The sequence below is a fragment of the Mixophyes fleayi genome, chromosome 1, assembly GCF_038048845.1.
Source record: "Mixophyes fleayi isolate aMixFle1 chromosome 1, aMixFle1.hap1, whole genome shotgun sequence".
NCBI lineage: Eukaryota > Metazoa > Chordata > Amphibia > Anura > Limnodynastidae > Mixophyes > Mixophyes fleayi.
The window spans coordinates 141,683,244-141,809,338 of NC_134402.1; the positions used below are offsets into that span (position 1 = coordinate 141,683,244).

At 42.5% G+C, this 126,095-nt stretch overlaps 1 protein-coding gene across 4 annotated transcripts; it reads left to right on the forward strand.

Annotated features, from left to right (window-relative positions):
* The first annotated feature begins 10,475 nt into the window (after window positions 1-10,475).
* Window positions 10,476-112,321, forward strand: CENPE (centromere protein E). Of its 4 annotated transcripts, none has more exons than XM_075200938.1 (57): window positions 10,476-10,554; window positions 17,104-17,189; window positions 18,164-18,253; window positions 18,374-18,492; window positions 19,453-19,572; window positions 20,053-20,134; window positions 20,772-20,839; window positions 21,051-21,125; window positions 22,933-23,072; window positions 23,767-23,896; window positions 24,638-24,763; window positions 24,974-25,129; window positions 25,267-25,420; window positions 25,554-25,713; window positions 25,875-26,358; window positions 26,519-26,578; window positions 26,657-26,824; window positions 35,472-35,546; window positions 36,579-36,698; window positions 38,625-38,759; window positions 43,809-43,986; window positions 44,430-44,584; window positions 45,260-45,574; window positions 45,677-45,724; window positions 45,803-45,889; window positions 50,004-50,318; window positions 51,020-51,166; window positions 51,858-52,181; window positions 52,302-52,475; window positions 52,568-52,678; window positions 57,108-57,230; window positions 69,967-70,278; window positions 70,366-70,665; window positions 76,706-77,008; window positions 77,184-77,456; window positions 78,280-78,384; window positions 78,495-78,767; window positions 79,436-79,540; window positions 79,629-79,901; window positions 85,730-85,834; window positions 85,947-86,219; window positions 86,894-86,998; window positions 87,087-87,359; window positions 97,428-97,742; window positions 98,128-98,292; window positions 98,585-98,749; window positions 98,848-99,063; window positions 99,267-99,488; window positions 99,587-99,796; window positions 100,442-100,642; window positions 101,047-101,250; window positions 108,323-108,435; window positions 108,664-108,761; window positions 108,837-108,999; window positions 109,600-110,108; window positions 110,501-110,545; window positions 111,740-112,321. In XM_075200938.1, the coding sequence occupies exons 1-57, from the start codon at window positions 10,499-10,501 to the stop codon at window positions 111,838-111,840; spliced, it is 10,008 nt and encodes a 3,335-aa protein (XP_075057039.1). In that variant the 5' UTR covers window positions 10,476-10,498; the 3' UTR covers window positions 111,841-112,321. The 4 variants fall into 4 exon arrangements, with proteins under 4 accessions (XP_075057039.1, XP_075057048.1, XP_075057044.1 ...); XM_075200947.1 differs by having other exon boundaries at window positions 98,675-98,749; XM_075200943.1 differs by lacking the exon at window positions 110,501-110,545.
* Window positions 112,322-126,095: the final 13,774 nt, after the last annotated feature.

A 126,095-nucleotide genomic window follows, 5' to 3' on the forward strand; every position in this document is an offset into this window, starting at 1 on the left:
TTTCTTCATGAGTAATAGTCATGATTTCAGGAACCAGTTTAGCTAGGAAACACAAGCCCTTGGAACTCGGAGTCACCCAGAAATAAGCTTTCCTCCCACAAACAAAATACACATCATCAGGGAGAACATAAGGAGCAGTATGCCCATGAATTATATCACACAGAGTTTTGATAAAACTACCCATGCCCAGTGTCTCCATTTGTTCTAGACACGTGTCGGCATTAATGACATTTTTACATTTATCTGTAGAGACTTTTCCAATGGATACCTTCTTATGTTTGGTTATACGCCCTAATTTGTGACCTCTATTAACATTCCTGCCTAGTAGTGACCTTGTGAGTCTCCCTCTAAAATGAGTGTGACGAGCCATTGTCTGATCTGATAGGTCAGACTCCCAATTCTCCAGGCGCTTTGCATGAGATATGTTTAGGCACAGCAAAGATCTGCCTATGGAGTATTGTCGAAGCGTCAGACTAGGGGACCTAGTGTTATTGTACCTCCCGTCTATGGGCCTCCCACCCCTCAATTCGAGTACTTCAGATATGTTTAGAGGGAATGGCACTAGTCCTATATTATGCTGCCCTTGAGGCACGTGAGAGCACACCCAACACTCGGTTTGGTTTAGCACCTTACCCACCAGGGAGTGATAATCCTCCAAAGGATGCCCGCCTATATTCAGAGTACTGGGGGACTGGCATCGTTGGATGCATCTCTCTATAACTAGGGAGTCGCAGAACTTGCAGATACAATACTCATCAGACAATAGCCCCTCACACTGCCTCCGAGTTCCTGAGCTAGCAGACCTTTTCATAACCCCTGGACCAAGTTTGATAATGGGCTGCTCTGAGTATCCTATTAACTTTCCTTTGGCCTCCATTACATCCGTATCACTCCCAGAACTCTCCTCCGTCCTCCATCCTCCTTCACAAAAATAGAATGTCCTAGAAAGAGTAAAAACAAGGAAAATCCTGGAACAAAAGAAAAACAAAAACCGCCAATTCATCGCTGGAAAGATAATTCTGAGGCAACGTCTCTGGTTCAGGTGTCTCGACTGCAGGCTTTAGGTCTCCCGGAACAGGCTCACAAGTGACAGATCTATGTCGTCGGTCTCAGTTTTATCTTGCACTTTCTCCGGATTATGGACTCTCCTGCAGTGGGTGGAATGGACCCAAGTGTCTCTCTCTGCAACCTTCAGTGATGTAGTACTGGTCAGCAGCACTTGGTACGGGCCTTCCCAACGGTCTGTTAAACAACCTGAACGTAAGAAATTGCGGATCATAACATAGTCTCCAGGTTCAACATCATGACAGTTCGTCTCTGGCATACTAGGTGACAGCATTTTTCATTTTTGTTGTTGTTGTTTTAGCTGTCTACTCATTCTTATAAGATATTGTACAGTTACTTCATTATTACACTTCAAGTCGTCTTGTGGACTCACGATCAAATGAGGTTGTCGTCCGAACAGTATCTCAAAGGGGGACAGATTAAGAGGAGGTCTAGGAGTGGTTCGAATGCTGTGGAGGAACAACGGCAAAGCCTCAGGCCATGCCAACCCAGTTTCAGCCATTTTCTTACCCAGCTTGTTCTTTATAGTACCGTTTACTCTCTCCACCTTACCACTGGCTTGTGGTCGGTAAGGGGTGTGAAGTCTGCTACTGATTCCCATGAGTTTACACATATTTTGGAAGATATCACCAGTAAAATGGGTACCCCTATCACTTTCAATGATTCTAGGGATACCGAACCTACACACAAAGTCTTGTACAATTTTCTTTGCAGTGAACACAGCAGTATTAGTGGCTGCCGGATATGCTTCTACCCAACCGGAAAACACATCAATACACACTAACACATACTTTAAATGCCTGCATGGTGGTAATTGGATATAGTCAATTTGTATTACCTGGAAAGGTCCGTCTGTAGGAGGGATGTGGGATGGCTCAGTTGGAATAGTTTTCCCAACATTTTTCCTCAAACAAGTAAGACATGACATTGCTTTCTTACCAGCCTGAGAGGAAAATCCGGGAGCACACCAGTATGCTCTCACCAGTTTGCACATACCTTCTTTACCCAGGTGAGTCAGGCCGTGTGCTGCTTCAGCCAGGCTTGGATAGTATGTTCAGGGAGCTACAGGCTTACCTTGTCCATCCCTCCAGAGTCCTGAAGACTCTTGACCACATCCCTTCGCCTTCCAGACCGCCTTTTCCTGCAGGGAACACAAATCTTGCATTTCAATTAATTTCTGCATGTCTAATGTCTGAAAAACCATCATAGTCTCGGTCGATACAGTCATAGGTTGCCCTGCTGCCCATTTAGCAGCTTCGTCTGCCCTGTTGTTGCCCAATGACACTGGGTCTTCTTCAAAGGTTTGGGCTTTGCACTTTATGACGGCTACTGTTCTGGGTAACTGTATCGCTGTCAGAAGTCCTTTTATGTGTTGCGAGTGTGCCACTGGTGTACCTGCTGCTGTCGTAAAGTTTCTAAGACGCCAAAGGGCCCCAAAATCGTGCACTATCCCGAAGGCATACCTAGAGTCAGTACATATGTTGGCTGATTTACCCTCTGCCAATTCACACGCTCTCCTTAGTGCTACTAGTTCCGCCACCTGGGCTGAGTGAGGTGGGCCAAGGGGTTCAGCTTCTACCACATCCTGATCGTCTACAACAGCGTAACCAGTACATATCTCTCCTGTCTCTGTCTGTCTATGGCAACTTCCGTCTGTATAAAACGTAAAATCTACATTTTCTAAGGGGGTGTCACGTATGTCGGGCCTTGCAGTAAAGGTCTGATTCAGGTGTTCCATACAATCATGCGTGTCAGTATTCTTGCCTAACTCATCATCAACCAGGGTCTCCTCACCTCCCACCCTTTGTGTCTCTAGAGACACATACGGAAGGTATGTAGCTGGATTTAAGGTGCTACATCGTTTGATGGTGATGTTTGAGGGTGCCATCAGGGCTAGTTCCCACTTTGTGAATCTAGCTGAAGAAACATGTCTGGTTTGGGCTGAATTTAACAGAGCTGATACAGCATGGGGTGTATAGATAGTTGAACTGTGTCGTAATACTACGTCCTCGCTCTTACTCACCAGATGAGCCGTTGCTGCTACACTTCTGAGACATGTTGGGAGTGATCTTGCCATATTGACTAATTGTGCACTGTAGTATGCTACCGGTCTGCTAGCGTCACCATGTTTCTGTGTGAGGATAGCTGCTGCACAACCATCAGCTTCTGTACAAAATAGCTCAAAAGGCTTTTCATAATCAGGTATTCCCAATGCAGGTGCTCTAGTCAGACTATCTTTAAGATTAAAGAACGCTTGCTCTGACTCTTCTGTGTGTACAACACGTTCTGGTTTTGAGGAAGAGACTAGCTCCTGCAATGGTAATGCCAGAATAGAAAAACCTGGGATCCAGAATCTGCAGTATCCACACATCCCCAAGAAAGTACGAATCTGCTTCTGGCTCTGCGGCAGAGTCATGTGTTGTATGGCCTCAATTCTGTCGGTTGTCAGGTGTCTTAGCCCCTTAGTGAGGCAGTGTCCTAAGTATTTGACCTTAGTCTGACATGGCTGTAATTTATCCTTTGCCACCTTGTGCCCTGTTTGTGAAAGATGAAGCAACAACAATTTAGTATCATGTAAACATGACATAAAAGAATCAGAGCACAACAACAAATCGTCCACATATTGAAATAGAACAGATCCATTGTGGGGTTGAAAGGATTGCAAACAGTCATGTAAGGCTTGGGAGAAAATACTGGGGCTGTCAATGAACCCCTGGGGCAGTCTGGTCCATGTGTATTGCACTCCCCTGTAGGAGAATGCAAAAAGGTATTGGCAGTCAGGGTGAAGAGGGACTGAGAAGAAAGCAGAACATAGATCAATGACAGTAAAATGACTGGCAGACGGTGGAATCTGCATGAGGATGACAGCTGGATTTGGCACTACGGGGAATTGGCTCTCAACAACTTTATTAATTCCCCTAAAGTCCTGGACTAATCTATAGCCCCTCCTCTCATTCTTCTTCACAGGGAAAATGGGACTATTTGCTGTACTGGCTGTACGAATTAAAATCCCTTGTTGTAACAGCCTCTCAATAACAGGATATACCCCTAGTTCCACCTCCGGTTTTAATGGATACTGTGGGATTTTTGGAGCTATCCTACCACTTTTTAGATTGACCATGACAGGGGCTACGTTTGCCATCAGTCCAGTGTCCTGTCCATCTCTGGTCCATAGGGAACTTGTTATTTCCAGCAACATCCCCTTTACTTGAGATGGACTTTGTTCTATAACAGGAGAGTGTAACATTAACCTTTGAGGGGTGTCCAATATATCCTGTACCTCATGTGTGACCTTCTCCGGTATATCTAAGAACACACCATCAGAAGTATAGTATATGACACATCCCATTTTACATAACAAGTCTCTCCCTAGCAAGTTAGTAGGAGCCGCTGCAGCCAAGAGAAACGAATGCTTAGTATGCAGGGGCCCGATAGTAACTTCAGCGGGTTTAGTTAGAGGATAATGTAACACTTTTCCCGTTACCCCCATAGCTGGAATGGTTTTACTGGTCACCTGTAGATTGAAAGGAGAGGTTATCACAGATCGGGCCGCCCCTGTATCTACGAGAAAAGTTTTTTCCTACCAGCTATGTCAACTATCATTCTTGGTTCTTCACTCTGACTCTCAGTTAACCTCACTGGCTGTAGACTACAGGTATCACCTGACCCCTAGCGCTGACTATTGATTTCCCGCGCAGCATTTGCTGCTGTAATATGCGCGGGTAGATGTGAGTCTTCTAGTCTATGTGAATCCCTCCTTGGAGGATATCTATGTGACCCACCCTTCTGTGTATTGAGTCTTTCCTTTTTACAATCTCTCATGTAATGTCCTTCCTCGTTACAGTTGATCACTTTAGGTTTCTTGTTATATGGGTTGTATGCTGGTGGTCGTGTATGCACCCTTTCTAGAGCCTGTATACTTACCGTCATTAACCTATCACTTTTCTCCTCCCTTTTTCTAAAAAGGTTTTTGTCATGCTCCACAGCAGACTCCCTAAGAGAGTCTACCGTGACGCCTCTCCAATTAGGTAATGTGGTTTGTACTCTCGTCTTTAAATTTTCTCTAAGGCCGTCCATTAATACCCCTACAGCTACCTCTCTGTGATGTGGGTCCTCACTTATGTTGGATATCCCAGTAAACCGTGTTATCGCTGCTATAGCTCTAGTCAAGTAATCTGCTGCTGTTTCACTATCCTTTTGTTTAATGGTGAAAATCTTACTCCAATTTACTACTACTGGAAAATAGATGGCTAAGTGTTTGACAATTTGTTCTATATTCTTTTGGTTAATTTCATCAGTCAAGGTGTCATCTTCCTCCAACAAACAATCTTCAATGAATTTTTGTATGTTAGTATTAGGAGGAAGACACGCCCTCAACACTACACGCCAATCCTTATTGGTTGGTTCGTGGGCATTTCCCTAAGTCTTTAACAAATTTCTGACACTTAGCCAACTCTTTTCTAGGGTCTGGGAATTCAGTCATAATGGAACGTAATTCTGATCTAGTCCAGGGACAATGCATTGTAACATTTCTTAAAGGAACTACACCATCCTTATCCGGTTTCCCATTGGGAACTGATATTGTGCGGACCGGGAACGCACCCTCTGGTACACTGACTTCAGGGGACACTACAGGATTTGCTGGTTCTAGATTTAGAACGCTTTCACTCCTAGTAATCACGCTACTCTCACCTATCTCAGCCATTTTCTCGTACTTGCGCTGAGCCTCTAGTACACTAACAGCATGGGCAATGACCGAAATCACAGTGGGTTCATCTTCATTTTCAGATACACTTGATTTAAACTGGCTTAAAACAGGATACAACTTAGCAATTTTTCTATTTTCAGTTTTAACAACGGCTGTACTTACCCCTCCCGTCACATAAGGTGGCGGAGGCGCGCTTGCGCTGAGTTGGCCGCGCTTCTCATCGGTTACATCCGCCTTGCGCGCGCTTTTCGCCACGCCTACTTCCGGTTTGCATTCGCTGCTCTGCCACGTGTTGCCTTCCATTTGCCACAATTTTAAACAATCATTATGTCTATTTCTCTTTTTCGTTGACTTGATCAACCATACTTTATCTTTTACAGTATTTAGTACCTCTGCATTAAAACTTCCTATTGTTGGGAAAGGCCTATCACTAGCTTTGGTCATCTCGACCCACGTGTCACAATACACAGTTGCGTATGCACCATATTTCTTACACATGAGAAACCTCGCTGAACCAATAGGGCCTTCCTTAGGCAGTACACTGACCATCTCTAGCGTATGCTTAGCACCCATGTTGAACAATATACCAACTCTGTTGCTACAATCACAGCTAGAGATCTCTAATGCTCGGTGAACGTATTTCCTTTAGCCGCGTTCACTCGCTTTTCTCGCACCTGGCAAGGATCCCTAATACAGAAATATCACTGTGGGCCCCAAGGGCTATCAGCTCCTCGATACCCTGGCTCAACCACAAAATCTGCTGAGTTTATTATAACTGGGAGAACAAAGTCAATACAATCAACCAGCCTTTCCAATATAATTCCTCCTAGCTGCTTCACCAATTCGCACTAAAGATGCGATTAGATCGCACTGCCTACCAATACTAATTATTAGCAAACCTTGCGATCTATTGGTAGTGCTTTGCGAAAACCCGGTTTTCGCATTCGGTATACCTGCCCTGTATACCGTCCTTCAGTTGGGCAATCCGCCTCGTCAGACAGCAACTGAGCACAATGAATAATGAACAGTGTATCTACGTTACAACATCACACACTATACACCTTTTCTGCGCAGAAAATCAAAAGTTCCCAACAACAGTAATAATATCTCAGAGGCTTTCACAAGTAATTATACTATACATGTACAATAACTATCAAAACGATTGTTTAACCACGTGGCAAGTCTACCGGAAGTTCGCGTACGCACAGCAGGAAATACACATACGCTAAGCAATGCAATACAGTTAAAACGCACAATGACAGAAAAAAGAAACAGTTTTCTCTTTTGTCCCTAGGTTCTAGTTAGCGTGCCCTAGATAATGCAAAACGGACATTCGGTTTCACAACACAGAGTAAAATTCAGGTTTTGAACACAATGCGTTCTTACCCGTTTATGACGCGTCTCCACCCCGTTGGTCTTGCGTATCATCGGCAACGAAACCTCCAAAGCTCACGAGCCCCCAAATGGTTATGTGCGTATTGTCGCTAACCAATAACGATTGTCGAACCTCGATTTGTGTTTCCAAAGCACAAAGATTTATTCGCAATAAGTAGAATAATATGCTCAAGCTAAGTAATAGTAAATACAGCCGTTACTTATCGCAGGCGCTCTGGATCCAGTGCAGTCATTCAATCCTGAAGTCTGGGGACAAGATGTCTGCATGCTGGATCACAAGCTGCTGCTTATATACACAATCAAATACAGTAATACAATGAAGATGGTATAGCTTGCATCTATTGGTCCAGGTCTCAGGAATGTCCAAGGGGTTGTCAATCATTAGCTGGTTCATCCTAAGGAATCCAAAGGAGGGGGTCATCTCTGCAGGGGGTATGCTCTGCTCTTCCCGCCAAGATTCCTTAGTCTTAAGTAGTTCATAATTCCCTATCATTCATAACTTGTGTATGCACTCTGCGATTCCCTCGCAGAGTGAACCAAACAGTAGGATATGTAACAAGGTTCAGTATGATACCACTTATGATGTTATTCCTTCAACCCGTTCCGTGTATTTCACTAATATGTATGTAACTCTGATATAACATATAAATACTACTATATTTCCACATAACTGACTATGTGTTGCAACTACCATTAATGTGTACTATTTTATAAGTATGCGTGTTTGTGCGAATGTATGGTAAAAGACCAATTACTGTTGCTGCCACGTGTAGTGGATGCGTACGCCCTTTCACGCCGTAGCGTGCCCTTGTACGTCGATGCGTACCGTACGCATCTTTTCAAAGACAACCAAGTTTGCTAGACTTTAATTGAAATGACTTTATCCAATTTGCTGACTTCGACAATAATGATTCTCAGCCAAACAAATTATCATGAGTCACTGCAGCCTGAAACAAAAAGTGTTCCAATGATCCATTGTTAATTAGTCTTTCAAGAGTAATCTTTCTATTTCTCTACCTCACCCCTTTAAACACTACGTATATATTTCTTCTGTGTACTCTTTATCTGCGAGAGGGAAACCAGATAGTTATCTTAAAACAGCAAACAAGTCAAACATTTCCATTCTTTACCATTGGCCAGCGATTAGGAAAACAAGCAATTGACAACATAAAACAAACAAACAAAATCAATAAAAATTACCTTTTAAATCAGTTTTTTTTTTCTTTCTAAACCTGCTCACCAATACTTACCACAGATTAACTCTAGAGTCGGCTATAGTTATCCCCCAAAGTATTAGTTGCTATGGGGTGTGCAATCAATTGTTGGGGAACCTCTGAAACTTGTGTACACCTCCTTTGTGGGTGTCTATGTGGTTTCCAACCCAGGTATCCCTTTTTCTCTCTACACAGTTCCTTCTGTGTCCCTTCTTAAGGCAGTAAAAACACATCCTTCTCCCCTTCCCCCAGCACACCAGGTGACGAAGTCCATTCGGTCACAATTCCCTCCACGGATTTGAGTGTATAATACATTGTTATAAGTGAGTTTTGGGGAATATTTATTTCAATAAACTATTTTATTCACAGTGTGTGTATTTTTTTAAGTCTTTTATTCTGTGGCACTACAGGACCCAGCAGACCTTCTGTGCCACATAAATAAATTCTACAAGTGTCAGCATACTCCAGCAGTTCTACTAGCACCAGTATACCCAAGCAGTTTATGGAAGTTATGGCATTCTGGAACCATAAGAACACACAAAAAAAAGGTTGATCTCTTACATTTAACTGTTTCTTAACCCAACACCCCCCCAGGCATGAGTGGCAAGAGCCCCAGCGCTTCTGCATGGGGTTTTTTCCTCCTTAGGAATTGTTGAACCATGCTGAATTTGTGTGACATTATGACAGGAGGGCCACATGCTGCAGGTTTCCATGTTATAACATTACCAGCCCAGCCTCTTCATATTCCCCAATCAGCTCAGGCTATGAGCACTGGCACTAGTCTCATTTTTTGTGGGGAGCCACTGTTTTATTCATGCAGTTTAATTTTAACACTACAAAGCTCCGTGCTGATAATGGATACACCTCCTGACAAGCATATAAGCAGCTGTGAACACACCTTTAATGTTCTTGGCCTACGTTTACACACCCATCCCTTCTGCCATTCCCCCTCTCGAGACACAAGGAGAAACAAGTCAGGCACAAACATTTTTCGGATGTATGCACAGGACCAATAAAACTATTTTACACATACAAACAGGCTTGCTTCAATATCAAAATGACTGCTTCAGTGTTCACTACGGTGGACGGGGCAGAGCAACATGAATTGCATCCTTATGGCATGTCCACAAACTCTTTGGAGGCAGGAATACGTCCTAGCAAAACTTAAGTTCCTTCAGGAGTCTGCCTGATATTCCAGGAGAGTAAGCAACTATGCTGCAAACATGACTTGACAGAAACTATAGATCCAAGATCCAGAGACAGTATCGCATGGGACATGCTTATGGGCAAAAAAGGTCTCTGGAATTATTTTAAAATGTCAGCAACTATATACCAATATATTTGCATAAGTATAGTGTGTCTTACATGCAGAAGGCAATCTGACTCAATATATACATATAGCATTCTGGATAAACTTAGGCTCAGTTAACTAATGGAAAGGGATTATTTTATACAATTAACTAAATGATCTTGGCTTAATTCAGTCAGAAACTCAGTGCTAAATACTGATGCAAAAAAAATGTATCACCCGTATGACTTGGCTGAGTTTGACGTCTCTTAAAGTGCAATAAAATAGTGAACGTTGCTCTACAGTTAGATTATTCCTTTATGTTGTTTTAGAATCAATGAAAGTCATAGAAAAAAATTATGAGCTGCACTGCTCTCTGTAGATGAAAATATGTACTGCAGAAACTGGAGAATTCATACATCAGTAAACAGTCCGTAGCGAACTCATCGTTTTGTCCCTCGCAGGATCCCTTACATCACAAGTACAGGAGAGACCATTTTCCAACGAATGGGGGTTACCACAATTTTGGATTATATCTTAACAAGAACTGGTTTCGTCTGCGATTAGTAAATAAAACCGTTGTGCTTTTTAATCTCCCTACTGTCATGTATCCATTAGTCATCCTATCAGTGACCGAAACACAAGCTTCCTTATTGCGCTCGCGAAATGGTCTCTTCCGGTGGGCTGGGAATGCGATGTGACGTCACATATGAGAGGACCAACCAGCAGCCGGAGCGAGGGAAATTCAAATGTATAGTACCCGTAGCTGGGACACATAGAGAGAGAAGGAGAGGGAGAAGGAGGGCGGCCGGTGAGACAGGGAATAAAATGGCTGAAGGGGACGCCGTCAAAGTGTGTGTGAGGATCAGGCCGATCATACAGAGGTAATGGTGATCGGAGGATTACAGAGCGTATATAAAACGGGCTCATGGTTTATCTATGTGACATATTGCAAGGCCTGTCAGGGAGGTGATTCATGCCCAGTGCCAGCAGCAGAGTTTATGTAATATATGGGACATTCAATGGAGTATATGCAGAATGAGCTCCCATTGTCTTTGATTGTTTGCTATAGGCCAGGGAACTTTTTTTTACCTTTTACCCCAAAATATATTTAGATACGCTGATGTTACCCCCTTGATTTGAAAGGAAGGAAATCATATAATATTATTGGAATTCAAAATTTTATTGAATCTGTTCAAAATTTCTTTGAACACTTCAACTTCAAAACTTAAGGTTTTGGAGGAATGATGTGGCTTCATTTTTGATACGACTCCATCAGTAGTAGTATTATTATTATTATCATCATCATTTATTTGTTAGGCGCCACAAGGTTTCCGCAGCGCCGCACATAGTACAAACAGTAGACTATACAGGGTATAACAGTACAGAACAATAAACAAAAGTACCAATACTTCAGAAACTCCAGGCAGGCAAATGCAATAGACACGGAGCAGAAGAACGGGTAAGGAGACAGGAGGGAAGAGGGCCCTGCTCATGTGAGCTTACATCCTAAGGGAGGGTTAAACAGACCAGGCACAAGAGGAGCCAGTTGAGGGAATGGGAGAGAGGGGAGAATGAGTGGAGGAGATGGGGGTTAAGTGGATGGTTGGTAGGCTTTGAGAAAGAGGTGAGTTTTGAGTGCACGTTTGAAGGAGCACAGAGTAGGAGAGAGGTGGATGGAGCGAGGGAGGTCATTCCAGTGAAGGGGGGGCAGCACGGGAAAAGTCCTGGAATGGGAAGAGGTGATCAGTGGAGGAGAGGCGGCGGTCATTGGCCGAGCGCAGGGAGCGGGTGGGAGTGTGAATGGAGAGGAGGTTAGAGATATAAGGGGCAGTAGAGTGGGAGAGAGCCTTGTAAGTGGTGGTGAGGAGTTTGAAAATAATTCTGTAGTGGAAGGGGAGGCAGAGGAGGAGCGGCGTGAGAGGTAGATGAGTCTTGCGGCCGCATTGAGTATAGAGCGGAGGGGGGAGAGACGGGAGTGGGGAAGGCCGGTGAGGAGGAGGTTGCAGTAATCCAGGCAGGAGATGATGAGTGCGTGTATGATGGTTTTGGTGGCCTCCTGAGAGAGAAAGGGACGGATGTGGGCGATGTTGCGTAGTTGGAAGCGACAGGCTTTGGCAAGAGAATGAATGTGGGGGGCAAAAGAGAGAGAGGAGTCAAGGGTGACACCCAAGCAGTGGAGTTGGGTGGCAGAGGAGATGGTGTTGTTGTTAACGACAATGGAGAGGTCATGGTGGGATGGGAGGCTGGGAGGAGGAAAGACAATGAGTCCAGTTTTGGAAATGTTGATTTTGAGAAAGCGCTCCGACATCCAGGAGGAGATGGCGGAGAGGCAGTCAGATACCTGAGCGAGGAGGGTGGAGGAAAGATCAGGTGAAGAGATGTAAAGTTGAATGTCATCAGCATAAAGGTGATACTGAAGGCCAAAGGAGGAGATGAGAGCACCAAGGGAGGAAGTATAGAGCGAAAAGAGTAGAGGGCCGAGAACGGAGCCCTGTGGGACTCCTACAGCGAGTTGGTAGGGGGAGGAGGAAGAACCAGACATGGATACAGAGAAGGAGCGGTTAGCGAGGTATGAGGTGAACCAGGCATGGACAGAACCAGAGAGGCCGAGAGAGAGAAGAGTTTGCAGCAGGAGGGGGTGATCCACGGTGTCAAAGGCTGCGGAAAGGTCAAGGAGGATGAGTAGGGAGAAATGATCCTTGGATTTGGCCGATAGGAGATCATTAGTAACCTTGGCCAGGGCAGTTTCGGTAGAGTGGAGGAGGCGGTAGCCGGATTGGAGAGGGTCAAGGAGGGAATTGTCCGAGAGGTGCCTGGTTAGGTGGCTGCAGACAATTCGCTCAAGTAATTTAGAGGCATAGGGGAGAAGAGATAGGGCGATAGTTGGCAAGAGATGTGGGGTCGAGATTGGGTTTCTTGAGGATAGAGAGATGAGAGCATGTTTAAATGAGGGGTACTACACCAGAGGAGAGTGATAGGTTGAAAAGGTGTGCGAGGTAAGAGCAGGCAGTGGGAGAAAGAGAGCGAAGGAGGTGAGAGGGGATGGGATCGAGAGGGCAGGTAGAGGGTAGAGAGGAAAGAATGAGAGAGCGAACTTCTTCACCTGTTGTAGGGCCGAAGGAGCACCAGAGTTGGGTGTTGGTGGGAGTTGAAGGGGAGGAGGAGATGTTCAGTCTGATGGCCTCAATTTTGGAAGAGAAAAAGGTGGCAAAGTCAGAAGCGGACAGGGAAGACGGGACAGAAGGGGGTGGGGGGGAGAGTAGGGAGTTGAAGGTGGCAAAGAGGCGGCGGGGATTGGAGGACTGAGAAGAAATGAGGGACTTAAAGAAGGATTGTTTGGCGAGGGAGAGGGCGGAGCGGAAAGAAGAGAGGATGAATTTAAAGTGAAGGAAGTCTGCCAGGGAACGAGATTTCCTCCAGAGGCGTTCAGCAGTGCGAGAGCACTTTTGGAGGAAGCGGGTGAGTTTTGAGTGCCAGGGCTGGGGAATAATGCGGCGTCTGCTGACAGTAGAGGCCGGGGCGACAGCGTCCAGGGCAGTAGAGAGGGAGTGATTGTAGAGGGAGGACGCCTGGTCAGGACAGACCAGGGAGGGAAGGGGTGATAGGAGAGTTTCAAGAGAGGAGGACAAGGAAGTATGGTCAATAGCGTCAAGGTTGCGCCTGGTGTGGGTGGCTTTGGGCGAGGCAGGGGAGGAGGACAGAGTGAAGGAGAGGAGATGGTGGTCGGAGAGTTGGAGAAGTCAGAGAGATCACAGAGGTGATTGGGGCCCCAATGCCCCAATATTGGAGCACAGTATTGGGGCATTTTGATGTCAGAACAATTTGGATACAGTCTTCAGCGTCCAATTGATTTCTCTGCTCTGTTTTTATGTTCGTTAGAGTGGAAAATCCTTGTTCTCAAAGGTAGGTTGTTGCAAAAGGCAGCAACTTTTTGACTGCCTCCTCATGTGTAATTTTGAATGCCTTTGTAGCTGTTGACGTCCAAAAATATGACAGATCTGCTTTGTTTTCAAATTCAATATGTGCTTCATTATTGCATTGAAGCTCAAGAAGTGCCTCTGCCAACCCTTGAGGCTCTTCTGGTATAACAGCAATTTAACATTTAAAGGGGTCAAGCTACAATGCAACTGACAGCATGTGAATCGGCAGCATTACCCCCAGGAATTAAATTTTTACCCCATTTGGGGTAATATACCCCTGTTCCCTGATAACTGCTAAAGGCAATGTCTCTGTTACCAGTTTGTTGGTAGAGAGACTATTGTCACTACTGAAACGGGCAGCACAGTGGTTACCATTGCTTGTTTCACAGCGCTGGGATCATGAGTTTGATTCTGTACCAAGGTCCTGTATGTGTGGAGTTTGTATGTTCTCCCTGTGTTTGTCTGGGCTTGTTCCTGGTGCTCTGGTTTTAGCTCCAATAGGACAGGGAATAATGCGAATGGCAAATATTTTCTGTACAGCACTGTGTACTATGGTGTTGCTATATAAATAAGCTATAATACAGTTGGTCATTTTGCATGCAGAGAGAAACACTTAAGACTGCAAAAGAGCCACATTTTCACAGGATTAAAAATGCCCCCATGGATCACAACAGACCATCATTTATTTATATAGTGCCACTGATTCCGCAGCGCTGTACAGAGAACTCATTCACATCAGTCCCTGCCCCATTGGAGCTTACAGTCTAAATTCCCTAACATACATACATACACACACAGACAGAGAGACAGACTAAGGTCAATTTAATAGCAGCCAATTAACCTACTAGTATGTTTTTGGAGTGTGGTAGGATACCGGAGCACATGGAGGAAACCCACACAAACACTGGGAGAACATACAAACTCCACACAGATAAGGCCATGTTTGGGAAATTAACTCATGACCCCAATGCTGTGTGGCAGAAGTGCTACCCACTAAGCCACCGTGCTGCCCGGGGCAGATTCAGTTGGCTGCGATGTTCCTCAGAATGTTCCAGCCATACATTTTTACTGTTGCCTCTGTGGGGCAGGAGCAAAACTGAGCGTTACTTCTGTAAAAATAAATAAAATCTGTGCAAGGTGTCTTCTGACCGTTCCATAGGCACCTTGTGCAGATTTTTGTACACTTGAATTACCCTATATGAGAGACCTTTAATATGGTCATCAAATAAACCTGTTTAACCTGTGTTCTGATATTATAAATATGCACTAAGGAAATGGGAATTTATCAATGCTTGTTTACAGCGATGACTGTTTTTACATCTGAAGTGCCAAAATCCTTTTACAAGGATACATGTTAAAAATCCTGTGTAGATTACATTGTCTGGTACACATTTACCATAACATGGAAATGTTTACCCATTACAGAAAATACACATGGTTAATAATGTAGATTATTAATATTTTTTAAATAAAAATAAATATATTTATGCCAGTGTAAAAGGGCTCTGATAAGATCGTCAGGAAGTCAGCACTAACTAAACATATTACAAAAACCACAAACTCACTAGGACAACTTTTAGGAGCATATTAATAATACATTTAAACAGAACTGTACATCGGTCAAAAAGACTGACCGTTGGGGGGTGTTCCACATCTCCAGCATTCATTTGTTCTTACGCTAATTACCGGTATATTGACTTGCTACCTTGTAATTTTATTTTTTATCAAAACTAATAAAAATTATTTTTCTCTAACTACTGATTATTGATCATGATGCAATTTTCATGTAGCACACAAATACTTGATAGCTTACTTGTACACTGAAGTTTAAAGTTGATATTTGTGTGCTACATGAAAAAACAGACAGTAACTTATGTGACTTATTTAACTTATGTGCAAAATAGAAAACTAATTTACACCCCTTAATTGTAACATGGTTTTGTCCAGGAGACTACTCAATTTTTTACTTAACTTTTCTTAATGAATCAGGCCCATGGTTACCAACTCCATTCTTTAATAACATATACATTAGGATGGTTCTAATTAAAACACTGTAACATACAGATATGTCTTCATGCAGCAAAATAACTTGTACTATTTGAATATATAACAGTAATCAAAAGGAATAGTTGGCAATCCTGGTCAAGCTTTCATATTGAATTTTTGTATTCAGTGCTATTTACAGGAAAACTAACCAGAGATCTGTAAAAGATGGCAAATATTCTCCATTAAATTCTTGGCAAATCACACACCATAAAGTGCAATATGTAGATGTGTATTTCATTTGTATAGTTGCTGTCTAGTCCTGGTTTTTGACAAATATTTCTGCCAGTTACTCAGTACTTTTTCCTTTGTTTCACGTGCCTTATCCTTTTATTGATATGTCTCTATCCTGCATACTGTATTATTTGAGATTTCCTAAAGGGGCGTTTATGTGATGCAATAGTATTGTAATCTAGTTATGTGAATGTGTAGATAAAATATTCCACAAAACTGTGGTGTAACAATAGTAATTGCTCCAGTGACACCCCCTTCCAGCACCTCTTAAATGCTAAGCAGGCTCAGGAAAGCTTATTTCTTTCCCCCTTTCTGCAATGGAAGAACTCCCAGCACAACCTCACCTATCCATTAAACAGGCCGCAGGCCTCTGCATATCCAGAGTACCCCAGCTCAGGTTTTGCCCAGGGCCTTTAGCTATTCCACTGCCACACAAAACACATACTGATTTGCCCACAGAAGTGTCCATGGATAATGTTTTTGTGTGTTGGCATGTAAATATTCCTAAAGAAGGATCTTCCTCAGATACGATTGTTATGTTTATGATTGTTAGTGGTCTATTGCTTGCTTCTTTGTAAGTCACTATTACAAGGAGCGATCCGAACGATCTGCATTGTGTGAGAACTGCTTTGTCTACTAGCCTAGTGGCTTGTTGGTTCAGTTGGCCAATGATTTTGCCACATAGTGGCACATAAGTCTTTGGCTGACTGTTCTCCCCCAGTACTATGTTACATCTGATCTCATTCAGATTTTAATCAGTTTTGCTGCCCATAAACTGTGGGTCCAGTTTGGTCAAAAATAAAAATTTGTCAGCAAAATCAGTCCATGTAAGTGCAACTTTAGGCCTCATAATACCTGATGTTAAATGATATCCGTTTGCTTGGGATTTTTATCGCTAGTACAATGCATGTAAATGAGTCTTAAACCGGAACCCAGTTTTGAGAATGTGAACACTTGTGTTCTGGATAATTGCATTACAGCTACAGCATGGTTTTCCAAACATCTCTTGCTCTCTTTCATACGTTTAACAAAAATTACACACGTTAAGGTCCACGGAGTGAGTTAAAACGGTAGTTAACAACTGCAGGTCAAATGTATTTGTGGTTTTCAATGACGTTTGAACTTCGGTTTTTAAATGCAAATAAAATACCAGTGGGTATCTGACCTGGTGTGTATTAAAACAAGAAAAGGTGTTTTATATTTATTTTTAAATAAAACTTACCTAATTTACAGAGAACAAGAAGAACAAGTGACCCTGCTATGGAAAGCTGAAAATTCTACCATATTTCAGGTTGATGGGACAAAATCCTTCAATTTTGGTAAGCATCATGTTTAATGTTTTTGGTTTTTTTTCTCACATTACTTAGTACTTATTATCTTTGAGGCTGCTTCCGGTGTTTCAGAAGACTGCCAACTGGTTATGGATACTCACTGTCATTTATGTAAGACTAAAGTAGAATACATTGGTGTATTATCCGGGCCTTGACGCCACTTTGCATTGCTATTTAAATCCATTTATTTATAATCTACAGCTTTCAAAAAGAAATGCTGCTTTCGCAGTCAGACTCAGCTGATAACTGTATTCCATGTGTTTACAGCTGATTTGCAAAGGGAAATGGCTATATCAGTGGTTCCCAAAATTTTGCAATTCGCGGAACCCTTAGTCTCCATAATTTTTTCAAGGCACCCATTACTGAGCAGTCCTGTTTTAGAAGTAGTTGGGTCAAAAAAATGTAATAAGTATTTAGGTCAGGACAGAAATACTTATTTAGTATTTAGTTGTATGCAAAAATGCCCCCGCCGCATCCAGACACTCTGCCCCCGCCACGGCACCCCTGGGAGCCGCGGCGCACAGTTTGGGAACCGCTGGGCTATATCACACAGTGCGCTCACGACAGCTTCTATACACCGTTTTTCTGTGTCTCTTGTGACATCCGCTTTATTAAGGGACACTGTTCCCCCTTTTGCCAGTGTTGTTCTCCACACCTCCGTGTTAATGACACATAAGAAAAGTCATAAGGGAGATATGCTACAGATACATGTGTTATAGCAGCCAATTCAAACTGATACTTCTAATTCATGTTCAAAAATGATGCAAAACGTGATGTTTATTTTGTAGCAGATATTTATTGAAATGATCATGCCATATACTTCTAGAAAACAGGCTGATACTGCACTTCTAATGCCTTTCAATAACCTTTCACAACTTAATCACTGAATCAGTACAAGCTTTTGATGGTCTAATTACTGACAGATTTTAAAAATTAAGATTTCTCTGGTGACTGTTTTCTAGATCGTGTCTTTGATTCGCATGAAACAACATCTCAAGTTTACCAGGAAGTAGCAGTTCCTATTATCCGATCTGCACTACAGGGTTACAATGGTAAGTTACTCTTACTACTGACACTTTTGGTTTTGGTGATTTTGAAGGAATAATGTGCAATAACAAATGTTAAAAACTATACTCTATTGGTGCATGTAACAATTTAATTTCCATCAACAGGCACAATTTTTGCTTACGGACAAACATCTTCTGGGAAAACCTACACAATGATGGGTTCACCAAATAACTTGGGAATAATCCCTCAAGCTGTTCAGGAAGTATTTCAAATCATTCAGGAGGTATGGATTATAGGAAAATATTTGATTTTACACTTATTGCCAAGCAACTTGTTCATTGGCATTTGAAAAACCATTTTAAAAGGGCATGTCCACAGCTGACCAGCTTTTAAGACTGGACTACAAAAGCGATTTGTTTCATGTGAAACTAATTGCAACTGTGGTTTGCGCTTAACAGTTGTAACTTGATTTGCTAGGTAACAGGTGTGATCATTTATTTGGGGCAATTGAAAATGTGTTTGGACGTGACAGTCAGGCTTTTTTTGTGTGTGTAAAGCAAATGATAGCTCCATGGAGGGTGATTTTAATTGACCACGACGTTCGTGAGAATAGCGTGGCCCGCACGCTATTTACCTTTACTATGGTAATTTTTGCACTAATTAATCAGCGTTGAAATTACCGTACGAACGATAATGATGCGCACTAATGGGAGTACCGGTAATAGTGAGCGGGCTGCATTAATTGAATTCCTCCCCCATGTGTCGTCCCCAGCACAAAATGGTTTCTCCACTGGGACCAACTTGGTTTCCAAAATATGGACTGAAAAAAATTTCTGTTCTCCAGGTATCGCTACTTGCAGAATTCTTAGATCGGGTTTTTTCCTTTTGCTCCATCACACAATCTCTGAAACACCTGGAAATAGTGATGGTCCACTGAGTGTGCTATAAGAAACCTCATTCCTCCCTGACTTCACCATATTTCCTCCCATACACTTTTTGAGTTGCTTATATGATGTTATTTAACGTATCCCAGCTGTTGACTTGACATTTGCAGGTTGTTTCCTGGTAATACAAAGTGTTCTTGTTGTTGCATAAGATGGCATAGATTTTTTCTGTAATGTGGCTGTTCAATGTTTGCCTCATTTGTGCAAGCAGTATACCAAATAAAATAAATGTAATTTGAAACACTCGCAGAGTAAATGGTATTGTCTGATTCACTATTATGGGTCCCACTATTCCGTAGATACCAAACAGGGAGTTCTTGTTGCGAGTTTCTTATATGGAAATTTACAATGAAACGGTCACAGACCTTCTATGTGAAGATGGGAAAAAGAAGCCCTTGGAAATCCGAGAAGATATCAATGTAAGTAAAAGCTGTGCTGTCTTCATTCTGCTTGTTATCTCTGATTTCACCCCTTAGTTATTCTTTTTAAAGATCTACTCCCGGTAATCTTTTCTGATTTTATAGATATTGTGACTGTGGTTGTCATGGTAGTCACATTACACTGTGGAAAGTATGCAGCATTATAAATAATAAATGGCAGTCAGAACCAAGGTTTTCCTTTATAGCCTGCCACAGTATTTTACGTTAAATTTAAAAAAACAAACAAACGTTTTTTTTTTTCCCTTCTTTCTTTTTTCATGGGATTACTTTAAGATGCGATACAAGTACAATAGATTATATTGGTAAAAATTAAAACATTATCACTAAAATGTGTTGTCTATTTTATCCATTTTCCCAGTTCATGTGTGAGTAAGCCTTTAAGGGAAAAAAAAAGAAAATGTATGTTGCTTTGCTCTACAACCTATGCAATTAAATTGAAACCATATTTTGTTTTTGTAGCGAAATGTATATGTTGCCAGCTTGACAGAAGAGCTTGTAATGGCTCCTGAGCATGTTATGAAATGGATTAAAAAGGGTGAAAGTAAGAGAACCTTTTTATGCTTATTTTGTAAAACATAGTTTTTAATAACTTACCTTCTATATTTATGCATTTAAACAGTTCACTCCATAAACCTACTAAGAAACCCAAAATAATTAGAATTTGTAAATAAAATGTCTCATAACTTGCTTTTAAGGGGCTGATTCAAGTAAGCACTAGGTCCTAATTCATGCTGTACAGGCAATTACTGTACAGTAATCTTTGATCTTTGTTTTTCAAAGAATTATAGTCTATTGCCAAAACCAAAGCTGCCAACAATGCATTAGTGCTTGGTCAGTTTGACCAACCACTGTACTGTGTGCAGCCTCTTGAATGATCATCATGCCTTTTTGATTGAGTAGTGCTATAAACGCAGATGAAAGTCTCTTTTGCCATGTGTGTGGGATCATTGTTTCACACAGATGTCTAGATGCCCAAGTTACAGTTGTTTGGTACAACCACTAAGTAACTTATCCGTGTAATTGGGACATGGTCCCATTTCTCTATGATGTGGTTATTGGTAGCAATACAATATAGTAAAATGTTTGTATACATGCAGAGATATATTCTTAATATGCTTTTATAACGGCCATGGATGTTTTTTAAAGTACTAACTTGGTTCCTGCATTTTGCGTGGCAGAGAACAGACATTATGGGGAGACGAAAATGAATGACCACAGCAGCCGATCACATACCATTTTTAGAATGGTAAGTTTATCTGTTTTTGCATTTTGTTTTCTTCTTCCTCTTCTTGCAGGTGTTTCTGTTTAAGATTTAACATTAAAACAATCATTACTGGTAGTTGGCAGAATTTCAAATTAGTGGTGGTAATGATTCAATGGATTCAATATAATATGTACATAATTTCAAATCTAACCACATCTACGTAATGTTGTTTTTTTTTTTTTGTTTTCTCAAGATTGTGGAAAGCCGTGAGAGAAATGGCCCAGGAAATTCTGAGAACTGTGATGGAGCAGTTATGGTATCTCACCTGGTGAGTAATTTAGCACAGTGTTGTTGAGGGAGAGGTCCAAAATTATCTTGAGAAAATTATTCTTAAAGGCCAAGTAAAGGCTGTATTGCCTCCCCACGTGTAGGAAATAAGAGGTCCTCTCCTCAGTTGTTTTTGTCCACAAGGCTAAATGCAATAAAATGTTACATTCATAGTCCTTCTGTCAATTTCCAAAATATCCCACATAGAAAAGACCATTACCTTGAAGTTAAGGGTAAAGTGGGTGAGGGGTGTGGTTGAGCAGACCTTAATACCATTAACATTCTAACATTTGTTACATGAGATGTTCGAGATGATGAGGTGGATGATTGTTGAAACATGCACTTTTTTTTCTTTTTTTATTCCCCTCGATCTGAACAGTCCAAACTAGCATTGGACAATAACAAATATTCTTTAAAAATAAGAAATTTATTGTAAAAAAAGATAAATATCTGATTACACACAGAGACCATTTGACCCACTACATATTGCCCATCCCTACACTGATATCACACATCTGAAAATGAACATTATGCACAGTTCACACCAATATTGCACACCGAGACCCGGGACACAATCATACTGCTATCACACCTGGTAATATTGATGTCTTCTATCCAGTTATTGAGGGTCTGGGTAATGGAGTCTTTCAGGCTACTCAATATCTTTACGGATCTTTCGATCTACTTTGATCTTTGCATGCATAATCATAGTTATTTATATATTGTTAATTACATGGCTGCCTATTTAAAAAGCGCATGAATGTTTTTTTAAATTTAACTTGTGTTAAGGAATTCATTAAAAGGTTAACCATAAATGTGACTGTTCATTGACAGTACATACTAAAATTATAGTAGTCTCCTTCTGCTGCTCAAAGTTATCCCTGAACTCACTGTGCAGAAGTTGGCACCATTGAACTATAATTTGTCATCCTATTCCCCTATGCATGTCTTGGTGAGAGATGTGGGTTGGTGAACTGTAGTTCAAACTGAACCTCCTTAGCACAGTTGGCTTCCACACAGTGAGGTGTTAGGAGAACAAAGATGCCTGGAGTGTGCAAAACCACTGCCATCAGAATGGGCAGAGGGACATCAAGGGGCAACTTTGTACTGCACAGTAATGTGTTTTTTGTGTCTTTGCTAGCATTCGCATTAAAAAAATAATCTCTCAGCCTGTCAAGAAAGTGACTGAAAGCAGCAATCCCACATAGTTATTGTGAGCATGCTTCTGATTGCTATTGTTCTTGGCTATCCTCCTTCCTACAGATATCACCTCTTCAATACCTCTCTGAATGTATTGACTGCCACACGGTCACAGCTCTCAGCATGTTCTATGATGACAGGGGGAGGGAGGGGGTGTCTGTGAAAACAGATCTGAGGGGTGTGCCCAAGCCACTGCATTATGTGACTGTTGTTGCTACGGCAGTCACATAGCACTTTAGAGAATCTGAAGGAGTAACAATCATTCATAGCTGTCTAAATAAACAACATAAGGGAAATGGGTAATTATCAAGCTGCATTTATTTTTGTGTTAAAACAAAATGAGAATAAAGCCTCTCTGATTCTGGAAAAACCTGCACTCAGTGTTTATCATACATTTAATATTCTAGATCTAGATATGGTCTCTCTGTTTAAATATTGTTCAGTTTGGGCCTTTTGGAACATTTATCAGCCTCCAATGACTTTGAGCTGTACAAGCAAAATTCCTGAAAAACTGGATTTTGTTCACCCACGCACATCATTGAAATAATAATAATCATGCCACGATGGAAGTACTTTCTTTTTAACGCCATGCATTGTATTGTGCGCAGAACCTTGTTGATTTGGCCGGCAGTGAAAGAGCAAGCCAAACTGGTGCAGAAGGTATGAGATTGAAAGAAGGATGCAACATCAACCGCAGTTTGTTTATCCTAGGGCAAGTTATCAAGAAACTTAGTGATGGCCAGCTTGGGTAAGTGTGTGCGTTAGGCTGTTTCCATTTTCTAAAGCAACGGTCATTATAATTCTCTTAAATTTAAATGTATAAATTGGCAGTTATCTAAAACCGAGATTTGACATCTGTATTTAAAACTGCAATTATATTAAAGGCTAAATCCACAGGGCTACTATGCCTTTTTATAATAAAATTGCCTTTTTAAAAAATCCAGGAAAATTGTCTGTTTTAGATAACTGGCAATTGATACATTTTCCCCATGGTGTGATTTTTTTTTTTTATTTTTTTTTTTATTTTTTTTCCCCCCCAGGTGTCATTGTCCTCATACAGAGTAATGTTTTTAAGAGCATATTTGTATTGTACAGTGCATGCAAGTGAATCGAAGAATATTTGAGCTAGAAAATTTCTGCAACGAGTTAAATCCTTTAAATAAAACCTTTTTTTTGCTTCTTTCTGGTTGAAAGAAGAAACGTTCGTAAACTGTTTTTCTGCCAATGGAGGTTTTACTAAGAACTAATTGACGTGGTGTCCAAACTTTCACTGTTTTAACTTTTTCTATCTGTTCAATTCAGCAGTTGTGTATGAATCTAGTATTTAATGTTTACATAAAGTGGGGAAACTGCATTCATAGGTAATTTTTAAAATATTATCTGTTTATTTGAATAACAAATTAATGACTTTTTTTTTTCCTCCCCCATACTTATATCTTCAGTGGATTTATAAACTACCGAGATAGCAAGCTCACGCGGATTCTTCAAAATTCCTTGGGCGGAAATACAAAGACTGTAATAATTTGTACGATTACATCGGTTTCCTTTGACGAGACGTTGAGCACTCTTCAGGTGACTGACGGAACCTTTGCGTTTCTTTTTTGGGCTGTCTGATGACCAAAACTGGTGATGGGTTTGCCAACACAAGACAAACACAGGCTCTGTGGAGTTAATGACAATCCTATAAAACTTCATTGTGCAGAGTATAGTTTATCATTCACATGAGTCCCTGCTCCATTGGAGCTTCAAGTCTAAATTGGGCACTCCAATTTCCTCTCAAACATATTGGGATCCTACAAACTCGACACAAATAATGCCTTGGTAGTTATCGAATCCATAGCACCAACCGCTGTGCCTTAGCAATGCTAACCACTGTACCACCATGCTGTTCATAAAGCTGCCCGGTTGCTATTTGTCTATTTCTATTATTATTCCATTGTGTCTGACAATATTTTGTGATTTCCTTGGATGGATCATCTAGATTTTTTTTTTATGTGTCTAACACTATTCAGATCGTAAGATCTTTGAGTGATGGATCTCATTCCTATTGTCGTTTAAATTGTATACTTCGTTATAAAGATTTTCAGTACCTGAATAAAACATTTGCCATACTCCAGGTTCACAGGCCATACTGATTGTATGCATTTTAATTTTAAACTATAGAAACCATTGTAAGAGGGCGGTAAGCTAGAGGGAATTGAAACGTACCTTCTATTAATTTAGTGCCCCCCATCCTGCACATCTGAACTTCCACTATCTCGTATATCTATTTCTTCTTTTTGTTGAGCTTAACATTGATCCTTTATCTTGCAGTTTGCAAGTACAGCGAAACATGTAAGAAATACTCCCCATGTCAATGAAGTTTTGGATGACGAGGCATTGCTCAAGAGATACCGGAAGGAAATAATGGATTTAAAGAAGCAGCTAGAAGACTTGGAGGTAAGTAAACAATTTACCTGCATGCCGATGGTCACTCCTTATAGGATCTACAATGGGATTTCCTGTGGGATGCCACTAGCAGGTGGTTTACATATTACATCTTCCAGGTTTATGTGGACTATTGTTATCTCGGATTGTCTGGGTCATGGAAAGTACTTCTGTGTGTGAATCCTTGAATGAGAATAGATATTTTTTACATTTATTTTGAAGGCATCCTCTGAGATGAAAGCTCATGCCATGGCTAAAGAAGAGCATTCTCAGCTGCTGGCAGAAATAAAACAACTTCAAAAAGAAAGGGAAGATCGCATATGGAATTTAACAAATATTGTTGTTGCTTCTTCTCAAGTGTCCCATGAAGACAAACGGGTATAGTTTCATTTTTAACCATTTTCACATATAATTGCATTTCTTTCTAGTTATGTGTGTGTGGTTTTTTTTCTTCTCTCATGCTTAAGGAAAATTTATGTATACATATTCAATTTATCATAATACATTTTTTTAAGGTTAATCGAAAAAGAAGGGTTACATGGGCTCCTGGAAAAATCCAAAAAAGTTTGTGTACTTCAGGTGTTTCATCATTTGAATCCAACATAAGTACCAACTTTGTTAAAAGACCAAAGTTTTCCAATTTGACCTCATTAGCTGAGTTTGATGATTGTAAGTATCGTTTGTGGTTTACTCTGGTTTTTTTGAAGTGTGTGTTCTGCACGTTTCTTAAACATTGTCATTTTGGATTGGTTTATTTTTCGTGATCGTGTTTTGTTTAAGTCCTTGTTTGTTTGTTTTTAAGCCATTCGTACAGAATCTGATTTTGATGATGCAACCCGTGTATTTGATGAGACTGCACTAGACATAGATTTCAATTTTGGAAGCAAAGTCACTCAGAGGGAGAGGTCAGCCCGTTGTCTGCAGATGGCGGCTCTTACTTCTGATGCACAAGTTCACAGCAGGTATAGGATTTTTTTTAAAATTATTTTTCTTCATTAAATATTTCTTCGTTGTCTACAAAACATAATCCAGGTTCTTCTTAATAACACTGTATGCTGCTTAGCCCATTCTCCCATGAAAGATAATTTTTGACACAGTGGTATTCATTCTTCTGTTTATACAGTGCAGAGATCCAAGACTCCATTTCAAAATTTAAGGATATGGAGCAGAAAGTTGATGAACTAGAAATTAAATTGAAAAACCTGACTAAAGAATATGAGGTGGAAGTTGAGAAAAGAGAATCCGTTGAAAAAGAGACTGCAAGTTTAAAACAAAAAGTTCAGATGCAAGAAGAGAAAGATGAACTTTTAAAATCCCTTGAGCAGGAAGTAATCTCTTTGCAAGATCAGCTTCAATCCCGTCCCAAGAGTAATGAACAAAGTCCTGAAACGGGAGACAACTTGGGGACGCCTGAAGAGCAGATACATTTGAAAACTAATAATTGTCAAGTACAGGACATGGCTAGGTTGAATGATTTAGCTCCCAGCACACATGTAGACAGTGTGGTGGAGAATCCTATTGAGGAACAACTTTCAAACCACGTTCATGATATCTGCAGGGAGCAAATACAGATGCTTGAACAAAAGATAGTGGATTTGGAAGAAAATGTGAGTACTGCATGTGTTTAATATCTCGTTATTTTGGAAGACAGATATTGTAGAATTTGAGATAGACAGACATAATGGTCTATATTTATTTTAAATATAACTTTTTTGATATATGAAGATCTGAAAATATGACAATTTATAATTTAATGTTTATTTTCAGCATCAACAAAAGGACTTTGTGGAAAGTCTTCAAATTTGCGAAGCTTTAATGATGGAGAAAGTAAGTGGCTGTGTTTTTTTTGTATCCGTAAGAATGTAGAATAGATTTTAAAATAAATATTGATTTTTATTTCATTAGGAAACTGCTCTTAAAGAATTGTCTATCGTGCGGATTAACTTTGATAGTGTGGTAGTAGAGAATGAAAGCCTGAAAATAGAGTTGGCTGAGACAGAAAAATACATTGAGGAGAAAAAGGAAACAAACGAATTTGAAATGCTGGAGAAAGCAGCACAAAAGGAGCAGGAGGTGAGCCAAATGAATTCTCAGAAGATTGCAGCTATTAGGCAGGTTGTGGGTTTGTTTTTTTTTTGTTTTTTTGTATGGAATGAGTTTAACAAACCTTTCAGTGTGAGATACTTTTCAAGTACATTGTGTAAGTTACTGCTATTGGATGACGTTTTTAATTGCATCTAGTCAAGTGCCAGATATACTGCATTCTGTAGCATGAATATATTAATGGAGTTTTACTGAAACTTACATGCTGAGTGTGTGTGTGTGTGTGTGTGATAGTGTATATGTGCATATTAGGTAAGGCAATAATTTTAATCTTCTGGTAGAATAGGATTCTCTTGATTAGTGTAACCTATACCAGAGGTGATTTGACCGGGCTGAGAATAGCAAAATGTAGATTCTGGTCTCACGGCTGGAATGTGACAATTACAAATGGTCTTTCTTGCTGCTTTAAATGTCTTGTCATGTTTAACACACTTGAACATTTTGGGCTCCATATAAAAAAAATAGATATAAAAAAAAATAGATATAAAAAAAATAGATATAAAAAGACCATCCTTTTTCCTGGAGTATAATTTATTCTTCTCATCTGGAGGTTGGGCAGTAAACCTTAATTTTTGTGGGGGATATATCCATGTAGCTGATAATCGTTTTGCTCTGCAGAACAGCTGTTTTGCGACACAATTGTAGCACAGTAGCAGGTTTCTAAAAATATCTCCAGTGATTAAGAGTTTGTGGTTTTTGTTTTTTGTTTTTTTTTGTTTTTTTTTATTTAAAGTCCAACTGATGTGATGAGTCAAAACAAAAAACGTAAAAATGCATGACCTGTACAATTAAAAACAAATCTAATTGATTCCATAATGCCTAATGAAAGGTAAAAAAAAAGACACACACTTGCATAAAGAACATTAAACTAAAAAACTTAAAGATAAGTTTTAAAACTCCATCATATACAAATATTGGCATCACAGAAATAAGTCTTCTGACCGAAGACAGAAATTTATAAATAACTTGACTTTCACCTAAAGAAAACTTAACCAAATATAAATTGATCCAAATACATCAAAAGATAAGTCATGTGAATAATCAAGGGATTGAATGTCAATGAGACAAATCAATGAAACAAAAGAGAAACTGAACACTATTAAAATGTAACAATAAGGGGGGTATTCAATTGTCGACGGAAACGCCGAAAATCTCCCTGTCCGCGCACTATTACCGTTATTACGGTAACTTTCTCGCTGGATTTCAGCTCGCAGCTCCCTGAGCCGCGAGCTGAAATCCAGCTAACTACTACCGTAAATAACGGTAGTAGTTTTTTACGCGGCGGGATTTCCGAACAATTGAATACCCACCTAATTCTACCCAATTGTAAATTTATGATCCGTACATAATGCCAAATTGTGCACAATGGGCACACTTATACAAACATTTAAACTCAATCCAATGACAAGACCAGCCTGTTAAAGGGTAGTAGGATGTGGTTTAAAAGAACAGTAGCTTTATTTCAGGCTACTTGCTGAGTACACATAATTTTAATTGCATTTCAATGCATTTCACTATCCAAAAATTGATAGTGCAAAAGGTAAAACATTCTAGAATAGAACATATGCAACATATGAATCTAATGTGTTTCGACCACCTCCATGCTGCAGTTTATGGTCATAATTTAGGTTTTATTTTTATTTCTTTTTGCAATTTTTTAATCCTTTTTAGTATTTTTCTCTTTCATTCAGTCTGGGGGACACTGCTTACCATGGTGTTGTGGAGGGGACCACAGGAATTGTCACCTAGCTAGTTAATGTTTAGCACTGCTGACAGACCCCTCCTCTCTACAATCCCCCTGCCGCCCCTTCCTGTTCAGTTTTTTTTTTTTTAGGTGCCCATCGAGTTGGGCAGTGTTAAGTACTGCTAGTATGTTTTTTTTGTTTTGTTTTTTTCATTTAATTTTATTTAATTCCTTTTTGATATAGGAAGTTCTTCTTTGGTGGCATACCTGGGAGTGTGTTCTATTCTAGAGAACACACTCCCAGAACAGCAGCACAGGCACTGCTGTCAGATGAGAGCCAGAGGCTCTCACCGGCAGAGTAAATAGGGTGCCTGAATACAGAGACAGGCGGTCTCTCCGGACCACTGACACTCTTGGGGTCTCCCCGATAACCGGCGCTGCCACTGCGGGCATTGAGTGCCGGTTATCGGAAGAAACAAAATGCCGGTGGCCATCTTGGATTCTGCGGAGGATAGAAACCAGAAGGGAGCCATACCAAGATGCCCCCTCCTATGTATGAGGGGGGATCAGGGTGCAAATCAGCTGCGGAGACCTCAATTGAGGTCTCCACTAATCTGCCGTACACCACCCGTTTTTTTTCTAATGGTGGCCTCTAAAAAAAAAATAAAAAATAAATAAATCCAGAGACAGCATTATCAGAGGGGGGGAGCTAAGACATAGAGCTCCCCTGCTCTCCAAGAAAAATTGGGCTAGCCCAGCCTTCTGGGGCCAAAGAGAAGCTCTGGAAAGGACACAGATCAGAGGGAGCAGGCACCAGGACACTGCTGTTGGTCTTCTCCTCTGTTTGGCCTGTGGGCTAAGTATCGGATTTATTTAAACACATATTACTGTATTTGCTGACTGCAAAGTGGGCTAGTAGGGGTTATATTGTAGCTCTCCTACTTGCCAATATATTTTGTTTAACAAATTACAAGTACAACTTTTATGTCAGATTAGTTGATTACTTGTTTTTTTTCCCACTGTTTACTCTGTTTCTCTCTCTCTCTCAGCTAAATTAACTATTTATGGCTGTGTGTTTGGTGTGCCTTCCTTTATAAAAAAAATGACAGATAAAGGAAAGGGCCCTATGGCAAAGTATTTTAAATGTTCAAGATGTAATGTAAAATTACCATGTGGGCAGAAGTACCTGTTGGCGCTCTGTTCTGTCTGCGAAGCAGGGGTCCCCCCTGCGCAAACCCAGCATATTCCAGCCCCACTGACGGCAGAACAGGCCTGGGTGGCCTCCCTGACAGACCTCCCTGCTACCACAGGTTCTATTGGAACGTCTATACCAGGACCTTCCTCAGTGCTTACGGACCAGGCCCCTGTTCCCACAGAAACGGCATGGTCCGCAGCATTTATAAAGGGTTTGGACAAACTAAACCAGTTACTTGAATCCCCAAACATCCCGCCTGCTAAAAGGAAGCGGCCTAGATCTGCTAATCCCCTTATGGTCCTTTCAGACTCTGAGGGGTTTTCAGAGGAGGAGGGGGAAATAAATTCTGATCCGGACCAGGTTCAACCTTTGGAACAGGAAGAGAACACTAAAAGCTAATTTATAGATGATTTGGTTTTAGCGGTGATAGGCGTTGGATCTCCCAGAACCAGAGGATCCTACTCCTAAAAACAGAAGTCTGTTTAAGAAGGCCAAGAGGAAGGCTATTCATTTTCCCCCTTCGGTAGAACTTAGAGATATTGCAGAGGGAGCCTGGAAACAGCCTGATAGAAGGTTCTCTGTTCCCAGGAGATTCTCTTCCCTGTATCCATTGCAGGAGGAAGACGTGGCTCGCTGGGAGAGTATTCCTAAGGTAGATATTCCAGTAGCCCGTTTGGCCAGACACACTTTACTACCAGTCCCAGGTTCAGCAACTCTGCAGGATGCCACTGATCGCAGAGTGGAATCCCAGCTGTAATCTATATTTGTGGCAGCGGGTTCTTCCTTTAGGCCCACATTTGCTTCAGCTTGGGTTGCTAGAGCCATGGAAACATGGGCAGACCAACTGGCAGAGGCCTTACAGGACTCGGAGTTACTTCCCCTGGCTTTACATTTGAAAGAGGCATCAGGGTACCTATATGAGGCGGCCCAGAACTCAGCGTCTGTGTCCCCCTCTATTCAGGCTGCATCTATTTCAGCAAGAAGAATGTTATGGCTGAAATCCTGGGAAGGAGATTCGGAATCAAAAAAGTCAGTTGAAACCATTCCTTTTTCAGCAGCAGGTTTGTTCGGCCAGGAATTGGATACTATGATCTCCCAGGCAACAGGGGGCAAAAGCACTTCCTTGCCGATATTCTCTAGTAGGGGCCGGACCCCTCGGGTCAGCCCTTTAGGGGGAGCTCCTTGCCTAGGGGACAGTCATTTAGAGGTAGACAACCAAATGCTAAAGGCTCATCTGTCAGGGGTAGATCCTCGTTTGCAGCTAGGCGCCAGGCCTCTAGGACACAGGAGAAGCCTGCGTCCTGACGACCACTCTCTTCTGCCGGAGGTGGCGCCAGTGGGGGGACGTCTCTTTGTTTCAGGAATAGTGGGCAGCGTCCTCCCAAGACCCTTGGATTCGGGGCATTATATCAAGGGGGTACATGATAGACCTGCTGGGTCCGGTACCACATTGTTTCTTCATAACCCCCGCTACCCCGAGATCCAACAAGAAGACAGGCAATACAGGCCTGTGTCTCCTCTCTTCTTTCACAAAGAGTCATCTGCAGGGTCCCAGACAACCAGAAGGGACAGGGGTTTTATTCAAATCTGTTTCTGGTCAAGATGCCGGATGGGTCCTTTCGACCCATCTTAAACCTAAAGAACCTCAATGTGCACTTACGGGTGGACAGATTTAGGATGGAATCCCCTGAGGTCGGTAATAAACGGCTTAGAGAAGAATCAGTTTATGGCTTCCATAGACATAAAAGACGCATACCTCCACGTTCCCATTTGGAGCGACCATCAGTCTCTCCTAAGATTCACAGTTGGGTCCTCCCACTATCAGTTTCGGGCTCTTCCCTTCGGCCTCTCCACTGCGCCGATGGTCTTCACGAAGATCATGTCAGTGATGGCAGCGTGTCTTCACCTAAAGGGAGTTCAGGTTGTGCCTTATTTGGACGATCTGCTCATCAAATCCTCCTCAGAGATTTGCTTACGTCAGCACTTATCCCTCACCTTGGCGATTCTGGAGAGCCATGGTTGGCTGATAAATTTAAAGAAATCCCAGGTGGTTCTGTGTCAACGCATGGTTTTCCTAGGGCTCATCATGGACACCAGTCAGCAAAAGGTGTTCCTGCCTGCCGAGCAGATCTGTTCAATTCGGAGTATAACAACTCAGGTCTTGTCTTCTCCCAGCCCCTCAATTCACTTGTGCATGCGGCTGCTGGGAAAGATGGTGGACTCCTTCAAGACCATCCCCTTCGGTCGAGCTTATTCTCGATGCTTCCAGTGCGATTTTTTTTTTTGACAAAATGGTCAGGATCCCACCTACGCTTGGATCTCCAGAGGATCTCGCTGTCTCCGAGGGCGAGAGAATCGCTCCAGTGGTGGCTGATTTAGGATCACATGGCGATGGGCAGGTCGATTGGTCCATGGTCATGGATCATAGCCACAACAGACGCCAGCCTGAGAGGTTGGGGTGCGGTAGACTTGCACCTCAGGCTCCAGGGGCTATGGTCGGTTCAGGAATCGGCCTTATCAATCAACACATTAGAGTTGAAGGAAATTCCTTTAGCCCTCTGGGGGGCCCAGACTCTTCTTCAGGGCCACCCAGTCAGAGTTCAGTCCGACAATGCCACTGCTGTGGCTTACGTCAACAGGCAGGGAGGAACCAGCAGTGCAGCTGCAATGCGAGTGGCAGCTCAGATATTTCTTTGGGCACAACAGTATGTTCCAGCAATATTGGCGGTGTTCATTCCAGGAATAAAAAATTGGGAGGCCGATTACCTCAGTCGCAATGCGATGATGCCAGGGGAGTGGTCCCTCCACCCGGAAGTATTTTAGTCTTTAGTTCAGAGGTGGTGTCTTCCGGATATAGATCTCATGGCCTCCAGACACAACAAGAAAGTTCACAGGTTTTGCGCAAGGGCAAGAGACCCCTTAGCGATAGCGGTGGATGTGATGTCCATGACATGGGAATTCAGGGTGGGTTATCTGTTTCCCCCGATTCCCATGCTTCCCCCAGTACTCGGACAAGTGAGACAAGACGGTCGGCCGGTGACTCTAATAGCTCCTTCATGGCCGCGTCGAGTGGTATGCAGACATAATATCCATGGCGGTGGGACAAGGATATCGTCTTCCGGCACGAGACGACCTTCTCCAAGGTCCCTTTCGTCACCAGAATTTACCTCAGCTCAGTTTAACGGCATGGCTGTTGAAGCCAGCCTCTGGAGAGCTAGGGGTTTTTCCCCCAGTGTAGTGAACACTATGCTGCAAGCTTGAAAACCGGTTTCGGCTCGCATCTATCATCGTATCTGGCGAGCCTATATTAGATGGTGCGAAAATAAGTCCTGTCATACATCTTCCTTTCGTCTCCCACGCTTGTTGGCTTTTCTGGCCTCCGTTTAGGTTCATTAAACCTGAACTGGTTTCAGCGCTTTCAGTTTTCTTTCACCTGAAATCAGCGGACTTGCCAGACGTCAGGACCGTTCTTCAGGGAGTCTTACATATTCAGCCTCCTTACGTTCCGCCTACAGCACCATGGGATCTTAACCTGGTACTGGATATGCTTAAAGGGCCTCCTTTTGAGCCATTACCTACGGCAGATTTTAGGTGTCTTACCTGGAAGGTCGTCTTTTAGCTATTGTATCTGCACGTAGGGTTTCAGAATTAGGAGCTCTGTCTTGCCGGGAACCATATCTGGTTTTCCACAAGGACAGAGCGGTGTTGAGAACCCTCCCTTCCTTTGTTCCAAAAGTAGTTTCGGCTTTTCATCTGAACCAGGAAATTGTAGTTCCGTTTTTTTCATCTACTTTCCATTCTGATCAACAGTTTATGGAAAAGTTAGATGTGGTTAGGGCTCTCCGCATTTATGTCAAAAGAACTTCTCAGATTAGACGTACAGATTCTCTGTTTGTTCTTTATGATTCTAATAAGAGGCTGGCCAGCCTCAAAACAGTCCATTGCAAGATGGATTACGGCAACCATTAAGCAAGCTTACATAAAGGCTAACCGTCCTGTGCCAGAGAGACTTACGGCCCATTCCACCAGATCGGTAGGGGCGTCATGGGCAGCGAGAAATGGGGCTTCTGCAGACCAGCTTTACAGGGCAGCCACCTGGTCCTCTGTCCACACCTTTAAACTGATAAAATTTTGTAATGTATTTGCATTTGCGGCTGCAAATTTCGCTCGTAGTGCTCTGCGAGACGTTCCCATGGTAAGCAGTGTCCCCCAGGCTGGATGAAAGAGAAAAGAGGCTTTATGTACTTACGTTAAATCCGTTTCTCTGATTCCGTCTGGGGGACACTGCGATCCCTCCCTTCTGCTTTTCCTCTGTGTGCTCTTGTTTGATTGGCCTTTTCTCCTTGGGCTTTTTAATTTACTGAACAGGAAGGGGCAGGGGGATTGTAGAGGGGAGGGGTCTGTCAGCAGTGCTAAACTTAACTAGCTAGGTTTTTTTAATTATTTGTGCTTGCTTTCCTTGTTGCATGGATAAAGTTTATTTTTGGAGTGGCGTTTCTTTGGTAAAATATTCGTTATTTGGCTGTATATATTTTTTTGCTTTGGGTTTTGAGGGAAACTCGTATCCCAGATTGCATTGCTCAGTGATCTTTGGGAGAGATACAAACATATGCAAGTCCTACTCCCCCAGTAGCATGGGATGCTTGGTGACATTACACAAGAATTTGGGTCTAAAATAGGATTTATCAGAGCAGTGTAACAGAGCTTTTTTTGTACTGGTGCATACCATGTTATCCAGAATGAGTAGCCACCACAGTGTCCTTCAAACAGCTGAAAAGCATAAACATTCCTTCAACTAAATGACACTAATCTTACCAACAGCATGCTCCATAGGCGACACCCAAAGCATGCCAATGTGGAGGTTATGATTGTGGCCGCCTGCTATTCCTTTAGTGAGATGCAATTAGAGAAGTGGAAATTGGGTTTCTCTGAGGCCTGGCCGAAGTAATAAAATTGAGGGCACTTGAAAAACTGATCCATCCATGATCCATCCATGTATGGAGGTGTTAGTTTTTCCCGTTATGTCACATTTAATATGTTGTATGTAGTGCACAATGTAAGCAGCACGCTTTAACTTTACTATAGCATGTCAACTAAAAATTGAAAATGCCACTTCCTGCATGTTTTTCTATATATAAAATATACAATCTGTTCTTGCTATCAGGACTTTATATAAAACTAGTGGCACACAGGCGGAATGATCTCCCGGGAATGTGGCACTTGCGATATAGATATATATAGATATATATAAATATATATATATATATATATATATATATATATATATATATATATATATATATATATATATATATATATATATATATATATCATAATACGCCCAAGCACTAATGTGGTTCGTGTTCAGAGGTATATCACCACTGCTGTTCCATGAATAAAATACGTACACTGTCAACTAATGTGCAGACAAACATTTGTGTAATCTCTAGGTTTGCAGGTGCCCAAAGTGCTGTTCACTAGCCAAAAAAAAGTATATTTATATAGTTTAACATGTAAAAAGGAGGCAGATTACGTGGCTGAATTCAATATCTCAAAGCTGGAGTGGGGGACTGATTTCTGCTTTTTTTTTTTTTTTTTTTCCCCATTTTCTTTCTTCAACCCCTTTTTAATTGTGCCAAAATACTTCTTGTGTGATGGTTCTTTTTCTTTGGTGATTGCTAGCTAATCAAAAGCAATGCATGCTAATGCCTCCTGCCCTATTGCTAATTGCTTTTCAGACACAGCTAATTCATGAAAATGCCAACTTAAAGACTTTAATTGAAAATGCAGAGGTGTACAATCAGGAACTAGAGGTGAGTTTTTCTAGTGTCTTCATAACAAAAGGGCAAACAAAATTCTCATTGTATAATAAAGAAAACTTGTTTATTTGGAACCTGAGTTTCAGCTTTGCTTAACAGTAAAGTATTATGGATATATTTTTCCCTACTTCATAGACATTGCTAAAAGGCTGCATTTATAAAGCATAAGACCACTTTGAATATAGTCATAAGTCACAGCCAGATCTGTTTGGTCAGTTGTATGACCCAATTGGAAACAAATCCTATCATCATGTGACAAGCTTTATTGCAAGCAAAAGTCAACTAGGTGCAAATTAGCAAAACTTTCAAAGCTAGCTGCGACAATAATCATCATGAATTACAAACAGTAGGAACGACTTGGTTTATCCTTCATTTTAGGTTTTTCAAGGGACTAGAAAATATTTGTGTAAAATTTGGGAAATGAGACACAAAAACATAGAATCACCCCAATCCTCAAGTAAAATTTGGAACAAAAACATACAAGGCAGTTTCAGTGTAACAAAATAAAGTATTGTTGTTAGTGGATTTTATGTAGAAAAACCATATCTGCAGAGTAAAACACAATATTCGATTAGGATTTTTCTCCTTAAGTTATCTTTATCTTGACAGAAAATATCCAGTCCTGATTTATGTGCAATATTTTGTTAATCTTCGTTTAAAAAAATTAATAAACTCGCCAACTATCGGTTTTAGCCTGTGTGGAGCCATAGCTACTGGCAAATTGTACATTATATATTTACATTACACGAAGATTGTAATCAGAAGTTTTTGTTAACGGATTGACTGTTTGGATACTTTGAAATGAAAATGTAGTAATTAATTATGAAATTAAATATTTCTTGAAATATCCATTGCTTGTATTTATCTGCTATGAGTGCATGAAAATTGGTTGTTTTGGTTTGTTTTTCTTTTCCTTTTATTAACCTGCCAGAATACAGATGTATGTAAAATATACTAATTTGATGTGGGGAATATCAATTAGTAACCCAAAAAAAAATAATCAATCATCTGTTTTTAAAATTGCAGACTGAACTAGAAAGTAAATCCAAACTTTTGAAAGAACAAGAAAAAACAATTACTGAATTAAAGAAAGATGCTGAAGGCCTACAGAAGAAAATTAAAATTTTTGATCTCTCTGCATCCTTGGTGTGTATTTGATGTACAGCCCTATAATACAAGAGACATTATATAGAATGTACTATAGAGAGTATGGCATGTATCTGTGATTAGGGTGATAACTGAATTTTCATGTTGGCACAGTGGTACTGCTTGCAGTTATCAGAAAGAGTAAATAGAAAAAAAATATATAGAGGAGCGCATTTCAATTATTGGTGCATAATAAAGAACATCCAATAACACTCAGCGTGGCAAATCCACCTACAGCTAAGCATGGACTTTGTATAGTATGTGACCAGTATATAGTAAAATGTTTTGACTTGCTACCATGGTGATTTTAAAGATTGGCACCTCTGCATTTCCATCAGCTATCATTGCAGCTTGCTGTGTGAAATAGTGCAGGTACATGCTGTTTGAAGTATAATTTATCTCCTCCCAATATACACTGCTTGGAGGATAGTCCTAACCATGTTGAGTGGTGGGACTAATCATTACAGATTATACTGCAACTTACTATGCTTCTGTGCAGAGTGGTGCAGTAAACAGAAGGTCACAGAGTGAAGTGTTTTGTGTTTCAGACCATTGTGGCGTTATATTTTTTTACCATGTACTGGGCACAAACTGTACATCAGGCCTGGCTGATCTGTAGCTTTGAAGAGAAAAGGGGAGTAGTCCGCACAGAGTTGGGATGTGCCTCATCTAGATATCAAAATCATTATCATAGTGAGGGGGTGCTCTTTCCATTATGAGACATAAGTAGGAAAAAGGAGAAAAGAAATGGATTGCTAGAGCACTCCTAATCCAGTTTAAATAATTGAGAATATCTCTCACATACCATACTGATGCCTGTTCTAGTAATCGTATGGTGGGAACAAATCAGATGATCTAATATCAAAATTATATTTAAATTTTTATAGGGCGAAATGCCTTTATTGGTAGTAATAAATTAAAAACATATCTCCATTGAGATTTATTATCCTCATAAAAAAGGTGAAATAAAAGAGAAGAGAACGTGCAAAAAAGTGTATAAAATTATACCACGGACAGTAGAGCTAGGAATAATAGCAGGGGTATATTATTGATTTATATATTCCAAGCATCATCATCCTCAGTATATATGTGGGATGAGAAATATGGAGAAAGGGGATCAGAATGGATAGATATACTATAGAAGATCTTAATGTAATATCTTATCTATACTCTCAATAATAGATAGATAATAAAGTCCATTGATCACCCTTTATTAAATCTGAAATGGATCAGATAGATCCTAAATGCCTGGATAAAAAACTTAGATCAGCATAACATTAATATATAAATTATTTAAAGTATAGGGTCATTAGTCCCTCAATAGGTATAGTTGTTAGCTGATAGAATAATGAAAACCCTGCTATATCTGGGTATGGTCAGACGTTTTAGTACAAAATATATCCATGCAAATGTAGTCACTTGCTGTGCTAAACATTAAAGCATTAATTAATGGTTCATAGTCATTGTGAACCCTGGGAGGAATATCAGCGCTGTTAGAGTGTGTTAGTACACTGTATATGCAGACATTGTCCCTTTTTAATGAATGAATAGCAAAACACCGATCATTAGCAGTTGGTTACTGCTAACCCAGGAATAGAAAAAGCGGCACTGTATAGGTATATTAGAAATTTCACTGACCATTAAGATAAATCTGTCAGAGAGCGTGTAGCGGTGCTGCCGCTCGCTAGCTCTTACTTCCGGGTATGACGTCCGTTACATAACCCCCAACGTACGTTTCACCACACATAGCTTTATCAAGAGGACCTGATCTGTAGCTTTGTCAGTAGATGGCATGCTAGGACTTGTAGTAGTTTCACAACAACTGGCGAGCCACTGGTTGGTCAGGCTTTAACATAGTTATTTTTTAAAGTTAAGCAGACTCACCGCTTAGTGCATACAATTTATTCTGATATTGTTTCATTTCAGGGTGACTGTGACAAACTGTGTGAAGAAGTGTTTCAGCTGAAGCAATCTCTTAGTGATGCTGAAACAGTGACTCGTGATGCTCAGAGGGAAGCTGCGTTCCTGAGGAGTGAAAATCTAGAGCTGAAAGAGAAAATGGTGAGCCTGAAGTAATAGTATAACTATACTATAAATGCTTGTCTTACAAAATACAATATAGCAGAGTGAAATTCGCTCTCATTTCATTGTCTGAATACCTCAAGGTCCATTTATTAAAATCGTCCAATAGTGATTTGTGAACTGCTTATTTGTATATCGTTTAAGTATTTTAGCACAAATAAATACATTGCTACCTCTTTCATGTAGGTCTTGTATACATTATATAATAAAAAGTTTATCCCCCTTATAATGCTAAATATTTGCCACTTTAATCTGTACAAGTTGTAATCAAGTATGTCCCATATTTCTTTAAATGTTTAAAAATATCATTTATGCAGTATATAACTTTTCTCTCCTGCCATTGGGGGACACTGCAAGACATTGGGGTATATTAGATGGACTAGGAGCAAAGGCACTTTAAAAATAACTTGGTGTACACTATTCCCCCTACTGTGCCCCTCATATCTGGAGACAACTGCTGTTTTAGTTGAATTGCTAGATAGTAGAATGTTTTTCTATTGGCCCCTGCCCATATTTTTTGGGGGTATTTTTTTTAAAGATTTTTCTTTAGTTTTGTATGTCTACGCAGGTACCCTTTAAAGACCCAGAGTATATAGAGTGAAAGCCTGTGGTATGCCTCTATTCTGGGTCCTTTTGATGGGGTTGGCCTCTCTGCTCCCCTCACCCCTGTTTCTGCTGCAGTCCTCTACACAGGAGGACTCTTGTGTGCTTTTATGAGGAGAGATGTTGATAGAGCCGCTACTCCCTGCCTGGCCAGCTTGCCAGGCAGGGAGTAGCCTGGCAAGCTTGTCCTGGAAACGAGCAGTTCTTTTACTTATTTACAGCGATGTTCACTTATTTAGGAGTGAACATCGCTGTAGATGCCAGCGCTTCAGCCCATACTGGGCACTACTTAACATTTGGCCTCTATTGGGGACATGAGAGGAAAGACATTCAATACCTGCAAACTGTGAGTAGAAAACCTGGAAGGTAAAGCTTAGGTGGCCATTACTGTGAGCAGTACTAGGGTGCCCTCCCTCCTCCTCACGGAAGCAGCCATTTCCTTGCTCTAGAGACACGCTGTCTGCCAAGGATGATTACTTTTCTGTGCCCTTTCCTGTCTAGTACAACCTGTTACTTGCCTTTACCACCTGTTTTAGAGTCTTGTAGGCTTTATTTTCTTTGAAGAAACCAAACTTGCTGTATAATCGGTGTAGTGTGTCTCAGGGTGCAGCATATGTGTATATTTTAGATTGACCTTGTTCTAAAAACAAAAGGTAATCTCTATTTACTGGGTTTATTTAGACAATTTTGGTGTGTGTTTTTGTAACATACCATCACTATGTCTGAGAAAGGAACCTCCAAGGTTAAAGAGCCTGCAGGAAAGTCTGCAACATTACACATGTGCTAAATGTAATGTCAAATTATCTTGTGCACAGTCTGACCCAGGCACCATGTCTGCTACGTGTGAGGCAGAGATCTGCGATCATCGTGTGCCTGCTGCTGCACTGGCAGTCTTGGAGGAGCCAACTTGGGCTAGTTCACTGGTGGCATTCATAGCCGAACTCTAGGGTAATGTGTCGATCCACAGAGGTAGAGGTGACTGTTCTTATTCTCTGGACGCACCACTTATTCCACCTTCACATTCGGTACCATGTGTTGGTGGTGCTGCCCAGGCAGAGACAGGTTTGGTGGTACCAATATCTAAGTCAACCTAGGAAATGACTTTGGATTCCTCCTTTCAGAGATGCACTCCCCAAAAGGATAGCTGGTAAATGTCTGGTTTCTGAAACTATCAGTTTCCAAACCTCACTCTGATCTTTCTTCCGAGGAAGATGAGGAGATTTTCCAGAGTCTGAAGGGGAATGCTCTTACAGTGCAAAGGACACATCTACCTCACAGATTGTAGATAATTTAATCCTGGATGTTAGACAGACCTTAGGTTTTGTGGAGCCTGAGGTTGCCGAATCATCTGGATTCTCCCTTTTTAAAAGGGCAAAAGAAGCGAATGCTTTCCCTCCTTCTCCTCAGCTTTTGGAGTTGGTGTCTTAGGCCTGGCAAAAAGGGGTATATTTACTAAACTGCTCGTTTGAAACAATGGAGATGTTGCCTATGTCAGCCAATCAGATTCTAGTTAGTTATTTAGTACATTCTACAAAATGACGGCTAGAATCTGATTGGTTGCTCTCGTTTAGTAAATATAACCCCAGGTCTCTTATTGCAAATTGGGAAGCGTACCTTCTCTGTTGCATGAAACTGCTGGGGCACATGGTGTCTGTGTTCGAGGTTTTGCCCGTCACAGTTTCATTCTCACCCACTATAGAGGGAGCTTCTCCGGAAGTGGTCTGGGTCCTCCCTTCATCTGGACCAGCAGATCATCATGCTGTCTGTGGCCACTCATCTCTCCCTCACGTGGTGGTTAACTAGAACAAATCTGGAAAAAGGTCAATTCTTCCAGACGTAGGAATGGACCTTGGTTACCACAAACACCAGTTTATCCGGTTGGGACGCGGTCTTCTCTGATTCCAGGGATTCTGCTCTCATCTGGGGGTCCTCCTTATCCATCAGTGTGATTGAACTTGGGGTGATTTAAACGGCATTAGTTCAGGGTCAGGAAGTTCTGGCCAGGAGTCCCCTGAAGGTCTAATCTGATTATATGGCTATAGTTTACCTGAACCATCATCAACCTCATGGTGTCCCGTTTGAACTTCAGAGTCCTTCACTTCTGCTCAACATCCAGGGATCCGAAGGCAGGGTACATGGATACCGTGGCAGTTTCATCTGATATTCCTGTTCCCTTTGTTTCTTCATGCTACCGCAGGTTCTCAAAAACGTTGAGAATGGGTTCCTGCTATTCTGGTGGCCACAGATTGGCCACACCAAACATGGTACTCTGACATTCTGGGAATGGCAGTAAGAGTTCAGGGTCCTTTTTGCTGCCACTCTTTAGATTGTCTGGCTTTGACGGTGTCTACTGAAACCCTAATTCTTCGGGGCTGGGGATTCTCGCACATGGTTATGAGATGATTAAAGTGAGGAAACTTTCCTATGCAAATTATCTGGTGACACTTACATTGTTTGGTGTGAGTAATGGTTTTCACACTTTTTTTTTTTTTTTTTTTTTCTTTCAGCACAAATTAGCTGTTGTGAGGAATGTTCAGACTTTTCTACAAGGGGTTCTATACACTGAGTCCCCCTTTGTCATCCGATTGAGACTTTGGATCTTAACCTGGTGCTCAGGGCTCCTGCGAAGAATGCCCTTGAGCCTTTGGATTCTGTTGATCTGTCATGTTCCTTGGAAGGTGGAGTTCTACTCTCTCTCTCGTTCCTCTGCTTGTTGGGTGCCTGGGATGGTTGCTTTTTCCAGTAAACCCCCCCCCCCCCTTTCTTTTCTGGCCTCTCATTCTGATAGGGCAGTGCACAAAGGTGGTCTCCCGTACTCACTTGAAATAGGAGATTGTCATCCTAGTGTTCAGCTCTAAGTCTTCTTAAGAGACCTTGGATGTGGTCAGGGACCTTCTGTGCTATGTCGACAGTACAGTTGCTTTTTGCAAGACTTATGACCTTTTCATCCTGTTTGATAAAGTTGGGTTGACCTGTGTCTAAGCCAGTGGTAGGCAACCCCCGACACGCGTGCCAGGCGTGGCACTTGGACCACTTCTTTCTGGCACTCCGGAGCTCTGCAGCTGCCTTACTAAAGCAAACAAATATAGCCGAAATGCAACAGATCCATTTTGATAATCTTCAGCTGCTTTAATGAAACAGTTCCATGGTTCCCTTGTGAAACGAATGATGTGTGGATGTGCGTGCGGAGTCTCCAGAGAGTAAGTATGAGGCATAATATAAACTTGAAGCACAACTTTGTGGCACAATATAAACTGGGGGCACATCTATGCCGCATAACATGAATGTTTATTTGTTGGTCTTTTTACTATTAACATTAGCATGATAAAATAAGAAATACATATACATGCACACGTACAACTAGCACTCCTGGGCTTGAAAAAAAAATAATTCTGGCACACTTATAGAAAAAGTTTGCTAAGCAGTTTGTTGCTCACTAGCTTACGTCCACCGATTGATTGGCTTATATCCAGATGGCTCTGCCTTTGCCGGTGGGTTTGAAGGACTCATGTGGGCGGTGCGTCACTGGGTTTTGTCTAAGCAATTGTGCCGGGCTGCAGCGTGGTCGTCTGCCCACTCTTTCTCAAACTTGTATAAGTTGCAGGGCTTTACAGCCAAAGCTAGCATCCAGATATGTAAAGTGTTATGTGCAGCTATTCCAGAGCCATCCCTCCCTTTGGGGCAGCTTTGCTATGTCCCCAATGTCTTGCAGTGTCCTCCAATGTCGGGGAAGAGAAAAGAGGATTTATTTATTTATTTATTTTGCTCTGTGTAAAATCCATTTCTCTGACTTCATTGGGGAACTCTTCAAGCCCTCCCCTTGCCCTGATTGTTTGGTGATGTTGCTGTTTATCTTTGTTTCTTATTGCGCCTCGCTGGCGCTCTCTTCTATGCTTTGTTATACAAAAACTGAGGTTGACTCCAGATAGAAGGGCATATAGAGTTATGTTTAAAATACCTTTTACTCCTAGTCTACCTACTATGTCCGAATATCTCGCAGTGTCCCCAATGGAGTCTGAGAAATGGATTCTACACTGAGTAAAAAATCCTTTATTTTTTTTCACTAGTGCATTAAACTGCTTTCTGTTTAATTGGAAGTATATTTTGGTGAACCTACACCACAGAATGTCTGTCTGATCCTTCAGATTGCTTATGCTTTTATAAAATTTAATTTGTGCACCATATTTATATAAACGGCAAGCAGCCGAATGCTAGGAATAAAAAGGAAATCAGCACCTAGAGAATAACATTTCTGGTTTCCTACCTATCAATAGAGCACAAATCACTGTGTAGAAAGAAAATAGAAATTGGCCCAACATTACTTGAACAGTGTTGCTCTTTACCTCATAGTATTGTATAATTTTCTTTAGTTTTGGAACAAACTGACCATTATATCAAATCTTATTGAATGTCTGTTTTGCATAGGATGAGCTCTCAATTCGGTGTGAACAAAGAGAAAAAGATGCTTCTGCTTATGAAAAGCAGCTGGAAATGGAGAAATCGAATTATAAAAGAATGCAAGCTGACTTGCAGAAAGAATTGCAGTTTGCTTTTAATGAGATTAACCAGCTTAATGGCCTTATGGCTGGGAGAGTCCCTAAAGGTTGGTTAAGTTTCACTGATGTGGTTTTTGTATTGTTGTGTTTGGGTTTTTTTTTTTTATTGGATATGTGTGTAAGAGCTGAATTCTGTAAAACCATCACCATATGTAGTACAATACTTTGATTTGAATTATGTGTTTTTGAGGGTCCACTCTTGACTTCACGACTGCAAGAATAAACCTGTATTGCTATATACCAATTTTCACTAACCTGTTATAGGAAAAAGTTTATACATACATACATACATACATACATACATACATACATACATACATACATACATACATACATACATAGCACAGTTCTTTTGGACAACTTGCGATGAACTATTGAGTGTCTATAATAAACATGTCTACGTTTTTGTTTTTTTCTTTCTTCAAAACTGTGTTGTAAAATAATTAGACTATTTACAAAGTAACACAAGGTGTATATACAATGTTTGCAGATCTACTCTCTCGTGTGGAACTGGAAAAGAAAATTGCTGATTGTACAAAGCAACTTGATGATGCTTTGGAAGAAAAAAATGTATTGGAGAAGGAAGTGGCTTGTTTGTCTGAATATAAATCTTTGCCCAATGAAGTTGAAAACCTTAAAAACCAGGTGCGTACTCTACTCTAATTTAGTTAAATGTACATTTATTGACATACATGCGTACCTGTAAAGGGAGTTTGTGTTAAATAAAATGAAATGTTAGAGGATCTGTACATTGCTGTATTGTCTAGCTTTTCCCTGAATGACAGCACAGATCTAGCTGATCAGAAAATGTTCTAAGAACTAGATTCAGCAATTTACCTGCAAAAGCTAATTTCTGTAGTCCATTTAAACCACTATGCCACTTGGTGGGGGTTGGACATAAGAGCGCGCTTAAGCCCAATCCTCTACAAAGATGGGATGCTGCAAGAGAAGTATATCTATGAATAATTAGATCTAAAGAGGGAGCACTTAACTCTATCATAACACCTACCCTTCTAGGGGAAACCTCGCCACCACCCGGTATATTCTCTACGCAAAATTGTAATGAAGTGTGTTTGGATGTTTCTCTTTAGACATGCTAAGTGCTTTTAGCAAATCTTCTACTCTACCTGTTTTGGCAGTATTAAGATAGTGTAACAGAGAGGATTCACATTATTTACAAAATAGTCCCTTTGAATTTTACCTTGTACTTTTGCTACAAATGCAATGTAAAAAAAACTGTAGAATGTTCAAATCCTATACATAATCCTAAGAGCAAAACCACACATACGGAAAACTGTTTTTTGATCTCTCGCTTTTTAGGTTCAGAAAACCTCAGAAGAGCTCAACGTATTAATGACTGAAAAAGAGCAATATGAATCTATAGTAAACGACCAAAAGTACAAGCTGCAAGAGCAAATTGAACAAATTGAGAAATTGACTGAGGAGGTGACACTTGTACAGGCAAAATGTCATCAAACTGAACAGCAATATTCTGAACTGAAGCAGCTGCACGAAGACCTAGCGGAGCGATGCTTGTTTACTGCTGAAGAAATTAAGAAAAAGGACGAAGAGGCTGAATCTTTATTGAAAGAAATGGATGAACTAAAGCAATCTGTTGTATTTATGGAGCACAAAGTAAGATGGTTTTTAATTGTGTTTTTTCATTTTTGTTTTTATGTATTGCTCACTTTTTTGAATACTTCTGATTTTCTTTTTGCTTTAACCCTTCAATTATAGCTCTCTACCACACTACAAGAGAGACACGAACTGGTTCAAGCTAAACAGGTAATGTGACTGAGATAATCTGCCTCAGAAAGAGCTGCTGTAGATGGCGTGTAATAAATTCAGCTTTATTCTTTACAGGAACTGGCAGCTCACACAGAGGAAATGGAAGAAGTGCACAAATCCACTCTAGCTGAGAGGGGCAACCTCCAAGATCAGTTAACCAATGTAAGTGTATTTCTGTATCAAATAGCTAAAGGTTTTATGATGCAAAACAAATAATTTATTTGCAATTTATCATACTCCAGTTTAAAGCTAATCATTATCTGCAATATGTAGCTGAATTTAATCTTTCTTTTTTGTTATAAGAATGTGCACAACTGACTAGTGGTGCAATCCTAAAGGATATTAAGTTGTACATTATGATTAAGTAATGTGAGCAGTCATGCTCAGTAGCTGGTGTGGCTGTTCTTAATATTGGGTGTTTACCTGAGGGTGAGGTTAATAGGAAAATGAACATGAACACATTTTTAATAGTTATAACTTCTAAAGCATAATGCACTCCCTTCTGTAAATTGTAAGAATATCAGAAGTCACCAAGGAGTTCCATGAACACATAAATGACACAGAAATTAGATGTCCTCTCTAATATCTGTAGTAATTGACAGTAGGGCTTTATTACCCTTACAATACATTTTTTTATTTTTTCTCCCCATAATTCGCTAACTATTTATAAGCATATGTAACTCCATTCAATTTGCTAAATAATGGAATGGTACAGATAGAAAGATAGAGGCCATCCTTAAATCCATTTACACGACAAAAGGGGACTTGAGTCAGTTGGTCAGTGGAGAGTTGATCGGAGTAATTTGAATTTGATTCTGGAGGACTCAGGAAGCCAGTGTAGGGATTTGCAAAGTGTACAGTAGATGTGGAGTGGTGAGAGAGTAAGATCAGTCTTGCAGCAGCATTTAGGATGGATTGAAGTGTGGATATATGGGTGTCGGGAATGCTAGATTGCAGTAGTCAAGACTGGAGATGTGAGAATGTATAAGAGTTTTGGTAGCATGTTGAGTAAGAAAACTGCTTATTCTGGCAATGGTTTTAAGGTGAAATTGACAGGACTGGGACTCGGTCTATATGTGAGTAATAAAGCAGAGGATAACACCAAGGCAGCGGGCTTGGGAGACTAAGGAAATTGTGGTGTTATTGATAGCGAGGGAGATTTGAGGTAAAAAGCTCAGTTTTGGATATGTTGAGCTTTAGGTAGCATTGAGACATCCATGTGGAAATGGCTGAAATACAGTTGCTTACACGAGCTAGTACAGAAGGGTAGAGAGGGCAGGGGAAGAGATATTTGGGTGTCATCAGCGTAGACTAAAGGCCGAATAAGCGAATTGGTGCTCCAAGAGAAGAGGTGTAGAATGAAAATAGTGAAGTGTAAAGAACAGTGTCTTGTTGGGGTCCCACAGATAGGCGTAGAGGGGAGGATGTACCAGAGGTAGAAACACTAAAGGAGTGGTTTGATAGGTAGGAAGTGAACCAGGAAAGAACTGTGTCACAAAGGCCAATGAAGTGAATGGTGTGTAGGACTCGGTCCTACTCTGATCACCTCTTCCCACTTCAGAATCCAAGACTTCTCCCGTGCTGCCCCCCTTCACTGGAACGGCCTCCCTCGCTCCATCCATCTTTCTCCCAATCTGTCCTCCAAGAAGGCACTCAAAACTTACCTGTTCCTAAAGGCTTACCAACCTTCCACCTAAGCCCCTCATCTCCTCCACCTGTTCTTCCCCTCTCTCCTCCCAGCCCCCCTGTTCTCTCCCCACTTCAACTTGCTCCCTGTGTGCCTGAGTTCTGTCTACCCTACCTTAGGATGTAAGCTCATTTGAGCAGGGCCCTCTTCCCTTTGTTCTCCATACCTGCTCGTCTGCTCCGTCTTTACTGCATTAGCCTGCCTGGAGTCTCTGAAGTTTTGGTATTTTTTGTTTACCGTTTGTAATGTTTCACCTTGTTTAGTCTACTGTTTGTGCTGTGCATGGCGCTGCGGAACTCTTGTGGCGCCTAATAAATAAAGGATAATAGGAGAAGAGGGTAATCAACCGTGTCAAAAGCAGCAAAGAGGTCCAGAATGAGTGGATAAATAACCATTAGATTTTGCAGTAAGTAGATCAACACTTTTGTGAGAGCAGTTTTAGTGGAATGTTGGTGATTGCAGAGAGTCGCAAATGTATTGAGAGGAGAGAAAGTGAGACACATTTGTACACTAATCGCTCAAGTAGTTTGGAGGCAAAGGGGAGGAGAGAAATAGGGTGATAGTTCGAGAGGCTGGATCGAGAGATGCTTTCTTTAGAATTGGTAAATGTTTAAAGGAGAATGGAAATGTGCCAGTGGAAAGACAGTTTGAAGAGGTGAACTAGAGATGGGCATGCAGTGGAGGAGAGGGGACAGAAAAGTTGGGAGGGAAGAGGGTCGATAGGACAGGTTGTAGGGTGAGATGATTAGATGAGTGTAGAGGCTTCATTTTCATGACAGCAACACGAAGGTGGAGAGGATCAAATGGACGGTTAGTGTGGACTTCAAAGGAAGAGAATGAGAGTGAGGGTTCGTGGGGGTAGGACTTGGAAGGTGCGACTTGGAGAAAGTGGAATGCTTACTCCACCACCTTGTCTGTTTCCGGGTCTGGGGTATGGTTGAGGGAGAGTCCCCCAGTAGGAGAGAGCTGCAGGTGATGTAGTGTCAGAGGAGGTGAGGAAAGTTTCTGTAATGGCAAGGAAGTTGAGGGATTTAGAAATGAATAGATCATGAATGGATATTAGTTTGTTACAGACAGATCTGGCATTCCATAGTGCACAGGAAAAGAGAAGAGTGGCTAGTGGAGATATGTGGATAAGGCTGCCGGGACTGCAAGTACAGGGTGGGTGGAAAGGTTTGGGATGGAGAGAGAAGCGCAAGCAGAGATTGGGGATTGAACGGTGTTCGGGGTTAGGTGAGATGTCACCATCAGCCATAAGAAGAAGCAGGGTGAGGAAAAGGACATATGTGGAGGATTATGGTATTTCAGGAATGCATCATAGATCTTATGACGTCTCATTTCCTAGCTGACAATTTGCTGACCAAGGTGGGACATTACCCGGCCTTGCGACAAACTCATGAGCCCAGATCTTAGAATCTCAACATGATCGTTTTACTGGGACTGTTCTTCGATACCCATATGTAGAGGGTGTTCTTGGTAGAGAACACCATTGGATCAGACTGGTGTCCACTTTTGTTTGAAAGTCCTAGGCACACACCTTTTTGAGGCATTGCAGTTTGTGAGGGAGTTTCTGATCAAGCTTATTTTGAAATTAACAAATGTCCATCATCTGACCTGCCAGTTCATCAGTCTCCAAAAGTGGATCATTCGCTCCTCTGGGGACTGAGTGGCAACAACCTTTGGAAATGGACACTGTTGACTATGGATGCAAGGCTGGTGGGGAGGCTGTCAACCTTCAGTGCCACTTTCAAAGCCATTGGACTCCATGGGATTCAGAACGATTTTTCATTGCCTTAGTCAGATAATGCCCGTTCTTGTGAAGAAGGGCCGTAAAGATGCCGTGAAAAAAGTCAATCAGTGAGACACCGAGTGCCCTAGCCATGAGAGGTTCTTGCAATAAACTGAATATTACATCCATTGTGGCAGTGTTCACCCCAGTGGTGAACTGTGATGCAGTTTTCCTCAGCTAGGCCCTTCATGTGATGCAACAGGGATGTGGAGACCCTTCTGCTCCAGACCAGGGGATTCTGCAGGTAATCTAGAAGATATTAAGGAGAGGGCACTCAGGTGCTACTAGTGGAAACTTAGTTGCAGAGAAATTTGTGGAAAATGGATGGTTTTTTTCAGCGTCACTTGTCATAGTATCTACCTATTTAAAGGAAGACCTACCTGGTGCAAACTAAAGGAATTGCATACCTCTTTTTGGTTGGCCCATTTTTACTTCTCTTGCAAAGAGGGTTTGGATAGGGGCATCAGACTTGGTTTATTGAAGGTCCTTATGTCTGCCTTATTGGTTGTCCTTTGAGAGAACTAGAAATTTTACTCGAAATGCAGGCTTTCTTTCAGGGAGCAATACAGGCGCAGCCTCCATACACATGTATTTAAAGCAAGTACAATTAACACCTGCATTTTCTGTTTTACCTTAATTGTAATTTACTACTATATATCAAATGATCCAAAAATAAGCCACGTGCCTTAGTTACAAACGTCAGTGATGGCTAATTATGTAGTAACATTTTCTTTGTATTGTTGGAGCATATTTGTTCTTTGCTACCACAGTTTAACAGTTTGTTTTGGTGGTTTTCTTAGCTCTCATCGCTAGTTGCTGCTCTTCAGCAACAAGCAGAAAAGCATTCTGAATTACACAAGGAGAAGCAAGATTTCGAAAAAAAGAACCTTGCATTGATTACTGAAATGGAGCAACTTCAGGAACAGCTTGGCAAATTGCAGTCTTCGCAGAATATTATGCATAGCGGTGATGCTGAAGCATCACATAAACTTGAGGAGCTCCGTGAAGAGTTCAGGCTGGTTATTCAGTACAGGGATGAACTTAATTTAAAAGTGGAAGACCTAAAAGCTGAGAAGGATAGTCTGAAACAAGATCTGAATGAAAATATTGAACTGGTAAAGAAAAGTTTACTTTCCATTCCTATTAAATTGCAAAAATTCAGATTTGTTTTTTATTTGAATATATTTCAGAGACATATATATATATATATATATATATATATATATATATATATATATATATATATATATATATATATATATATATATATATTTGCAAAAATTAAATCATTGAAGAAAATATAATTTACATATGCCTAACTTCTTATGTGCTTTGTCAGGATATAGATAAGACACTTTAACTAACCAGTTTCTTCTGAACTATACATCACAAATATAATTATAACCTTAAGATATATGAAAGAAAGTTTAAATACATTTTGGGTATGATGACCACAGGCAGAAACATTAAGGAATAAAAAATGGCATGTGGGTATTAAAGAGGATTGCTATATTCTACGGTAAGAATTAATTTACAATACAAGGAGAAGTAAAAGATTAATAATCCTCAAATCACACTGATTCAATCTTTATTGTTTGTATAGATTTTCAGTTCACATTTGTTAGTTTTGCAGTAGTTTCTTTTTCTTTTATATTTTGCTGATTTTAAAAGTCCATATTTCCAGTTTTATTCTTTCTGCTACTTTGGAATTCCCCATTCTTTACACTCCAGATTATTTTATAATTTAAAAAATGTACCACAATAATAAATACAAGTAGTTCTCATTTGCTTTGTCTTCCTTTTACATCATGAACAGTCAATTGAAACACAGGATGAGTTGAGGGTAACACAAGAAGAGCTTAAACAGCAGAAACAACTTGTTGCTGATCTAAGAAAACAGATTGCAGCCTGTGCTGGAGGCATTTCATTACAAGCAGAAAGCCAAGAAAACTTACAGGAAAAGGTGTGTCAAACTTTTAGCCAACTGTCACTAAATTTTGTTACACATGTCACAATATAATTATTGTATTGATGTCTAATTTTAGCACATGTAGGTTTTCCACATCCTGATAAGATCTTTGTACACATTCTACCATCTATATCTGCAAAAAAATTGCCATGGGTAACTAATGTTAACCTGTCTGGTAAACGCCTTTCTGAATAATGTAGCCAAATGTATTGGTTTGTCATTGCTTGCTGAACACATCTGTTTAACTATTTAAATCCTGCAAAAGTGTAAAGCGATCACAGCCAGCAAATTTAACACAAAATAGGGGAAGATAGGATAAATCTGGTAGCTTTATTTCATAAGCGGACAATGAGATGGTCTAGTCTTCTACTCTGCGGACTAGTCTTCTACTCTGCGGACTAGTCTTCTACTCTGCGGACTAGTCTTCTACTCTGCGGACTAGTCTTCTACTCTGCGGACTAGTCTTCTACTCTGCGGACTAGTCTTCTACTCTGCGGACTAGTCTTCTACTCTGCGGACTAGTCTTCTACTCTGCGGACTAGTCTTCTACTCTGCGGACTAGTCTTCTACTCTATAATGGTCTGCAGACATCAGGCAGATAGTATTTGTATAGAATGAGACTTGCAACATCAAAGCTTCAATATAATCTGGAGCATTGTTTTTTTTTTTTTTTTTGTTCTTTCAGACTTCCATGCTGATCAAACAACTGCAAGAAAACAAAGCAAAATATGAAACTATTAATAATGAGAAAATGGAACTTGAAAGAGTTCATCAGAGTGTGATTTCTGAAATGGAAATTCTCCAGGAACGCATACAGTCTAGTGAGCTGACTCTAGCCAGGGTGGAGGAAGAAAATAATAAACTTAAACAAAATCACTACTGCCTTGTAGAACAACTGAGATCTGTACCTTTGGAGCAGGATGAATTAAAGAACATCGCTAATACCCTCCAAGAAGTAGGGGATGGTCTCAAAGACCACATACATAAAAACGATGAACAGGCTTGTCAGGTATGTCATCATTGTTTAGATGTTTAATAGAAGTTGTTACTATTGTAGCGTCAGGATGTGGGGATACAATGGCTATTATTGAAACATGGAAAATTCCATTCAGTAATTTTGATTCAACAGATAAATGAACAGGCACAACACTTCTCAGAGAAACATTTGCTACAAGATGGAGCAGTAAATCAAGAGCAACAACTGATCGCTCTTCAAGAAATAGAAAAGTTGCATGATGCACTAAAAAATATAACGGCTGAAAGAGACCAACTGAAGCTTGATTTACAGGAGAACATAGAAATGGTAGGGAATGCACAAATTCAATACAGGGAGTTAAACAGTGTAGTGGGATTTGTAGTTGATTTTTTTTTTTATTTTTTTTTTTTTTTTTACAGTCCATAGAAACACAGGAAGAGTTAAGAAATGCTCTAGATGAGCTGAAAAATAAGTCCCACTTATTGGATGCAATGAGCTCACAAGTTAACGGAAAAGACCTGGAAAACAAAGTAAGTACTGTGCTGTCTTTTAGATCGGCAGCTAGGCGCAGAGGCTTAATTTGTGTGTAAACCTTGTTCATCCAAGATAGTGAGCCATTTTCCTTTTAGGACTCGCATGGCAGCCCAACAAATCTGTTAATCCTTACCAGCTAAGTAGGGAGAAGGAAAACGTTGCCTCCTGAAGGTTTATATTGTCTTTCCTCCTCTCCTTTTTTTTTTTTATCATTTTTTTTCCCCCCTCTCAAATCCTGGGTTTAAGCTCACCAGTTCCAAGAGAGGATCCGTAAGGTCCCAGTGTTGCATCCTTATGGATTACCTTACACTGAGTAACGATGGCTCCCTTGGGACCATTGTCTACCTAGGTAGTATATGTGGGAAGGCGGCATTTGAATTTTAAAAAGCCCACTGATGTCAAGTCTGACCTGAGCTGCTGAAACATTCAATTCGGTGCACATGGATGAACGAACACACTGCTGCATTGCAAAGTCTGGAGCACAGCTTCAAGCCGGAACCTGCCCCTTGAACCCTGAAAGCCGAAGGACACCCATTTAAGGTAAGCCTTAGTTAGTTAACGAATTGGATGAGAAAAAACTTTTTCCTAAAGACCTGCAGGCAAAGGGTTAAAAGGAAAAGATCTCAAATGAGTATAGTCTGTGATAAGGTACTGGAATTCTTTAGAGGAATCTGAAGTCATGTGGGACAAGCTCCTCTGATACTGAAGGAAGGAAAGCTAAAGATGAATATGGAACCCTTACGCTTGAATTTGTGGACTCATTTAATTAAATAATCTAGAAGACTGAGTATATTGGAGTCGCCATCTACCTGCAGAATGACTTCATTTATAAGGAGACTACAGACGAATGGGATCAATTGGAGAAACAATCTAATATAAGAACATTAGACACCTTTGGGGTATCAAACCTTCTAAAAAAGGAAAGCTTGAGATGTTGCCTATAGCAACCGAACATATCCTGGCTATTATCTAGTACATTCTATAAAATTATAACTAGAATCTGATTGATTGCTATTGGTGATACCTCCACTGTTCCTTTTTAGAGGTTAGACACATCTACGTGATGTATCCCATTCAGGAAAATGGGCCTAATAGATGGAATTTGGTACCTAAAGTAGATTCTGCAGTGGCTTACTTGTCCATAAAAACTGCTATACTTTTTGAAGACGGATGCTCGTTTTATGACCCTATGGATGGAGAAATTAAGAAATGTTTAAAAAAAACCAAAAAACCCTGCATGTTTCTGTAGATGAAGCCGTTTCCAGGGAATCGGAGTCTGTGTGGACAATACTATACGTTGATACTCAAGAAAAAGTAAACAAAACTTGATAAATAATAGATGATGAGGAATCATCATCACCATTTATTTATATAGCGCCACTGATTTCGCAGTGCTGTACAGAGAACTCATTCATATCAGTCCCTGCCCCGTTCGAGCTTAGTCTTAATTCCCTAACACACACACACACACACACAAACAAACAGAGAAAGACTAGGATCAATTTTAATTGCAGCCAATTAACCTACTAGTATGTTTTTGGAGTGTGGGAGGAAACTGGAGTACCCGGAGGAAACCCACGCAAACACAGGAAGAACAGACAAACTCCACACAGATAAGACTGGTCGGGAATTGAACTCATGACCCCAGTGCTGTGAGGCAGAAGTGCTAACCACTTAGCCACCGAATTGAATTCCTACATCAGGCATCATTGGATACTGTGACACTATCGACTAGATATGAAGGTAATTCATAAAGGAAATACATTTGTTACTTATAACTAGTAAAATAAAATATTTTTCTGTGTTCTTCAAGGAAGCCAGAACTTGTTATCTGGGCAAACAATATACAAGACAGTTTAAAGGCAAGTCATCAAAGCGGCTGTTTTGTTCCGTTCTAGGGAAGAATGACGGCAAAAAAAATCTACAGAAGTATGGATTTACCCACTCTCTAACAGCCCGGATGGGTAGCAGGAGTGCAATGTATGTGGAGACTTGGACACCTGTTTCATGGTAATTCTGGGCCGAGGACATTGTAAGCATTGGGTACAAAACTGGGTTCTACAAGGTACCCAAGACATAATGTTTTGTAAGATCAGAGCCTACAATTACTGTTGCAAAAGAAGGCAATGTAAAGCAGTCTATGAACACTTTTGGAGAAACAAGTATTTTGTCCAGTGCCAGCCAGTCAGAGGGTTATAGTGTGTTTTTACTTCAAACTTTCTGGTAGAGCCAGGCAACTTTCGAACTGAAAGCTTAAGCTCCATTCTCAGAGCAGTAAAAGGACATTACCTGATCTTAACAAATTTACAGGATGGCTATCGTCACATTGCAGTTGCATAGGAACATTATCAATTCCTCATATTCTTCAATATGGGACACCATTTTCAGTGTACTGCCTACCATTTGGCATCTCAACTTCTCTCAGTACGTTCACAAATGTGTTGATAGCCCTGATGCTGCTTTCCAGAAACAGGTAATTGCAGTGTTACCATATTTGGGTGATATACTGTTAATGGAAAAATCAGAACACCGTGCCAAAACACTCAATGTTGTGTATTTGTTTTTTCTGGTTCATAAACTTCACCAAGAGTCATCTTGTGCCATCCCAACAGATCCATTTTCAAGGAATACAAATGGATACAGAGAGAAGAAAAGCACAAAGAATCCTGTATTATCTATTCCAATCTCAACAAGCGTTCTCAGCCATAGAGATACTTTCATTGGCAATCTGGCACATGAGTCTACAGCTAGAAGTATTTAAACTTTGGAATCACAAGTAGAAACCATTGCATCAAAATCTGTGCCTTACACAGAACAGAGAAAATCTTTGGAATGGTGGTAAGATCCAACATTATAGAAAAGGGTAATCTCTTAGAGCCAGAGTGGACTGTAGTAACAACAGATTTAAGCTCCAAAGAATGGGGCGCTCATCTGAACATTGAGGTAATACAAAATGTATGCAGTCAAAAGGAATATAGACTACAACCGTCAGATTGCACTGTATACAGGTTTGCATTTAAACGCCTTCATAAACAGACAGGCAGAGGCACCTAGACAAAGTTCATGATGGTGGAGATAGCCATCATATCCTGGGTGTATAGTGGTATAAAGATCCTCTTGGCACTTCAGTTAGTTGGAAAGGACAACAAGTTGACGAATTGGCAGATCCATACGGGAGGCTAGGCATTGAATGAGGAAGTGTTTCGGCAAATCTAGAGGTTTTGGAATCCCAAAATAGATTTTATGGTGACTGGCTAAAACGACAAGGAGATTCTACGCCTGTCACAAGGACTCAAAAGCAGAAGCAATATATGTTCTAACCAGCCCTTGGTAATTCAAACTGAGGTACATGTTCACTCCTATTCCTTTAATTGCACATACACGAGTATAGAATAGAAATTCTTCCATATTTTGGATTTCAGATTGGAGTTCACAGCAGCATGGCTTCTATCTGTTCAGCCAGATCTTCTACATCCGTTCTTTACCCGTATGCAGAAAGACCCTCTTTTGATGGTGTGGTGTGGAGATTGAGCATGTACTGTTGAAGAGTAACTGTGTCTCTGACAAATTGATTAAAGTATTACTATAAGCAAAAAAGAGAATAATTAAATTTTTGTGTCCAGAGACCTCTAACAACATAACATTTCAATGGGTCAGAGCAATATTTTTGTATATCTCCAGGCCAAAAGATATTGGACAATTTCACCTCAATATACATCCTGAAAGTCCAAGGCAAGGTCGAGCAGCTTCCAAAAGCTGTCAAAAATATTGGGTGCACGTTCCACAGGAGCAGTACTAACTTCTTTGGGCTCGGGCTTCGGCAGAATATCTGCGTAAAACAGCTGAATAATCATCGATCCATACATATTTCAGGCACCATATCCTAGATGTCATGACGTCCATTCAGAAGGGAGATTTTGCAAGCCGTTGATCGATAAAATATATTTTACTTGCATGAGTGTTTGTTTGATTTATAATGTTTGAATGGTTAGGTAGATCTCATTTGTGAGCCTGCCATGGAGTCTGAAAAGGAAATATGCAAATTGTTTAGCCAATTTTATTTTCTTTTCCTTAATGAACTCCATGACAACACCAGTGTTCCCTCCCTTGTCCATGTGTTAAATTTTTCAGAGAGAGGTTGGGAAATCACTCAAAAAAACTAAAGGAAAGAAGAGCTATTATTCATGTGTACTTTTTCTAGTCTATCAACAGCTATTTGTGGGGGTAGCTATGAATTTCTTAAAATATACTATCATTTAAACATAAATTTGCAAATTTTCCATATGGCTAGTCCATTCACACACAATCTCTGGAGAATGTAGAATTTCTCCAAAATGTTAGAAGTATTACATAGTGGTACATTTCTAGTTTGTCTCAAGTGTTAATAGACGTGTGTAATGTCATTTTAACACCTACTGTTTTAAGATATTACAGTTGGAAGAACAGCTAAATGTGATTATGACTGAGAGAGACAAGATTCTAGGAGAACTGAAGAATGTAACAGAGCAAAAACAGGAATCACACTGTGACAATAAAGATGGCTTTCCGGTGAGTTTCAGATCTATTTTTGCATTGGCAATTGAGTATTAAAAAGTGCAGCACAAAAACTATGCATCTTTTTACTCCCTGCTATGGCTTGCTTGTTTCCCTATTAGTCCCTTTAGTCAAGGACCTCATTTTGAGCGATGGATTTTTATTTTATTTTTGTTTGGTTTTTTTTGGTTTTTTTTACTTTTAACTCCACTCTAACCCCCTTCCCCCATCCCCCTAACTCCTTGGATTTTCTTCAGCCAGGGGCGACAAGTTTAACAGAATCTTGTGCCTGTCTAAGCTTATGAATTGGCAGCAAAACCAGTGAGACTCCAGCACACTATCGCTCTCTTGGGCTAGATTGTTGACATAATTAGTGTATAATCTTTCTACGGTGGTTGGAAAGCTCCTCCATCCCACACTTTCCATGTGCAAGGTTCCTTCTCCTTTCTCCACCCGGAGACGTAGGCAAGAGTGGACAATGACTCTGTGGTCCTGCAAGCTTTGTCTCTTAGTGCCTCTCTATTCCAAAGAATCAACAGATTAAGTGGTGGGCAATGAAACTTCAGTCTACAGATACAATGGATACCTTTGTCTGTGAGTAGTGAGTGGTAAATGCTCTCTTTAGCTCCATGGACACTAGTCTCTGCTACAGGCTTTGCTTTGGGTAAAGCCTTTGAACTCAGGGTTGCTGCTGTTTTGGGATATTTTGTTTTTTCTCTCACCCTATCTGGGGGACACTGCTACCATGGGTTGTATGAGGGGAGCATGGGGACGGCACTTAACGTGTTCAATGTATCAATGTTGACAGACTTCTCACCTCTGCACCCCCTGGAGCTCCTCAGTTTAGTTTATGTGCCCAAGAGAGTTGGGCTTACATTTTTTTTTTATTTATTTTTTTTTGCTAGCATAGCTTTTTACTTTTATTTATTCTATTTCTTTAATTTTTTTAGAAAAAAAACATATTTCTCTTTCATCCGGTCTGGGGGACACTGCTTACCATGGGTTGTGGAGGGGAGCTTGGGAGTTGGCACCTAACTAATTAACTTTAGTACTGCTGACAAACCCCTCCCCTCTACAATCCCCCTGCCTCTTCCTGTCCAGTTTTTTTTAGGTGCCCTGGAGTTTGGGCAGCATTTTTTAGTACTTAGGGTAAATTTTAAGAAATTTTATTTTTTTCTTTTATTTTTTACTTTTTTACAGGTGGCAGTGCTGGAGTGTGTTCTACTATAGAGAACACACTCACAGCTTGGCAGCGCAGGCATTCCCCTGTCAGCTGAGAGCCAGCGGCTCTCACTGACAGGGACCAAAGTATAAGAAAAGGGTGCCTGATTGAAAGGAGTGACAAGCGGTCTCAAGGACCGCTGCACTCCAGCCTAGAGGCATAGAGCGCCGGTTATCGGATAGTGTAAATGCCGGCGGCCATCTTGGATTTCGGCAGCAGCGCTGAAGGAGAGGGGGCTATACCAAGATTCCCCCCTCATACATAGGAGGGGGGGCGTCGGATATCTCCGCTGCGGAGACCTCTGTCCTAGAGGTCTCCACTACTCTGCCACGTTTGAAGCAAGTTTTTTTTTTTTTTAAATTAATAATTGCTAATAGCGGCAAAACGGAAGGAGGGGGAGCTAAAACATAGAGTTCCCCCCCCCCCCCTCCCTACAGAGAGAGAGATGGTCTTTCCCAAGTCTTCTGGCGCCAGCAGAAGCCCGGGAAGAGGAACAGAGCTGAGGAGGAAAGCACAGGACTGCTGTCGGACTTCTCCCCTTTGTGTCCCTTGGGCTAAGTATCACCTTAAATTACACACATATCTGATGTTGTAATACTGGGCTAGCAGGTTTACACTATAGCCTCCTACTAGCCATAGATATTTATGGTGTTTACAATTTTCAAGTACAACTTTTAAAAATATATCAGTTGATTACTTGGTATTTTCTCTGTTCATTACATACTTTAATCTCTCTCGCTATCGATCTCTCTCTGCTATCGATCTGTATATTCAGCTAGATTTTTATTTAGTCTGTGTGCTTGGTGTGCCTTCCTTTATAAATATGACAGATAAGGGAAAGGGCCCTATGGCAAAATATTTCACATGTTCTAAATGTAATGTAAAATTAACGTGCGCTCAGAGGGACCCGTTGGCGCTCTGCACGGCATGCGAAGCAGAGGCTTCCACTACACAGACCCAGCAGGTTTCAGTCCCACCGTCGGTGGAACCGGCCTGGGTTACCTTCCTGACACAGTCTGTTAGTTCTTTAGCTCAGATGGTGTTTCAATCTAACCAGTTGCTGACTACTGTGGCAACTTCTGTGGCTAGTAATGCTAGTACGCAGTCAGACCTCCCGGCTTCCTCAGGTTCTAGTGCTTTGAGTTTGCCGGGACCTTAGTCATTACAGACTGACCCAGCCCCGGTTGCTACCGATCCGGCATGGTCTACAGCTATTGTAAGAGGTTTGGACAAGCTTAACCAGTTGCTTGACTCCTCTAACACCCCGCCTGCTAAAAGAAAGAGACCTAGATCTGTTAATCCCCTATTGGTCCTCTCAGACTCTGAGGAGGAGTCTGAGGAAGAAGGGGAAATTTATTCGGATACTGACCAAGGTCATTCCTCAGAGCACGGAGAAATTTCTAAAGGCCAATTTGTTAACGATTTGGTTTAAGCGGTCAGACAGGCGTTGGATCTCCCAGAGCCGGAAGATATTACTCCCAGAGACAGAAGTCTCTTTAAAAAGGCCAAGAGGAAGGCCAGCCGTTTTCCCCCTTCCGCAGAACTTAGAGATATTGCTGAAGGGGCATGGAAACACCCTGATAAAAGATTTTCTATTCCCAAGAGGTTCTCTTCCCTGTATCCCTTACAGGAAGAAGTGGTTCGCTGGGAGAGTATTCCCAAGGTGGATATCCCTATTGCTCGCTTGGCAAAACATACTTTACTTCCAGCCCCTGGTTCAGCGTCCCTTCCGGACGCCAATGACCGCAAGGTTGAATCCCAGCTCAAATCCATATTTGCGGCTGCGGGTTCTGCCTTCAGACCCACATTTGCCTCAGCCTGGGTGGCTAGAGCCATGGAGGCATGGGCAGACCAGCTGGCAGAGGCCTTACAGGACTCCGAATTTCTTCCCCTAGCCTTGCATTTAAAGGAGGCTTCGGGCTATCTTTATGAGGCGGCCCAGAACTCAGCGGCGGTTTCCTCTTACATCCAGGCGGCCTTCATTTCAGCTAGGAGGAAGCTTTGGCTGAAATCCTGGGAAGGTGATGCGGAATCAAAAAGGTCCGTTGAAACTATTCCTTTTTCGGCAGCAGGTCTGTTCGGCCCGGAATTAGATACCCTTATTTCTCAGGCAACGGGGGGCAAAAGCACTTCCTTGCCAGTATATGCTAACAGGAGCCGCGCCCCGAGGGGCACCTTTTTTCGTCAGCCCTTTCGTGGGGCCTCTTCCCATAGGGGACAGTCCTTTAGAGGCAGGCAATCCTATTCCCGAGGCTCCTCTACCAGGGGGAGGTCCTCGTTTGCATCTAAGCGCCAGGCCCCTAAGACCCAGGAAAAGCCTGCGTCCTGACGACCACCCTGTATCGCAGGGGGCGCCAGTGGGGGGACGTCTGTCTCTGTTTTACGAACAGTGGGCAGCGTCTTCCCAAGACCCTTGAATTCGGGGGATTATTTCAGAAGGGTACAAAATAGACCTTCTGGGCCCGGCTCCACGCCGTTACTTCCAGACTCCCCTTCCCCGAGATCCATTAAGAAGACAGGCTATACAGGATTGTGTAGCTTCTCTTCTGGTTCAGAAGGTCATCTGCAGGGTTCCAGATTGCCAGAAGGGAAGAGGTTTTTATTCCAACCTGTTCCTAGTCTCGAAGCCGGACGGCTCCTTTCGTCCCATCCTCAACCTAAAGGGCCTCAATGTTCACTTAAGAGTGGACAAATTTCGGATGGAATCTCCTAAGGTCAGTAATAAACGGCCTAGCGAAAGATCAGTTCATAGCGTCCATAGATATAAAGGACGCATATCTCCACATTCCCATTTGGATCCACCATCAGTCCCTTCTCAGATTTTCGGTGGGATCAGGTCACTATCAGTTTCGGCCCTCCCCTTTGGCCTCTCAACAGCGCCAAGGGTTTTCACAAAGATTATGTCGGTAATGGCAGCATGTCTTCACCTGCAGGGTGTTCAGGTCGTTCCTTATTTGGCTGACCTACTCATCAAGGCTTCCACAGAGAGTTGCCTAGACTATCACCTATCCCTCATCCAGGCGGTCCTAAAGGGCCACGGATGGCTGATGAATTCAAGGAAATCCCAGTTGGTTCCGTGTCAGCGCATGGTGTTCCTAGGACTCATTATGGACACCAGCAAGCAAAGGATATTTCTCCCAGTAGAGAAGGTCACCTCTATTCAAAAGGTAACTACTCAGGTTCTGTCTTCCCGCAAACCCTCAATGCACTTGTGCATGAGGCTACTCGGAAAGATGGTGGCCTCCTTCGAGACCATTCCCTTCGGTCGAGCCCATTCTCGATGTTTCCAGTGGGACCTATTGTCGAAGTGGTCAGGATAACACCTACACCTGGAACTTCAAAAGATCTCTCTATCTCAGAGGGCGAGAATATCTCTTCAGTGGTGGCTGTGCCACGATCACTTGAATGTGGGCAGATCTTTCGCACCATGGTCGTGGATTATAGCCACGACAGATGCCAGCTTGAAAGGTTGGGGGACTGTAATCCTGCACCTCCGGCTCTAGGGACGGTGGTCGGTTCAGGAGTCTGCTCTCCCAATAAATGTATTGGAATTGAAGGCCATTCTTTTGGCCCTCCGGGGAGCACCGTCCCTTCAGGGCTACCCGGTCAGAATCCAGTCCGACAATGCCACGGCCGTGGCATATGTCAACAGACAAGGAGGAACCAGGAGCGCAGCAGCGATGGATATCGCAGCCCAAATATTGGTTTGGGCAGAGCTATATGTTCCGGCAATATCAGCAGTTTTCATTCCAGAAATAGAAAACTGGGAGGCGGACTATCCAAGTCGAAACCGAATGATGCCGGGGGAGTGGTCGATACACCCGGAAGTCTTCCAATCTCTGGTCCACAGGTGGGGTCTTCCAGACATAGACCTCATGGCCTCCAGACACAACAGAAAGGTTCACAGTTTCTGCGCAAGGGTAAGAGATCCTTTAGCGGTGGCAGTGGACGTCATGACGATGTCATGGGAATTCAGGATGGGATGCCTGTTTTCTCCGATCCCCATGCTTCCTTGCGTCCTCAGACGAGTACGGCAGGGCTCTCTGCCAGTAATTCTAGTAGCTCCCTTCTGGCCACGGCGTGTGTGGTTCGCAGAAATAATATTTATGGCGGAAGGTCCGGGATTCCGCCTTCCGTATCGAGTCGACCTTCTTCAAGGTCCATTCCATCACCAGAATTTACCTCGGCTCAATTTAACGGCATGGCTGTTGAAGCCAGCCTCTGGAGGGCTAGAGGTTTTTCTTCCAGTGTAATACAAACAATGATACGAGCTAGGAAACCAGCTTCTCGCATCTATCACCGGATTTGGAAGGCCTACATTGGCTGGTGCGAAAATAGGACATGCCACTCGTCCTCCTTTTGTCTCCCTCGCTTGTTAGCTTTCCTTCAGGATGGCCTAGAAGCAGGCCTTAGATTAGGCTCCCTAAAGTTTCAGGTTTCAGCTCTTTCAGTATTTTTTCATACGAAATTAGCTGATTTACCAGATATTAGGACTTTTTTTCAGGGAGTTCTGCATATACAGCCTCCTTATGTCCCCCCTACAGCTCCATGGGATCTCAACTTGGTTCTGGACATGCTCAAGGGGCCTGCCTTCGAGCCATTGAGCAGGGCAGATTTAAAGTGGTTGACCTGGAAGGTCCTCTTTCTTCTGGCCATTGTTTCTGCTCGTAGAGTTTCTGAATTAGGAGCCCTGTCCTGTTGGGAACCTTATTTGGTTTTCCACGAGGATAGAGCGGTGTTAAGAACCCTTCCTTCCTTTGTTCCAAAGGTAGTTTTGGCTTTTCATTTAAACCAGGAAATAGTAGTTCCGGTTTTCTTATCCACTTCTCATGCGGATCAGCAATCGATGGAAAAGTTAGATGTGGTTAGGGCTCTCCGCATTTATGTTAAAAGAACTTCCCAGATTAGACGGACTGACTCTGTTTGTTCTTTATGACGCTAATAAGAGAGGCTGGCTAGCCTCAAAACAATCCATCGCTAGATGGATTACGTCTACCATCAGGCAGGCTTATATAAAGGCTAACCGTCCTGTGCCGGAGAGACTTACAGCCCATTCCACCAGATCAGTAGGGGCTTCGTGGGCAGCAAGAAATGGAGCTTCTGCAGACCAGCTTTGCAGGGCAGCCACCTGGTCCTCTGTCCACACCTTTGCAAAATTTTATCAGTTTAATGTTTTTGCATCAGCTGATGCAGATTTCGCTCGTAGTGCTTTACGAGCGGGATTTTCGGAGTAGTCCCACCCTTAGGGGGCTGCTTTAGAACGTCCCCATGGTAAGAAGTGTCCCCCAGACTGGATGAAAGAGAAAAGAGGATTTATGTACTTACGTTAAATCCGTTTCTCTGATTCCGTCTGGGGGACACTGCGATCCCTCCCTTCTGTTATTCTTCTGTGTGCTCTTGTGTGGCTGCCCTTTTTATCCTTGGGCTTGTTAAAACTAACTGGACAGGAAGAGGCAGGGGGATTGTAGAGGGGAGGGGTTTGTCAGCAGTACTAAAGTTAACTAGTTAGGTGCCAACTCCCAAGCTCCCCTCAACAACCCATGGTAAGCAGTGTCCCCCAGACGGAATCAGAGAAACGGATTTAACGTAAGTACATAAATCCTCTTTTTTTTGTTGCTATCTTTATCTAAGGTGTGTGATCTAGTGAGAGCACGCTCCTATTAGGCAGCTGCACTACACTGTCTTGTGCGAGCCGGACGGTTCTCACTGACAGCGCCTGCAGTGTTAATGAAGCCGCTGTCACACTGACAGCCTTCCGACATATCTGCACTGCCTAGACAGGCATAGAGCGTCGGTACTCGGAACTATGGCGGCCGCATCTTGCTGGGTTATACCAAGTTCCTCTTTTGGAGAAGGACGACGAGAACTGAGGATACACAATGGCCTGTTTAAAATAGATAGAAAATAGCCACCGATTCCAGGAACAGGGGCAGGAAACTCTGGGACCGGAGCTAAGGTGTATAGAGCTCCCTCACCTCTACTTGCATACTTGGACTCTCCCAATATGCACGCCTTGAGATTGCCCGGGAAGACAGCAGACTCTCCTCAGCCTGACATCGGGGACACTACTGACTACTCTCCTGCATATCTGACTTGGCTGGAAGGCTAAGTACCAATATTTATTTACCTTTATACTCATATTGGATATAGGGGTATATTAATGTGTTGCAAGTAGATTAAAAAAAATATTGTATTCTACTTAGCCAATGTACATCTTTTCATATTGCTTGTTACAAGATACAACTTGGACTGTCTTAGATTAGTTAGTATACTTGTAATTCTTTCAAGCCTATATCTTGAGTGACTGAAATACTATTGCTTCAGTGTGTTTTCCCTTTACAAATATGTCTGATAGGATGTCTGCACCACTTACAAAATATTTCACTTGTTCAAAATGTAAAGTTAAGATGCCAATTGTACAAAAGTACCCAGGGGCACTTTGTATTGACTGTGACAAGGGGGGGACACTTTGCAGGCCCAGATTAATGTACTTCCACTACCGGAGGAACCTGCATGGGCGTCTTCTCTGGCGCAGTCAGTTACTACACTGGTCCAACTACTTACTAAGTCTACGGGGCTAACAGCGGTTTCTGCTGTTCTGACAGCAGCTTCAGTAGAAACTGCCCTCCCTGTGACAGTAGGGATGCCAGTGACTGCTGGGACATCTGAAGTGGCTTTGGCGGGTCCATCATCCTCTCACTAACCCAGGCTCTTCCTCTGGAGAACCAGCCTGGTTCTCATCCTTGGTCAGATGCCTAGATAGATTAAACCGTTTTCTAGAAGCACCAAGACCTATACTATCTAGAAATAAGAGACTTCAAACTGCAAATCCTTTCCTATCCCTCTCTGATTCTGAGAGATCAGCAGAGTAAGGTGAGCCTATTATTGACTCAGCTTTTGCGCAGGTCACGGACCCATAAGTATCCTATAGATATCAGGGCATTGACTATCTGCTCTTGGCAGTCATACAAGCCCTGGACCTTATGGATTTGGATGAACCCAAATCTTCAAAAGAGGGGTTTTTCAGGAAAAAAATGAGAAGATACGCTGTCAGTGGACTTAACAGACATCGCAGAAGCTGCTTGGAAACAACCGGACCGGTAGTTTACTATTTCAAGGAGATTCCTTACCCTGTACCTATCACAGGAAGAGGATCTGCCCGCTGGGAAGAGATCCCAAAGGTTGACACTAAGGTAGCTTGCTTAGTTCGTCACAGTACACTTTCGGTGCCGGGAACAGCAGCCTTGCAGGATCCCACTGACTGTATGGTTTTTTAAAATGACCCTTAACCTATCTATGTAGCGGCAGGCACCTCTTGCTCCTCTTTCAGACCCATGTTTTCATCGGCGTGGGTTGCTAGAGCGATGGAAGCGCTTGAGCAGGACAGTTGACTGAGGGACTGCAGGATTCAGAATTGCTTCCCCTTGTCCTGCATCTAAAGGGGGCGTCCCAATATGCAGCCTCTATTTCCTGAATATTTGTTTCGGAGGTGGCAGCTAGAAGGACCCTATGGCTGAGGTCCTGGGACGCAGATAAAGAATGTAAGAATTTGTTTGAAACATTACCCTATTCAGGCGCAGTGTTATTTGGGCCTGCATTGGACAATATTATTTGCCAGGCCACTGGTGGTAAAAGTACTTTTCTGCCAGTAAACATCCGTTTTTGGTTTTTTTTTCGCCAGCCCTTTCGGGGAGGCTCCTTTGCTAGAGGTCAGACGAGTAGAGGCAGACCAACTGGTAGCAGGGGACACTCTTACAGAAGTAAGTCCTCCCTCTCTACGAGATGCCCGTCCGCCAAAGTTCCGGAAAAACCGGCATCCTGACTGTCTTACACCCTTTCTTGCGACAGCAGGAGTGGGAGAGAGATTAAGTCTGTTCAGGCAACAGTGGATAGCATCCTCCCAAAACATTTTGGATCTGCGGGATCATGACGTGAGGGTACATGATAGACCGGGCGGGTCCAGCTCCTCGTCACTTCTTTGCAACATATTTACCGCGCGATCCAGAAAGAAGACAGGCAGTGCGACTGTGTAGCTTCTCTTCTTTCTGCAGGAGTAATTTACACGGTACTAGAAAAGACAAGGGTTCTATTCACACCTATTTCTGGTCCCGAAGCCGGATGGATCATTCCAACACATTTTAAATTTAAAAATGTTAAATCTACACCTACGGATGGACAGATTTCACATGGAGTCCCTCCGATCAGTAATCAATGGATTGGAGGCAGACAAATTTTTTGCGTCAATAGATAAAAAGTACACTTGCCTTCAAATCCCCATTTGGGAGAGACATCAGCGCCCAGTGTGTTCACAAAAATCATATCGGTAATGGCGGCATGTCTTCGTTCCAGAGAAGTCAAAATAATAACTTATTTAGACGACGTCCTCATCAAGGCCACATCGGCAAATCTGTTACAACAGCACCTGACTCTTGCCATCAGGATTCTGGAGCACCATGGATCGTTAATAAACCTAAAAACCTCACAATTGGTTCCCTGCCAGCGGATGACTTTCCTGGGGCTCATCATGGACACCAGAGAACAAAAGGTGTTTCTCCTGGAGGACAAGGCCAGGTCGTTACAGGACGTAACTACACAGGTCTTGGCCACTCCCAGTCCAACCATTCACTTTTGCGCGCGTCTCCTAGGGAAGATGGTGTCCTTTGAGACAATTTCTTTCGGTCGGTTCCATTCCCTCTGCTTCCGGTGGGACCTCATAATGAAGTGGTCAGGTTCCACTCTGTAGTTGGAACGCCAGAGGAACCGCTTGTCTTCCAAAGCGAGGGTGTCTCTTCAGTGGTGGTTTGTCCAGGATCATCTGGCGGTAGGCAGGTGCTTTGCCCTGTGGTCCTGTATCATAGTGACCACAGACGTCAGCTTGAGGGGGTTGGGAGCTGTGGCCCTTCACTTACGGCTTCAAGGCTTTTGGTCGACTCGGGGATCTTCCCTGTCTATCAATATTCTAGAGTTGAAGGCCATGCTAATGGCTGTTCGTGGCACCCAGACCATACTTCAGGAATTTCCAGTCAGGTTACAATCCAACAATGCCACAGTAATGGCTTATGTCAACAGACTGGGAGGAACCAGAAGTGCAGGAGCATTGGCAGCACAGTTCTTCACCTGGCGTTGAACAGAATGTTCCCTCAATCTCGGCAGTGTTCATCCAAGGAATCCAGAATGGGAGGCAGATTATCTAAGCCATCATGCGGTGATACCGGGGGGAGTGGTCACTCCATCCGGAGGTCTTCCAGTCACTGATTCTGAGATGGGGGTCTTCCGGACCTGGACCTCATGGCGGTGAGGCACAACAGGAAGGTCACAAAATTCTGCTCAAGGGCAAAGGACCCCCTAGCAGTAGCCATCAACATTTTGACAATGCCCTGGGACTTCCGGTTGGGATATCTGTTTCCCCCAATACCCATGATTTACCACATCCTTAGAGGAGTAAGGCAAGGGGGACTTCCAGTGATAATGGCCGTGGAGAATATGGTATGCAGACATTATCTTGATGGCAGTAGGTCAAGGAGTGTGTCTACCACTGCAAGATGACCTCCTTCTGCAGGGTCCATTCTGACATCAGGACTTGCCTCGGCTGTCTTTAACGGCATGGTTGTTTGAAGCCAGCTATTGGCGGTCTAGAGGATGCGCTCCTAGAGTCAGGAACCTGCTCTTGCGAGCTTGCAAGATAATTTTGGCTCGTATTTACCACCGCACCTGGCGCACTTATATCTGATGCCGTATCATCGACCATGCCGTACGTCTTACTTTCATCTTCCCCCGAATCCTGGCCTGGATGCAGGTCTCCGTTTTGTGCTCTTTAAAAGTACAAATATCAGCACTTTTGGTTATCTTTCACCTTCGATTGGCGGACATGCCTGATATTAGGATGTTTCTGCAGGGAGTCTTACATTTCAAACCGCCTTATGTCCTGCCTATGGAACCTTAGCCTTGTACTCGATATGCTTTGTTCATCCTGTGGAACCATGGGACATAAATCCTGTATTAAGGATGCTCACTATGGCCCCCTTCGAACCTTTGGAGTCTGTAGATTTAAGTCCCTTCACCTGAAAGGTGGTGGTTCTCTTGGCCATTGCATCTGCTCGATGTGTATCAGAGCTGGGGGTGCTATGCTGTGTTCCCCCTTCTTGGTTTTTCATGGGGATAGGGCAGTGCTTCGCACTAAACCATCTTTTGCTCCAAAGCTGGTGTCTAGATTTCACACATATCAAGAAAGTGTGGTGCCCATCTATCTCCACGGATTCTGATGACACTTTACCACTGTTGGATGTAGTTCAGGGACTTTGTTATGTAGATCGCACGGCTTCTGTCCGTAAAACAAAGGACCTTTTCATCCTGTGAGATGCTCACAAACGAGGCTGGCCGGCCTCTAAACAGTCCATTGCTCGCTGGATTACATCCACTGTCCGTTTGGCTTACTTCAGGGCTTCTTGCCTGTTGCCGGTGAGCTTGCAAGTTCATTCCATCATGGCAGTGAGCTCCTCTTGGGCAGCGCGTCATGGTGCTTCGGCGGAGCAACTGTGCCGTGCAACAACAAGGTCATCTCCATACCTTTGCAAAGTTCTATAGGTTGCAGGGCTTTGCATCTGCAGATGCAAGCTTTGGGCGCAGGGTGCGAAGTATATCCGTTTCAGAGAATGTCCTCCCTTAGGTACAGCTTTGGTATGTCCCCAATGTCTTGAAGTGTCCCCGTCCCCCCGTCCCGTTCTCATAAAAACAAACCGGTCAAAGAATATATGGTATTTGGATGTTCAAGGTATGTTGTCAAATGTGTCAGTGCCTGCTAAGTCAGGATATGCTATATCTGAGCCTTCTTTTGAGCAAATACCAGCTTGAGGGGGGTATGTGGAATTTATTTTAAATAAGTCATGTAGTTTAGTATCTATAAAAGTTGTATATTCATCCCAATCAACTTTTGGGGATTTGTCCCCTATTGTATCTACCGATTTGATCCTTTTTTCTTCTGGTAGAGTTAGATGTCCATTGTAAAAGGCTAAATATATAAATAAATTTTAAGATACATTGTAGACTATGCTGGTTTAATTATTCATAACATTGTATACTGGGTACTAAACTACCACATTTGGTTTAGCAGTTGTACCTGGTCCTCCCTCGGATGTTACATTTTCAATTGAAGCAGTTTATCCTATTTATAATACACAAGTGATACGACTTGTATAGTACAGGTATAAATGCCAGTAAATTTGTCCAAACAAAGCTCTGAAATTTCTTATAAGCTATATGCTCTGACAGTGACATTTAGGAAAACGTTTGTGCAGATAGTTTCACTGATTGCATCTTCTCCTTCCAAATGTTTTCAATTTTCAACCAGTCGTCACTATTTCCAGGCCAGTTCGAAATGGATGCTGTTTCTGCAAAGGTGCTCTAATACCACCTTTGCCGTATTTAGACTAGAAGTCAGAATGTATTTACTATATATATTCACTATTTTTGAGGTACAAACCTTAAAAATACACACAAGTTTAAATATTCCTAATTGTCCAACCACTATAGGTTGCTTTACAAGAAGAGTTGCAGCAGAAGACCACTGAACACCAACAACTTCTTCAGAAGGCAGAGGAACTTGCGCAAGTCAATAATAGTTTAAGCTCTGAGATGGAAAGCTTGAAGAACAACATGATGGAAACCCAGACTATGCTTGAGTCCATGCAAAATATAAAACTTGAAGCTGAAAAGCAACTGTTTGATCTTCAACAGCAAATGGAAATTGTTGTTCAGGAGAGGGATGATTTGTACAACACACAGGAGAGATTACTTGTTGAAATTAACCAACATAAAGAAAATCTAAAAGAGAACAGTGAACTGGTAACTTTTCCTTTATACTTCTAGCTTTGTACGATACTGTGTCAATAACATCACTGACTGACATTCAGATATTTTGTTTTTATGCAGGTTTTACAATTAAAACATGAATTGCAGCAGAAACCCATTGACTGCCAGTATGAGGATCTTTCACAAACCCAGCTCACCTTAAAAGATGAAACGGAACAACTAATGAAGAATTTGAAAATCACAGAGGCAGAACTAGAAACACTGCGAAGTGAGAAAAGGGACACTGAGCAAAGGTTACTTCATCTTCAACACCAAATGGAAGTTGTTACCAATGAATTGGATGCTCTAAAGACTGCACAAGAGAGCCTAACTTTTGAGAGGGACCAACTCAAAGAAAACCTAGAAAAGAATGTGGAAATGGTAAGAGATTGTGTTTGGGTTTCCCCCAGCATATTATTCATATTTGCTTCTGATATTTACCAGAAAAAAAAACATTGCCATTGGTTGGTTAATCATTTAAACTGAGACACACATACATGCATAGAGATCATTGATCCCTTTGCAAAGATGCTGGTACAGTGCAGAATGCTCTACTTTCCTACATTTTTGTACAGACATCCTGATATTTTTGTAAATATCAATTTTTCATCCATTCACCAAAAGAGAGAGAAGATTTTTACTCACCGTAAAATCAGTTTCTCTTACTACACTGGGGGACACTGCGTTACCTTGGGGTATAGTAGGTGGGTCTGGAGTTAGGCACTTATAAACTTGTTTGTTTCCCTGACTCATCCCCCACTATGCCCCTCCTCTGTAGCTGACTTCAGTTTTGGATAACCAAGCCAGGAAGAGAGAAGAAGCAATCTAGAAAGCAATACCAAAGATAGCACTACTTTCAGAGCAAGGGAAGGCGCACAGTGTCCCCCAGTGTAGTAAGAGAAACTGATTTTACGGTGAGTAAAAATCCTCTCTTCTCTGTCCTACCACTGGGGGACACTGCGTTACCTTGGGGAGCTACCAAAGCTGTGTCCAAGGGCGGGAATGCTCTGGAACGGCTGTGCGCAATGTTTTGTGTTCAAAACCCTGCATTTGTGAATGCAAAGGCATGCAACAAAGAAACAATATGCAGCAGAAACAGATGCTGCCACTCTGTACAACTGCGCCATTGAATGACGCTTTTGTGGCGTACAAAAAGCTGCAACCCTCCTGGAAAGTGCACTGTAAAAGTCACTGGAACCTGCAGAGGGGTACAGACAGAATGTTGGTCGTGATGCAGTGGCAAAAGACCACCTAGACCCTGTCCCCCCCCTACGCTCTTTAGAGTTAGGAATTTAATGCCCATTTAGCCTCTCTAACAGGAACTGTGCGAACAAGAGCACAAACTATCTCCCGTTGGAGAAACGTTAAACAAAAAGAAGAGGCACAAGATTGATGAACTACAATCTCTGTCAGTGGAATGCAGGCACTAATTGTCATAACCAATTATGTCTCGAACTGCCACTAAGTTTCTGATAAAGGAAATGAGGAAGAGCCATACACACTCCTGCCCCAGATCCCCTACGAGATGTGACATCCAAGAGAACAGCCTGCATTGAGCTAACAACTGAATCCACTCAATGATATACAAAGGACCACCATATACACTGATGCAACAGCTTAAGTCACTCAGTGATATCTAAGGGAGCACTGATACAGTGCTTAAACCATTCAGAGATCAACAAGGGAGCACTCATTTCATGAGCAAACAGCTTAACTAACTCAGCGATATCTGAGGGAGCACTCATATAGAGAGCTAACAACGTAAGCCCGACATATATACCATTGAGCACTCAAACCATGAGCTAACAGCTTAACTAATTCAGTCACCGGAGACCAAAGCAAGCTTCCCGATGACGAGAACTAGACTCCCTGGAAATCTACAACCAACCAAAGGTGGGCTGAGCATAAAGAAACCACTTAAGCAAAACAACCTTCTGCTGAACTAGACAGAGAGCCACGGAAGCTGCACGCTGAAAGAAGGGCGTAGAACCCATAGAAGCCAGCTGGTAAAGAAAACTCTTTAAAAGATTCCTGAGTGGGACGTGTGAAATTCCAGAAATTTACACCAAATATAATTTCTAGCCCAAAGAAAACAGCTGAGGAAGAATCTCTACCGCTGAATTGAAGGTAGCAACCATCTCCCTGCAAGGATTCTCTGGCCGAAAAGGTTAGCCATCCGACGCCACAGCGTCAAACCAGATGATGAAAACAAAAAGAGCTGAACTACAAGATGAGGCCGCTCTGAAAACGGGAAAAGAGGGACGACAACACAAGTCCCCTAAAACAGTAGAACACTGCTCTGCGAGACATACGGCGGACCACCAGACTAGCTGGGATGCGCCACCTCCTAGAAACTCTTGAACTCCCACGAGTAAATAGGAGCTGTGAATCACCTAAGTTCTAGGGAGACACGACTTGGCTATGGACAAATCCACCTGAGGGTCATTAGATTGAGAGCCGATAGAGAAAACAGGTTAACATGTGAAAAGAACCTGGGCTCCATCTTAGAGAGCCCTATGACCTAACCAGGAGAGCACAAAGGTATTACCCTGAGGTGACCCACTCTACCTGTAAAAGGATTGATTGCTAAGGCATTCGGCCCTCAATAATAATAATAAGTTGGTCTAGCTTGGCCCATAGGATGGCACAAGGAACACCCCTCCGACCATACACAGGTCGACCCCTATCCTGCATTAGGATACGGGAATTGCATAAGTGCTACAAATATGCAACAGCACTGCATTCTGAGACCGAATCTCTACAGGTTTTCTGACCTTCTGTCCAAGAAGAACAACTGACTCACTAATAAAAACATTGTGACTAAGCACCACCCGAAAGGTAAATTAGTGAATTAAGGCAAAGGGGTGCTACGCACGTCCAAAGCCATGAAATCGGCCTTCCTTGATAAGAATCTCCCTGTTGAGACATGGGAGATGTTACGAACAAGGAGAACCAAAGATACCAGTAGAAACTTGGTATCCTATTTTGCAAAACAAACTCCTGTAACCGAAAGAAAATTCTGCCAGGAGCATTTTGGAACTGTGTAGAAAAGAAATGAGCGTGTTCTTCAGTAGGAAGCTATTGAAAACCCCGAACTAGAAGATAAGGCATAAGCCAACACTTCTAGCGTGGTAGAACAAGCGAAAAGCTGGGTAGACTCCAAGTGATCACCTGTGAACCCAATAATGCAGTCCTGCTTCTTGGAGAGAGGCTGCAAGTATAATGTTCTGGCTGAAAAACGTCTAGCTGTAAGCTAAGCGTTGGGGGTAATAAATAACTTCCACCTTCAGGGAATGTCCACAAATCTATGGATGTTTACCTGATTTCCACAGCACATAAACTATAACCACCCCTGTAAGGCTAAGCCTGACTCGGAATGTGGCACCCTGACCTCAGATCAACGGATGGAACACGTAAACATCATGGCCTGGTGTCGCTGACATAAAACAAAGAAAGCACACCTACCGCCAGAAGCCTTTGAATACTCATTTTGTAATAGAGCAAATTGAGAGTTCCGATATTGGAACATAGTCCTGTGAGCATGTGGCTAACTATAGGTATCATAGCTGAATAGCTGTATGCCTACCAGCTATGATGCTGCTGGGTGAATACAAACCACCCCATTAAACCTTAATGTGAATAAAGGCTAGAGCACTTCTTCTGTTTGAAAGCCACTAGATAAAATCATTTACCAGCCCCTGCTGTGTGTAGGAGGACTTCTTTGTCTGCTCCCGCCGGGGACAGCAGAATAAGCAAATTTAAAAGCCACAGGATTGTCACCAACAGGGATTACTTCCCTTGTATTGACTCTGGAGAGTTGGGGAAAGTGAAAACCTAGCCAGCCTATTACTGTTTACCTGGTCTTTGAGAAAAGACAGACACCGAGTTTAAGATATGAGGATAAACATTTTCCCAACTAGGGTGTCACTAAAACTTAGGTTGAAAACCAAGTATAGACTGTTTGTCTTGCAAATGCGAAAACTGTGTACAGTTTAAGCTGGGATTATCCACCTCGTAAGTGTAATCATCAAGAATATTCCTCTTGATAGTAAAAACAAGATGGAAATAGACATCCTCTGGTGAGGAATAAACTACATCCTTATTTTGACTGTAGCAACAGTCAAAGATAAAATCCTCCATCTGTGAAATATGGTGAACAGCATCTTTGTCCGGATGGTTTTATACCTGAACAGCGTAATGCCGCTTCTGTGTTAGCGGACAGATATAAGCTGTGTGGGAGCTTAACCAGCACAGTGTAAACATGTGTAGAAGCATGAAAAAGGGTATACTCACGTACCATTTCAAACTTAAAAATCACCTTAATGTGTTCGGACACCAGACGTGACAGTGATTTAGACCAGACCTGTTTCTGCAAAACGGCTGACACCGAAATGGGAGCACCCTGTTTGTAGACCTTAGCCCCGCAGTCTGTGCCGAGGCATTCGGGCTAGGCTGTGGAAAAGATAATTCAAAAATTACATTTCGCACATATATAATGTCACTCCTATTTCCCAGTTGATCTGTCAGAAAACATAAGGAAACGGTAGGCAAAGTAACAGGAAATAATATTGTCTAACAATATACTTTGAAGACGCATATTCACATAAATATATAACTATTTCAGAGTGTGCCAACCAGCGAGTAATTGTAGGCTGATATAACAGCAATAAATAAAGACACAGAATAAATCTGTTCTATATTTTAAACAGGTAATATATATATATATATATATATATGTGCTATTATGGAAATAGAAACCACAACACCATGTAATCAAAACCGTGTATATATCAGATGAGCCACAGCTTCTGATGTATGTGTATATATGTGTGTATGTATATATATATGTATGTATATATATATGTATGTATATATATATATATATATATATATATATATATATATATATATATATATATATATATATATATATATATATATATATATATATATAGCGCAATACAGACCAACCAGCCTACCACGGGATAACACTTTATATTAATTTTGTGCCACATAAATAATGTAGAGCATATAAAACAGCGTGTTTATTACCCCCTAGGTAATTCCTGAGATACCGCATATCTGGAAAACTGTATAAAAGTTACCCAGCCACAATGCTTGTGGAACTGAGGCTATACATAACAAAAGGGATTATTTATTTATATATATATATATATATATAGATAGATAGATATACACTCCCTTTACCAGAGTTATGGAAACATTCCATTCACAGTCACCATATGGAATATCATACAGCTATGTATTCCCATATCAATGTATATCTGCCTTAACAGAAAAATATGTCACAGGAGGGTAGGAACTACCAATATTGTCAAATAGGTAATCCTATAATATATACAGCAGTCACAGGATCCTGAAATAAAAGTCCTGACTGTGTGGCAAGTAGGCTGACAATCGTTTACAAATATGATTAAAAACGAAGGTGAAGAGAGGCAGTCAGGAACAGCATGCACTGATGTGTGTGCGCTCCGGATCCAAGATGGCCGCCACTCGCGCTATTAGGGAGAGAGAGAGGGGGAGGTGCACTCCCCTCTCCTAACATGTCCGCCCCTGCTCACCGCTGCTCAGCCCATATACAGAATATGGCTGCAGCCGGGGGAAGTGAGAACCGCCGCGCTGCAGCCGGGGGAAGTGAGAACCGCCGCGCTGCCGTGCCCATGGTGCGTGCGGCCTCACTGACGGTTTCATCGCCTCCACAGAGCGCGATGCCTGTCCTTCTCCCCCACTGCTCGTTATCTAGAGGCAGAGGAGGGGAGGGAGGCTGCCGGCAAGTTTGCGGGCGAAGAGGTGGAGACACCTTCACTCCCGCCCGCATATCTGATTGTGGCCGCGGCCGTGTATAAGGCCAAATATATAATAAAAAATGGCCCAAGTGAAAAGTTTGCCTTTAAAGGCATAATTAAAACAAATTAAACATGGCCCCTTTGCTCGTTCTCTCTAGGGGATGACTGCCGGCAGAGGTGCGAGGAAAGCGTGCTGAAGAGCTGCTTACCTGCGCTGGAACTCAGAGTGAATTAATCCCCGGGACTATTCACTCCTCTGGGTCTTTTCAGTCCAGCGCTGCACCTGAAAAGGAAAGAAAAATAAAAACAGGAAAACTTAATGCTAAACGAAGTATAGGCAGGAGCCTATACAGAAGTGACCTTTCTCCAGAAGGCACTTACAACAACTGAAATCAGCTACAGAGGAGGGGCATTGTGGGGGATGAGTCAGGGAAACAAACAAGTTTATAAGTGCCTAACTCCAGACCCACCTACTATACCCCAAGGTAACGCAGTGTCCCCCAGTGGTAGGACAGAGAAAGGGGAATGGAGGAGAGATGCATTGACATCCATGTCCAAGCCCTCAATAGTCATCGGCATCACCTACGGTTATAGCATTTTATAATCTGTTACAGGTTCTTGGTTTACAAGAAGAGCTACAGCAGAAGGCTTCAGAGAAGCAGGACCTCATTCAGAAGAAAGAGGAGCTTGAACGTGGACAGAACGGTCTAAGATGTGAGGTGGAAAGTCTGACGAAGAGTATTATGGAAACTCAGTCTACACTGAAAACTTTACATAATGAAAAACTTGAAACTGAACAACAGCTCATTGCTCTACAACAACACATGGAATTTGTTGCTCAGGAGAAGAATGAAGTACAACACAAACTAGAAAAATTAATAGCAGAAATTAACTATACTAAAGAAAGTAATGAAATGGTAAGCTTATATCAAATTGATTTATCTACTAGATATGTGTACAGCTCTATGCTAGATGTTTTAACTCTTGTATACGTAATAGGTTGGCAGTTGGCTGACCATGTCATATGGGAGATGATTCAGATTCTGAATATTGCCCAGCTTAGTGTTTTTTGTTCTATCAATGAATTTGCAGGAGAAAACCACACAGGAACAACAAAGACCTCTTGAAGAACTCTCACAAACCGAAACTAAATTGAATGAGTTTGATCTACCCATGAAGAATTTGAAGGAGAGTGACCTTGTTACTCTGCAAAACGACGAAATGAATACTGAGGAACATATTCTCAAACTTCAACAACACATGGCAACAGTTACCCAGGAGACAAATGAGCTAAAGGCCAGACTGCAGAGTGTAATGTCCGAAAGAGACCAACTAAAAGAAGAACTGAGAGAGAACGTGGAAATGGTAAGTGCTAGGTGGGAAAACCAAGACCCAGCAAGATCACCTGTGTTTTTAGAAAATGAAATTGTGAATATGTAATTAATTTTGTGAAACCACCAGATTGTTGCACTTTTAATATCAATAAAAAAATATTGTCTTTAATGTCTCAAAATATTTAGTTTGTTACCAGCTATAGAGGCGTTAAAGAATAGTAAATTTAAATGGGGCACACCTATCAATACTAAGAGACTTAAATTTCATGAATTCAGTATTAAACTCTTTTCCTTTATATTTGGACTATTTTTTTTTTGTCCTATTGATTCAGCTAAATGAACTCTCTAGCAATATACCTGTATTACAATATGTTAAGCACCTCCTATTTTTCTCCATCAAAGTATGAAAGAATTTATAACAATGTTGCCAGTTGGTCACATTGAGTACTTACAATATAGTTATACCAGTTTTTTTGTGATTATCATGCAATAAATCTTCCAAAACTTAAATTTTATGATGCAGCTGTTCTACCCAAATTCTCTATATATCAAATTATAATGATAGATGCCATTTCATTAAAGTTGTGCTAATGATTACTGTATTGATTGGAGCACTATACCAACTGCTTAATATAGCAAGGGCTTTGTTCTCTAGGTATTCAATTAGTAGGTCATATATGGATTGGTGATCTATTTTAGTGGTATCACAATTCAAATGTGACCCAATAGCGTCAAAAAATAATTAGCCAGGTGAAGGGATTTCTCTATTTTAGAACACTGTTTCTGGCCCTGCACATCCCGTTTCTACACAATGCTCTGGAAAGTTTCTGACTTTGCTTATATGCATTTTGTAGTCTATAGAAACTCAGGATGACCTCAGAAATACCCAAGAAGAACTTCAACAGCAGGGACAGAGGGTAGAACATTTGACAAGTATAATTTCTTCTCTAGAACAAAAGGTATGGAATGTGCTCAATTATTAATGTAAGATTGTAATATTGTTGTCCGTTCCAATTCAGCAGAGCTTTTTGAATTTCATGCAATTTTTATTTTATTTTGTCTGTGCAAGTCTTCTACACTAGAGAGAGAATTGCATGATGCCACTACCCTTTTGAAAGAAGCTACTAGTGAACGAGAGATTCTTGACCAGTCAAAGCAGAAGCTGATATCAGAGATGGAACAGCTTTTGAATGATTTAAACAACAAAGAATTTGGCTTAGGAGAAGTTGAAAAAGAGAAATTTGAAGCTTCCAACAAAATACATGAACTCACTGCAGAATTAAGAGCAGTGACTGAGGAGAAGAACCAAATGCAACATTCAAAGGAAAACTTGGCAAAAGAGGTAACTGGGGCTTCACCAACATTTAATAAACAAACCCTACTTATTGTTTAGCTTCCATGGCATCTGAATTTTCTCATTACTGGAAACGTGCATCTTTCTCAAGGACCAATGTCCGTGCATTATAATCTTTAAAATGTCTGTTACTATGGCTATCAGAAATGTGAAAGTGGGCAAAAGTGGTGAGAGATGCAAATATCCTCCAGTTTTATGCAACCTTCCCTAGACTAAAGGACTTTAGAATGTGTAGCGTGGAACAGAGAAGGAATGAGGGGGATATGGTAGAAACTCAATATAGCAAGAGCTTTAATAAGGTAGAGAAGTGAGGCATCCTTCTTAAAAGGAGAGGTGTTTGAGGCTAATACAATAGGGGAATCTAAAAACTCTTGGAAAAGGTCATAGTAGATGGTCCAAGTGGAGGAGAACCTATTTAGTAAATATCGAAGCCATTTGTGCTAGATATTAAAGAAGACTTGAGCAGTGTTGTTGAAATTGTGACTGGCATTCATATAGTGCCCCTTCTAATGCAAGTTTTTCTTTCCTACATGTCCTCAAATGTTCCTTATACCATCTGGCAGTGTTTTTCTTTAATCTCTCCACAGTATATTAATCGTAAACTGGAAATGCTGTTGAATATTGCTGAGCATAATCTTATTTGCCTCACTTTACAGTCTATTGAAACTCAAGAGGACCTGAGAAGGACTCAAGAAGAACTTCAGCAACAGAAGCTGAAGGTAGAGAAGCTGACAGATGAGGTTTCTATATTGGAAGATAAGGTATGAAAGGGACAGCATTACTACTTCAATTAACATATATGAATCCTTCACATTGCATATATTTATAGTCTTATTTCTTTTCTGAAAGTCCTCTTCACTAGAAAGAGAATTGCAAGAAAATATTATCCTTCTGAAAGAATCTGTTGGACACAGGGAGATTCTTGATCATGCTAAGCAGAAGCTGGCTTCAGAGAGAGAGCAGCTTATGGATGCTTTAAAGAGCAAGGACTCTGAGTTGGGACACGTAGCAGTGGAAAAGGAGGAAGCTTCTCAGAAAATACTCGAACTCACTAAAGAACTGAAAAGTGTTTTGCAGGAAAAGGATCAGCTACAGCTTTCCAAGGAAAACTTACAGAAAGAGGTACATTTTAGATGGTTTTACTGAAGAACTCTTATTATTTTACTAAACTTTTGCATGCACTGTTGTGTTCCCTACCTTTTTTTTTTAGTGTTTTAAAAATCCCCCTGCAAATTATGCAAGTTTTGGTAGAATTACGCGATATCAAAAAAGTAACAATGGCATAAAAACAATATACTAGGTGAAGTTTGCCAACAGCATAACAGAATTTTTGCAATAGTTATTTCACGTTTGCCATATATGATTGTAGACTACATTTAGAGAGTGGCACTAGAATGATAACTGGTTCACCAGGTATTTAGTTGATGAACAACTGTGGAAATAACCACAGTAAGCAATGCAAATGCTGGATCCTAGAGACATTCCGATTTTCATAGGGCTGGTTTATAGGCCCAGATGGTAGTTTCTTTGGGCACAAGTGATGCAACAGTGTTGCCACCTTGATTAAATGGCCTCATATAAGGTTAAGATCAAATCCAGCTGATGGTTGCCTTATTTACACCTGGACAAGCCATTTTTCAATGCAAATACAATTTGTGGATGGCTGTGCGCTGCTAGGAGTGGGGGATCAGAGGCACAGAGATGGTGCACAATTGTGGGAGAGGGGTTGTTAGGAAGTTGCAGTGAGTCCCAGAGAATGTTCCCTCTGTTAGTAGGGTTAGCCATTGATTTCTTTAAGATGCTGGGTCAGGTGTTGCGCACTGTATTTATGGAGGGGGCGCACCTTTAGGATGGCTACCAATCCAGTTCTGGGCCCCAGGGGAGGTGATTTTCTCTCTCCCTGCTCTTGCTCCTTGGTAGTCTCTCACTCTACATGTGCAGACACCAGTACAGCAGCCATCTTGGAGCTCCAGCATTCCCTTTCTCTGTTCTTCCATCGATAAGGTACCAGGTTGGTTTGCTGAGTGGTTAGTCCCTCAGAATCAATGAGCTCTGGGGCTGTATTGCAGACTCACTTGCTTTCTAATTGCATGCAACCTTTTTCTTGTCTATTTTTCTTTCTGTGTCTGTTATGTCAGAGAGGGATATCCTCAAGGGCTACACCTGGGAGTAACTACTATGAAGAAGTGTACCTGTGCTGGATGCAATGCAAAATTGCCTTCTGGACAGCCAGGTGTGGAGTCTGCCAGTCTAAGGATCAGGTGTCATGTTCACCGCCTCTGGTTCAGACATGGCGGAGATTGCCTGGGATATGTCTCCATCCAATTTCATAGTTGGGATTGCTCAGCTAGTCCTTTCCCGGGAGGAAGGTCCTTCCCAGGTTTCCCCTGGCTGTTTCAGGAGCTTGGCAGATCGAGTGCCTAAAGCTCTAGCCAAGGCACTGCAGGTAATGTTGCTGCGGTCTCTAATGAACCCTTTTGGGTCAGAAGTCTAGGGACTTCAGTGCAGGGCCTGCTTGCGCATTCTTCCTCTTTATAGAGGATGCCAGAATTTGCAATGCCATCATTGCGTAAGCTAAGAGGGTGGTAGCGCCCCAAACTGGCATTGAGTCAGATTCTGACTTCTCAGGAGGAGGTCAAAGTGCTTATTGGGTTGAATGTGCAGTGCTTCTACATTGGGGAGCAAGTCACCTCTGACCATCAGGGATTAGAAGAGCTGATGCGGGCTGTGCCCCAGGTGTTGGGCATTCCAGAGATGGCAGTCCCTGAGGCTGCAGAGTCTTCTCGGTTTAAGCAGAGCTGGAGAATTTGTTGTGTAAAGCTTCAAACTTGCTGAATAGAAAGTTCCAGGGGTCCTGTAGGCTGCAGTTCTGTCACTTTCTTCCCTCCTGAGGATACTAGTAAATGGGAAAGCCGCCTAAGGTGGGCGCAACTGTTGTGCGGTTGTCTAAGACAACTAGTGTTCCCAAATCCCCTGCGCTTAAGGATGGAGTGGACCGTACGATTGAGACCATCCTTAAGTCAGTTTGTGTGGCAGCGGAAGCCTGCTTAAGACATGCCGTAGCCTCTATTTGGGTAAACAAAGCTGTGAAAAGATGTTCTGAGCAGCTTTGCAAAGGCTTGTTAGCTGGCAGGCCAGATCTGAATTGCTTCCCATGGTGTGGAGCAAATTCAGGGAGCTATGGAGTTGTTGAAGGGTTTTTTACCTCCTTTTGGGTTTCAATCTCAATTTTCTGGCAAATATATGTATGACCATTTAATACCGTTGTATATCTGACTATTACCGTCAACCAACTCCTCGCAAAAAATATTTCTATATTAACCCAAGAAATATCATTCTTATATTCCCTTATATCGACAGACTTCAAGAATAAGCACAACAAGATAAAACTTCATTTAAAGTGTGTTGTATTATATTATAGAACAATAAACAGCGTAATAATATTTTACACAAAATATAGTTTAGTGCAATATATCATACTTATTGCCTGTAATATAGATATATGTAATTGTGTGTTTGTGTGAATGTATTGTGTGATGCAGTGGGAAGAGGGTGAAGACCCATGTGACCTGGGGGTAGGGAGACCAAACACACACTCCATTCATCTCACTCAAAGTCCATAATGAAACTTCTTCTTACAATGTAGTCACCATCCAAAATGGCTGACTTGCCATGCTTTGTTACAAACACAGGTTGACTCACAAGGCCTCGCTTACTTACAATGTGAAGTCAGTACAGACCCATTACCCATTACAAGCAGTATTAGCCAGTCCACTACAAATGGCTTTCTATTCAGCAGTTAACACACAATGTCCACTGGCCAATTTTAACACATGGTATTTCACACAAAGCACCAATGTTTCCATGACCAAAACTTAACCAACAAAGAACCATGCATAGCGCAAACATCTCCATTTATATCAACAATCTATCCCAAACACAACAGGAATTCAAACTATGTATAGCATAAACCAGTGGTTCCCAAACTCTTGCAGTTCGCGGCACCCTTAGAGTCTCCAAAACTTTTCAAGGCACCCCTCCAAAATAATTATTGAGCAGTCCTGTTTTAGAAGTAGTTGGGTCAAAAAAAAGTAATAAGTATTTAGGTCAGGACAGAAATACTTATTTAGTTGTATGCAAAAATGCCCCCTCTGCATCCAGACACTCTGCCGCCTCTGTCACGCTGCCCCCCCCTCCTCTGCTCTCTCTCACGATGTCACCCCCTCCTCTGCTCTCTCACGATGTCACCCCCTCCTCTGCTCTCTCTCACGATGTCACCCCCTCCTCTGCTCTCTCTCACGATGTCACCCCCTCCTCTGCTCTCTCTCACGATGTCACCCCCTCCTCTGCTCTCTCTCACGATGTCACCCCCTCCTCTGCTCTCTCTCACGATGTCACCCCCTCCTCTGCTCTCTCTCACGATGTCACCCCCTCCTCTGCTCTCTCTCACGATGTCACCCCCTCCTCTGCTCTCTCTCACGATGTCACCCCCTCCTCTGCTCTCTCTCACGCTGTCACCCCCTCCTCTGCTCTCTCTCACGCTGTCACCCCCTCCTCTGCTCTCTCTCACGCTGTCACCCCCTCCTCTGCTCTCTCTCACGCTGTCACCCCCTCCTCTGCTCTCTCTCACGCTGTGTCCCCCTCCTCTGCCCCTGTCACGCTTCCTCCCCCTCCGTCTGCCCCTCTGTCACGCTTCCTCCCCCTCCGTCTGCCCCTCTGTCACGCTTCCTCCCCCTCCGTCTGCCCCTCTGTCACGCTTCCTCCCCCTCCGTCTGCCCCTCTGTCACGCTTCCTCCCCCTCCGTCTGCCCCTCTGTCACGCTTCCTCCCCCTCCGTCTGCCCCTCTGTCACGCTTCCTCCCCCTCCGTCTGCCCCTCTGTCACGCTTCCTCCCCCTCCGTCTGCCCCTCTGTCACGCTTCCTCCCCCTCCGTCTGCCCCTCTGTCACGCTTCCTCCCCCTCCGTCTGCCCCTCTGTCACGCTTCCTCCCCCTCCGTCTGCCCCTCTGTCACGCTTCCTCCCCCTCCGTCTGCCCCTCTGTCACGCTTCCTCCCCCTCCGTCTGCCCCTCTGTCACGCTTCCTCCCCCTCCGTCTGCCCCTCTGTCACGCTTCCTCCCCCTCCGTCTGCCCCTCTGTCACGCTTCCTCCCCCTCCGTCTGCCCCTCTGTCACGCTTCCTCCCCCTCCGTCTGCCCCTCTGTCACGCTTCCTCCCCCTCCGTCTGCCCCTCTGTCACGCTTCCTCCCCCTCCGTCTGCCCCTCTGTCACGCTTCCTCCCCCTCCGTCTGCCCCTCTGTCACGCTTCCTCCCCCTCCGTCTGCCCCTCTGTCACGCTTCCTCCCCCTCCGTCTGCCCCTCTGTCACGCTTCCTCCCCCTCCGTCTGCCCCTCTGTCACGCTTCCTCTGTCATGCGCCAGCCATAGAAAAAAACAGAGCACATAAACTTACCAATCCGCGCGGCGCCGGGACCCAGCAGGCTCCTCTCTCCCGCAGCTGTCACTGAATATCGACGTCCGTGACAAGCTGCTGCGGGAGAGAGGAGTCTGCTGGGTCCCGGCGCCGTGCGGATTGGTAAGTTTATGTGCTCTTTGTTTCTTCCTATGGCTGGCTCGCGGCACCCCTGGGAGCCGCGGCGCACACTTTGTTGGTTTATGACGGCGGTTCCCAATCTATCCCAACAAGGTATGCATTTTTATAACTGTCCATATCAATCCAATCAATTCAAACTTTCATATCACTTACAACAAATAATCATTAATTCTCATGTAACATTTATGTATCCATACTCACTCACCTTTTACTACATTCAAGCTCCATCATTCACACTAGTTAGGGCCTAAGGCCTGTTCACCTAGGAGTAAAAACCACATGCTCTCTCCGTCCGAGCACCAAGCATGAAGAGATTATTTCTCTGTGTACAATAAAAACCTTTGTGGGCGGTGTCTAGAACCTGGCTACATGAATTGCTCACAGCATTCATATGCTAATTACTGGCCAAATGTTCCAAAACCTGTTTATCTGGTTACAACCCATAGTCCCAGGTGGGGGGAGGATTTTTGTTCCCAGTCAGTGTGCTAATTCAATTGTAGCTGAATCTCTTCATATATTCTAAAATGAAACATAAATAATAGATTATTTATGTACTCTTCATCAGGAGTATTTGGGTGAGGGCAGCCTTGGAAGCGGGACTGATTGGAGCAAGAATCTCTGCCTCTGCAGTGTCAGTTTGCAGTTTGTCAGATCCTCTGGCATTGACATGGGCAGCTGATGAGTCTAAGAAGACTATGGATGATTGGGGCTTTACTCCAACCATTTTTGTTTCCATAACTAGATTCCGATCGATTGTGAACCTAAAATCTTTAAACACACAGCTGCAGGTGCCCAAATTAAAGATGGGGTCTTTTATGTCGGTAAAACACATCATGGAACAAGACAAGCTCCTGGTGGCGCTACAGTAAATATGCATCCACAAGGTCTTTGTTCCATCTGATAGATGCCTTTGTATTAAAGGTGTGCTAAGAATTACTGTATTGATTTGGAACACTGTACAAACAAGTGCATGCTTTGGTATAATAGATCACGGTGTGATGTCAGTGGTGCCTAAAAAGGCCTAAATAAAAACATGTTGATCTCTATATGATCTTTAGCATTAAAATGGCAGCTTAGAGACCATTACAGATTAGATATTGGAACTTTCCAACTGTAATTGTTTGAATCTTGCAGCCAGGGAGGGTTTACAGTCCCTGCTATTTTCTAGGTATTCCATTATTAGGTCCTATTTGAATTGGGAACTTTTAAACTATATCACCAAACCATATAAGACCTAATAGCTTCAAACAATTAGGAGGGTGCAGGGCTTTCTCTTTTTAGAACACTGTTTTTGGCCTTGCACATCCCGTTTCTACACAATGCTCTGGAAAGTTTCTGACTTTGCTTATATGCATTTTGTAGTCTATAGAAACTCAGGATGACCTCAGAAAGACCCAAGAAGAACTTCAACAGCAGGGACAGAGGGTAGAACATTTGACAAGTATAATTTCTTCTCTAGAACAAAAGGTATGGAATGTGCTCAATTATTAATGTAAGATTGTAATATTGTTGACCGTTCCAATTCAGCAGAGCTTTTTGAATTTAATGCATTTTTTTTATTTTATTTTGTCTGTGCAAGTCTTCTACACTAGAGAGAGAATTGCATGATGCCACTACCCTTTTGAAAGAAGCTACTAGTGAACGAGAGATTCTTGACCAGTCAAAGCAGAAGCTGAGATCAGAGATGGAACAGCTTTTGAATGATTTAAACAACAAAGAATTTGGCTTAAGAGAAGTTGAAAAAGAGAAATTTGAAGCTTCCAACAAAATACATGAACTCACTGCAGAATTAAGAGCAGTGACTGAGGAGAAGGACCAAATGCAACATTCAAAGGAAAACTTGGCAAAAGAGGTAACTGGGGCTTCACCAACATTTAATAAACAAACCCTACTTATTGTTTAGCTTCCATGGCATCTGAATTTTCTCATTACTGGAAACGTGCATCTTTCTCAAGGGCCAATGTATTTCTCAGTGCATTATAATCTTTAAAATGTCTGTTACTATGGCTATCAGAAATGTGAAAGTGGGCAAAAGTGGTGAGAGATGCAAATATCCTCCAGTTTTATGCAACCTTCCCTAGACTAAAGGACTTTAGAATGTGTAGCGTGGAACAGAGAAGGAATGAGGGGGATATGGTAGAAACTCAATATAGCAAGGGCTTTAATAAGGTAGAGAAGTGAAGCATCCTTCTTAAAAGGAGAGGTGTTTGAGCCTAATACAATAGGGGAATCTAAAAACTCTTGGAAAAGGTCATAGTAGATGGTCCAAGTGGAGGAGAACCTATTTAGTAAATATCGAAGCCATTTGTGCTAGATCAAGTTAAAGACTTGAGCAATGTTGTTGAAATTGTGACTGGCATTCATATAGTGCCCCTTCTAATGCAAGTTTTTCTTTTCTTCATGTCCTCAAATGTTCCTTATACCATCTGGCAGTGTTTTTCTTTAATCTCTCCACAGTATATTAATAGTAAACTGGAAATGCTGTTGAATGTTGCTGAGCATAATCTTATTTGCCTCACTTTACAGTCTATTGAAACTCAAGAGGACCTGAGAAGGACTCAAGAAGAACTTCAGCAACAGAAGCTGAAGGTAGAGAAGCTGACAGATGAGGTTTCTATATTGGAAGATAAGGTATGAAATGGACAGCATTACCACTTCAATTAACATTAGTGAAACCTTCACATTGCATATATTTATAGTCTTATTTCTTTTCTAAAAGTCCTCTTCGCTAGAAAGAGAATTGCAAGAAAATATTATCCTTCTGAAAGAATCTGTTGGACACAGGGAGATTCTTGATCATGCTAAGCAGAAGCTGGCTTCAGAGAGTGAGCTGCTTATGGATGCTTTAAAGAGCAAGGACTCTGAGTTGGGAAATGTAGCAGTGGAAAAAGAGGAAGCTTCTCAGAAAATACTCGAACTCACTAAAGAACTGAAAAGTGTTTCACAGGAAAAGGATCAGCTACAACTTTCCAAGGAAAACCTACAGGAAGAGGTACATTTTAGATGGTATTACTAAAGAATTGTTATTTCTCTCACATCCCTTGGGGGACACCCAGATCTTGGGGTATAGGGTAGAGCAGGCGAATGCTGGCACTTTAACTTTTAGTTAACTAAAACTCTGGCTCCACATCCTCTATACCCCACCTCCTGCTAGAGGCCAGTCTAGTTAAAGTGCGAAGCGGGCTGTGCACAGGGCTGCTTAATAGTCAGTTTTACTTTTTTTCTTATTTTGTTATTTTAATGACAGCGGAGACTGTCTCCGAGTTCTGACAGCCGGCGGCTCGCTGAGCCACGTAGTCGGCTGCCAGTCAGTCTCCTGGCAGCAGGTTTATTCATTCTCCTCTCCCGCGGCTGCGGCCGGCGATGAGAGTGTGAGGCAGCGATGGGGGAGGTCTGGAGCGCACAGCACGGACGGCTGTGTGCTGGCTGCGAGGGGGGGGGGGGGGCGGAGGTGCCGTTTGGGTCCTCCTTGCTGCCTGCTCCCCTTTACCGATTATCTATCCCTCCATTGGAGCCAGACACAGTCGGTGGTGGCTGGGGTCTGTCCTCCAAGTACAGAGAGCATGCAGTCTGCACATACTGCTTCTGGAGGGTTGGCAGCAGGTAAGTGAAACTCTCTCTCAGCATAGTGCTGAAATCGCAGTAGGTTCCCTGAGCTGTCTGTTTTTTCCTAAAAGCAGTCTGTTAATTGGTAGAGATAAGAGTTCTATTTTTAGCTCAGGGAACAGGGTCAGGCAAGGGTCACTGTTTCAGTGAGCCCTGCTAGGCTGTGGATTGGTGGCTCTGTCTGTCTTAAATGTTAGCCAGTCCAGAGCTGGGCCCTGAGGGGGGGGGGGTGTGTTTTACTCCTCGGCACTTCCCCTGTGGTAGTCCTTCACTCCTCGTGTGTGGACACCTGAATAGGCAGCCATTTCTAAAGCTCCTGCTTCTCCCCTTTTCTATCCTGTATACTGTAAGGTAAAGGGTTGGGGGTGGTGTGTTTAGCCTTTTGTATTTTTACACACTTGGGAGTTTTTGGCTGTATTGCAGGCTCACTTTCTCTTGTAGTATTATTATTATTATTATTATTATTATTATTATTATTATTATTAATATTTATTTATAAGGCGCCACAAGGCATCCGCAGCGCCGTACAGAGACCAACAAAATTACAATACAATGGGAGACAGCACAGTACAGTAAACACAGCAACTCAGTAAGCTCAATGCACAGCTAGAGAGGGCGGGGGAGGGAGGATCCGCAAACGACGGGGCCCAAGAAGGAGGGCGCGGAAGACAGGGAGACCCCCAGGGGGGAGGAGGAGGGAGCGAGAGTGGACGTGGGGTGGAGGACCCTCGAGGAGGAGGGCTAAGTAGCTGGAGAGCAGAGTTAGAAGTGGTGGAAACAGGAGGAGAGATGGCCCTGCTCAGAGGATTGTACAATCTAAGGGGAGGGGTGGACAGACAGAGACGCAGGGGAGAGAGTGAGAGTAGGGGGACAGAGGCAGAAGATAAGGTAGGAAGTTAAGTGGGAGACAGAAAGGCTTTAAGAAAAAGGTGGGTTTTTAGGGCCCGTTTGAAACTGGACAGATTAGGGGAAGTTCTAATGGAGGGAGGGAGCTTGTTCCAGTGGAGGGGGGCAGCGCGGGCGAAGTCTTGGATACGCGCGTGGGAGGAGGTTATAAGGGGGGAAGAGAGGCGACTGTCAGAGGCAGAACGGAGAGGGCGGGATGGAGCATGAATAGAGAGGAGGGTGGAGATATAGGGTGCAGTGGAGTTGGTGAGGTCCTTGTGTGTGAGTGTGAGGAGCTTAAAGAGGATTCTGAAGGGGAATGGGAGCCAGTGAAGGGCTAAGTAGAGGGGGGAGACAAAAGAGGAGCGGCGAGAGAGGAAAATAAGCCTTGCGGCAGCGTTAAGGACGGAACGAAGGGGATCGAGATGAGAGTGGGGGAGGCCAGTGAGGAGGAGGTTGCAGTAGTCCAGGCGGGAGATGATCAGAGAGTGGATAAGGCATTTGGTGGCATCTTGGGAGAGGAAGGGCCGGATGCGAGCAATGTTGCGCAGCTGAAGTGGCAGGATTTAGCAATAGAGAGGATGTGGGGAGAGTGCTGAAGGTGGCAAAGAGGCGGCGGGGGTTAGAGGACTGGGAAGAGATGAGGGATTTAAAGAAAGATTGTTTAGCGAGTGAGAGGGCAGAGCTGTAGGATGAAAGGATGAATTTAAAGTGGAGGAAGTCAGCCAGGGAGCGGGATTTTCTCCAGTGACGTTCGGCGGAACGGGAGCATTTTTGGAGGAAGCGGGTAAATTTTGGAGTGCCAGGGTTGGGGTTTGGAGCAGCGAGGGTGGACGGAGTGGGCAGGGGCGACCGCGTCCAGAGCGGAGGTGAGGGTGTGATTGTAGAGGGAGACCGCCTGGTTGGGGCAGGCCTGGGAGGAAAGGGGAGAAAGAAGGGTTTCGAGAGAGGAGGACAGAGAGGCAGGGTCAAGAGCGTTGAGGTTGCGTATGGACAGAGTAGGTTTGGGCAGGGGGAGGGGAGCAGGAGGAGAGAGGAGAGGAGATGGTGGTCGGATAGAGGAAAGGGAGAGATGGAGAAGTCGGAGAGATTACATAGGTAGGAGAAGACAAGATCAAGGGAGTGACCAAGGCAGTGGGTAGAGGAGGAGGTCCATTGGGTGAGACCAAGGGAGGAAGAGAGGGTGAGCAGTTTGCTGGAAGCAGGGTGGGTGGGGTTGTCGATGGGGATGTTAAAGTCACCGAGAATGATCGAGGGGAGATCGGAGGAGAGGTAGTGAGGAAGCCAGCTAGCAAAGTTGTCAAGGAAGAGGGAGGTGGGGCCAGGGGGGCGGTAGATGACAGTGACGCGGAGATGGATGGGGTAGAAGAGGCGGATGGAGTGAGCTTCAAAAGAGGAGAGGGAGGGTTCAGGGGGAATGACACGAAAAGTACAGGTGGAGGAGAGGAGGAGGCCAACTCCACCGCCTGGGCGGGCACCAGGCCTGGCGGAGTGGGTGAAGGAGAGGCCACCATAGGAGAGGGCAGCGGAGGAAGTAGTATCAGAATCGGAGAGCCAGATTTCAGTAACGGCAAGAAGGTTAAAGGAGTTGGATAGAAAGAGGTCGTGGATAGCAGTCAGCTTGTTGCGGACGGATCTGGCATTCCAGAGGGCACAGAAGAAAGGGGGAGAGGAGAGGGGGGAAATGGGGATGAGGTTGGCAAGATGAGCAGCGCGGGGAGGAACAGGAGAGGTAGGGCGGGGGGAGAGTATGGGTATGGAGTGAGAGCGAGGAGGCATAGTAGGGAGAGAGAGTAACAGAACAGTGAGATAGTGGGGACAGTGAAAAACAGGTAAGAACAATGGCAGGAAGACAATGAAAAGGTGGAAGAGAATAACGATTTAGGGCGTGGAGGGCATGGAACAACAGTACAGTGAGATAATAAGGACAGCGGATAACAGGTAAGAATAAGCAGGGAGACAATAGCAAGATGGAGGACAATAACCAATTAGGGCGTGGAAGGCAAGGAATAATAGAAGGAGAGGTAATAAGGACAATGGAAATAGGCAAGAATAATAGGTAAAAGTAGTTGCTGGTAAATATAAAATCAGGAAAAACAAGATAAAGGCATATAAATAGTAGAATAATAACAGGTAAAAAGTAGTTACTTATAAATGTACAATCAGGAAAAACAAAATAATGGCATATAAAATAATGTTTTATATGCAGTTGATGCAGTTAAGCCAGGGATTCAGCAGGAGAAGGGTTAATTGACAACCCGGGTCGGTACACAGTAGATCAGTTGGTGCAGATAAGCCAGGGATTCAGCAGGAGAAGGGTTAACTGACAAGCCGGGTCGGTACACAGTAGATCAGTTGATGTAGATAAGCCAGGGATTCAGCAGGAGAAGGGTTAATTGACAAGCCGGGTCGGTACACAGTAGATCAGTTGGTGCAGATAAGCCAGGGATTCAGCAGGAGAAGGGTTAATTGACAAGCCGGGTCGGTTGTAGTTTGTGTGCTGCTTGTTATCTGTATTGTGTACATTTTACTGTACTGTTTTGTCCCATCTTTGAACATGTCTAAGAGGGAAAAATCTACACGTGGCAGGGCTGGTGCTTCTATGTTAAGTTTCACCTGTGCTGTGTATCATGTTAAGTTACCGTCTGGGCAGTCAGGAACACAGGCTCTGTGTGTGTCCTGTCGGCCCACGGAGACTACTCCTGGTGAAACAGTGGCTGTCTGTTCAAACACGGAGGAGCCTGCTTGGGCTCGGTCTCTATTTAATACGGTGGAACTGCTTGCTCAGAAGGTACAGTCTCAGGCTGCTCAATCTTCTGATTCTGCTTCCTTAGTTCAGGCTTTGCCTGTTGCTGCTCCAGTGCAGTCTGGAGAACCAGCCTGGGTGCAGGGTCTTGCATCCTCAGTACAGGGTCTGGTAGCGGTCTCTTCCTCCTTTGAGAGGATGATGCAGTCGGTCACTCCGCCTTCCTCAAGTAAACGGAGAAGGGTGGTCGCCTCTTTTCTGGAACATGAATCTGATTCTGATTGTGGTTCCCAGGAAGAGGGTGAGTTACCGCTGGGTTCTGACATAGATGCTGCTTCTCTGGTGGAGGTTCCAGCAGATCGTCAGAGTGTGTAAGAGTTAATTCAGGCGGTGCGTCCGGTACTTGATATTCCTGAGGACCAAGTGCCTGAAGTTTCTGCATCCTCTCTTTTTGAAAGACGCAAAAAGAGGGAGGTGGTTTTTCCGGCCTCTCCCCACTTGGAGCAGTTGCTGTTGAAATCTTGGTCTTCTCCAGACAGGAAGTTTCAGGTGACTAAGCGACTGCAGTCATGTTATCCATTTCCCCCTGAGGTTCTCGCTAAATGGGAGACGCTTCCTCAGGTGGATGCAGCTGTGGCGAGGTTGGCAAAGGTAACTACTATTCCTGTGCCTTACCAGACCACTCTTAAGGATGGTGCAGACCGGAAGGTTGAGACCGTTCAGTCCATTTTTTTGGCAGCGGGTGCTTCTTTGAGGCCTGCTTTAGCATCAGCTTGGGTTAACAAAGCTGTTGATCGCTGGTCGGAACAATTGTCTGAGGGTTTGTTGGCCGGCAGGCCATCCTCTGAATTGATTCTTTTAGTGGAACAGATTCAGAGGGCAACGGATTATTTAGGTGAAGCTGCTATAGAAGCAGGGACGATGGCAGCGCGCATTTCTGCTTTCGGCAGTGGCAGCGCGTCCTGGGAGGCAGACGTAGAGTCCAAAAACACTCTGGAGTCCATTCCCTTTTCAGGAGGTGTTCTGTTTGGTCCTCAGCTGGATTCCTTTATTAGTCAGGCATCAGGAGGTAAAAGCACTTTCCTCCCGGTTAGTGTTCCCAAGCAGAGGATGTCTAGATTTCGGGCCTTTCGTTCCTCGGGTAGTTCTAGAGGACAGTATTCCTCAGGACAATCCTCCAGAGGTCAGACATCCAACCCTAGAGGTGCTTTGCAGCGGGGACGTCAGGCCTGGTCGGCGCGTCGTCCAGCTGCTAGGCCAGCAGACAAACAGTCTGCATGACGGGGATTTTGCTCCTCCATTGTCGTCAGTGGTGGGAGCCAGTCTTCTGTGGTTCAGGGATCGGTGGTGTCATTCCACCACTGATGTCTGGATTCGGGGAGTGGTGAGTCAGGGTTACAAGATCGATCTGCTCGGTCTCCCTCCCAGACGGTTTTTCACCACGGGGCTTCCATCGTGTCCAAGAAAACGGTTGGCTTTAACAGAGGCGATTCAATCCCTTCTGTCGGCCGGAGTGGTTATTCCGGTTCCTCATTCTCAAAAAGGTTTGGGGTTTTATTCCAATTTTTTTCTTGTTACAAAACCCGACGGCTCCTTCAGACCGATTCTCAATCTAAAGGCTTTGAACACTCAGATAAAAGTGCCCAGCTTCAAGATGGAATCTTTACGCTCTGTAATTCTCGGCATGGATCAGGGAGAATTTATGGTGGCTCTAGACATCAAGGATGCATATCTCCATGTGCCCATTTGGAGGGGTCATCAGTCCCTGCTGAGGTTTGCGGTTCAGTCAGAGCACTTCCAGTTTCAGGCTCTTCCATTCGGTCTCGCCACAGCTCCACGAATCTTTACCAAGATCATGTCGGTGATGGCTGCTTTGCTAAGGGCCAAGGGGATTACAATCATCCCCTACCTGGACGATCTGCTTCTAAAGGCAGACTCTTCGCAGAAGCTTCTGTTACACATTCAGGTAGCAATCCAAACCCTGGAGTTGCACGGTTGGATTATCAACTTCAAGAAATCCAAGTTGATCCCATCACAGCAGATGGTGTTTCTGGGTCCTCTATTCGATACCCATCGGAGACAGGTATTTTTTCCTCAGGACAAGGTTTTAGCCTTACAGGGGATTGTGAAATCCCTGTTGATGGCAAGGAGACCCTCCATTCATTTTGCGATAAGGCTTCTGGGCAAGATGGTATCGTCATTCGAAGCAATCCAGTCTGCTCAGTTTCATGCACGGCAGTTTCAGTTGGAACTTCTGTCGCAATGGAACAAATCTCATCGAAATCTGGTGAGTCAGGTGTTTCGCCTATCTCCACAGACACGCCAGTCGCTGATCTGGTGGCTACACAGGCAGAATCTCTCCAGGGGCCGCTTGTTCTCTATTTGGAATTGGATTCTAATTACAACAGACGCCAGCCTTCGGTGTTGGGGGGCCGTATGTCTTCAGGCTCAGTTTCAGGGGCTTTGGACTCAAAAGGAGTCCAAGCTTCCAATAAATGTCTTGGAACTGCGCGCAGTGTTTCACGCTCTAAAAAGTGCACAAAATTTGCTGCAGGGAAAGCCAGTAAAGATCCAATCAGACAATGTCACAACAGTGGCATATCTAAATCATCAGGGCGGCACCAGGAGTCCTCTGGCCATGAGAGAGACTCACAGAATATTTCTGTGGGCAGAAGCTCACGTTTCGGCAATCATGGCCGTATTCATTCCCGGAATAGAAAATTGGGAAGCAGACTTTCTAAGTCGGCAGACTCTACACCCAGGGCAATGGTCTCTCCATCCGGAGGTGTTTCAACAGTTGGTGATGAAATGGGGTTAACCGGATGTCGACATGGCATCTAGGTTGAATCACAAAGTTCCCCACTACTGTTCCCGTGCAAGAGATCCCGGGGCAGTTGCGGTAGACGCTATGTCGGTGCCTTGGAAGTACCGCTTAGTGTACCTTTTTCCTCCGATAGCCATGCTTCCTCGAGTACTGCAAAAGGTGGAGAGAGGGTGTTCCAGTGCTTCTGGTAGCGCCGGATTGGCCGCGCAGAGCTTGGTACACCGACGTGCTCTTCATGGCAGGAGGTCGGTCGTGGCGGTTGCCAATTCGCCCAGATCTAACTCTGGGTCCCTTTTGTCATCAGGGTTTGCATCGTCTGGCTTTAACGGCGTGGCTGTTGAAGCCAGGATCTTAAGAGCTAAGGGTTTTTCGAGACTGGTGGTTCAGACCATGCTTCGTGCTCGAAAGCCGGCTTCAGCCAAAATATATCATCGTGTTTGGAGGACATATATTGGTTGGTGCAAAAAGAAGGGGTATCCTATATCTTTTCGTCTGGCCGGGTTACTGAGGTTCCTGCAGGACGGCTTGGATGCAGGTTTGCGTCTTGGTTCTCTTAAAGGGTCAGGTGTCAGCTCTTTCAATTTTCTTTCAGAGAAAACTTGCGGTTATACCTGATGTGCAGACTTTCATTCAGGGTGTTCTTCATGTTCAACCTCCTTATATTCCTCCGGTTCCACCATGGGATTTGAATTTGGTGTTGAGGGCTTTACAGCATCCTCCATTTGAGCCTTTGAATTCAGTAGATTTTAAATTTCTTACTTTGAAAACGGTTTTTCTTTTAGCCATTTCAACGGCACGCAGAGTTTCAGAGCTTGCGGCTTTGTCTTGTAAGTCTCCTCTGCTAGGATAGGGCAGTTCTTCGAACTAAGCCATTCTTCCTTCCAAAGGTTGTTTCTAAGTTTCATCTGAATCAGGATATTGTCATTCCGGCTCTAACTGATTCCTCGTCTTCTGATAACGATGACTCTATTCGTTATCTTGATGTGGTTCGTGCCTTGAGAATTTATGTTAAAAGATCGCAGAAGTTTCGTAAAACTGAGGAACTTTTTATTCTTTACGATGCTCACAAAAGAGGCTGGCCAGCTTCTAAGGTGACCATTGCTAGGTGGATTACGGCTGTTATCCGCCAGGCTTACAACGGGGCTGGGGAGCCTGTCCCTGATAATCTATGGGCGCATTCTACAAGATCTGTAAGTGCTTCCTGGGCGGTCCGCCATGGTGCCTCCAGTGAACAATTGTGTAAAGCGGCCATGTGGTCTTCTGTACACACTTTCACAAAGTTTTACAGATTTAATGTTTGCCTCTAGGGATGCAAGTTTCGGGAGAAAGGTGCTTCGGGCCGTTTCTTCTGAGCGTTCCCTCCCGTGATACAGCTTTGGGATGTCCCCAAGGTCCCGGTGTCCCCCAAGGGATGTGAGAGAAAATGGGATTTTTATACTTATGTAAAATCCGTTTCTCTTAATCTGTTGGGGGACACCGGGCGCCCACCCTTAACGCTCTGGTTTTTCCTTCTGTTTGACATGTTTGATTGTTAAGAGAATGTTATGTGTTAAGTTTATTCTCTTTTCTTTGGTTCTCTCTATCTCCCTTTCTGCGGGCTTGGTTAAACATAGACTGGCTTCTAGCAGGAGGTGGGGTATAGAGGGGCTGGAGCCAGAGTTTTAGTTAACTAAAAGTTAAAGTGCCAGCATTCGCCTGCTCTACCCTATACCCCAAGGTCCCGGTGTCCCCAACGGTTTAAGAGAAACGGATTTTACGTAAGTATAAAAATCCCATTATCTGTGTGTAGTTTTTGTTTCTTTCGCAAGCAAAGACCAGAGATTGTCACATGATGATCATGACTGTTACCAATCTTGTACCATCTTAATCCATCTGACCCTATAAAGAATCAGATCATATTTAATCTGCTCTCCGCTCGATTATTGGTAGGTTTTGTAGTCTATTATTTTATAATTCTGCATCAGCCTAGTCAGACCTTTCCTTTCCCAATACCCTATTCCTATATATTATCATCTTTTGTTTTATCTCCCAATGATATAGTTAGCCAAACTTACCTTTTAATGCTGGAGGCTACAGAAGACATGTTTATAATGTTCCCCGACTTTTGTGCAAGCATCTAGAAAACATATGAAGAATCACAATTGAACTTAATGGCCATGTTTTGTTTCTAGAGCACTCTGTTTTTGCATCTATTATATACAGATGTGATTACATTTAGATACAGTACATGCCTTCATTGGACCTGAAAGCGTTTGTAACATCAAACCTGTGAATTTTGTGATATTTTGGCTTTGTAGAGTTAACATTTTATATTATGCTGACTTATTTCTGAGTAATCCACCAAGTTGTTGTTTTTTCGGCGGTCCCCACTCCCTAGGGAATCCAGTGCTGAACAGCCTGTGGTTGGTTAGTCATTGTTGCAGGGGGACCCCTGCCGCGTGTCCCCCTGCTATAGTGCCTCCAACCCCGGCTGGTTTGCCTAGTGCTGGTTCCATGAAAATAGGGGGGACCCCACGCAAAATTTTCCCCGATTTTCACGGAACTAGCAGTAATCTGACAGCACTAGGGTTAAGACTGAATAAAGGGGGGGGCCCCCACGCTTTTTTTTTTTTTATTTTATTTTTTTTTTTTATTTTTTTTTTTTTACTTTTATCTATTTTTAACACTTTTGGCAGCTATCCAGGCAAAGGGACATTTCATCTCTGTATCATGATCACCATTAATATTCTGTGTGGCACCAGTCTACACCTAGTTTCAAGGTGCAAAAATTGCACGTTCTACTGGATTTACTTTAATCTCTAAATCAAGCTTAAAGTCTCCATGGTTAGCTTTGCATGTATATGTGCATAATGATGCTTGAAGTTTTAGAAGGTTAAATTCAGAAGAAAATATGCTTTCTTGCAGTTCCACAATATCTGGAGAGACAGATTGACTTCCTCTGATCTCATCTACCTATCCTACAGAATATTTGACTTGTGCTTTCTCCCATGGTAATCCAGGCTAAGAAGCTGAGAGAGGAAATACAGTACCTACAACATCAGCATGATCTGTTTGCTGAGCAGCAAAACCAGAAAACCAGCAAGTTAGATGACCTGGTAACTGAGATCAAACAACTGCAAGAGAAAATTTACGTCCGTGATTCTTTAACTCAACAACTGGAGACTGATAAGAATGCATTGCAAAAACAAGTGCAGCAGTATGAGTTGGATATGGCATCTCTACGTCAGGAACAAGAGCAGTTCCAGCAATTGCTGCAGAGAGCAAGGAGTGAAAAGGAAAATATTTATTCAAATCTGCAAGATCGGGAAAATGATGTAAGTGTATAAATGAATTGGGGTGGAGAAAAACTCAATCCATGGGAAAGGAGTTCAGTGAAGAAGCCATTAAGTGCTTTTTTTAGACAGTTATGATGTTCATGCTCATGAATAAGAAGGGAACAAATATTCATGAAAATGCATCCTATCCATTTAATAGAAACCAATGACCTAACGACTGAGAGCTGACTAATATCAATGAGCCACTCATTCCAAGTGAATCGATTAGGCTGCATTTTCTTGAGTTTTGCATCATCCCACAAAATGGCTTTCTCTGTGTTGAGGCAACAGGTGCTCATTGATATTTTATAATTGATTGACTTTGAAATGTGAAAATCAAATGATGCAATCTAGTCTTCATATAAGTATCTTTATCTAATACTAGACTGCTCAGTTAAGGGAGGCATTAAACACTTCTCAGACACAACTTCAGGCTATCAAGAAAGAGAGAGATGGGATCAATGAACGTCTGCTTGAGAAAGTCAGTGAAGTAAATGAATTGTTACAGCAGATATCTTCTCTGCAACAGCAGCTGGAGGAGCTACACCAGGTAGGTTTACTGCTATTGAGTATTTTAGCACTTTTTTACAATATTTGAAATGTAATTCCTTCTATACATGCATTCCAATAGCTTAAGCTTGCAAACATCCACACGTAAAGGAACATAAATGTTTGTTTTAAACTGCAATGAATCAGTCGGGCTTCATATTGAAGCTTCTGTTACAGGGTACTGTGTCATAACATTTAAGTAAAGTCAAAGAAAAGTCGAACCTATACGATTGTTACCAAACCTATGCAGTACTTGGGTTAATTAATTCAGCAGAACAATCCATTTATTTTAGGAAGTGACGACTGAAAAGAGAAACAATTGGGATCTTTGTGCAAAGGTTGATCTCATGGAGAAAGAAATTTCAATTTTGCGTTCATTGCAGAATGACCCTGAGCAAGAAGAGGATGAATTTGCAGAACGCACTGACATTTTTAAAAGAAAAAATCAAGAATTTACGGTATGACTTATAATACTTTTCAGCAACAATGTATATATATATTTTTTGATAATTGGATGAAATTTGATCATGTATTGTTCAAATGTTACTTTTAACAGTTTCTTATGGAGAACATATCCACTGTTTGTTCAAATCATCACCGTTTTCTAAACAACATCTCAAGTGAGCTACAAAGCGAAATAGAAGCACACAAACAGTCAATGGATGCTATTAAGAAATCCCTCTCATTGGCCTCATCTAGGGAGTTTGGAAGTTTACAGACTGAACACTTCAAGATAAATACACATCTGCAAACTCTGCTCAATAAGTTTAAGGTATAGTATAAGACTGTGTGAAATGTATTTATTAGTGGTAGTCAACCTGTGATTCTCCAGCTGTGGTGGATCTCAAAATCCCAACAGGGCATGTTGTGACTAGTAGTTCCACCACAGCTGCAAAGCTGCAAGTTATCTAACCAAACCTAAAACACTTCTTCTGAGGCACTTCTCATTTCTTATTGGTGTATTTATTTTAATAGGTTATTTACAAGAATGCAGCGGTCAAAGAGGAAAATTACAGTTTGATAAATGACTGTGAGAGCAACCTGTGTGCAGTGCAGAAGAGAAATGATGAGCTTACACTTCAGGGTGAGAGTCTGGAACAGCATGGCACAAAATGGTCTGAGACTGCATCCGATGATAAATTCTGTGAACTTGAATTTTTAACGGCGCTGCTTTTCAAGAAAGTGGAACTCATAAAGGTATGTGATGTGGCTGACAGTGCCTGCTATTAATATAAACTCGAAGGAACAAGTGTTAAACTTCTGTGGATAATGGTTTTTATTATCTTTGTTATCAGCGCGTTGAAGAAGGTTTCTCTGAGGTACAATGCGATCTAAATAGCATGGAAGATGAAATTAAAGAAGAAGTGAAATGTAAGAAGCAGTTCCTTTTGTGTCTGGAAGAATTCATGGACCAGCAGTATGATGCAAAGAAACTCATGGAAGTGGTCCAACAAGAAAATAGGCGGGTTACTGGAGTATTCCACTGTCTAACAAAGAAACTGAAGGTAAATAAGTTGCCTTTTATACCCTTCTGGTGAGTCTGAGAAGAATTGTAGATCCAGTTGTTCATTAAAATAGCTAAAATGTGCTCAAAATAGTTTTGTATCTATAATGTACCCTCTACTGTAAAATATAAGGCTATTAGAGGACTCCAAGGTGGTTCATGACCAAATAAAAACATAAGGAGTTCTTTTATATAGGTCATGAACTCTAAGGTGACTTCCAATGTACTTTTTATGTTAACATAGGGGTCACATTATTACTTGTTAAATAAGTTTCAAGTTGAAGCAAAGCAAGTAGCTTGTATCACGTGATCCCATTAAGAAGCGTTTTCAAAGTAAATGGTGTGACATAGCTCTTCACCAAGCATAAGGTGTTATGTAATATGCATGACATCCCTAATCTCCAAATATAAGTGACTTTGCTATTCCTCACCTGAATATATTCTAAAGGATATTTTATACATGTTACTTGTGACATACAATTTATATCCACCTTAACTACCAGAACTTATGCTCTCTAACTGCATGACCATCAGATTTCTAGACAGATAATCTCTATAATTGCACATCATTTTATCCGCAAATGGTTTAACAGCCATCGACTTTTCCAATAAAACCAATTCACAGAGCTTTATTTTATTTTACCAGGCTGTTGCTCAGTATAAAATGAAGCAAGATACAATGGCGTATTTAAACAAGCTTGAAACAGATTTGCAAGAGAAAAAGGAGAAAAACAAGGAGCTTTTGCAAAAGATGCAACATCTTGCTCCATCTGGAGATTCTGATATTTTACAGGAAGAAAATGCGCGATTACGCGACAATCTGAAAAATGTCCAAGTGGATTTAAAGGTATTTTAGCATATATTTTAATATAGAGGTTTATTGCAGTCACATTTTATTGGGTTTATCTTTTAAGTTATGTTTTTTAATTTTAGCAGTGAGTGTTGTGTTTTAGAAAAGCAGACAATTCAACAGGAGAATTTTTGGTATATGTTATACATGCCATCTGAGGCTGTAATGTGAATTTCGGGAACAATGCATGAAACGGCAGTATTGTTTCTAATTAATCACCACCACTTTGGTGTGTATAGGATTTCAACACTGCAGAGTCTATTCACTTACACATACTGGCCTAAGTGATCAAGTAGTCTCTGTAATGCTATCTGTTCTGTTCCAGAATAAGTAGTGAATGCATGCTTTGTAAACTACATAATCATTTCAGCTAATTACACTTCTGTATTGATGTTGTGTAGCGATTGCAGTGTAGGATCAAAGATCTAGAAAATGAACTGATTTCAGCCAAGACAGATGCCAAACAAAGAGAGGAAAAAGCATTACAGCTGGAAGAAAAACTACTTTCAAGCACTGCAGAATCTGAGCTTTCTGAAATGCAACGTAAAATGGCCGAAAAAGAAAAACATCTCCAGACAGCACAAAAGGAAATACAGATTTTCCAGGTAATTTTGCTTAACCTTTAGCATCACCTGTGTTTTACTGACTCTGAAGAGGACTATTTTTTGAGAAGCACAAACCAATAGCAATTAGGAGTTGGCAGTATAAACTTTGCTCCCACATCCAATTGGGGTATAGTGTAGGTGAGATAGGCATGTAGCACATTAATAAAGTTGTTAGCTAACCCTAGCTCCTCCTCCTCTATTCCTTACCTCCAGGATAAGCTTTAGTTTAGTTTAAGTGCCTAGTCGTGTAGGATGTGTGGGGGCTGCTGGGTAGCCCTGTTGGGTTTTTATTCATAAGTTCTTTTTACCTGGCTGCCAGCTGGTCCACATTTGGGGGGCCATTTTGGGGTTCCATTCCTATCTTTTTGCGTTCTTCTGTCCATTTTCGATGGCATAGCTGGTTGCAGTGGAGTTGCCACAGTCTGACCGTAAAGTTTCATCCGTGCCTTTTCAGGAGACGAGAGGGGAAAGGCTGTTGCTACCGGCGTCCATTGCAGGCGTGCGGACGCGCTGCATGTTTGTTTTCAGGACAAATTGCTGTGCTGGATGTGCCGTTTTCCTTGTGAACTGAGTGAAAAATCCATTCCCTGTATATCTTTAATTATATTTAATATTAAATTGCCAACGGAAGTTAACCAACGTCATTTCCGCTCTCAGTAGCAGGTGGTATACAGGTCATATGTGTCTTCCGTCTGCTGCAGAACTCGCCAGTATGCTTGTCCCTTATTTTGTCTACTGGACATGAAATATGCCAGTAGGCAGGTAAGACTGGGACACAATTTTATTTTTATGCAGAAGGGCAGTTTCGTGTATATGGGTAATATGCGTGCTATAGCGCGCCAGTGTGATTACTGCATTTTTATACCTTTACATTAGTGAGGTTTAAGTACATGTTTACATGTACTACATTCTAATACCTCATCAGTCAGGAATTTTTTGTATATACACAGCCTTACAAGTTCATATTTTCTGTTTGAAAATAAGTTAATGTTTAGGTAGCATATGGACTGTGCTTTCAGTAAACCCTGCTACTAGGTCAGCTGATTTCACAAAAAATAAAAGCCTAGGTACATGGTTTTTCAACTTCGGTACAGGGTTTGGTTTTCCGTTTTCCACTTCCTTAGTCAGAAGGTCGTATAATGCTGCGCATTCCTATTCTTATAATAGCAGGCATATGCTGGCAGTACCTAGGCAGTGTAAGTTAGATTCTAACGCTTCTTTCCAGAAGGGTGGTTCACACTTGGGTGGAGAACTCTTCTATGGTGGAAGATGTTTCTTATCACTGTCAGAGGGTGGGAGATTGACAACAGGCTGTCCGTCACTCGTAGTCCCTGAAACTGCAAAGCTATATTCTTTAACCAGGTGGCCAAATAAGTCTTGTCGTGTCCTCTTTTCTACCAGTTGGATGATTTATCAGTGGGACTTGAAAGTCCTCAAGTTCTGGTGCACTGGGTACTGCTCCCGAGAGTGGTTACTCACGTGCTCAGGTTAGTAAGGTCTCATCCCTTTACCCACCACAGCCATTTTTAACTACAGAGACTATAGAGTTCAGGTTGTTAAAGTTCTATTTAGTGGGGTGGGTGCATTCTTGCTGACTGCCTTAGTGTCTACAAAGGTTTCCATGGCTGTAAACAGTTGATCCGATCAGCTGTCTACGGGGCTGGTTATCAGATTGAATTTGTTCCACTAAAGGAAACAGGTTAGAATCCGTCCAGAGTTATGTATTTTTGAGCAGGCATCGCTGTGCGGATATTGACTTTTGCAGTCTCTGCTCGTCAAACTCTATGGTTAAGTCATGCCAGCTGTTGCAGAGTCTAAAAAGGGGCTCTGGATGCACTTCTTTGTTTTTTATTGGGTTTTTTTTTTTTTTTTGCTTGCCTCTGGCCTTGACATGATGATGGTAGAGGAGGATAACAGTATCCTTTGTCCTGCTAAAGATCAAGTTGTCTGGGGTCCAGTTATTCCATTTGCTTGATGTCCACAGGTTAAGTCGGAGGGCAGACAGACGACTGGTCAGCTATTCTGGCCTTTTGCATCTGCTGTGATGAGAACCAGTCTCTTTCCCTTAAGGGACTAATGGTTTCGGCTATCACGGATGCCTAGGTCATAGAATTAACAGATTGTTTTTTCACATTCTCCTTGGCATCTTCCCAGGTGGTTATTTTCCACATGGCTTCCCACATATCCAAGTAGGCGTCTAGTTCTGCCAAAAGCCTTTGAATCCCTCTTTTCTTCCAGAGTGTTTTTTCCGGCTGCCCAACCACAAGACTGTTTTGTTCCAAAGTTCATGTTCGTTGTACAATAGTTTCCGCTGCAATAATTTCTAAGTTCAACAGCTCTCGTCTGATCTGTTTGGTCTGCCGTTCTGTCCTTCTCCTGCAGTCTGCTGCTTTTTAGGTGGCTACAAACATGCAATATCTGTGAGGTCGACCATTCTCATTTTTCAGTGTAGACATTGGTGGTAATGGATGCCACTTTTGCAGTTGAGCCAGCACAGGTGTGTGTGTGTGTGGTGTGTGTGGTTCCTTAAGACATTATGGGGTTTAGGCCCTTTGTAAATTTCAGCTCCAGGCCCATGTGGACCTTAATCTGGCACTGGGCGGGGGGGAAGTTTTATAACGAGAACTGAATTGCAACGTTCTATACTACCGACTGAATTCATTTTAAGACAATTTTATAATGTAGGCAGAATACATTAAGTAATTTTTTTCCCATATTCTTTACAATAATTCATAAATACACGTTTTGCAGATAAACGTGATGTGATATGAAAAATCGGGAGTAATTTTCGTGTTCAGAAGCCAAAAATCACATAAATTCGTTAAAGCATTTTCATTGCAGACTTGTGTTAACGTATTTGGAAGTCTTATGTGGAATGGTGCAAAAAGGAGGTTTCCACTTCCTTTCGTGTGGGTATTTTGTTGGCCTTTCTGCAAGACGGCCTGGACACAGGAATCTAGGATTCCTTCAAGTTTAGGTCTCTGCTCTTTCGGTGTATTTCCAGACCATTTGGCTTTGATGCCGAATGTTTAAATGTTTCTTCAGGGGGGATTACATATCCAACCTTCGTTTATTCATCCAGTGACTCCATGGGACCTAAATTTGGTTCTTTTGGTGCTCCAAAAATCAGTTTGAACCTTGAAAGTATGTTTCTCTGAAAATTCTCACTTGGAAAGTTTCCTTTCTACTGGCTATTGCTTCAGCCAGATGGGTATCTGAATTAGCGTCTCTTTCTTGTCACTCGCCTTTTCTGGTATTTCATGATGAGAGTGGTTTAACGCACTTGTCCCTAATTTCAGCCCAAAGTGGTTTCTAAATTTCATATTAACCAAGAGATTACTATTCCTGTGTTGCCTAAGGATTTGTCTTTCAACAGTCAGAGTTTGAGCACTTTGTTGGATGTGGTCTGAGCTTTGCGCGTTTATGTGGATCGTACGTCATCTATACGGAAAACAGATAAACTCTTAATATTTTATAAAGGGTTCGAAAATGTGGTTTGCCGGCCATAAAGCAAACTATAGCTAGATGAATTAAAGACACACTCTGTCAGGCTTATGTTTTGGAGGGATTTCCAGTTCCTGAAGGTTTTACTGCTCATTCCACTAGATCGGTCAGCGCCTCTTGGGCGGCGTGTCGGGGGTGGGGGGCCACAGTTGAACATGTGTGCAGATCGACTACCTTGTCTTCTGTACACAGATTTACAAATTTCAATAGATTCCACGTCTTCCAAAGACGCAAGTTTTGGCCATAGAACCACTGGCCGCTCATTTTGAGAATTCCATCAGGTTCCTCGCTACGGCGCAAGAGCTCGAGACCCAGCGGCGGAAATAGTAGATGCAATGTCGGCCCCTTGGCAATACTGGATGGTGTACATTTTCCCGCCCATTCCAATGATTGCGCGGGTGCTAAAGAAGATGAAGAGGGAGAGAGTTCCCGCTATTCTAATAGCTCCATTTTGGCCACGCAGAGCGTGGTTCTCAGATCTACTATTATTAGCAGGGGCTCATCCATTCCGGCTTCCCATTCAGGCAGATCTTCTGGTTCAGGGTCCATTCCTTTACCAAAGGTTTAGATCAGCTGGCTTTGACGGCCTGGCTATTGAAACCCTAATACTTAAAGCTAAGGGTTTCTCTCAGGATGTTATAACCACCATGATTAGGGCCAGAAAGCCTTCTTCATCTTCCATATATTACAGAGTGTGGAAGACATATATTGCGTGGTGTGAGTCTAAGGGATTTCATTCTTCAAGATTTAAGATGTTCCACGTTCTGGATTTTCTTCAGGAAGGTGTTCAGAAGGGTTTACGTCTGGGTTTCCTCAAGGGTCAGATATCCGCCCTTTCTGTCTACTTTCAGAAAAAGATTGCTGATTATTCAGACATCAAGACATTTTTACAGGGAGTACTACGTATACAACCTCCTTTTTGCCATCCTGTCGAGCCCTGGGACCTCAATCTGGTTCTTCATGCTCTTTTTCTAGGCCTCCGTTTTTGAACCTTTAGAGTCTATTGATTTACGGTATCTTACGTGGAAGACGGTATTTTTGCTGGCTATAGCTTCACTCGTAGAGTGTCTGAGCTTGGGGCGCTTCGCTGTGACCCTCCCTTTCTTATTTTTCATGCTGATCGGGCGGTCCTTCGTACCAAGCCATCTTTTGTTCCTAAGGTGGTTTCCAGGTTCCACCTAAATCAGGAAATTGTTGTCCCTGCGTTCCAACCGAAGAAAGACTCTTGAGAAGGGTCTATGCAGTACTTGGATGTGGTACGAGCTCTACAGAGTTATGTAGACCGTACATCTCGGGTCAGAAAGACCAGAGATCTTTTTATTTTATACGACGCCAATAAAAGAGGCTGGCCTGCTTCAAAGCAGTCAATTGCCCGGTGGATCACGTCCAAGCTTCGTGAGGCTTTCATTTCAGCTTCTCTAGCCGTTCCGCAGAACTTAAGGGCACATTCTACTAGGGCAGTGGGTGCCTCCTGGGCGGCTAGACACAGGGCGTCGGCGGAACAATTGTGTAGAGTGGCGACTTGGTCTTCCGTACACACATTTACTAAATTTTATAGATTTCAAGGCTTTGCATCTGCTGATGCAAACTTTGGTCGCAGGATTATGCGTGCAGCTGGTCCAGAGCATTCCCACCCTTGAGGAAGCTTTGGTATATCCCCAATGTCTCGCAGTGTCCCCCAATGGCAGGAAAGAGAAAATAAGATTTTTACTCACCGTAAAATCCATTTCTCTGACTCCATTGGGGGACACTGCGCACCCTCCCTTGCTCTGTATATACTTCTGTGTGTGAAAACTTTGGTTATGGTTCTTTATAATTTAAGACCTGTCCAGGTTATATTACCTCCTTTACGTTCACTCTTGGTTATTCAAAACTGAGGATCTCTCTGGAGAGGAGAGGCATAGCAGGGGAGGAGTCTAAAGACTTGGCAGTTAAAGTGACAAGACTCCTGAGCCCACTACTATACCCCCAATGTCTCGCAGTGTCCCCAATGGAGTCAGAGAAATGGATTTTACGGTGAGTAAAAATCTAATTTTTCATGTTTTTATTTTACTTTCCATTACAGGTGCAGCGTAGGGATCAAACTGAAGACCCAGAGGAGTGAATAGCACCAGTGCTGGCTCCCCAAGTTGCTTTCTTTTGCAAGCAGGCCCTGAGATGGGACTCCGCCTAGGTACCCGCAGTGTGCATTCCCTGGGGCTCTACATCAAATTCAGCACCGGTTTATAGAATAACTGTATCTTCAGTCTTTTCTTCGAGGAGCCCCTGCAGTTTCAGCTCATACCGCCCCCCCCCCCTTGTGTGGGTCAGGGGAAGCATTGAGATCTAGTTGGGTAATCACAGCGCATGCTTCTACCACTTTTGACTTGCGGAACCTGGTAGGAGATGTTAATTCCAGGGTAGGGGTGTCCCATTGCATATCTCTCTTGTTCGCAGGGGTTCGGTGGCAGAAAGTGTGAATTGCAGTCCCACATATTTATTTTCCAGGACATAAGAGGTGCGTCGCTCCGTCTAATATTGGCTCAGAGGATAGTATCTACACTGCACTTAACTCAGGAGCTTGTGGTCAAGCATTCTGCTGTTCTTCCTTTTCATGTGACGCTCTTCCTGGCCTGGATGTGGTCCGTTATCTGTGGGCCCAGATTGGCAGCAGGGTCTCTATCCGTGAGACTTCGTTCTTTCGGACGCTTAATAGCGGTGCTGGTCAGTTTCCAAATAGTCTCATGCCCGATGCATCCCTTCCACCATTTGGTGGCATCTTAACGCCCCTTCTCTGGTTCTGGGGACTTTAGAGCTCACTCCTAAGACCGGTGGGCGCTTCTTGGACACCACGTTTGGGTGCCAACGCCCATATTTACTGCAGAGTTTCCAGGTTACATAGCTTTCCATCAGCGGATGCAAGCTTTGGGCGCAGGATGTTGCGCGCAGCTGTTCAAGAGAAATCCTTCCCTTAGAGGCAGCTTTGGTATGTCCCCAATGTCTTGCAGTGGTAGGAAAGAGAAATGGATTTTATGGTGAGTAAAAATCTCTCATCTCTGATCATAGTTCCACTGAGATTGCTTTTCGCCAATTGCAGAAATAAATCCTGGATTGATAAGGCTAAAGTCTGCTAAAACAGATATGTGTGCAGGTGTGGATACTGTTAGCACAAGCCTCTCTCATACTCTAAATACCAAATGGAGTTTTGATTTACATGGCTATCTTGTAAATGGTATTACTCTGAATCACTTCTCCTTTTTGAGGCTTATTTGTTTGTTTTCCTGATTTAAGTGGGGTGAATTTGGTGAAAGCCAAAGTTATTGGGGGAAGACCGTGTTGAAGGAGGTAGCCAATGTGTGGTTTCAAGCAAATGAGTTCTATATATTTATACCTCTGTAACCACTGTAAATTATGTACTTAATTTAATTTAAAGGTCTCTAATGTTACTTTTGATTATATGTGAGCAGGTTTGTTTGTTTTGGGTTTTTTTTTTTCATGTTCTGGTTTGTCAATATTTTGGTCTTGTATGACCTTGTCTACAGATCTTTACAGCACTGACTATTAAGGATTTTCTTCATTTTTATTTAAGGAAAAGGTTGCTAAAGGCGCAGCACCATACAACGATGAAATAGAAAGTCTTAAAAGTGAAGTAGCAAAGATTGAAATGCACAGAATGAAGCTGTCAAAATCTGCAGACAAACAGTGAGTATAGTATGCTGCAGTTTAACAGCTAATTTATTAACAATTGCCCGTTTGCCATGGTTAAAGTGTGGGTTTATTCATTTGGAGAAATTGCAATGCATACAAAGTAATATACAGAAATATAATAACTTCCGTACACACATTTACTAAATTTTATAGATTTCAAGGCTTGTATTAATATTAATGCATACAATACAAAAATATAAATGTATTTGGGTTTTTCCATAGAATTGCCTCCTTAAAGGCTTGTCTAGAAGACAAAGAAGACTGCTTACGGAAATTAAAAGAACAACTAAGGCGAGCACAAAAAGATACAGATGCTACACGTACGTAAACATGTGTAATGTACTGTAGTGATCTTGTGTAGTGAATGTATGTTTACTCTTTCTTTCTTTCCCTAGTATGTGCTAACAGTGGCGACGCCAGTTCCTCACAGTATTCTCTGACCTGTGGTGGTGGTAGTGGCATTGTGCAGAGCACAGCAATGCTTATCCTCCAATCAGAAAATGCTGCATTAAAAAGAGAAATCTCCAAATACAAGAAAAAATGCCATCAACTTTCCAGGTAGGACTTTAAGAAAAAAAAAACCTCTTGCATATATTAATACAAGACCCTCTTCATTTCCCTTTGTGTCATTATGATGGAATATTATCTCTGTATATCAAGCAAATTAATAAACTTCCAAAATGCATGCATCTTGGGTTGACAAGGGAGAATCTGCTTCACAGTAAACCCCTTGGAACTACTGCAAGTCTGCCATTGGGCCTCCCAATATTCATGGCCTGTAGCTGCTGTATTGTTTCCTTATTAGAGGAGTATAGCTGATAGGAGAGAGCCCAGTTGGATTATTTGTTTTAATGTTTATACAAAATTCAGTGTCCACATATTCGTTCCTTTTCTTATGTAATCTAAAATATTTTAATGTTTGCTATACACAACCATAGATATGCCTAATGTAGTGATGAATTTACTTTGTTACAGACATTTTCACAAACATTTTAACACTGGTCTGGTCACCTTGCTGATCATGGCTGGAATAAACATGGATTACTTTACTGTGTGTGTTTTCATAGGTTTTCTTCTTGTTCCAATATAAGTATACAAATGTTTTTATTTCTTCGTGTTTTTTGTTTTTGTTTTTGTTTTTTTGGGGTTTTTTTGTAGGAACATATCCTGTCATGAAGATGAGCTTAAGAAAATAAAAGACAAATCTGAAACCACCACTTCGACACTTGGTACACTGCATCAGTCAGAAGTGATGTCACAAAGCAACGCTGAGGTGTATAGGCAGGCTGTAGTCTCCCCTAGCAGATCTGATATTCCACCTCGCCATAAAGCCTCACCAGGCAAGACTGGGATGTATAGGAAGCGTGTACTGTCTCCATGCAAGACTGGGTTGCATGAACCTCAGACAATGTCTCCAACAAAGGTAGAAAGGCATAGCATGCCATCCATGTCTCCAGGAAAAACTGGACCGTATAGAAAACATGCCATGTCGCCAGTCAAGACAGATGCACCATTGTTCAGCGCTTTAACTGAATCACCGCGCAAAAACCTAAATTTGCCAGAAACCATCAATTCACCTAAAGACAAATTCTTTGATGCAAGGTCAAAATCAATGCCTTACTATCCAACCAAGTTTTTTGACAATTCCATGCTTGGCAATTTACCAGGTAATGAAGGTTATGTTCTAGTATGTTTGTCCTATTTGTCTCATTACTCTTTACTATTCAGATTCATGTTTGAGAGCAATAAAATACATAATGCATTAATAATAAATATATAAATGTTCCAGGAGCTTTTCAGAACTTAGGATACTTGGAATAATAAGATTATCCTCCCCATATCACCTCAAGAATGTGTTGGTGGGTTTTTTTGTTTTGTGGGGGTTTTTGTTTTGTTTTGGTTTTTTTAAAAAAAAAAAAAAAAACCTCAAATATTCTTGATAAGTGGCTTCATCCAATAACAACTTTTTATGGGACCCTAATTGTTCTGCTTGGTGGGTCGGTGGATAGATATATACATGAGATGGTTTTAAAAATGAATGCTAATGTTTCGTTAACAGATCAAAGTTCAACATCTTCAGATATTAATCCTTGTTTAGAACCAGGTAATTTGGTTATGTGGGTTTATTTTGTGGGGGGGGGGGGTTTTCTTTCTTCACTCTACCCCTTTATAATTCAATCAAATCTATTATTGGCTGTACATAATACGTGTTCGGTGGAGTTCTTTGTCATAATAAATCCACTAGGCTGCATGTAGAGACTTTCTAAACAAAACTTATATAATACATGAGTTTTAGTAAAAACTTTTTTTTTTTTAAACTGTAATTTCTCACAGTTCCTTTTACATCAATTCTTGCCAATAATATATTGAATGTATATTGCACCTGCTAATCTAAGAGAAAAGGATATTAAAGGTCATTATGATGTAGCGAAGTGACCATATAGAGGTTTGAGGCTAATGCCTATGGACGTCTCTACATGGTATTGAACATCATGGAGACTTCTGATAATCACTCATTCGCTCACTGGTGTCGTTTTTGGTTGGTTTTTTTTTATTTGCAAAAATATATTAACTTGGCTAATACACTGTAATTTACAATTAACACAATATTACCATGAGCATGACTCGTGTATTTGTGTTATTACTATACTATATGGTTAAAGTGTATTGTAGCTTTAATTGTTTTTACTTTAGAAACACTGACTAATCTTTATAAAGAATATAAGTACATTATTTCACGTTTGGGGTGCTTCACACAGATGGAATACACTTATAGTTTTTTTGCTGTACACTTTCAACAGAACATATTTCTACAATGAAAGCTGATTGAGTCACATATACTGTTACTCAATAAATTAAGAATTGAATTGATTTCTACTTTAAAGCTGAAAACAGTGTATTAGTGGAGCAATATCAAATTCTCTTGGTATCTGATACTACCCACTTTTCCTCCTAGGCTAGACAAGCAGTGGCCTGTGTTTGGTCACGTGTTATCACAGGACAGTTATTAGTTATCTCACTTTTATAATTGACGGCTTTACTTTATAGCTGACTGTATTGCCAACATTCACATAGAGGCACCATGCAGCTTCTCTTCTAGTCTGGTGAAAGACAGTGTGTCTGTCATATACATAGTGGGGGTGGTCGTTTTTTTGTTGTTTTTACGTCCTGGAGTGTTTAGTCCCAAAACTCACAATACTCCAGGAAATACTTGGCTTGTTAGTTCTGGCTGTTTTTGTTTTTAATTTTGTTGCTTGTGGCTTGTATTCGTCATAACATTTGGCTTTCCTTCTTGCAGATCTAGATCTCTATGCAGGAACTGCTACTGAAACAAATGAAAATAACTGGTGGGATGAAACTAACAAAAGGGAGACAGCGAATGAATGTAAAACGTCTTAAGTTCCTTTACACAAACCTTACTGTGAAGAAAAGGAAGAAATAATTCTTACTATTTCTCTTTTAATATTTAGCACATCATTCACTATCATGTTACTTAAAGCAGAGTGGTGACTGTCATGTTGCCTTTTCCATGTAATGATGTAGAATTCTACACTGTATTTTCCTTTCAACCTGTCGCTTGTGAAACATCTATTGAAACCTACTTAACCTTCTATTGCCTAATTACAATTAGTGGCTGAAAACATCCAAGGTGCACAGTAATATTGATTTTGCAGACAAGCTAAACACTTATTTTTGGACATAATCAATATTAGGAATCAATGAAAAGTAAATGTTTTCACACAGCACCCTTTTTCACTTAAATCCTGTTTTTTATTGTCTGTGTAATGTTTATCTTTGTCCGCTCTAGATGTGTATACATATTTGTCATATATATGTCAGGTTTTTTTGTTTTTTTTAATAAAGTGCAACATTTATCGTTTTTCCTTGTAATCAGCTTTTGATGATGAGTGTTTGGTTTTTATTTTGTTAATGTTAGTATATTTCATTAAATTTTGCTTTGTTTCTCTGAAGACACCACCAAACCCCTCCCCCCAAAAAAAGAGGAGCTTGACATGCCATGATCAAAGATTTAGTAATCCTCTCCACTAGGTCTAGATCTCACCGTCCCTTCCTCCATTGCAGGCCACCACCGCACTCTGCCTCCTAATCTCTCCTTTACTACTAAATTTGTATCGGCATCCTCCCATTATCCTGGCTTTTATTAGATTGCAGATGTTTTGAATTACCTTTTGCATTCATTCTTCATTAGTTCCTTAATGGAATATTCTTAAAAATGACCTTGTTCTGGTGTATGGTATCCATTCATTAAGTGAAGTTTAAAAAAATGTGGTAATGTTTTTAATCCCTTAAAATGTAACTTATTTAAAGTGGTTTCCTGAAACCTGTTCTCTGGATCCCAAATCAGAGCATGTTTTCAAGATCTTGTCCTGTTTCCACATTTGGGTCAATTATTAGCTATGTAATCAGGTCAGGTCAAACTTTCAAATAACTATTTTGTCTGTGGGAATTTGTCTTAATAAATTTATAGTTTTACATAGGACAAAACCTCTCTAGTACAGCGATGACAAAATGCAGTCCTCAAGTCAACCAACAGACGTAAATTAAAAAATATAGTATTTAAAATAAACTGGAAGATAATGTAGCATTTATCCCACAAAGACTATTAAATGGGGTTTTCCTTTTTGGAAATCATGTTTTACTAATACCCCTTCCTTTATGATAACTTTACTTTGGTGGGGTCCCTGCCCTGAGCCTTCACCATTATCTGTTTTCATTGAGATTTGTGTAGAAAAATTTACTTTACTATTCAAGTATTTTTAAGTTCTGCTAATGTGAAAAAAGTGATCTGAAATCACTGCAGGAATGGGGCTCATTGATCCGAGTCTATAGGTATCTATTAAAATGTTTACTGCTGGTTTAGAACAAAATCCTTGCCCGTATGATTGTTATAAAACGATTGAAATGTTTTTCAGGTAAATATCCAAATCATCGATATAACTTTCCAAGAAACAAAAGTGGAGTGTATGAACTTCGTTTCAATTATAGCTCCATTTGTCATCCCACATTAAATAAAACAAAAACAGAAGCGCCAAACATAGAATAACACAGTCAAGAATATTGTATTACATATTACACTAACAAGTCACTGCATACTAATGGGAAATAGAAATTCCACTTATCTTCTCCACTGCGCAAATTTTAGGAGACAAGGATTCCTTTTCAAATTCTCGGATCAATATGTAGCTGTTTCATAGTGGAAACTATAAAGCTCCACAAATATAGAAGATAATGGTGCAATACGTTCTTTATAAATATTTTATTTGTCTGTCATCCTTGGGGGACACCGGGACCTTGGGGGGTATAGAGTAGGACAGGGCGAACACTGGCACTTTAACTTTAGTTAAAACAAAGCTCTGGCTCCTCCCCCTCTATACCCCTCCTCCTACTAGAGGCCAGTCTAGGTTAAGTGCCCGGCGAACGGGCTGTGCACTGGGATGCTTAGCAGCCAATTTTGTTTTATTGCAAGTTTTATTTATTTAATCGATATCGGAGACTTGTGTGTCTGACAGCAGGCGGCGCTCTGAGCCGCATAGCCGGCTGTCAGCTAGAGGTCCCGCTGCCTGCTGTGCTGAGAGGAGTCGGAGAAGCATGCTTTCCCTTTCTTCTCTTTGGCCTCAGTGTTTGCATCTCTCCCGTGGCTGCTGCTGGCGGGGGGAGATTGTTTTAACAGCGGGGAAGCCTCTATGTGTAGCGCACAGCATGGACGGCTGTGCACTGTCTGCGGGGGGGAGCGGAGGTGCCGTGTTGGTGCCTCCTTTCTGCCTGCTCCCTCTGCCCAATCTTTGACCCTCCATGGAGCCGGGCACAGTCGCCGCAGTCTGTGTCCGTCCATGTGCAGAGAGCATGCTTCCTGTATACACTGCGTTTGGAGGGTTGGCAGCAGGTAAGTGAAACTCTCAGCATAGTGCTGAGAGAGGGGAGGGGTAGAAATCGCAGTGGTTCCCTGAGCTGGCTGCTTCTTACTAAAAGCAGTCATTTTGTTTGCTTAAAGATAAGGGTTCTATTTTTAGCTCAGGCAACAGGGTCAGGCTAGGGTCACTGTCTCAGTGAGCCCTGCTAGGCTGTGGATTGGTTGAGGTAATTGTCATAGTTGGACGATAGCCAGTCCAGAGCTGGGCCCTGGGGGGAGTGGCTTCCTCTTGTGCACTTCCCCCATGGTAGTCTCTCACTCCTCGTGTGCAGACACCAGAATAGGCAGCCATTTTAAAAGCTCCAGCTTCTCCCCTTTTCTATCCTGTATATTGTAAAGTAAAGGGTTGGGGGTGGTTTATAAAGCGTTTGTGATTTTTTATAAATTGGGGAGCTTTTGGCTGTATTGCAGACTCCCTTTCTTTTGTAGTTTTGTGTGCTGCTTGTTATATGTATTGTGTGTATTTCACTGTGACATGTTAACAGATGGGACAAAAACAGTAGAGAGGGAAAAAATCTATGCATGGTAGGGATGGTGCTACTATGTTAAGTTTCACCTGTGCTGTCTGTCACGTTAAGTTGCCGTCTGGGCAGTCAGGCACGCAGGCTCTGTGCGTAACCTGTCTGCCCACGGAGACCACTCCTGTTGAGGCTGCTGCTTGTTCAAACACGGAGGAGCCTGCATGGGCTCGGTCTCTTTTTAATACAGTGGAACTACTTGCTCAGAGGGTAAAGTCTCTAGCTGCTTCATCCTCAGATTCAGCTTCCTCAGCTCAGGTTTTGCCTGTTTCTGCTCTGGTGGAGCCTGTAGAAGCAGCCTGGTGGGTACAAGGCCTTGCGTCCTCTCTACAGGGTTTGGTGGCAGTTTCTGCCTCCTTAGAAAGGACAATGAAATCGGCCACACCGTCTTCCTCAGGTAAGCGGAAGAGGGTGGCGCCAACTCTTCAGGGAAATGATTCTGATTGTGGTTCCCAGGAAGAGGGTGAGTTACCGCTAGATTCTGACATAGATGCTTCTTCTATGGTGGAAGAGGTTTAAACGGATCGTCAGAGCGGGGAGGAGTTAATTCAGGCTGTGCATCAGGTACTTGATATTCCTTAGGAACAAGTCCCTGAGGCTGCTGAATCTTCTCTTTCTGTAAAGCGCAAGAAAAAGGCGTTTTCTTTCCCTGCCTCTTCCCAGTTTGTAAATTTGTTGTCAGAACCTTGGACTTCCCCAGACAGGAAGTTCCAGGTGTCTCGGCGACTGCAGTTGTGTTATCCTTTTCCCCCTGAAGTTCTCGCTAAATGGGACACGCTTCCTCGGGTGGATGCGGCTGTGGCAAGGTTAGCAAAGGTAACTACTATTCCTCTGCCTTACCAGACCACTCTTAAGGATGGTACAGACCGAAAGGTCGAGACCGCGAAGTCCATTTTTGTGCCAAGAGGGTGCTTCTTTGAGGCCTGTGTTGGCATCAGCGTGGGTTAACAAAGCTGTTGAACGCTGGTCAGAACAATTGTCTGAAGGTTTGTTGGCAGGCAGGCCGTCCTCTGAACTGCTTCCATTTGTGGAGCAGATTCAGAGAGCAACAGATTATTTAGGGGAGGCTGCTATGGAAGCGGGACTGATTGGAGTGTGCATTTCTGCCTCGACAGTTTCAGCACGTCGTACTCTCTGGCTTAAGTCCTGGGAGGCTGATGCAGAGTCTAAAAAGGCTCTTGAGTCCATTCCTTTTTCTGGAGGTGTTTTGTTTGGACCGCAGCTTGACTCCATTATTAGTCAAGCAACAGTAGGTAAGAGCACTTTCCTCCCGGTCAGTGCTCCTAAGCAGAGGATGTCCAGATTTCAGGCCTTTCGTTCCGCTGGAAGATTTCGGGGACAATATTCCTCAGGCCAATCTTCTAGAGGTCAGTCATCCGCCCCTAGAGGTGGTTTGCAGCGGGGATGTCAAGCCTGGTCGGCTCGACGTCCAGCTGCCGAAGCCTGCAGACAAACAGTATTCTCTTTTCTTTGGTTTCTCTCTCTATCTCCCTTTATGTGGGCTTGTTTAAACATAGACTGGCCTCTAGCAGGAGGAGGGGTATAGAGGGGGAGGAGCCAGAGCGTTGTTTTAACTAAAGTTAAAGTGCTAGTGTTTGCCCTTCCTACTCTATACCCCCCAAGGTTCCGGTGTCCCCCAATGGATTAAGAGAAACTGATTTTACGTTAGTATAAAAATCCCATTATAAAATCTTTATCAATTTGCATACCAAATATACTCTTCAATTCAGCATATAGATGAGAAAACTGCCAGTAAGTAAACAATATAGTGGATATCTAGGGCAGGTCAAAGTGGTCCTAAAGCGTTTCATTGTCTTGACTTCCTCAAGAGGTATGGATGCAATATAACATCTGGCAATTTATATAATCTATCAACCTACAAACAATACCAATCTGACTGTACCAGCAATTGCAATGTGGGCTTCTCCGTGCATCACTTCTGTTACATCACTTTCGTCCACACTCCATATTGAGAGACAGTAATTCATAAAATACATCTGAGATCTCCTATCCTATATTTCAAATTACATTATCACATCAATCACAAACAAGGACAATAATATGAGGATCTTTACAGTTAATCAATTTACTTCAAACATGGCTTTACGAAAATGTCCCCATACAGGGTACCGGACACCTTGTTTTTTGTTGGTATAGAGCAGGGTTGTCCAACCCGCGGCCCAGCAGGCCTGTTAATGTGGCCCAGCAGGAGTTTTGGTTGTGGAAAGGGGGCAGCGCTGTTAATGAAAAAAAAAATCTTGAGAAAAAGATAAGAAAATACCTTGTGGTCACGCGGTCCCTCCCTGGTCTCCTCCTCCGTGTGGCGCTCGCAGTGAATGTTGGGCGTGACGTCACGTCCGACATCCATTGCGGAGCACAACATATAGGAGTCACGCGCGCAAACTATCAGCAGCGAAACGGAAAAATCAAGAGAAGAGGATCAGAGAACAAGCCGATTAAAAGGTAAGTTATGGGGGGTTTTTTTTATTTTTTTTTTATTTCAAGGGACGCTGACCAGTGCATAAACTCACCTGGTCCTGGAGCATCACGGACCTTATCTTCCTGTCTTAATGACTGCTGTATTGAAGCCCTTCATAAAATGTTGTAACGATATCACTTGATGTTTGACAGCAGCCATTAGCATGTCATTGAAGCACAGAGCAACAACAAGGAGCATTGGCGATGGCCCAAAACAACTTGTCGCCTTCCAATGTGGCCCAGGGAAGCTAAAAGGTTGGACACCCCTGGTATAGAGTCATACTTATACACCGATTTATAGAAAATTGGTTTAGATATAAATGAACAGGTTTCTGTTCTCAGTATATCCCAAGCTCCTTTCTCTAATCCACAGTATATTTTCTTTCCACTTGTTACATGTGTTGGCGGTTTGAGTTAAACCAGATTGCAGGTTTCACACCGACCCTTTTCACTCCCTAGTGCTGACATGGCAAAACGGGAATTGCCTCTGACAGATGGCACTACAGGAGCAAATATCAAAGACCACCACCACCCTTTCAATCCCTAGCCTGCTACCCTTAAGGATAGCACAGATAGGAAGTTTTAGGCTTCCCTGAAATTCATCTTCTAGGCTGTAGGGGCCTCTTTCAGACCCAACTTTAGTTGCAGCTTGGGTAAATAAGGCATAGATCTGATGAGGTCCCCCAAAACAGTTCCTCACCATCGGCCTTCCTGTTGACCCAGTAAAACGTTGAGCTCTGTGGGAAGCCATACAGACCCTGTCTTCCGGATTAGCGATTGTAAAATGGTGCTATTTTTGAGTGTCTATTACTTTTGATGAGCACTAAGGGTAGGTTCTAGATTAAACCCAGCACTATTTTAAGATTTGCTCTGATACACACACACATTATAATACAGGGAATAATGATCAAGAAAGATGTTCCACAGTCTCATTTAAGATATTTATTCTTATTAACAATAGGAATTTTTGATAACAGTATTTACATGTATTGGAACACAGTGTTGACAGCATAATAAATGATATCAAATACAATGCATTGCCTACTTCATTTGTATATCAATATGTATTTCCTGTCTGTATTTCCTGTCTGTGTATGAATCTCAGATTTCAGTGTGTGTTCACAGATTTAGTTACAATATCCTTGGCATTTAGATTATTTCAGCTGTGGTCAGCAAAGCACATGGCCCAATGGCAGTCATGTTTAACAAACCATAGTATTTTACCATTCAAACCTAATTGCCTGTGTATATCTATGATTATTATAGTATGTGGATTCAGTACACAGTATTCTAAAAGCATGTCTTTGCAGTAATCTATGAAATAAGTACAGTATAACATTAATGCTATATACACACACAACCATATAACAAGCATTTTAAACAATACAGTACGTAATAAACTACATAACCAGTATTCACAATATTAATACTAAAACTCCAAAAATTACAGCATTTCATGGGTTCAGCAACAAGCCCAAGTTTCACCGAACTTCAACCATACAGGTTTACGAAATTACCAGTATAAGCCATATTTCTCATTCATCCACTCTGGGGAACACTGCTGCAATGGGGTTGTATGACGCAGAGGAGTTGGTACTTAAACAATAACTTGCTGCTGACTCCTCTCTGCAACCCCTACTAGCCTCAATGTAGTTAAGTGCCCAAGGAGTTGGGCTGTCTGAGTACTGTTTCAGTACTTGCTGTTAAGATTAGGTTAGTTTTATTCTTATTTTTCCTATTTTATAGATTTCTTTAGAGTAAGGAGATATAAGTGCTGCCGGCTGCGCTTACATCTGTAGTGGGAACGCTATAGCGTTCCGTTTTGATGAGTGAGACTGGGTTAGATGGCCACTCCTTAGCGCTGTGATAGCTGCACGATTTGAGACTGTCACCGTTCCTCCCATCAGGTCCGCGCTGGCAGAGAGTGCTGAGCCCTGTCAGGTGAGCGGTCATTAATACGGCTGAGGCAGAGGGGACTTTGCATGTAAAATTTAAAGCGGCGATGGCTTGTAAAGTCGCCGATTTCCGGGGAGTTGAAAAAATCGGAGGTTCATACATTTACCCCCGGGTGTCATATTTCCTTCCGGAATCCAAAGCTTGCACGCTAAAGGAATCGGTGACCAGACTCCTGCATCATTCTCGACCATCCATCCTTTTAGGCATGAAGCTCCTGGGACATATGGTGTTCACGTTCGAGACCCTTCCATACAGTCGATTCCACTCTCGCAGATTCCAATGGGACATCCTGAGGCATGGGTCAGGGTGTCCTCTTCATCTCGATACTCAACGAATAAGTCTTTCATTGGAAGCTCGTATCTCCCTCCTTTGATGGATGAATCTGAGCCATTTAACAGTAGGCCGACCCTTTGTTCCTTGGTCCTGGACTCTGGTGATTACACATGCCAGTCTTTAGGGTTGGGGAGCTGTGGTACTCAATCTCCGCCTGCAGGATATGCGAACAAGCAGAGACCTCCTCCGGCAATCATATTCTCGAGTTAAAGGCAATGCTTCTGACCCTTTGGGGAGCGCAGACTCTGTTACAGGGTGTGACAGGATGGACCGCCTTTGCCACCCTGTCTATTGCTGCTGTAAACCGGTTGGGCTTACTTTGCCACCATTCCCTTTCGTTATCCCAAATGCGCCCTCTAGCCGCAGTAGGCGGGGCTTACAAATTCTGCCACCACTGGAATCCTTACTGGCATCCAGTACCGGGTTTCTTCTGGGTAACTGACGCTGCTAGTGTACCCCTTTTACTGGTGCTCCTGGGCTGGTACGCCTGACCTCTTACTATGGATCAGGGGTGCTGTGGATGGATCCCCCCTGGCCTATCACACTGACCAGAGCTGCAGGGTAGCAGGCAGAGCGGTGGTACCAGAAAAGCTGGGTCCAACCTCAGAAACAGCCAGAGAACGGATTAGATTTAGGGTCTAATCTGCAAATCACAGGAATATAGCAATATTGAAGATGTTTTCAAACAGGTCTTTGAAGCAAGTGATGTTTATTTGCTCTCATATTGGTTGAAGGTACCAGTGATCAGGTCAGATGAAACAAGAAGAACATTGCAGTGTACAAGACAGTGCTTTTTATACTGATTACTGATTTGGATACAGGTTATTTTTAGAATCAGGGTGCATTGTGTTTACACAAACATGGATTTACATGCATTGCAAAGCCAACAATATTTACACTTATCTATGAAATTCTAGAGATGCTGTGATATCCTGCATCTGGTTTTCAGATGCAGAGAATCTAGGATCCAGTCTTAATTAAAAGTTCCTGCCTGCAATGTTGGACCTGCACACGATCTAATTAGCATGGGGCCCCTCTTCAGACATTTCAGAATACACATTCCCAAAGAAAGGTACAAACGCCAAACGAGCCACTTCCCCCACATCACAACACACAAAAGACTCATCCACAAAGGCTTATTGGATCAGATATACACCTTAAGAAGGTTAAACAAGAAGCGAGTTTCGTCCCCTGGACTCAGAAATTAAAGATTTTCCTTACTAAAATATACACAATATCAAAAATAAGTGCATGTGCTATTTCCTTTAAATAAATTTATACCATAAGTAATTTATCAGTGATCCAATCACACAGGGCAAGCCAGGAACGTCTGCACTCAGACAACGCAACTGCGGTAGCGTATATAAACCGACCGGGATGAACAAAGAGTGCAGGGGCCATGAAGGTGACAAACCAAATTTTTTACCTGGGCCGAAGTCTTTGTTTCAGCCTTCTTGGTGATGTTTATGCCGGGGGTCGAAAATTGTGAAGCTAATTTCCTAAACAGACATTCGTTCCTTACGGGGGAGTGGTCACTACGTCCTCAGGTGTTTCAGATGTTGGTTCAGAGATGGGGGTCTGCCGAATCTGTATTTAATGGCATCCAGGCACAGTTGTCTGGTTCCCAAGTTTTGCTCCAGAACCAGGAATTCCCTTGCTGTAGCAGTAGATGTGTTGACAATGGAATGGGAGTTTCATCTGGGATATCTTTTTCCGCCAATTCCTATGATTCAGCTGGTTCTCCGACAGGTTCATCTGGGGGGGCCTTTCAGTAATCCTGGTGGCTCCGAATTGGCCCAGACGGGTTTGGTACGCCGATGTTCTACAGACAGCACCTGGTTGGGCCCTCCTTCGTCGTCCTGACCTGCTAAGATGGCCCATTTTATCATCCAGATTCTCATCGACTGGATTTTATGGCGTGGCTGTTGAGGCCGGTCTCTGGAGGTCTAAGGGCTTCTTGCACAAGGTAATGCAAACCTTGATGTGAGCGTGCAAGCCTCCTTTGGCACGTGTATACCACAGGGTGTGGCGAGTTTACATTAGATGATGTGAACGGCATTCTTCCAGACCTGATCATTTCAAGTTACCCCGCCTGTTGGCTTTCTTAGACGGGTTTGGAGGCAGGTATTCGACTGGCTTTACTGAAAGTGTAAGTATCTGCTCTCTCAATATTTTTCCAACGTAGGCTGGCAGTTATGCCAGATGTCCATACTTTTTTCCAGGGAGTTTTATGGGTTCAGCCACCTTATGTTCCACCCCTGGGATTTAAGGTTCTTCAGAGGGCTCCTTTTGAACCTCTAATTTTGACTGAATTGAGACTTTTATAATGGAAAGTTGTGTTTTTTTGCTGTCCTTAGCGTTTGCGGGCATGGTGTCAGAGCTGGTTGCCTTGTCATGCAGGGCCCCATATCTAGTTTTTCATGAAGACAGGGCAGTGCTAAGGACGTTTCCTTCGTTCCTTCCAAAAGTTGTCAAATATTCACATTTAGTCAAGATATTGTGCTTCCAGCTTTTAAGGGTTTTTTATCTTCCTTTTTATCTTCCTTGGAGTCATCTTTCCCTGCATCCTTAGATGTCGTTAGGGCATTTCGAGTTTACGTGAATAGAACATAGTCTTCTAGAAAGACGGATTCCCTCTTTGTTCTATATGATTCTCAAAAGAGGGGTTGGCAAGCCTCCAAGCAGACCATTGCATGTTGGAATAAGTCCATGATCAGGCATGCTTATGTGAGCTGCTCACTCCACTCATTTTTTTGGGGTCGTCAAATAAAAATTCATTATTGAAAAGATTACATATCTCCTCTGGGATCCCGGGTAGCTATGGCCTCAGTAGCCAGAACCCTCAGACTGTGGGACAGAACCTTGCATATGGATATTGAGGATAAAATCAACAGATTGTATCTGTTAAAATCCCTAGATATTATGAAAAAGAGCATTGTTTTTTTGTGTGAAGCTTCCTTAGATACTATCGCCTTTTCTTCCAGGAGCATGTCTTGGACGATGGTAGCAACTTGGGCTCTTTGGCTACATCCATGGATGGCAGACAGGGCCACCAAGAGGGGGGCGGGTACTATTTACCCGGGCCCGGACATGCCAGGGGGCCCAGCCTGGCCCTCACTGCCGACTTTAAGTTTATTTTATTTATTTATTTTAATCTCAAATTATTTTTGCTTTTGTCTTTTTTTTATCTGCAGGGGGGTGTGGCTTTAACCCATTCGTTGGTGGCAGGAGCAGGGTAGGCGTGCTTTTTCCATCCTCGTCTGCCCGTTCACACTGAATGTCGGGTGTGACGTCGTCAAGTCATGCCTGACATTCAGTGAGAAGCGGCACAGAGAAGACCAAGCAAGAAGACAAAAGAAAGAAGATGAAAGAAGCTAGTACAAAGGTAAGTAAAGGAACAGAGGCAAGGGGAGGAAAACAGAAAGACACAGTGTGATAAAGAAAAGGGGAAGGGAGAGGCACCGTGTGATGAAGAAGGGGGGAAAAAAAACAAAGACACAGTGTGATGAAAAAAGGGGGGAGATTGGCACAGTGTGATAAAGAAGGGGGGAAGCAGAAAGACAGTGTGATGAAGAAAGGGGGGGCACAGTGTGATGAAGGGAGGGAGAGAGAGGCACAGTGTGATGAAGAAGGGGGAAAGCAGCATGGAGGGCGCAGTAATGTGTGTGATGGCACAGGGGGCTTGTGGCAATGTAGTGTGTGAGGTAGGTGGTGGCTAATTAATGGGTGCTATTTTGTTTGTGGGGTGATGGTGGAGCAATTTCATAGTGGGACTATTAATTTAAGATGGGGTGGTTTGGGGCAATTGAATGTGGGGGTGAGTTTGGGGAGAATGAGGTCTCTTTATTAAATGTGACTATGAATTATTTAATGGCAGTGATGGTTGCGGGAAATAGGTATATTTATGAAATGTAAATACTATTATTTTAATGTTGGCTGGAGGAAGGCCTAATTATTACTCGTGAGTTCTATTGATTTAACACTGGTTGGAATTTTCTAAATGTACCCATTTTGTTTGCAAATAGGGCCCCCAACATTCCAGGATCCAGGCAAGTCGCAACTAAAGGAACCAACAGCCACAGGTGGTGAAAGTGACAAGAACAGATAGGAGAGGGCAAGACAGTCTGTGAAATGTTGTGATTGTAGTGGGACAATCCCAATTGTTGGTGACTGTTCTGCTCAATGTAAGGGGCTGGCCAAGACTGTGAAATCTTTATGTACACACTGCATTCTTTATATACTACACTATGGTGCTAGATGTCCTGAAAGTCAGCAGTGCTGGGACATATGTCTCGCTCCGGCAAGCGGGCACTGCACCCTTGTGTCATTGGTGTACACAACAATACAGGGTTTTTTTCTGTAGAAGGGTGGCCTAGCACTTTTCACCTGCTAGCCACGTCCTAATGATGCATAGCCATGCCCCAATTGTATGACCACACACTTCAAATTTTTTCTCCATGCTCAACTATAAGGGGGGCTCCATGAACTTGTTGTACAGGGACCCTGAATTCCTCTTGGCAGCCCTGATGGCAGATAATCAATCAAAAAGCTGTCTGGTAACGCTTCCATTTGAAGGTAATTTTCTGTTTGGTGACAGGCTGGATAATATGATGCAAAAGCTAGCAAGTGGAACTACTAATCGCCTACCTCAAGACAGCAGGAGAAAATGTTTCCCTTATAGTTCATCTAGACAACAATTTAGAGAGGCTTATGCATGTAGACCTGGAAGACAGTAATTCAGACAGCCGAATACCATGGAAATTCAGTTCTTTCAGCCCTTTAAAACAAGAAGGGGTAAACAAGGACAGCAGAGGACCCAATGACTGTATTCAGATCCAATCTCCGCTGATTCCAGTCGGCGGCAAGATTGCGTGTTTTGCGGAGATTTGGAAACGGACCACCAAAGATTGGTGAGTCTAAGATATAGTGGTCAGGGGCTACGCCATAGAATTGCACACCTGGCCATAAGGAAACAGATTTATCCAATCATAGAACACAACATCTTTTAGCAAGCAACAAGCCCTAAGAGACAGCCTCAGAAGTCTGGTGGAAGCAGAAGCTATTGTGTCCATCTCGGCAGTCCAGGAAGGCATGGGATTCTATTCAAAGCTGTTACTGGTTCAAAAGGCATCAGGGGTCTTCAGGACTGTGTTGGACTTATGGCAATGTAGTGTGTGAGATAGGTGGTGGCTAACCCTCAATCGTTTTGTACAGGAGAGGCATTTCTGTATGGAATCGCTCAATTCCATCCTCAAAGGGATAGAGAAAGGAGACTTCTTGACCGCAATAGATCTGAAAGATGCATATTTTCATATTCCCATCACAGCCAAACCCCAGCAATTTCTAAGATTCTGTATACAGGGAAAGCACTTTCAGTCTACTTGCCTCCCATTTGGCCTTGCCACGTCCCCAAGAACCTTTACAAAGGTCCTAATAGTTCTGATAGCAGCACTCAGAGAGCAAGACATAGCATAATGGCCATACCTGGATGACATTCTGGTCAGAGAAGTTGGCCCAAGAGGCTACAGATCAGGTAGTTCTCTTTCTACAACAACACGACTGGCTGATCAACACATCAAAAAGTCATCTGGTACCCTCACAGCAATTCCTGTTTTCTAGGGGTACAAAAAGATACAGAGCAGGACAAAGTATCCCTCTCACAGGAAAGACTGGTCAAAATTCAGTCTCTGGCACATCAGGTTCAAACTTGAACACGAGTTTCAGCACAAAACTGCCTCCATCTTCTTGGAATGTTCTCCTCGACAATAGGCATCCTTCCGTGGGCAAGATGGTACATGAGGAGCCTTCAATCAAGTCTTTATCCCAAATGGGATCATATGGTAGGATCACTAGATTTTATGCTCAACCTTCCAATGAAGGCAAGACAATCCCTCGATTGATGGCAGCATCCAGGCCTAAAAGATCATGGTGTGGCTCTCTCAGAGCCAGAGTGGACAGTTGTCATAACGGATGCCAGTTCCATGGGCTGTGGAGCTCACATGGACACAATGATAAAGCAGGGAACCTGGCTGGAGGAGGAGAGACATCTCCAGGAGAACATCCTGGAAATGAGAGCAGTCATACATGCGGTCAGATACTTTCAGGCCTGTCTACGGTACAAGCATCTAAGAATATTTTCGGACAACAAAACAGTAGTGGCCTTTCTAAACAAATAAAGCGGTACCAAAAGCAGAGCAATGACAAGAGAAGTGACAACCTTAATGGGGTGGCAGAAAGGAACCTGAAATCGCTCTCAGTCCTCCATGTGGCGGGCAAGAATAATGTCCTGGTGGACTACATAAGCAGGCACCAAATACATCCAGGAGAATGGACGTTACACAGGGAAGCTTTTCAGCTAATAAGTCAAAAGTTCGGGATTTCCAAAATAGATCTTATGGCAACATGGGACAATACCAAGATACCCCAGTTCTACTCCC

Excerpts from the sequence above, each read along its gene's own strand:
- CENPE (XM_075200938.1), top strand. The coding sequence starts at position 10,499 with ATGGCTGAAGGGGACGCCGTCAAAGTGTGTGTGAGGATCAGGCCGATC. Across the intron at positions 26,579-26,656 it reads AAGCTTTAATGATGGAGAAA|GAAACTGCTCTTAAAGAATT; the intron begins GTAAGTGGCTGT and ends TTATTTCATTAG. Across the intron at positions 51,167-51,857 it reads AAGAAAACTTACAGGAAAAG|ACTTCCATGCTGATCAAACA; the intron begins GTGTGTCAAACT and ends TTGTTCTTTCAG.